Consider the following 144,179-nt stretch of genomic DNA (forward strand, 5'->3'; position numbering starts at 1 on the left):
CTCAATTTGCTGAAGCAGGGATTGCAAAATCATCTTTTATCACTTGGCCACTAGTTACAAATTCAGCTTTTTCTCCATGGTTACCCTCTGACATCTAACTTGGCCATCTGGAACAAATTCAGAAGGAAAGAAGAGAGGATGAGARGGAAAAAAAATTACATAAAAGGAAAAAAATTATAATTGCTTATAATGCAAGACACCATTGCTTCTACTGAGTGTAATATGCACTTAACAGGAATGGAGGAGAGGAAGCACAGCTGCCTCTTGTGCTCTTATCAGCTCATATGGTTGCTTCCAATTCCAGTGACTAAYAGTACAATAATTTATAACACTTTTTCCCCCACTCAAATAACCAATAGTGTTAATTTATAGCACTCACAGAACACACAGCATCAGCTTTCATAAATATCTCAGATAAGGAGATGTTTTTGCCACTAAAATTTATATGAGAGACTGAGACATCATCAAACTGAGGTGAATTATAGTGTGGTTACCCTGTGTTTGTCTATCGGGAGAGAAAAATAACAATCATCCAGAAGGCAATTCACATCTTCGGCGTGTTAATGCCCTTTGGAGGTGGACCTTTATCTCTGCTGACCAAAGCAACCCTCCAGGACAAAAAGCTGGGCACCCTACATAGGAGAGGCAACTAAAATGGGATGGAACTGCATTAAATCTCTGAGAAGTACCAGAATAATAGCAGAGCTGAAAAAGAGTATAAATTTCACTAATCCCAGTCCACAGCCCACTTAGTTTTGCAGTCTGCATGCATGTAACAAAGACTTGTTCTGTATAATGCCTGCGCCTATAGCCCTTTTGTGGGCAAAGTACTTCACTGTTTCTCACAGCAGAAACACTGTGTGGCTGGAAAAAGCTCACTGCCATAAAAGCAGCAACATCTTTAAATCAAAGCTTTGTGGTGAAAGTTGGCACAGTGTAGATAGTAATTTTCTGGCACTAGTTTGTTYAACTCTTAGAAACCTAAAATTGTGCTTTCCACAGTCTGTAAATGTAACCTAAAATTTGCACTGCTCCCATTCAATTAACTGTAAAAACTGAGAGGTAGTTGAACAAAACTTGGAGTGAAGGATGTGACCTTTTAGCCATGTATTTATTTGAGAATACTTATTAGMAACTGAAAGGACAAAAATCTTATAATACCAATTTACCCATTGCAAGTAAAAGAGAAACAAAATTTCCAATATATGTTGGATTTGTTGCTGTAAGATGTAAGAAGCCTGAAACCACATTTGAGGTTTTTGAACACAAACAGTTATGATCCTAAATTTAAATTTTGCTAGCTAAAAAGAAGTTGCCAGCTTAAAAGAGAATTAAGGCAGAATTAGGACATGAATGGGAGCTAGCTTTGTTTGGTCCTTTATGAACTTTGCTTTAAAAATTCCTGCTGAGTTGYTTTTAGTCTCCTTCCTTTCAACAGACCAGCCACAAAGTCAGCATTACCACTACAAAATCCAGCATTTCATAGATCACATCTGTCAGATTCTTCTAAATGGCCCAGAAGTTATCCACATGGGACCAGACTAACACATTTTAATTCTTGACATTGATGTGCTTAATAAAACATGTCCTGGAAGGCATTTTTTAGTATAAAATGAATGAAGCAAAAAGTTATTCCATGACAGAATCAGCATGTCTTTATAAACTGGCTACAAGGTGGGACAAGTCACAATGGCATTAACAGCAACCCACAGGTTTCATTTGATTAAAGGATTATTAACAACCCCTCTCCCTCTGAGATGCAAAATGGGATGAGGGTAGTACAAAACCCAATATTCACATATCTCTGACTGCCTAGACACAGCTAGATGTGCAAGGAGGATGACAGGGTTAGTCTAGATGCACATGTGTAGCCAGGCACCCAGATGTGGAGGTTCCTGCCATCTCTGTGTGAATCACAAGCAGGGCTCCAAAACTGGAATCTGCTCTCCATCACAGAGKAGCATGGATTTAATTAGTTCTTTCCACCACTGTGAAAGACATGAATGAATTACAGTAACATTTTTGCYATTAACTATTCTGTTGATGAATCCAAAATGTATGCAATTACAGATCTAAATATAGGCMCATACAGTTAACAGAAATCAAGCTAAGTAACGCAGGAAGGGAGGAAGTGAGAGCAGATATCTAAACCCACACAAAAACCTGACTTCACTTCTTCTGTATGGTAGTACTATTTTACTTGGAAGCAAAGCTTTCCTCAAGAAGTTCCATAATATTTCTATTAATAGTTCTATTCAGAAATATTCTAGTTTGTGTAAGTAAAAATTAAGCAAAAATAATTAATTTTCTTTTCAAATTTGTTCATCTCATTCCATTTCTAAATAGCACTGTCCAACAAATAATTTTTTAACTACAGTCAGATAGATGTCTGACTTATTTGATTTAAAACTTAAAGTGTACTTCAAAATTAAAGACAAGCAAAAGAAAAAAAAAAAAATTGTTTAATTGTGCAGCAATAGTATACCAATCCATGCAATGTCTCACCCAATACCTAAATGGAGCATGACCAACACCACAGGATACTCCATACTCCCTTTCCAGCCTCGCTTTTTGCTGAGACTGCCAGCAAGCATGTCAACTCTGGGAACACTCCTGCCAATGTAGAGCCTTACTTCCCTCCATACTGAAGTGAGAAAAACAAAATCTTTCCACTCTAGCACATCAGGCAAGGGCAATCAGGTACTGACACATTATCAGGATCAGAAGCAAGCCTTTTTTTCCCACATCCATAAGAAATTAAAGCTTCTCGTAAGTTATATGATTTTTATTATTAAGCAAACTATTTTTTTCCTAACCACAAAGGCCTGGACTTTTAAAAGCAAGATGGCAGGCATCACACCAAGCAGCAAGGTAAAGTGTAAATTAGGTGCAAAGCTATGTGAAATTTGAAGACTGGTACTCTATGTGTGATCTCTTTCAAAAGCAAATTCCCAAAATTCTTCCATTGKTCTTTAGAAAGACCCAGAACTGGCCAGTGTCAAAGAAAGCAGTKCTTGGTAATAATTTCCAGTGATAAATATCACTATGTTTTAAAGCTTGTTTTCACAGGTTTCTGTGTCTTGGTACTGATTTTAGGAGAATATATTAATCAAATACAAAACAGCAATGCAGAAAGAAGTACTGACACGGACAGGGATAATCCTGTCCTCAATGCTGATATTGAAATACATACTTCTGCCCAGCTGACAAGAGAGTATCCCACTGAGATTTCTACAGATGCCCTGGAGCGGAAGGACAGTAGATATGAACTCCCAAATACACAAGATCAGAAAGGGAAAATAAGTCATTATCAGAAACATTTCATCAGTTAGACACAAACTGCTGTCAAAATCACAGAGGAAATAAATGGGGGGAAAAAAAACAAAAAAAACCCAAAAAACAACAGAAAAATCTCCTCAATCTCCCTAACATTCATAGGAGTAACAGGGATTACTTGAAAAAATAGCAGATCTTTTTAAAAACGGTAGCATGGTTCGAGTTGCCAGCATGCTTTCAATTATGTTTAGAAASTTAGTCTGTTGCATGAACTAGACAAATTAAGTCGTTCAAAATTAAAGTGAAGTTGCTGATTTGCCAGCATTTTTAATCCTGCAATTTACAAACTTAAATACATTCTTAACCATACCCTTTTAATAAGCAAATATACTCACACTGGCAACTTTCAATACACTGACTGATGTGATGGTTTAAAGTATTTCAAGGAGGATATTTGGGTCTCTTGACTTTATATTTTAGCATTGCCAAAACACACATCCTCATAACACCAAATAAGAAAGTCAAGCTTTGGTGTACACTAAGACTGACCAAAAGTGCCTAAAAACAAACAGGAAATACACAGATTTTAAAGGCCAGAAGGGACTGCTACGATTGCCAATCTCACTTCTGCACAAAGGAGCCTGTAAGATTTCACCCCAAAAATCCGGCAGCAAGTATTCAGAAACTGAATAACAGCTGAACATCTGGCACAGAAACATCCTTGGTGTAAATCACCTAAATCACGAYTAATACTTAATTTATGAAAAGTCTCAGTTTTCCCTCTGCAAAAGGCAGGATACACAGATCTCCCAAGTACATCAGAGTGATACTTTCACAGCACAACAGGATGAATTATTAAGAATGGAACTCCTCCATACATGTTTCCACYTTTACTACACATAATGGTAAGTGATTCCATGAATGACAGCTCCATTCATTGAAATATTTCAGGTTTGAAATTTCATTTCTACATTGTCATGCTTWAAAATACAATCACAAAATCCCATTTATTGTTTTTTTCATGAAAATAATTCTAGCAATCTGTGTGGTTTATCATTATTTGCATAGTAGATACTAACTCAAAACTAATTAAGAATTATTCCTACAAGGAAGAAAATCCAAAGCCACGTTGATTACATTTTCCTTTCTGTTTGTAATATTCACTTTTTGCCCCTTTCTCCACATTTTCTATCATCAGATCCAGGGATATATCAGATCCAGGGACATCTGGATAGATGAGCTGGATCCACAAAGGTTCACATGACCCTCATTCTATTAGCATATTCAGAAACCTTAAATCAGCGTTCAATTTGCAAGAAACTAGAAATAACCTCAGGTCTACGAGTGCTCTCAGAGTAAGAATTTGCCTTCATATACTTCCCAGTTGTTGTCTGAACACTGAAAGCCACATTTTCCAAAGCTGCTTTTATTCTTGCAAACACAAACTTGAGGTGAGAAGAGGCCAAACGTAAAGCTGTTTGTCTGTTCTTAAATGCTGCTGTACTACAGCCATAAAGACAGTAGTTTTATTTGTACTAAAACATGGAAATCCAAGGTAATTAAAATCACATTTAAAAAAAAAAMCACATTAAAAACACATTCTAAACATAGCTCTATGTCATAACTTGTATTTAAAATTATTCTTGAAACTTTGTGTTTATTTATGCTGCTACTGATAGCTGATGTTTATCCGCCAAACATATCACGAATAGATAAGATTAAACTATGGTTTTAAAATTTATTAGAAAAAATTCATTTGTAAGAGAGCTTCTCACAAAATTAAGCATCAAGCTTTTCTCTTGGTGTCTGTTCAAAATCTCGGATGGCTGATCTTTATAAAAACACTATTTGAGGCCAAATTTGACATAGATCTTAAAACACAGCATAAAATTACTTTTAAAAATTATTATTGTAAGTGCACAGATTTTTCTCCCATTTTAAGTGCAAAAAAAAAAAACTATTTCCATTCCCCATTAAAGCATTTTTAATTTGAAATTGTTAAGTACTAAAAATCAACAATCTTAACACAATGAAGATGCAATATGAGATATGAAGCTTCATAGCCCACCTTTCTTCTTGACTGGCATTCTTCTTCCTACTTCTGAATCTGGTTGCAAGCACTTATTTACAGGTACTAACGAAGTACTACTGGAACACTCTGCAAGGTCAGGAACTGACTATCTATTGTAGAACACTTTTATAGTTCAGTTAGGAAATGCAGCTTCAATCTTCCTTTCTATGAATTCTTGCTGTTCCCTTGGATTGGACTTCCGACACTTTCCACAAATAAAAAAAAAAAAAAAAGGGGGAGGAAAAAGAAGCTTTTTGATTCTTTTTTAGAGATGTTTTTAATTTCTTTAAAATATATTTGACTCTATAAAAATACAAGAGCAAACGTTCCTTGGCAATATAAAATCTTATTATAACTCCTCTTCTGGCAGCAAAGTTTGAAAATTAAAAGATTTTATGTAATACAATTAAGGCACAGTCCATCTCTAGGCAGATGTCTCAATACTCCACCTGTACATGCTCAAAAACATATTATTTGCAGGACAAAAACGCCCAAGTAATCCAAATAAGGAGGAAGACAAAAACAWTCCAAAGTGCCTCTTTAAGTTCTTTCACTTCTTGAATTAATTTTGCTAGCTATATATTAGGTGACTACACAGCAGACTGAAAAGATCCCTTTTTCCTCACCAGACAAGAGCCTTCAAATATCACCCTCTTACCCAACAGAAGTCACTGGGCAGACACTTTCATTTTTATTATCTGCAAGCCACCCAGCCTTACGGTCTTTAATGTCCCTCTGATCCTCCCATGTATTAAAAGAGAGGATTGAAAACGAGGAAAGCAATCCCTTGACCTGGAATTATTAAAGTGACAGTGCTGCTCACTGGGCACTTGGGCAAAGCAGATTGCTTTATACTGGAGTCATTTACTTCATGCCATTCCTTCCCTTGCACAGCAGCAGCCACCTCGTGAAAGAGGAATAAGGAGAATTAGGAGAAGAGCTTCACAAAAGGTTCATTTTCAGAGATAATGAAGTGTTAATGAAATAAAAAGCAAGCCATGAGATCAGTCCGGAGTTTCCCACTCAGAAGCGCAGCTGGTTGGCTTCAATATCAGCCTCTCTCTCTCTCTCCCTTTTTCTGGAAAAAACAAAAAGAGAAACAGAAACGGGATAGATTTTCCTCATCTACCTCGTTAAGGAAAAGTCTGAGAAAGGCGGACAAGCTCCGAACGCTTCCCTTCCCCGCGTGAACGAGGAGCTGCGATGCCCATGACAGAGCTTTGCTGTGCATGTCTTCCCYGGGAGATGGGAGCTGTGTTTGTGAGGAGGGCGGCTCTGCTTTGCTCTCTAATGTTCACAGTCGGAATCTGTTCGTCCCCGCATCCCTCGGGCCGAGATTCAGGGGCTGTCCCCCCTCATSCCCTCCCCACTCCACCCTCCCCGTTCCCTCGAACCCGAAGGGATGTGCCTGATGCTTTCTGAGGCGAAACAAGGCACTGAGGGCTGGCTGGGACGGTGGCGGACTGGGATGGGGTGCAGGTGAACCAGCAGAGCCAGGCTGGTTTTGAGGRAGAGGACAATTCCCCCCAGGGTTGCTAAGGGACAGGCGAGAGGCAGGAGCTGAGGGGATGAGGGAGGGGTTGGAGGTGGGGCGAAGCGACACGCAGCCGGGACGAGGGGCGCACGAAGGGGGCGGGACGGGGGGAGCACAAAGGAGCCGGTGGCGAGGGAAGGGGACAGCGGGCGGGAGGGCAGCGGGCGGAGCGGGGGCTGAGGGGGCGGGGAAGGGGCGCGGGCTGAGGGGAAGGGGTCAGCGGGTTACCCCGAGGACTGGGCCTCCCCGCACCGAAGGGGGAGTCCCCGCGTCCCGGCCGCCGGTGCAGAGTCCGCGCTCAGCCCCGCCGCCATCGAGGAGCTGCCGCCGCCATCCGCCGCCCCGGCAACCAGCGCCGGGCCCCGCCCGCCGGCCCGCGGCCAATCGGCGGCCGCCATGCTGGGCCCGCGGCCAACGGCCCAATCAGRGACGGCCTCTGAAGGCCCTGGGTCATGTGAGGGAGCAAGATGGCGGCGCCCACGGGAGGGCGTGAAGTGGGAGGAGCCATGTTGCAGGCGGCGGGAGCGGCTCGGTGAGGCCGCGGGGCCGCGTCCGCCCGTACGGCTCAAGGTCGGAGCCTGRGCCCGGCGGGGAGGCCGGGAGGGGTAGCGTCGTGCGGGGACAGCGACTGATAGCGGCGGGAACTGAAGTTCGGGATTGAGCCACAATTTGCTGGCGTGAGGGTTCTGACCTGAGCCGGGCCCGGGGCTCCCTCTGCCTCCAGCGGTGCGCAGGGCTCGGGGACGAACTTGTACAAGGTGTGTGCAAGGGTCAGGGAGAGGGGACGCTTACAGCTCCGTGACCCTCTGTCTGTGGGATTCCAAAGTACATGTTGGGGACCCCCCTAGGCGGCCTGAAGCGATCCCGGTGAGATCCTGCCCCTTGTTCTGCTTTCTCCGCTCCTGCATCCTGCCAAGMCCGAAACGAAGGAGGCACGGTCCCGTGGGTAGGGCTTAGGACTCAGCCTTCACATTGTAAAACAACTTAAGGTAAGTATGATTGGCAAAATAAGTCTGCGAGAATTTCCTCTGCAGTAGAACATGTAGGGAAAAAAAACATGAGTCACTAAACTCCAGGTGTAATCAAGGGCTATTGTAGAGGATTGACCTCAGCCGGCTGCCAGGTGATACGCTTACCAACTTTCTACCCCCCCCAGAACATGTCAGGGAGAAAGTATGAATAAAATTGGGATTGTGATAAGGACAGGGAGATCAAAACTACCATTACAGTCAAAACATAGTCAATGTTGAGGGAATTTAATATATTGTCAATCAAAACAGAGTAGAATAATTAGAAATAAAGACAAATCCTTAAAACACCTTCTCTCCACCCCTCCCTTCACTCCTGTTTGTCCTCCTCTGTCTTAGCAGTGCAAGAAGACAAGGGAAGGGGGGCTGTAGTCAGTTCCTCACRTGTTGTCTCTACCACTCCTTCCTCCTTACAGTCTTTCCCTTCACCACTGTGTCGTCCCTACCATTACAGACAGCTCTCCACAAACTTTTCTGACAGAACTTCCCACAGGCTGCAGTTCTCTGTGAACTTCTCCTGTGTGGGTCCCTTCCACAGGGGTCAGTCCATCAATAGCAATGCTCCAGTGTGAGTCCCCCATGTGGCCACAGGTCCTGCCAGGAACCCACTCCAGCATGGGCTACTCTTTCCATGTGGCCCCAGGTCCTGCCAGGAGCCTTCTCCAAGGGGCCTCTCACTCGGTCACAGCCTCCTCAGGCATCCCCCTGCTCCTGCATGGGATCTTCCTGGAGCTGCAGGCGGATCTCTGCTCCCCATGGACCTCCATGTGTTGCAGGGTACAGCTGCCTCACCAKGGGCTGCACCAGGGGCTGCACCAGGGGAATCTCAGCTCCAGCACCTGGAGCAGCTCCTGCCCCTGCTGCAATGACCTTAGTGTCTGCAGAGCTGTTCCTCTCACTTGTTCTCACTCCTCTTTTCCAGCTGCTGTTAAGAAACAGTTTTTACCTTTTCTTTCTTTTACCTTTTCTATGTTATCCCACACACAGAACCACTGTAGTGATTTGGCTTAGACTTGATCAGCAGCAGGTCTGTCTTGGAGCCAGCTGGTACAGACTCTGTTGGACATGGCAGAACTTCCTGGCTCCTCAGAAGACAYCCCTTCACTCCCTCTTCTACCCAAACCTTGCCACACAAACCTCACACAACTGTATTCTTTCTAATTTATGTCTACAAGGTATAAAATTATTTGGTTGGGATTTTTTTTTCTAAAGTTCTATTTGATAGTTAAATCAATTTAAACCTAGAGTATTGCCATGCAAAATAGGAAATACGTGTGTGATACATAGTAGTAAAGAGTCCATTGATTCATACTGGGGTTATGTAACTTTGGTTACCTTTGTTTATTTTTTCCTTATGATCCTAGACTTMAAGATGTCAGGAAGAGAGTTTCTTGAACCAGATTCTCCACAGCAAAGACTAATTTTGGAAAGACTTAAGCGAATGGAAATCATACAAAAGATGTTCAATGAGCTTCCTAAAGCAGATCAGTAAGTGCTGGTAAAAGAAATGAAGATAAGTGCATCAAACATTTCAAGTCTTGGAGCTTTTCTTTTTCCTTACTCTTGTATTTCAAATTTTCCTTGCAGTTACAGAATTGCTTAATTGTGAAGATGCTTCTTGTTGTCCAGAAYAGAAAACCTGTTTTATGTTTTTTTTAATATGGTTATTTCAGTGTTGGCTGTGGTCCTGCTCAGCTGGTTTCTGGCATGTGCTCCCCAGTGTTTAGGGTTCTGAGATGGCTGATCAGCCCTGACTGGCTCTGAGCATTCACACAGTCCTGTGCTAGAGCTAATAAATTTTCTAGGAAACTGAAATATGATTCTGCTGGAGTCAGCTTGTGTCCAGCAGGGCTGGCCTGGGGCCAGAATTGAGTGAGCATCAACCTGCTGGTTTCTGCATTTCATTCTGCACAGCTCGCTGTTCCAGGAAGGCGAGACTGAGGTATCCAGGTGGTGGTGGAGGAGTCAGCTGGAGTCCTGCAGGCTCACCAGCAGGGTTCTGTGCAGCACAAAGCAAGCTAAATGCCTTCTGGGCCTCACAAATGACCTTTTTAGTTTGTGATACTGCATATCACTGCAAAACCTTGCTGGACCTGAGCTGGTTCTGTTAGGAGCCATTTGCATGTGTGTATTAGCTTGCATAAATTTTGTAGAAATCAGAGTAATCAGAACCTTATTTTATTTATATTTTTTTAATAGGACTAAATTGGTGGCTAAACAAACTGGTAGTAAGACAGGGCCTCCCCACACAGGTGAGAAAGAAAAGGCTTCAGTTCTGTATAGGATCTGCCACCCTSACATTCATCTTCCAACACTCCTCCTTCCTGAGGAGAGCGGGGGAGGCAGATACCTTAGTGGTGATGTGGTAATGTCTGGATCGAAACTCTGGACATAGAGACTGCTGGGCCTTGGAAAGAAGTAGTTGCCAGTCCCTGGCAGGACTTACAGTATATGCAGGGGGGAGCTCACTAATGCCTGGAAAGGAAGAGCRAGCATGCTGCAGTCAAACTGAGAGAGTTCTGTTTGCCCAAACACTTGTTTTTAATACTAGGGAGCTCAAATAAACAAAAAACCTCAAACCACAACCCTTCCATCCTCCTTTTCTTTCCTTTTGTGCAGTGTAGCAGTTGTGTACTTCACCAAGTAGATTCTGCTGGTCCTGGGTACRTTCATTTGCTCTGGTTTGGATACTTTAATATGCTGCTAAAATTTTAATCTTGGTCCTCTATATTTATGAATGTACTTGCCTGCATTTCACTGCCTGTGATTGTAATGGTATTTTTCTCTTCAAAACAAATAGCTGGTGTCCTTGATGTCCAACATTTTTTGTGTTTTAGGTTTTGCAAGATAAGCAAGTACATCTCCGAAGTCCATGTTTTTTTTCAGTGCTTTATATTACTTGAAACATTAAAATGTAGAAGAATTATAAGTAGATTGACTTGACTTTTTAAAATTATGTATTTTATTGTAACATTAATTTATTTTCAGAAAACATTATCCTTAGAAACATGCTGATTAGGAGAGCTTTAATGGCRTTTCCATTAACTGTAATAACTGGGAAAAAATTGTAGTCAAGACTTTTCAACCTATCACTTCACTCTTGAAGTGTGTGTAAACTCATGCATGTAACAAAGGATGCTGCACTGGTTGCTTTTGGAAGTAGTTACTCTCCATTTTGCACCGGTGAGAGATTTGGATGTTTTACCCCTTGTTGCAGGATTTTAAGAAGAGAATTGCAGTGTTGAATAAACTAAACTTTTTTACATTCTCAGTTGCTGAAATGACTTTCATTCTTTCACAGGAACCTTTGTAATCATGGAAAATACTTCCTAGCAGCAAATTCAAGTTTATGTGGCTTAGCAGCAAATAATTTCTTCAGGAGCATCCTACATGTCAGAAAGGCTGCCTTGGTGTCTGCTATGCCAATGGCTGTGATTCCATTTATTTCAACAACAGCGGTTTATGAAGTTTTTGTGCGTGACCCTTTATTTTCAGGTAAAAACCTCTTTATTCCCTTTTTTTTTTTTTTAAGGGCTTTGCTTTCTCTACACAGTGTAACATTAGACGAGCTTTTCCTCCCTGCTGAACAGTGCTCTTGAGCTGTTGTGGTCTTAAAAAAMCCCAGTTTGTAAAGCAGAGTTTGAAAAACAATGCATTGAAGAGCAGTGAGGAGATACATATGTTTGTATATATTTCCAAAAAACTTTCTGTTACACATTACTTACTTTTAGCTTTTTTCATTCAAAGTCATGTAAAAGTGACTGCAACAAAGCAGTTCAGTTTCCTCCCATCTACAGAATTTCATGTGAAGGTGAGCTTTAGAATGATAAAGTCTTCATGTGTTGGAATGGGAGTGATCTTTTTAGTTTGGTTTGTTGTGGATTGGTTTTTTTTTTGTTTGTTTAAAGGAAGAGTCCTACTTTCATAATTTTTTGTATATCTGTACAGCTTGGCCGTGTCTGTCAAGAGCTTGTTTTCAGGTTCTTGCAGGCAGCTTATAAATTGATGTGGTAGAGCACATGTGGATATTGGCAGTGAAATATTGTTTCCCATGCAGGTCAGCTGAACTGTGAGGTCTGTGCTGTGGTCAGAGGAGGATTAGTAGGTGCTGTTGTGGGTGGTCTCTATCCCATTTTCCTGGCTATCCCCTTGAACGCAAGCCTTGCAGCCAGGTATGTCTTACAAACCTGCAATGATTTAAATGTATTTATGGGTTAAATCTTCAGCTCTTAAGGTAAATTCTGCGGGTATTTAGTCTGTGCACGCTTGTCTTCTTGTAGGCATGTAGTACGTGGAACGAGATTTACATTAAGGTCATCTAATTACAAAGTGAAGTGTGTAAGAGTTACACCAAAGTGAAATAAGATCTGCAAAGTAATCCACTGGGAAGCCCTGGTGTTTTTCAGGAAGTCACCCAGGATGTGCCAGTGTGTGTGCAGTAGTGGCTGCCATCCAACYGAGCACCAAAGGTGGCTGGACACCCAAGAGACCTCACTGACCCTGGGCAGTGCCTGGCTGCCGAAGTTCCTGGCAGGTTCAGAGCAGTTCAGAGCACAGCAAGGGCAGGGCAAGGCTTGGTGAGACCTAGGATGTGGTCAGGGTGTTTTCAAGCTTTTATCCAGAGCTCAGTACYGCCAGGTGAATTTAACTTAAGAGAAGGAGGAGACAATTACTACCTACATAAATATTTATATTGAAACTTGACACTTGCATGGGAAAAAAATAAGTTTCTACCACTGTTTTTCTTCAGGTATATGTCATCTCCCTTGCCAGGGAAAGAAAATCTATTACGTTACTGGCTCACAACTGCTCAGCCTGTCTTTAGAAAGATGTCTCTGGGTATACTGGTACAGGCTCTGACTGGATTATATCTTGCCACTAAACAGCACGGAATATATGTCAAAATGCTTCTGCAGATGAACACCAGCAGGGATCCTGAAGAGCTACCTGAATGAAGAAAAGCAGCTTTTCAATTGCCTTGGATAAGTAATCACAATAAACAAGGAAAAGAAGTGTTGCTTGCTGTCTCTTTTTAATAGAAAAAARGAAAAGCTAAGACTCTGCGCTGGTATTTTTTAAGTTTTGAACTTAAATGCAAGTTAAGCTTTTCATTAAACCCAGTTAAGTGTTTATACTTGAATAACAGATTCGTGTGTTTCTTTGGAAATGGGGGGGCAAAAAAGCATTTGTAGTGCCTACATAGATTTAAAAAAAAAAAAAGGAAAAAAAAAAAGGGAAGATCAAGGCAAGGTTTTTCTAGAGATTGCACAAAATCTGAGTATTTTTCTCTCTTCTCCATTCTACTAGCACTAACCTGTCACAACATTACCCCTATTGGAAGGTCACACCGTACACTGTAGCGAACAGAACACAGAACAATCAGAAGTGTTAGTCGTGTTTGGCTTCCCAAAATATAAAAAAAACAGGCTTTGTCCTTGTTGATGAACACACTAATAGCAAGCATGTATTTTACGTGTTCAGCACTGTCCTGTCATGTCAAAAGTCAGAACATTCCTGAGACTAGAAAGGTGGTGTGTTTATGAACAAGGTATAACTTTTCAGTTACACCCTCTGTACTTTTTCTTAAACTATTGAGGGGAAAAAATGTTCTCAGAAGTTAATGAATAAAGTCTGAAATTGTTTCAGAATTCCACAGGACAGCAAGACGCTATCCCATTTCTAGCATTTGTGTGGAGGAGTGCCTGCACAGGAATCTAGAAATGCTCCTTCTGTTCTCAATTTCATACACGGGGTATGACCTTCCTCCTACAACCCCCAAGGAGTCACAGGAGGAACTTTTACCAGTCCTTGGCCTCTGACAACTGTAATAAACTCCCCACAGAGTGAGAGCAGGTTCTAGTTGGATCCTTTCTTCCACCACTGTAGTAGAAACAAGCCAGACACAGGCTATGTATCCCAGAGAAAGGACTTCAGGCTATTCCAAGTCTGAACTACTGCCAAAAGAATGCCAAGACTAGCTAGAGGTAAGAGCCAACAGAAGTACTATAAAAGCACCGCTTTTATCTTACAAATGTACCATTTTATATGCTGTCTCAACATTACAATCTATTCTACTGCTCCAGCAAATGATACCCTCATTCTCCTGGTATATRCACGAGCCCTGCTCTTGGCATCCTCCTGCTAATGAGCACAGGCAGAATTATTTCTCCACATCTGCATATCCCACTTAAASTGGGTGGAAAACTGTAAAATCAGCAGCCTTTAATGTGCAGTTTTTGCACAGGGTGTTCTTTAAACCAAGTCCATGTGAACAGCTCCCATACCTAACATATCCTTCAGACATTTTACAGTGTAACTAATAGTAAATATAGCCTTATAACCAGAAAATTGCTATTACAGCAGAAAACCTCCTTAACGCTAGAAAACATAAGGTTTTAAAAATCAGGAAATGTACAAAAGGTCTTTCTGTTTCACCAAAAATCCCAGTGTTTCACAGGGAAAATTGACTGCAGTTTTGACAAATGGCATGAGAAATCTGATTATCTGGAAGTACCAAGAGGTGCCATGTGTTGGACATGGTTCCCTGCATCTCCTTTCATACCATCTCTCCAGGCAGCTACAGATCACAGAAGCGCCAATCTTTTTTTTCCTCCCAGATGCTGCAAAGCTCTTCAGAGGAAAGAGAAGTTAATTGAGAATGCTACTAAGAGTCACAGCACCAGAATCAAACTCCAAAAGACTAAAGGAGAACTGAGCACGAAATTGTTTCTTACTTAAATGCTAAATAGTCTTCAACTGACTCAGGTGGGAAAACCAGATGGTAAATACATAGCTATGTAGCTGAACACTGGCAGCCCTTGGTTCTGTGGTATGTACAATTTACCACATATTTCAGTGCTGAACAAGGTATTTCTTACAACTAGAGGCCAAAAAGATAGAACATGCCAGTATGCTTTTACATTTTTATGAGGTATTTTTTGTGAAATGCTCCTTTTTATCAAGCTGCAGACYACTTTCACTAGAATCTCCCACTAGAAAGCCAGTGCACTATTTTAAACTGTCCTCTACAAATAAAGCATTTAAGATGAATAGAAATCTAAATGTACAGTGCATGGCTCACTCTTGAGCACTAAAAATGTTCCATCCTTTCAGGACTGTCAAACCTTGGTTTTAACACTCACTGTGCTGTTTAGTGTGGAAATAGCAATTTGATCAGAAATTGTGATTCAACAGCATATAATCAACTACTCATGAAACTTCAGATCCTAAAAATAGAACAGAAAGGAGGAAGATGCCAACAGACCACATGTATTGGGTCAATGTTGTGCCAATCCTGTATTCCTATATTCTGTCAGCTTGTATGGCCAAAAGGTGTCTGTGCCTTTAAATCTGACCCAGAAGAAGGGGCAGGGGCAGCACGGGCAGTTTAAAAGCTGGGGCTGCCACACAGCCCTGGGTTTTTTGGACCTCAGCATCGGAGCTGCGGGAGTCTTTGCTCACGGCTGCAGGGGAGTTACGTTGTTGCCGTTTAGCTAGCTCGGGTTTGTTAGCTTGGGCAAACAGCTCTCCTTGGAYTGCTACTCTTTTCTCCGAGCCRTGTGATTTTTTTTTCTTCTGGAGCAATTCGGTGGCCRGCGGGGACAAGCTGCACCACTATATCTCATCCYAGACTCCGGAAGAAGCCAAGCTGGCAACAGAAAGCACACCAAGCTCTCTGTTTCATCCATAGTGAGGACTATCCAGGTTTTGCCACTGTTGCCCAAGCCCCATGTGGACTTTTTCTTTTGTTTCTTTTTTCCCCAGGGACAGGGGCCACCATCTTTCTCYGCACCACTGGCTGAGCGGCTGTGGGGGAGAGGGCAGCGAGCATTCCTGAACTTTTAAATATCTAACAGTTACTTTTTTCTGTGTCCTGTGAGCACCGTGTTTTGTTAATAAACTACTTTTTTTTTTCCTCTTCACTTTTGCCCAAACATCTATTTCATATTGGTGGGAAAAAAATAGCAAATTTTTCACTTCAGAGGAAACATTTACTCTGTAACATTTTTCTCTGCAAACATTGTCTCAAACCAGGACACCACAGAAGGGTTCATGTAAGTATTTTATGCCTCCATRGTATATTGATCAAACATAACTATATTAATGAAGAATTAAGAACAACTATGAAATATAAGAAGTGCTGATTCTCAGAAGTATAGCTCTATCTGCAGTTCAAGGAATAACACCTTCCTGTTGTCCTCACCACAAAATTACCTTTAAGACAGATAAGCAAGAATTACTCCTTTATACCCTGATCCATTTTATCTTGTTTTGAAGTTGATGACCCACAGAGATAGCAGCAACATTTTCCCCAGTTTTCCCATTTTGTTTTAATGAACCAAGACATTAAAGAGAAGATGAAAAAACATTTGAACCCATAAACTGAAAGATCAACAAGTCTGATTTTATTATGATATTGTATTCTTATCTGAATGGCACATAATTACAAAGAAACATTTACAATATATTTTCAAGTATTAAGTTATGTCATTTCAAGGCTTTCACTTCAAAAAGCTACATTAATAATACACCATACAAATAGTACAGTCAGTTAGAGTTTCAAATAACTTCCTCTCCTCTATTTGGTTTAAATATGATTCAGTAGGCACTAGAAATGCCTGCAGCCACTGACTTTCTTGGGACTTGACCTTGTTCTTGTACCACAATACATGATTTTGCATGTCAGAAAATCAGCTGCTCTTAGACACAGCTCACAGGTCGTGTCATGACAGAGCATTGTGCAGGTTCACAGCAGAGGCCAGAACTATCCCTGACCCAGCCATTCAGCAGTGATGCGACAAGAAAGAATGCATATTTAAATTAACTTAAAAAACACTCCTACACTGAAGTAACCTTAAAAATGCCACTGGAACATCCCATACTTGCTACATTAGTGTTTCTCTTTTTCTGAMGCATGTTAAACTGCAAAATAAAGCACGTTCATGAAGTCTGAGCTAGGCAGGTTGAGATTARGTTGAATCTAAATTATTTCCATTTTGCATATCAATCAGTGCAGGTCCTGGTGGTTAACTGACTCCTGTGCACTGGTAAAACCCATCAGTTACAGCAGTTACCCAAGTTAAGACTGAAACTTTGAATAGCCCTGTTGATGCCACCRCAGAGTTGTAAGGTCAAACATATCCCACTAAGTCTCTTTTGTGCTGGCAATATCCCCTGAACAGATGGAATTCTGCATACAGTGGAGTAAAACCTGTTTAACAGAATATTGCCTTTTTAAAAGAATCATCTTGGATGACAGTAAATAATCCCAGCATTCAACTGTTTTTTTAATACCAAAGACAGCAAAAGCCCTGTTACCTCTTTATTCTCATTTCTTATACTACCTTTTAAAATAAAGCAGGAAATGTGGCCAGCAGCTGGTCCCGTCTCTTCTGCCCCAACACAGCTGAATCCACTTTAGCATAAAGAAAAACAAGGATGCTAAATACACATATACTTTATCACACAGTGATGTTTCACAAAGAAAAATCAAACTCCTTTTATACTGATGAACACATGACAGGGTCTAGCACCACTAGAACAAATTACTGGGAAAAAATGCTTTCACCTACTTAGCCTTAAACACAAAATTTAAGGCTTTAAGAAACAAGACTTCAGAAACACTAAATAGCATCTTTTTTTAAAAGAAGTTAATAAATTAAACTGTTTTAGAAATGTATTCTTTGTGAAACCTCACTTTACATATTATCATTTTCACAATCCTTCTTCCCCCAACTGACATACATTTAAACAACCTAAACATTATAATACAACTGAAAAAAGAACCCCCTCATCTTTTGTGATAGGGAGGAACACTGACTAGTACAAGAAAACACACACTATTTGTTTGTCAAACTATTTTTCCTATCTCAGGAGAAATTACGGAGCATTTTTCAAATCATTAGCCTCAAGACATGTATTTGCTCATCTCCAAACTGTGCTTAATTATATCAGGTTACAGATTTCTGGATACTGTAAGAGGCTAAATTAAAAACTCTACAGTAAAATTAAGCACACTTATACATGCAATATTTTTAAAATTTAAAGCTACTCTGAGGTAACAGGAATTTCAGTGTGCATAGGCACAAAGAGATTTACTTATGGGAAGGTAAAGTAACAAGTTACTTCGATGCACTGATTCATCAAACCTMATTCTCATTACAGGTGCATGCAAAAGAGTGATTCCTCTCTGTGAGGATTCCACTGTACAGATTTAACCAGTGCTCAGGTTCTGTTTCATCAAGTAAAACTCTGCATCATGAGTAAGAGCAAGCTAGAGAAGGGCTTTTAAAAGGTACCGTTTATCCCTAACACTAGACAACATTTTAAATCAACAGGGCACAGATTCCTTTTTTTTTTCATTAAAAAAGAAATTTACTTAAACTTTTGGGACAGTCACCTGTATAAAACGCTATAAATATYACATCCCCCTTATTAGCATATTTTCTTTTTCAATTCATCACATACTTTGCTTAATAGGAAATTTCTATTTCAAATGGCATGAGCATTTTTTTAAAATTCAAAACGTAGCTACTGTGTAGCCAACATGTTTCAAAACGTAAAGAGGAAAACTGCTAATGAGAATGATGTGAGGATAACCTTTACTATTAGTTGTCATCCAGAACTAGAAACATTTTGGCAGAGTAGGCCAAGGACCAGAGAAATAATTTTCTGAACCAGTCATTACAAGAGACTGGGATAAGCAAAGCAAGCTGTCTGATACCACATTATGGGAATATATTGATCCTTACCAGGTTGCGAGGTGGAAAACGACTGTTCTTTAACCCCTACACAACGGAGCCTGGCAGGGCAAGCACCTAAAAGAGAAACTGTCAGAGAGGTTTTAATAGTAATGTATAACTGAGATGCAGTACAATTTTATATGCATGCTTTCTTTTGCCGATCATTACTATTTTCTTAAGTCTGTCCAGTGACGATGTCATAATGGAGTTTTTGTTYGGTTTTCTAAGCAAGCATTTTCGGCTCCTCAGGATAAGCAGGCTAGACATTATCTGACTCAAGACCGGGTAGTCAGCATTATCTTTACTGCGAAGTGGAGCCGAGCACACCTTCATGCATCAGGTCGGCATGATCTTTTCACCCAAGTGCTGCGAACGGGCTCTGGCGGCACCTCCGCGTGTGCACCACGCGCGTGTCAGTCTGCACGACCACTGTCGCACTGCTGCGCACAGCTCTGCGCGACTCCCATCGCCAAACAGGCTCACACCACTACCGTCCACACGCCAGATTTACAGGACCTTGACCCAAGGCCACCGTCTGGCTCCCAACGTGCCGTTCCACTGAATTTTTTTGTTACCCTGGCCACTTAAATAAGCGCCAGGTCCCCCTCCTTTGCATCTCCCCCAATACCACCCCATCACCACTGTATGGATTCTTTTCCTCCGCACCATCGCCTGCTTCCTCCGCCGCGACGCGAGGCCCTTAGGGGTGAGAACCCCACGAGTACTTGCAGCAGGTACTTGACCCTACATTTTGAAGGAGGCCGCTGCCCGCCGAGCACAGATGGAGCAGAACTCCACCGACACCTGATCCCGGTCCACGTGCAAGCAGATCCCGCCGGGGGCCGCCCACTCCTCCTCCGTCTCAGTCACCGCCGCCGCCGCCTCCTCCAGGCCGCGGGGCCGGGAGCTGGGCAGGGCGTAGTCGTGGTCGCTGCTCTCGCCGGCGGGCTGGAGGTGCTGCTGCTGGCGGCGGGGGTTGCCCGTGTCCCTGAAGAGGCTGGTGCTGAGCTGCAGCCCGCCGGCGCGGGTCCCGGCCAGGCGGCTCAGGAGCTGCCCCAGCGCGCTCTGGTTCGCCAGCACAGCCCGCAGGTAGCTGCTCTCCCGCTCCAGCTCTCGCAGGCGGCGACTCAGGCCGCGGTTGCGGTCCCGCAGCTGCCGGTTCTCGGCAGCCAGGCCCTGCAGGCGGCTCTCCAGCCCCAGCACGTACTGCTTCTTCTTCAGCCGGTTCAACCGCGCCGCCGCCGCAGCTTTCAGCCGGCTCCCGGCYCCGCCGCTCCTCCGCCCGGGCGCCGCCGGCCGCGGGCCTTGGCCCGGCGCGGGCAGCGGCTCCGGGTCCCCACAGAAGCAGCCGCTCAGCTCCGCGTCCARGTCCCAGTCCGGCCGGGCCGCCTCCAGCAGATCTCCCAGCTCCAGCCCCGGGAACCAGTCCTCTTGCTCCCACACCTCCAGCGGGCCGCCGGGCGCCTCGGCCTCCTTGTCCTGCCGCCGCGGCTCCGAGAAACCCGGGGGCTCCCGCCGCGGCGGCGGCTGCGRCTTGGGCCGCGCGGGGCCCGGGTCCCCTTCCCCGCCGCCATCCCGCCCTCGCGGGGCCTGTCCCGCTCCGGCCAGCGGCCAGACGGCGCCCGAGGGGCTGGTCCCGCCGGCCGAGGCCGCCAGCAGCTGCGTGAGGCTGTGGCGCATGGCGGGAGCGGCGGCAGAAGGGAGCGGGCGGCGCGAGGCTGCGGCCCGGCGCTCGCGCCGCGGGGGCTGTCGGGAAGCGGGGGGCGGAGCGGGGGGGAGCGCCTTGCGCGTGCCCGCGCGGGATGGCGGCGTCTGGGAATGTGTGGGGAGAGGGGGGAGCCACTACAAAATGTGGATTGTGTAAACATTTTCTTAAGAGACGGGTCTTTTTGACGTTTGGTCTTCGTATTTTCAAGTTTAATCCTCGGAAACAGAGCGGCCAAGAAACTCCAAGGGATTTCCAGGTGTTAGAAAGACAAATTTAATGTCAGTAAAATGTTTCATGTTTCAACGTGTTTGAATGACCTYAGACGCAGGGGGAGGTTAACAAAGCTTGGGAAGGAGGATGTACCGCTGATAGTGGGCACAAAGAATGCAGAATTTACGGGCCACGAGGACATCTGGCAGAACTCCCAAGATAAGGAAGAAATTAATAAACCCAGCTCAGCAACTGTAATTAAATCAGCTCCAATCGGGTAAAACATAATTCCAGCAGGGGGAGATCCCAGCCACCGACTCAGGGACAATCGACCAAAAAAACACAGAAAGAATGAGCATGCAGATTAATTAGCATGAGAGGCAAGTGAGTAATTAACTGATAGATTGCTAATAAATAGGAGAACWAGGTAACTTACAGTTTGTAACACAATTCTCTTGTTTGCTAAAACTTACAAATAGTAAAAAGTTTTGATAGTTGGTATGTTTGATTTGTGCAATACCAAGGAGCATCCAGGCTTGTGCAACTCTGAAATAAATAATCAGTGTCTTTCTCACATATGTAATAATTGGCYTGTTGCACACCASGTAACAAATCCGATTTTTGTGGACAGCAGGGTGGCAGGTGTGGGAGGAGATATGTGTGGTCAGGGTGATRGCAGGGTGTAGGAAATGCGGGTGTACAAGGAGGGGTGAGATGGGGGGTGAAGGAGACAATGGGGGAAGTGACAGGGTATGGGTGTGTGAGGGACTCGGGGTGAGGGTCTCACACACAGACTTTGCAAAGGGGTGGGAAGGGGAATGTCCCTGAGGATGCAGAATTTGGGGTTTTCCCCACCAGACCCATGGCTGAGGCTGGGCTGGAAGCCTGTGGGGCTGTTCTGTCACGGCAAGGGAGCATCCTCTGCCCGGATTTAGAGTATTTAGGCACCTGGTTTCAGGGTTTCTGGCAATGACCAGAGGGACCCAGGTATTCCTCATTGCCTAAGGACTAATTCAAGCAGAGCAGTCTGCTCTATTCCTTCCTCAGACCAAGGGCAWAGTGTGTAGCATGGGTCAGTCGGCATTTACACTGTACATGCCAGCRCTGAGATTAACTAAATGTGCATGTGGGGTGCGCCCCTTGGAGCAGGGAAATATGGTTAAAAAGTAGGAGGATGTGGTCCATGAAACATGTTTGGAATGACACTTGTAGGAGCCAGGATCAGAAGAAATGCTGTGGTTCATTACGCAGCAGGTAGCAGGTACGTCTCACCTGGCTTTTCCTAGATTCAAGGACAGTCCAGGGAAGTTCAGAAGACAGGGCTGCTGGCAGGTTTTGCTCATGTAGAGTCAGAATCACAGAATCAAAGAATGGTTTGGGTTGAAAGGGACCCTAAAAATCACCTAGTTCCAACCCTCCTGCCCTGGGCAGGTAAAACTTTCACYAGRCCAGTTTGCTSAGACTCATCCAACCTCACCTTGAACACTTCCAGGGTTGGGGGACATCCACAGCTCCTCTGGGAAACCTGTGCCAGAKCCAGAAACTACATCTGGTTATGCCAGACCTTGAGATGAACTGGTCACTGGCCTCCAGACCTGCTGCTTCTGGTCATGTCTGTAAATGAGCCCATTAGATACCAGGTTTGATACTGTGCTATGGCTCGTAGATACTCAGGACCAAGGGATACTCAAACCATTATCTAAATCCTTGAGTTATCMCAGGCCAGGTGGGGAATGCTATTAGGCCCATCATGGTTGTTTTTTTGTTGGAGACTTAGAGAGCAGAAGCTGAAACTCAGCAGCAAAAAGCTTCCATCTTGACTCAGAGGCAGCTAAGAGAGAGTGGGAGGTCTCTGTATCCCACAGTGAAAGATTTCTCTTTTTGTGAAAAACTGACAGACATGCACAAAATGGAATAGTGTCACTAATATTTCTCTACAGAAAACAAAACAGAAAAAAAAAACCAAAAAAAACAAAAAAAAAAATCTAGTGCAACATCTAGAACATCATCCTGGTCCAAAGATTATTGAAAACACCCAAAAGACTGGGCCATTTGTTCTGAGCTGAATGGGGATATACATAATGCTATGGCATTAAATAAGGTTTAGCCAACTGCAGAAAAACCTGTAACACTACTAGAAAACTCTAAACAGTAATTTGCTTAAGCATCAGTTTTTGTATGATACTATTGGATTACCTGTTAAGTTCCTGAATTTTAACAGTTTTGGCAAAGACCTTGCAAGGTAGGATTTCTTTCTTGAAGCCTCAGAGCCTCTTACATGCCCAGCCTCTATTAAATTTCAAAGAAGAAAAAAAATACAGAAGGCTAAGGGTTAAAGCTTTTGCACATCTTGWAAAATAAAGTGCTTTTAACAGTAAAAAACTGAAAACCTATGATTCAGCAAAGGTTAGGACCAAATAAATCAAATTCATGTTTTATGTTTTCCACCCTAATCATTCACGTCACAGGTTTGATTGGTTCAATGATCCGTGTTCAGATTTAAGAGTGTAGTGATTTACTTTCGTAAAATGACGTGATGACAAAAAGGCTACAGAACTGCCCTTGGTTTAAGCTGGCAGGATGGTATAAGGAAACCAGAGGATGGTCCCATGGAAAGGAACAAAATATGTTACCATAGAGGCACCTTTTGAGAGGAGAACAGAGAAGAAACTGCAGTTAGGCAACAGAGTCTGAAATTCAGAGCTCTCTCTTCAGTCAGCAAATCCATACTGTGCTTCCTGTAAGCATTGAACCGGAGCAAAAGCTCATTGCATGCCAGCTTGCTRTGCTCTAGCTGTCCTTGGAGCTCTTGAACCTTCAGATCTTTGTCTACTGGTGCTGCCTCTTTCTTGAGGCACCTTCCTGCTCTCTGCATGGCTTCTTCCAGAGTCTCCAGCTTCTCCTCCAGCTGCTGAATCTCCTGTTCCTTATCTTGCAGAGCCTTGCCCTCTCCATGACCGGGTTCAGTAGTTACTCTTTCTCTTCATGTGCCCTCTCCAGCTTGGCCTGCAGCTCACTGCCCTGAGCCCTCTGCTGACTTTCTGCCTGCTCTGCCCTTGCAGCAGTTTGTTGGTGGTTCTTCTGCAGGAATTGCAGCTGCTTCTTCAGTGAATCCATAGGTTTGCTGTCTCTGAGCCTCCAGCAGCTTCTCTTGCTCCTGGGATCGTTGTCTCTCATAAGCATATTTCTTATGCAAGGGGTGTAACTGCTGCGAGAGCTTCCTGGCCTGGGCAGTCAGCTGGAGCATTTCAGCTTCCTTCTCCCTCACAGCTTGGCTGAAGAGTGCTTCCTCTCCTGCCACAGGCGCTTGTTCTCCTCCCACAGCAGTATGGGCTGTTTCCTGTGTTCATTTTTGAACTGGATCATTTTTTCATGATTATTGGCCAGATCTATGAAGCGCCCTTACAAATACTGAATCTGCAGGCTTTGGGTTTTAATTTGCACAGCATCCTCTACTCTCAGTTTCTCCAGCTCCATGTTGAGCTGCTCCAGGCCCCTCCAGTGTTTGTGTGCATTGTCCACTCTCTTCTTGAGCATAGAGGTAAATTGATGCTGCTGTTCAAGGTGTGAAAGCAGCAGTGCCTCCTCACTGCTCTGCTTAGGGCTTTCACAGAGTTCCTCCAGTCCTCTTGTCACATCTTCTATGTCTTTTCCTGTCTCTGGATCACCTGTGGAGCTGGCTATCACTGCTGCTCTCTCCTGAGCCATGGAACCCTGTCTCAAGACAAAATTTTATAGTGGCTGCTTCTGTTAGTGGCACTCAGCATGATTAAATGCTGCCCAGTGGTTGTGTGGCCAACACTGCTGCCATAAGATGGTGGCCTTTCTCTGGAACTCCAGAGAAACTGATGTGAGGGAGCAGGACCTCCCAAAACCAATGTCAGCCAGCAACCACACAGGCCTGCTGCCCTCCCCCTCCTCTAGCTCAGAGTCAGGCAGGCTGACACTCAAGGATGYAGGACTCCATGAGCAAAGGCAAAGAATGTGGGCTTAGTATTTATGCAAGCCTATTCATTTGCTGATGACTAGCTTTGCTGATTATTCCTTCTCGAGGCACTGCTGTTGTAGCTACAAGAACTATTATATTTAGGTAAAAAGCTTGTAAGTGATAAAGCTGTAAGTGATTCCTTACACAATCCTTTTCCTCAGCCTTTATTTTCTCCTACAACTCTGTATTGTAACTGCAAATAAAACATGGAGGGTTACGTCAAACTTCTAATTGATTTACAAGGTTTCTACGATAGTGCATTGCTTGTTAAAAATAACTGAATAGCCTTATCCTGTGCTTAGAGCTATGAATCAAATAGAAGATGTGTACAATGTTTATAATTAGTGAATACTCTATGATACAAAGTATCTGAGACTGGAGAGTTTGTAATCTGAGTTTTCGCACAAACCTGCTGGATAATTTTAGGCATTTTAAAATTTTAAAAATTTTAAAAATCTGGATCTTCATGTAAAAATAAGGAAAATATTTATGTTACATATGCACCAAAATGATTATTGGTGCTGAATCACACAGCATGGTATCCCGACATTAGAAAAATTAGCCTGCAACTCATCTACAAGTTTTTCATTGGGATGCAGACCTGAAACAGCATATGAAACAGCATGCTAATAATCAGGTTTTGTGAGCTCCTGGGCTTTGACCAGAAGTTAAGGTAGGACGTGAGAAAGACAAAAAATACTGTACAGCAGAAATGAATTCACACCTGTGAAGCCCACAGAGTTTCAAAGCTGTGTGGTAGTGACTGTCAATACAGACACCAGCTCTGCCTCCGYTCTCCTGCACTCTCCCACTGCTGTTGTTACCTTGGATCCTTTGCAAGTAATGGAGGAGAGGGAGAAGGACTGAAAGGTTTAGGCCATCCAGTGGAAATACAATGAAGAGGAGGGTTTAGGTAGAGAAAACTTTTCTCACCAGGTATTTTCTTTCTCCTATCAGTTTGTTGTCTCTCCTATTGTGAGGTTCTGTTTCCATGGAGGTAAGATGCTGAATCCAGTCACTCCTCAGAGCTCATGACCTCATCCAGGCAGGTTGGAGCCAGGCCAGGCCCACCAGGGTGGCTGAAAGAACTGGCACTGTTTCTTAGTAAACAAACATTGTTGACGCTCTCAAAAGCACCCAGACTTGGAAAAGGAAAGAGAATTTCCACAAGCTTGAAGAACTCCTCGCTCTCAGCTTACACCCTGCACACGCCAGGAGAGATCAGAATAACAGGCTCTGGCCTCAGAACACACTGAAGAGCTATGGAAAGTAAAGAAAGACAGACCTTGCCCTGAACAATTTGCAACTTTATTCAGCAGCTAATAAAAATCTGGTAGACAGGATAGGGAAGGGAAAAATAAATACAACTGGAAGGAAAAAATCAGTGCAGGTTTTGCTGAATCCTCTAGAAAAGGATACAAACAAGAGAGGGAGAGCACAGTAAGCATTTCAAAATTGGTTGAAATCAAAGCAATGGGAGTTGCTGCACCAACTTAAGCTTGCAGCTGTACTTGCAAAGATGGGAGGTTTCTGAACACAGAGCATGGAAGGAGAGCTGGGACTTTGATGCCTGGTTTATAGCAAATGAAAACAATGTAGTTTAGAAGATATACACACATGTATATATGCATATACACATATGTACTAAAAAAAAAAAAATTATGGGCTAATTATAGGATGAACTTGTAACATGAAGAAGAGAGGAAGGAACTGTTGTGTTCCTCCAGACAAGAAYGAATCTACACAAATATATTCTAGGAGTGTGGCTGTTTTAATTCTTAATTTCAGTTCATCTTTACGACAAAGCATARCTATTAATTTATCAAACTGCCCTTTAATGAGTAGCTAATTATGCATCTTAAAAATTTTGGTTATGGGTGACTAAAGGCTTTGAATTGAGACAAATTAATAACTTTCTTGAAACTTTTTGTCTTAATAAACTTTCCAACTCACATTTCTCTATTAGTATATTATCATACTACTGAAGTTAGGAATACTATACACTATGAAAAAAAAAGGTAATACAAATGACGGAGGAACTTTTGTACTTAAGGGACAGTTTTTGTTACTTGGCTCAGTCTCTTAGTTAACCTAGATGGGTACATAGTAATTCTCTGTCATTATTTCATCAAACTAGTTCATTACAAGTGCAATGTGCATAAAAATCTTGCATTCATGTTCACRTAGCTTTTCAAAATTTGAGGTTTGATCTATTAGTGTAGTGGTATGCAGAGTCTTTTGAGATACAAAAAAATTCAGTGTTAGTCTCTAGGACGGTTGAAAGAATGGCAAGACAACAGAATGTCTTCTATTTGTTCAAAAGACAAGGAGATTGTCACAAACCAAATATTTTATTTTGATAGCAGTGAAGTTTAAGTATTGAAATGTTGTAGAGTATAGAACACAGGAGATTACATGATGCTTGTCTGAAAATCTGGAGTTTTAAGACCTCATCCCTACAGCTGAACCCAAAGCTGTTTTGTCTTAGCAATAKATTTGAGCTTCACAGGAAATGCAACTGCAACAAAAAGCTTACTCCTGTGAAACTGGAGGTCACCTATGTTTTCAGGTGGAAAACTAATTAAAATAAGCAGTGAATACAAATACATTAGGTGCCTCTTCTTTTTCAGAATCACAATTGTCTCAGGAGTCGCTCTTCAAGAATGTAGAATCAAAGTAGCTGYTGTACCATTTTGGTAAAAACACATTGTTCTGAAGTGCCATGTGCACAGGTTCCCTCGTCAAAAAGTGTTTTGCACATGTCTGGCAAAGTGGAAGCTGTAGCAGTTACCAGTCTCAAAACAAACTCCTAAAGCAGTAAGATAGCAAAGGCAACTGCTTTTGACAYTTGTAAACTCCACAGAGTGCCTGGTTGATAACAAAGAAAGTGTGTTCCCTGGCAAGTTGAAAAGCATCTTACCTTTTTTTTTTCATTCATACTATATAATAAATACCAAGTAGCATTTAAATGTCTATGATTAAATCAAGCAATTGAGTTRGAGCTGTGAAGAGCTCCCTTCTCCCCTCTACTTGCATTTATTTTCAGAAATATTTTCTGTCTGCATTTTGTTACATGGCATGCTGAAGGGCTAACATAAACCACCGGCATTTGATAAACACAGAATTCCTATTCAGTTTTAATAGGATTATTTTATTTAAAAAAAAAACAAATAAAATGAATATATGTTGTATTTTATATATTTATCYACTAGTAACATGCATTCCTACACGTTGCAAACCTCAGTCTTATTTCCTATGCCTGAAAACCAAGCCAAGCCCACCACAGCCCCACCAGCCTCCTAACGGTGGCACTGAAGCACAGGTAGGTCACTTCTTGCAAAAGAACAAGCTAATGGTTACAGGTACGAACAAGTGCACTTAGGAGAATAAATACTCAAGGTACTTGTCATCAYTAAAATTGGCACATTTAGATCCTTTCGAGTAGCACTGGAATAAAAAAAAAGTTTCACCTTTACATCTTCAGCATTTCAGACTAAGTATTGTGTGCWARCAAGATGATTAACACATATATAAAKCAAACTTTTTATAACCCTGATTTTTACAGTACATTGGAACTAAATCCTCTGCACCTTGTAGAATAGGACACTGACAGTACCACTTCATGTCATGCTTCTTTCATGAGGGAAGTAACTTTCCTGTCCTAGAAATGTACAATTAGAAGTAGAGGAACTTTCAAACAGCTAAACTGTTCATGCCCATATTCCATGCTGGTGAGATCTAACATGGCTTAACGAGGATACAAACACATAGTAATGACCTTTAACATTAATGTTGCTGTCTTATCAGTAAGACTTCATGAACAGTCCTAGCAATGTACAGAAACAGTTGACTTGCTCATATATTTCTGCTGGTTATTTAGATCATATAAGGGATCAGCAATGCTTCAGGTAGACAACACAGTCATCCAGGTACCACGGCTACCTCTAAAACCGAGTTCTGTAAACACCTTGTTTCTTGAAGTTGTTTTCAATTAATAAGAAATTTAGAAATCCCTTAAATTTACATAATGATCTGCAAGCAGTTGTTTAATTTGAAATACAAAGTGACATTTGACAGCACAGAACAGGAACAGTAACATTGCAAAAGCTGTCAAAAAGCTACTATGTTTCTCTTCCCAGTTTCACCTCCACGCTTCCAATTTCATTCCCAAGGTTTCTTTTTGACACTAACAATTAAAAAGGCACCTTATTTTGTCAATTTTGCAACCATAAGCATCCTGAGAGGTAGTGTATCTTCTATCCAGGTGTTTGGAGAGTTCATCATCTTCTCCCAAAGGGCAGTTTCATCTGGAGTGGAATCCATCCAATCTACTGTAGTTCCATAGCTTTTGCCTATAAAAATGTAATTTTAAGAGAATAATTACTTAATATGCAGCAGAATTAAGTGTGAGCAATCAAATTTGCCTGCTCTAAAATGGTTACACCTCCTCAGGTAGCTGACTTAGTACTTTGGAGATCCAGTTCTACATCTTTCCTCTTGAACAATTCTGTCAAATACAAKTAACAACACTTCCACACAAATTTCATCATCTTTGTCCAGATTTTTTCCTTTTTATCCTTGGCCTTTTTATCACAATCCCAAGAAAAATATGTCAATTGCCAATACATCTGAGAAGGTTTAACAACATAACAGGATAATGGTTTTGTACCTTGCAACAACCTTGGGTACTCTGAAATTCAAAATGAGATTTACCGTTCTAATTTGCAATTTAGGTTATTCTGGTGAACCATTCAAGAGGTTAATTTGTGAAACAYGATTTTTGCATTGTCTTTCTTGAGAGGACACCAAACACATCCTCCCCTCAGGTCAGTGCGCAGAATGAAAGGGACAAATAGAAGAATTGTATGCTTTTCCTGTTATTATTTCTGCACATTTTTATGGCCTTTATGAAAAAAAAAACTTGTTTGTATTGATAATTTTTCTAATTCAATATCTTCAAATCTTATCCTGCCTTCCTGATCTATCTTTTTATTTTCACCCTACGTTATCTTTACACTGCTTTTTTACATGAGTAAGTTTGTAAGACATTATCAGATTTTAGGTGAAGGAATAGGATATTCTTGTGCTTGAAACACTGTACAGGTACAATGTATGGCCAGACAAAGGTTTTTATCTAATATTTCTCTTTGTCAGTCATCCTGACCCTCCCAGCACTACTATTATTAACACTTCAGGATCTGTTCTGGATAATAGGTACATTATTGAGTGAAACTCTTCAGCAGACCAAAATGAAAGACTGGAAGAGAAGAAATGGAAAAGGGCGGAGGGGGGGAAGAAAACACTGTTTTGTAAATTAAGTATTGATGTGGTAATTTTCCAGTACCTGTTCCAAGGCCTATCCGGAGGCCTCCCAGAAAGTGGTTTGCTAGTTTGTTGTGATCCCAGACTGTGAGTTCTATGCAGGCTTCTCTTAAGTCTTCTGGTCTAAAGCCATCATAGACCATGGTGTGGTTGAATACYGGGTTTGTAGTTTTTGCAACCGTCCTTGTTTTCTGGCGACTTTTTCTGCTGGTATCTGGAAGGATGGTACTTCAGAGAGAGAATAAACACTGTCAGTTTGTAGTTGCATAGCACAGCCTGCATTAAACATACTGAAAAGGAAAAAGCTGCTGATTAACACTGTGCTTTGCATGTTAAAATATGACTGAAGATAAGGTGCTTTACAGAGATGGAGTAAAGGTTGATATTCTCAGTCCCTTACAGGAAATACTGGCAGCAGGTATCCACCCTTGGGCTTCAGAGGATGGAAGGGTAAGTCAGGTGGGGAAGAAGCACAAGTGAGTTTATTTGCTGTGTTATCACTGATGACACTGAAATATTTTGCCAGAGATTTCCCCAACCATCTTGTTATTCTTGTCTCTTCACATTTTTAGTCTGTATTTGGGAAGGAAGAGGAAAGAAATACAACCCTGTTTCCCACTTCTGCCTCCTCCCAAAATTTGCTAGCCTAAACCATGTTGTTTCACAAACATGCATTACTTAAATGCGAATAAAAGCCAGAACTGTTTGACTAGTCCTTCCAAAAAGCGACTGAGAGACAAAACCAAAGCGTAGTGATGACACAGGAAGCTCTTCCAATACAGTAAGTTTTACTTGGGGGTACATACTTAGCATCTGGGAGTTGTAAACCCTGCAGGACAATTTGTACTACAATAAAGGAGAATCAGAAAGTAATTCAGTGTTTCCTCAATATGAATGTTGAATAAAAAGATACAATTAGAAAGCACAATGGTAGCATTATTAGGCCATCATGTTTGATAACTTCAAATTCTTACAATTCTTACCACTTAATAAAAGAGTTGAGTCTGTTGCCTCTCAGAAGAGGGAGGTTATGGCATTCCTTCACCCAGATGTGGACTTCACCAGTAGATAGAGTCTTCTTTCCTGTAAAAATAAAACAAAATATCTGCTTAAGCAAATGCCTTTCAAAGGTGTTTTCCCTGATGGAGCAATTCTTGCCTGTTTGTAGAGGTGATATTCAGTCTAGACTTGTTATCTCACATTTTAATTCAACATTGCTTTCTGTACTCTGGAAGCTGAAATCTTCATCCCATCAAAGTACTGCGAGATCACATCATGTCTGCATTCCTACACTGACTTTTCTTCTGTTACAATAAGCAAACACATGCTACTAGTCTTCTCTTTCCAAGACTCCTAGATAAACAGATCAGTTTGTCATCAGCCTATGTGATGCTAGCATTTATTGTTGCTTGTACTTTCAAATAAGCTTCTTTATGCTCTTAATATATTTGATTCTTATTGATTAAACACCTGACCTGGCTTCACTCTCAGATTGGTCCATTATCTGTTGCCAGACAAGATTAAACCAAAATGATCAGACTGCTATAAATTTCTACATTCTAAATACTTGCTGCTAGTTCCTACAGCTAATATTGCTTGAAATTCAGTGTGTTGTCAGTGCTTATTTAGCACACCACAGCACCTGCCTGGTGATTTTAATCTCTAAAATTATTGAGAAAACAGAATTTTGTTACACATATAGATTGCATTGCAAATCTTAGATTATGACAATGAGGTCATAAATTAAAATGACAAWTTTTTTTGTCATTAAAAATGACAAAATATCTCAAAATGGTTTTTGACATTCTTAGCTGTATTCACAACCAAGGTGACTTTATCCTCTAGGAAGAAAATAAAAAATCTACTTTTATGTTAAAAAAAGCTGTCTGAAGTAAATGACAAACATTAAATAAGGGKTTTTTTCAAAGTTAAAAAAAAAACCAAAAACMCCWAAACCCCAAAGACTTGACGAACCCAAGAAAAGCAGTAATGCTTACCTCCGATGGGATGTGGAACATACTGGAGGGCTAGTTTCATYTGCCCTTTGTTTTCTAGATTTAGAGTTATTTTTGAAGTCTGAAATGATAAAAAAATTAAACCAGGTATCTGATATACAGTGGTGTTGCACTTGCTCCATATTCTCAGAAGGTTTACTCCATATTTGGTTAACAAGTGCCTTCAGATTTCTGTTGCAGCTATATGACATAAYGAGAAATACTTTGAAATTCCCACTCCTTATACTGTGAGGAAGTTTTTCCGATTRCAATAGCTAGCTAGACAAAAACACATCTCAGAACTGTATTTTCCATTTACCAGTGTATAAGTCTTCATGATTATAACCAGCACAAAACCCACAGAATACACAAGACCAATCCCAAATAATGATTTGTTTTTGTACTTACATAGCAGAAAAGGCAAAACAGGCAACCTACCCTTGGCTTGAGAGGAAACCAGTTGATCTGCTTGTTGGATGGATCATTCCAATCCCAAGTTCCGAAATCCAACTCCACTTCACCAAGGAAGCTATTCCTCCCAAAGGTATCATTGTGCCAGACAGAGATATTGAGGCTTTGATTCTTTAGGAGATCCTTCTCAATTTTATACTGCAGGGAAGAATTACAAAGAAAAAAGAATTAAAAGAAGCTGATTTTTACCAATGCTGTGTCTGGAGGTGATAAGGTTAGAAAAAAATATTTGGGCTTATACATCCATAACTGCCCACTTCTGCATTTCAGAAAGCGAACAAACAAACCACAATAAACCCCTAATGTTTACTTTTACTTTTACATAGATGATGTCTAYCATCTTAAGCTCATACATGGCTTGTGTTTACAAAAGTATAAAAGGAGTTATGCTATCAGTGGAAGGATACAGCCAGCTCTGCAGAGCAATCCTAATGTCTCTTTTGAGTCCAATCTAGACCTGCCCCTCAAAGTTGAAGTTCCTMACACATCACACATACAGCACACTGTATCCAGTAATAGTTTTATAAATACCCGTAGTATTTCATTATAGACTGGATTAAAGGTTTTCTTTTTGACAGAGGTCTTTCGTTTGCCCAGTCTGTATTTCTCTGGAAGCAGRTAGGTCTTTACATACCTAAAATTTAGACAGGGTTGTTAGAAGAGTTTAAAAATACACAAAAACCAAAAAAGCGCAGACCCTCCCCAACTTCATCTTCCAAAACACACAAGCATTTGCTTACAAAGTAAAAGAAATGCACCTAAGTAKATATTATGTTAATCAGCTTGTATATTTAAGAAATAGAACAGGCAGTAGTGATGTATAACATAATCACTTTCTTATAATATCCTTCTCCAGGGGAAWATCTGTTGAAATGTCTTCTCAGCACATAAAAATAGAGAATATATAACTGTACCTGCCCCAAATACCATATTTATAGGTGCTAATCCTACTGAAAACATATCAAAGCAAGATTTGCCATCWGAAAAGTAGCATTTTAGGAGAGAATTTAATAATCTCAAAGGTTTGAATTTCGTGTGTTAATATATATACACCTATTTATAATGGCAATTCTATATTCAATTAGAGTTAAAAAGCACATTGTAGCCTYTTCATCTGGTTATTGGGTGGTTTACTCTACTAAGCTGGAGAGACTGGAAAACTCCAGCAGTTTTCATTTCCACATTAAAAGAAAAACTTCCATTAGAAAACAAATGCATTCTTTGTACTTACGGATCTGAACGGTGTCGCTTAACATCTGCTACTGCCAGGTCTTTACACTGACAAATAAAGATGTGGAGCTCGTTCAGCTGTTCTACATAATCAATGGCAAACTGAATGTTCCCCTTCACATCAACATTGCCAAAGTCTGCACTATAGATGCTCATTAGACTGCYGCTCACCTGCGTCATACCAGAGGAGAAATATTTTCTAGACATTGCATTTCACCAGATATTTCAAGATTAGCATCAAAGTCGAGCTCAGGATTCAAACAGTAAAGAAATCATCTGTGTCTCTTTACATGTAATAATAAAATGCAATGGAGACTATTACAGAAGCTTCTCAGCAAGTAGATTAATGAAAGAAAGATATTTGGAAATCAAAGGTGTTAGGCCAAGTTTCTCATAAAAAAAACTGAATGGGTTTACTGCATTGAGATAGAAGAAATTAAATTATAGGATGCTTTCAATCTGGAGATTGCCTCTGATCAGATCCTTGAAATATTACTTCTAAATCTCCTCAGCTGACCTTTCTTGCAGAAAGCCTAAGAGTTTAGGACACCAGACCTTCTTAAAATACCAACAAAAAGATTAGTAGACAAAGTCTATATGGCTGAATTATACCTACATATAGCTAAATATATAACTAAATAAAACAAATTAAAATTAAATACTATAGAAAAAGATGTGTGTATATATATTTTTTCTACCTCCACATCCTTCCCCAAAATTCTGCTTTTCCTCACTCAAAGTCCACATAAACCAGTGGTTTTTGGTTAGTTATTTGACAGATTACACACCTGAAATACCAATAATATCTCCTGCTTTCACTTATCTCTCTCCCCTTTCTAARAGCTTGTTCTTTATAAATTGTTCCTCATTTTCAGCTAAAAATGTAAGTTCTTAGGGTAAAACCCATCTCTTTGTTCAGAGCCCTGAATAAGTTCCAATATATTACTAGAAAAAAAATTAAAATCTATTTAATTTTAATTTATTTGCTTCAGGCAATTCCATGCAAGGAATCATTATGTTCATATAACAGAGATGGAAAGAAGGAGACAGAGATGGCAAGGGAATAAAAATAAGATGAATGAGAAGAGAGCCAAAACAATATTGGAGAAATTAGCAAAAGCAAAGTGCCATTAAAATAATGCTTTGGTTTACATACAGAGGATAAGGAGGCCATGCCAGAAGAGCTGCTAAGATTGGTTAGAGAGCTGGGACTCTTCTTGATTCTGCCAAAGGAATAACTGCATTCTGATGCTGTATCTGTCTCTCTGTCATCACTCTACAAAAACATCACAGAGAGAAAGTCTGTGTACATTCTTTATAGTCACAAGGAACATTAAAAAAATCAAAACCAAACAAACAGAATTTTAATGCAGATTGAGACTCAGTGGAAGCTTGAATTTAAATTCCCTTGTAGTGCAATATGAATAATATTTCCTGAATTAGGTCACACATTTAAAGTTARAAGGGAATTTTTCTGATGAACAGCCTACACTGATAATTTTTTTTAAGTGGCAATGCAACTAGTTTCAGGGGTTTGTTTGCTTGTCTGTTTTAAATCTCAAAAAGCAGTGAAAAAGTACAAAGCTAAGTTTATTGGGACAATTAAAYGCAACTTCTCTGCATCACTATTTTATGCACAAATTGATAATGCTCAGTTCTTTTACCATTCCTTTCTGTTTTAKAGTAAATGCTATCAGTTCTGTGCCTCTGTCTTGAGGGCAGCTGCCTGGAAAATAAACATTCACACTGGATACAGAAAAGTTTTTTGCAAAGTCTTTCTTGCAAGAAGGCAAGCAGGGTTTTGCTTTTCCATGAGGGAATTGCAGCTTTTGTCTCCTTGTTCATTATCAGGTTATGTACTCATAATCCCATTCTATGTCAATGTTATCTCTGTGCTGAAGAATTGATTCCCTTCCCTCATGTGCCTTCGTATGCAAGTTTTCATGGACAACTTCATCTCCCTGTTGTATTCTAGCCAGAAACAATTTGCAAGGTCTCCCCGCTCCTCAAACAGTTTGGAACTGATGTCACAGATCTTCTAATAACAGATACAAAATTAATAAACTATGATTTCTGAACACATTGGAAAAMTAGTTATTTATATAAATAAACTTTTATCACATAAAGATGTTTTGAAATGGCTTATAAAATCWGGTTATATTTATATTGTTAAGCAAAAGTAGATGAGGATTGTTACTCAGTTCAAAGATCAATAAGGACTGACTAACGTCCAGCCTAGCTAGAACAAGGCTCCTTGAGAGAAAATTGCTTTGGAGAGTGYTATTTGTGACTGCACAAAATGAATCCAGGGAGTGAAGTAACAGTTAAGCAGTGTGGAAAATCACTCCACTTATAGGAACTCATTGAAAGWCAGAAAAATCCTAAATCCTCCCATAGGTGAAGGATATATAGTGATTAGAAAAGGAAGAATGGCTTTAAAGTAACTGATAATGGGTTTAGATAAGATATTAGGAAGAAATTCTTTACTGTGAAGGTGGTGTGGTACTGACACATAGAAGTTATGGCTGTCCCATTCCTGAAAGTGTTCCAAGTCAGGTTAGATGGGGCCAYGAGCAACCTGGTCTGGTGGAAGGTCTCCCTGTCTATGGCAGGGAGAGTTTAACTAGATGGTCTTTAAGGTGCCTTACAAACCAAACCCTTCTGTGATAGAGAATCACAGCTTCTGTCATAGACAGACAGTTCAAATTGCTTATCACTTTCAAACTTCAATGTCATTTTAGGAGATCTGAATATGGCTTCAAAGCTTCTTCCAAAGTTCACACCATGATGATGATAATAACAATAATCAGGCATGGCATGCTGTTGGAAATTCTGAAATTTTACTTGCACAGAGTGAATGGTCAGGTGCCTAAAACTATAGTTTTTCAGAGATGGAGCTTACCTCTTCCTGTAGGAATGATGGTACTGACTTGCTCAGTCCTTTGAGTTTTTCAGGGTTGGAAAAAAGTTTCTCAGGCTGTGAAGGCACTGTGGAAACTGAAAAGCAGTAGTTCAGAAGGTTTCCAAAACATGTTTGTACATCAGAACAGTGAGATTCCRTAACAGGACATGGTTAGAAACAAACCACTTGGGATGGAAAAACAAGAACAAAACAAACAAAAAAACCCCAAACAAACAAAATAAAACAAATCCACTTGGAATGAAATACATGCACATGCACAACTAACTTGGAAGCAAGGGGTTTCATTAGGAAGGATAATCTACTTTAGCATTTTCTGTAACAGCAACCAACAAACTTTGACAGGACCAGAAATGTTGCCTGACATGATATGCAAGCCCCGGTGTTAGAAGCAAATTCTGATCAAAAGTGATGATGAAAACATTGCAGATTACCTTCTAGATAATTAGCCTTCTTCCTAGGCTAAGCACACTTMTACACTAATCATATCATCACTGACATTAGGTTCATCATAAGRTTCTCTAATAAGAAATTAGCATACAAGCCAAATTCTGTTCTTTATTTGTTCAGTCTATTTAACTGCAATAGGCAAATTTGTACAAATCAAGCAAATTCTAGACCTGATCAAGAAAGTTTCAAGTATTCCTACTTAATGATAAGATGCATATCTTATTAATAATGCAATTTTTTGCACTGTCTGTTCCATACTTCCACTGAATTCACTTCTGTGCTCTTTCACTATGCAAAACTTAATTGCATAAGCTAAGCTTGCAAAAATCCAGTTTGCAGTAAGCTCATGATCCTCAGAATTTTCCATGCTCTAGTCCCACTTATATTTAATAATACACAAACATTAACTCAATACACATTGTGGGATGCACCAATATCATGTGACAGAAAATTATTTGGCAACAAACAGCCAGGTACATGGGCACATATTTATTGCATAAAATGAAACACTGCACACAATCAGATTGTTTGCAAGGTGAGTGAACTTTTGCAAAGCTTTTGCTGTCAAAAATCCACTAGTGCTCAACATATCAGTTATTGGCAGTATGCAATTAGATGAAATTTCCCCACTGAGCGAGTATATAGTCCACATGTGCAACTTGTTAGCTGTTAAATGAAAAAGTATTTTTAATGTATTAGTTTAGATATCAGAGGAAGTATCTCCAGTACATTCCTATTTTCTCTATTGACAAAATAGGAGTGTACAASCTAAGTAAATCAGTCTTTTCACTGTTAAAAAAGAACAGCCTTTTCAAGAAAATTTGCCTTATTCACCCTGTACAGCTATCAGTTTGTGTGTCATTTTTTTTCATAACTTCAGTCTTAATAAATTTAACTAAAAATCCCCCTACTCTTTTCAGGTTAGTCTCTACACAATCACACTGAATGCCAAACAAGTTTTCAGTAGGGGTCTCCATCTGAAAGTGGAGGGCAGGACGGTGCTTAAGACTTGTTATTTTAATSGATGTTCTATGTATCCTAACATGCTGATTATCCTATTGATACAGGCATGCAAAATGCTTTAAAATGAATCTAAATCATGAAATAAAAAACACAACCGTACACAACTGCTCTTTTAAAACTGTAGTTGTCCAATGTAAGTAAACTGTGTGTTATATTCTACCATATTCAATGTTATTTGATGGTTTTCAATTCTGTTCATTTTGACATGTTCTTGGAGCAGGATTGCTTTTTATTTTTCCTWGATTTGGAATTTCTAAAGGTTTATAGAAAAATGTAACAGTAAGGCATCTGTAATGCATTAAGGGACTGATGATAGGAGTAGCTGATCTAGAAGTTCATCTATTGCTTAGAATAATGTTACTGTATAGGACTAATGAAGGGATCTTAAGAGAGGTTCCTTTTCAATTGAGGAATTCTGAATGGTATTTTGCACTTGCAAAAGTCATCCTGCATCTTAAAGTGCAACAGATCAACAGATAATATATTTACTTAGGCCAATTTCTTTCAAATGAGCTTGTGTTCAAAGCTCATTATGATTTCAGAAATTCACAGGCTTAATGATTGAAGGCCAAAAGAATACAATGCTAAGTGGCACAGTTTCTACAGATATAGGACGACACAAATAGTTTCATTAAGACACCACAACAAAATTCTACAAAAGCTTTCCAGCCATGCTGAGGTTAAACAAACCTAAAAGCACAATATAATTCTTGATTTAAAAAAAAAAAATCACTTGCATACAAAAGTCATTGAAAGAGCAACAAACTTCCATGCAGACACAAAAGATATTTACCATCTTCAGCACTAAGAACTAATTCTTCCTTTGATTTATTTACTTTTTCTTTATCTGTACAGGAAAAAGTAAGAGTTAGAAACTTTGTCATTCAGTGTAAAATGGATGGCAGTGGTAATCACAGAATTAAGAGTAATGAGGAACAAAACCACAAATAAACCAGCAGAGCCATAGGAATTGTTAAATTCAGGAGATGTTTTAACTTCACACTGTCTCAAAGCCTACATCCAAGCAGGGGTCTCACGGTGACACAGTTTCTATCATTGTTTTGTTGCAACAATGTTAGTGCACACCTAAAACCTAGAAACTGGTTAGAAGCAGGCAGTAGCACAAGTAGTGTTAGAGGAACARCTTGCCAACAACAGCCACTATATTTCAGAATCTACAGCTCCATGCTTTAGTTTACCAAATTAAGTTCAGTTTGTGTCTTCCCCAGACATGAGATAAGCATGAAAACACTCAGGGGCAGGGTTAAGGAAGACAGGAATTATAATTAAGAAAAAAAAAAAAAAAAGAAAAAGGAGAAATCCAAGGAGGCTACTGAGGGAAGCTGGGAATTAATTTTAAGTGTAGTATTATCTCACTGTATTTTCTTAAAGTGAGTTTGATATATTTACTGCTAGAATACACAGGTGAACTATTACTAAAGTGAGTTTTTCATGCTTTTACTCTCTGTCAATTCAACCCAAGCCAGCAGCCAAGAGGCAATGACAGTAGTTGGTCACTACTGTTTTGGATAATTGCCAATACAAAACTTAGCCAGGAAACAGTTAAACACTGATCAACACAGCGCATTTTCTGAAGATGTCTATTCACAAACCAGCCTTGCTTCAAAACTAACACCRAGAACTGAAAATTAAACTGTGTGAGGAAAAGAATCTGATTCCAAAGTAAAACTTCCRTACAGCTTATTGAGAAACAAAGACRAAGCCATGACTTGGCAGAGCTGTATGRAAGACTAGTATGAACACATTTAAGCCAAACTGGGGGTCATGGGAGACACACACAAGCTTTGTGCTCACTTGAGGTGGCTGATGGAATGTCCTCTAGACTTTTGGAAGGCTTTTTCCTATCTGCACTCCTTTTCAAAGCCATCAAAACAGGGTTTAATTCTTCTTCAGAACCTGTTACGAGACAAAACACATGAACACTGCACACACAGACAGGCCATTTTAAGCAAGTCAGTGAAGCACCAACAACAGGTTTCTCATGAGTACCTATTTTGATTATTAGCAAAGACAGGGAACATTCAATGAAAACACAAGATAAATCCAGAATAAAATAAACATCCAATTTTAAGTGTCCATTTGCTCTCTCTAAACACCCTCAGTCATCAGCAGAGACAGACAAGTTGCTTGATTTGCCCTGTGTAGGTATAGATGTGTTTTTGCTCACTAATAACAGGATTTGAGGCAATTATTGCACTTAAGTGGTTAAGACTAATATAGGRTAAATTCAGACTGTAGCCATTTTGTAACCATCTTTTCATGAACCAGCACAAAGGAAAATTTTAGTTTTTTCCCTTTGTGCAAATTTGTCTGTAATATTCTTTCCATAGTGAAAGTAATTTTGTTTCAATGCTTGAGTAAAAAAAAAAAAAAAAAAAAAACAACGAAACCAAACCAACAAAAAAAACAAACAAAAAACCAAACACCACCACCCTCAAAAAACAAATGAACACCCCCAAAACCACCCACCAAACAAAAATAACCCGAAAAACAAAAAAATAAAATGAGCTTTAGATGTATTTGGAGCTCTGAAGTTATGCAATTGTCTCCAAAAGYAGAATCAAGACAGACCTAGCTCCTTCAGAAATATTTAAGACTTTCTTTCCTCCCTATCCCGCTTTCCTTCTCCTCCACCAACCATTTTCCAGTGCAACAGGAAGCAATGCTAACTGAAATAGCACAGAGTATTGTTATTATCCTTATATCCAGACATTCCACTGATAAGCATTTATCTTTGTRGAGTAGCCAGTCAAAATAAGAATGAACTCAGTCAGTCACTGATCTTTTTTTCCCTCTTTTAATCCAGTATATTTGAAAGGATTAGTAGATKGAGTGTTACAAATTTATTAATTTGCAGGTAATGTCACATGGGATAAGAAAAGGGTAAATCATAAAGACTGAACTGATTCATCCTGATAAACTATCCTTACCAAAAGCTTACCCAAATGTAGCATGTCTGTTAACACTTTCCAATCAAAAAACTTAATTAGTTGGTCCCACCCCTTCCAAGCAAATGCCCAAATCATTCAATTAAGAAAGAAACCCACAGACTTCCTATTAACATATATCAAGCTGGATACAAAAAAAAAAAAAAAAATTGTAGCCATGTTTAACAACTCAGCACTGTGAATTTTAGAAATCAGATAGCTCACGAGTTGAACTTCTATTTCCAGAGTGGGAATCAGAGTTTTCATCTGAAAACTTGGATCCCAAATTTAAGTTGTCATCTTCCTCTTCATTGTGATCCTCATGCTGAGACATTAGRCAGAACTGAGCTTCTTCTGACTGTGGGGAGTTTCTCTCATCTTTAAGTACTATGCTTGTTCTTCTGAAATTCAATGGTGCTTGAAATTCTGAATTCTGTTCAGGTGCCTCCAAGAATGTGCTTTCATTCCTCCCTTTTTTATTTATCTCAAGCGGTTTGATTGCAACCATATTGGTCTTGCCTTCCAAGATAGGAAGATCAACTGGAACCATGTTTCTCTCTCCTGTGTTGTTAATAGCTCCATCTCTTTTAAAACCAGAAGCTTCAATTTCACTTACTGCAAGATCATTAATGGAGGCTTTGATATTTTGTTCAGGAGCTCCCCCAGCGAGAGCTATCTTCATTTGTGTATCAAAGCTACTTAGAGCATGATACGGCTGTGACCTTGTCATGACTAGAGTCTCTTTTTCTGAGGGAAATCTATGATCCCCAAACTTTTCTTGCTTATATAAATCTTTGGACACTGAAGATGAAGCTGCAGATGCTTCTTGAACTTTTTCTAAAGAGCAACTGAACTCACCAAATTTTGTGATATTTGAAACAGAAGGGTTTTTTATTGTTTCATTTATTTCTTGAGGATGATCTCTGTCTYGTTGATGTGAAACATATATACTTAGACTACTCTGTATTTTATTGTGCATTTTCTTATCCATACTTTCCAGCACAGAGGCTGGTGTTCCAGAGACCTCTTCTGGTAGATTCTGAAAATTAGCGTCAGACCCTCTATATTCAGTGTTGGACAGCATAGATCTTGCTGTGACCTCCTCAATTCCCTGCAGCAGCTCTCCATCATGTTCATAGGCTATGCCTTCASCTTCCACCTCAGCAGTCCCCTGTATTGTGCTGTCAGCACATTTGGGTTTAGGAGGGGATATTTCAGAGGCCTCCTTCAGCAGGTTCTCTAAAGCAGAATTCAAGCCACTGGCCTTGGATGGAGCAACAGACCTTTCTATGTTCTCACTGATTTCCTGAGTTACCTCTCCATCATGCTGATAGGTCGGGCTTTCAGCTTTTGCCTCCAGAGTTCTCTGTACCATGCTGTCAGCACGTTTGGGTTTAGGAGGTGATGTTTCAGAGGCCTCATTCAGCAGCTTCTCTGAAGCAGAACTCAAGCCACTGGCCTTGGATGGGGCAACAGACCTTTCTATGRTCTCTCTGATTTCCTGTGATACTTCTTCACCATGCTTGTAAGTCATGCCTTTAGCTTCCACCTCAGCAGTCTTCTGAGAGATGCTGTCAGCACGTTTGGGTTTAGGAGGCGGTGTTTCAGAGGCCTCCTTCAGGAGCCTCTCTAAAGCAGAACTCAAGCCATTGACCCTGGATKGGGCAAYAGACCTTTCTATGGTCTCACTGACTTCTTGCGGCATCTCTCCACCACGTTCATACACTGTCCTTTTAACCTGTGCCTCAGCAGTCCCACATTCTGTGCCACCAGTACCTTTAGGTACGGGAAGGGGTGTTTCAGAGGCTTCCTTCAGCAGCCTCTCTAGAGCAGAACTCAAGCCATTGACCTTGGATGGGGCAACAGACCTTTCTATGATCTCATGGACCTCTTCAGGCTGACCAGCAGCTTSTTGGCATGCTGATTCTACACTGCAGTTAGTTTGTGATGTATTATTTGTATCATCATATGGTTTCATTCCCACCCTKCTATATTCAAAAGGCTGAGATACAAAAGTTTCTCTAAGAAGGTTCTGCAAGCCAGCTAGAGGCCTCTCAGAGCCCTCCAGATTATCATCCCTGTCTGCTGCCTGATATTGTAGATACAAAGGTTCAAATTCCCTAAATAGTTTTCTGAGGTTTTGTTTTTTCTCATGCTTATCTGCTGATGACACATTCACTTGTCCTGTACTTTTGCCTATTTCTTCTCCTTGATCAACAGGAGAAATACCCTGACTGTCTTCCCCTGCTCTTGCAAAGACCTTGCACTGATTTGAGGGAAAARGTGTCCCTTTTAAAATGTTTTCTTTTAGGTTTAAACTACATGACACCTCAGAGGCTTCCTTTTCTAATTTCTTTAGACATGGTTCAAATACATCAAGCTCACCTTTAGGCAGAACAACTTTATCCGCAGTCTCTGCAACTTCCTCTTTATCCAAAGGAGTAGTCTTGTTCTCCCCTTTTTCTTTATGTAAACATATTTTATCACCTACTATTGATTCCTTTAAAGCATCTTTATCACCAGGTGACTGGAGCTGCAAGGATACATGATGATCTTTCGTTGAAACAATACTTTTTTCTGTACATTTTCTWACATCTTGCTCTGGAAGACCTATCTTTCCCTGGGACTTTGAGATAATTGGTTGTCTGTCCAGCTGGAGAGAGTCTGTATTTTTTGTGTGTGTCACATCTTTTAGGGTAGGAGATTCTAGAGACTTTGTGCATACTGCAGAATCCAGTTTCTGTGTTTTTTCTCTCTCAGATGTCTGGGTTTGTTGTTGTTGTTTGCTCACATTATCTCTGCCTTTTTTATCTTCTTTTGATTTTCTTTCATAGKTTATTGATCTAGTGTTATTCAGCAAAGAATCATCTTCCCTGTCATTGCTACTCTGGAATTTTGCTCCAGTATCCCAGAATTTTCTCAAACTCTGGAACTGTGAAGGATCTGAAATTTGATTCTTGGACTTTTCATTCATTTTTTCTTTTAAAGACAAAACCTGGAAGTTGGGCTTCAGTTGGGAACAAGCAATGACTTTTCCTTTAAGAGTTTCTTTCTCATCTTTGTCTTTGCCTTTTGAAGAAGCTGATGTGACATCAGCTCTGGGATGCAAGTTGCTGGCTTTTGGGACTTCTGTACATTCACGAATTTCATCAGATGGAAATGTTCCTTCTGGCTTTCCAACTGCATGGCCTGGTCCAAACTCAAAAGAGTGGTGATTTTTGTTTCTTGAAGTCTGACTTGMACAACTTAGTTCAGGACTTCTTAAYGTACTCTTGCTCTGATCACACARTGCCTTGGGTAGACATACTGCAGATYGTTTTATTTTGTCACTTTCTCCAAGACCTGTCAATGCACGGCCTCCTGATGCATCAGCATTGGTACTAACTTCTTTCTCTCCATGACTGGGGATAGCTTTATCCCTTTCCCAGAATGCTCTGATCTCCCTTATCCTTCTTTTTTCTTGTATTGCCTTCTCTGATTCCCATTTCTGAGCTGGTAGCTTGTGCTCTTGATGTTCCAAGAGATTTGATATTTTATTTTGTTGTTTGATTTCTCGACCATGTTCTTTTTCTTCAACTCTTGTACAATCAAATTCAGTCAGTAATTTATCATTTTGCTTCTCATTTTCTTCACCTGCTTTAGGCTTCCTCTCCTTTAACAGCTGTGTGTTTTTTGAAGTAAATGATGCAGATGAAATATTGTTCCGTTGTTTAGTCTTTCCAAACAGTAATTCTTCTGTATATTCTGTTTTTCCCTGCATGCCTGGCCCACTGTGTTCTGTAGGAAGAACTGCTGGTCTGGTTGACAGGTCCACGTCCTYTCTGGGCTCCCTGCCTTGGGATCTCATTGACACAAGTTCCCCATCTTCAGTACTAGGACTTCTTTTAAACCAGTCTAAAACTTTTGATACAGATTCATCGTCCACTTTCATGAGTTCATCAGCATGTTTGCCAGGCTTGAAAGTGGTTTTAGCATCTCTCTCCTCAATAAGACCAGGCTTACCTTGTTGAAGACTTGTAGAATTGGTATTGGACACCTCAGATGCTTCTGGATTAGCATAAAGATGTCCATCTACAATATAAATAAACTTATCAGAGTTATGAATCAGACACATGACTAAAAATACTTGGTCTATCTAGAAAATTCTCAGAACTTTTTTCAACTCTTAGTGGGGAAAAGAGTTCTCTGTCCTTATGTTTTTGGAAAGAGCCATACCATGTGCAACAGAGTGAAGAATATTCCTGCTCTGAGACATCCTACTGGAATCATTGCTTTTGAGGGTCCAATCCAACAAGATGAGTTGGATTTTTAAAGGAAATGCCCACATTGAAGGAGGCTGGGCATGACAACACATTCAGAGGATGACAATCCAGCATATTTGGTTTTAGTCCCAAAGCAAATCCCTAAGTCACAACTGAATGACTCCCAAGGACAACTGACAGCACTACACTAAAATATCACCCACAAAAGAGGTGCCTATACASGCTTTGACAAGATTACCAATAAAAGATCATAAAAGTATTTTTTTTAAATGGTGATTTAATACTGCAGTATGTAGCACATTACTACTATTTCTGCTTCTTAGTTGGTAATTGCTAGATACAAGTTATCAGCATTAAGAAATACGTGCTATATCCTATTTCATTCCATTCTGCTATCCTATTAGTCTCTTAATTTACTCACCAGTAAAATTTTTGTGTGGCTTTGATTCATGGCTCAAGATCTGGTTGGATTTATTTTCCCATGTCTCATCAACACTCTGTTCGTTATTGCTATTTGACAGACTATTGATGGAGGTCTTCTGTGGAGTWTCAGGTTTCTTGGGAGTTCCAGGTTTCTTGGGAGTAACCATTTTTGTCTGGAAGATTTCACTAACTGGGAAGACTGATCTGTTAGTGTCACAAGTGCTGGATGTAGATGTGTCTTCTTGTAAGCCATCTATTGTTTTCATTTGTAAAGCTGATGAATATGTTTCCAAAGGCTTTGCAGCAGAAATTTGCTTATCCCCAAGTGAATCTGATTGAACAGCATGATTTCCACTCTTTTTTTGGTGAGGTTTTAACAAATCATTCTCTGCWCTTTCTTTACCAGGGTGTAGCTGTGGGCTTTGCAGAGGTTTTCCTTCACCTGGGCTAGATGAGAACCTCACTTGTTTTAGTTTTTCCAGTGAATTTTGCATGGAGTCTTCTGCTTCTGCCGTAATAGAGCTCTTCTCACCTTCTCYTTCAAAAATAGTTGCAGTAGAAAGTCCATTCTTTTTCTGAACATCTAACATCTGATTGACACGAACTTCTGAGTCAGTGGAACTTGAGCTTGAGCTGCGCTTCAGAATGCCCCTGGGTGGAGTACCAATGCCATTAATCCTCTCAGTCTCCTTGGTTGGTTGAGGAACAAAGTCCTCTTTGTGTGACCCAGAATCTGCTGCTTTGGGAATTAATTTTCTCGCTTTTGGGACAGGACGCTTGATTACTTCATTCTGAGATTCATCAGTAAGTTTTGCAGAAGGCTTCTTAGATTTCTCTGTTTCATCATTTTGTAAGTTTGATTTAGTTGGGCTCTCTTCTGACAGTGACAAAATTTCTGTAAGACATAGAAGAGCTTATGAGTTTACATGGCATTTGCCAGTATAAACAGAAAGATATGACAGTGCAGATCTAGAATGCAGTGATTATACTAGTTTATCAAAAACAACTGCAGAGAAAACATAGCCAGAAATTTTACACAGGTGTTGAAATTTTTAGCAAATTAAAAGCATGGAGTTATATCTAATTTTAGAAACATTAACTATTTTATGATACTGAAGATAGAGGTCACACCGAATTTTTTATCAGCATTAATCCTCCAAGGGGCTAAGTTTGCAGGGAAGGGCAGCTTTTGAATACATATACACCTCTTCAGGATCAGAACATAAACAGCAACCTGCAAAAAGGGAAAYTGGCTATTTCCACAGTCTATGGAACAAGGCAAATGCAGAAATAATCTCCTGGCAGGGAGATGAAGGGGAATTTATTCCTACTATGCAAACCTTTCTTTTTCATATTAGCATGCTTCACAGCAGAGACAGGAGAGTTATATCCACACATGACTCTAAATTACAACTTCAAATGCCTGTATTGTGACATATCATCACTCATCARCTTCCTTGCAGAGAATATTGCTGGAAAGGGAGGATAACAAACAGGACTAAGAAAACAAAGGAGAAAAATACACACCAAAGAGCTAGGCTGCTTCTGTCAAGCTAATTAGCAGCAATGATTAGAAGGTCACAAAAACAGCTATGCCAAATTCAAGGAAATTTCACTGTCCTCTTATCAGCAATTCAGGACAAACAGCCCTCTCAGATGGAGTGTTTAGTATTGACTAGAACTGTGAGTAAAAGAAAGGATACAAAATCCATTTACTTATGTCTACACCCATTTCCTGAGGATATTCACATGGTTCAGGTAAGGTTTGAARTAACTATTAGGAGTTGTGAACTAGTTTAAGACAAAAAGGGTTTTAATCTCTTTCAGAAAAAGCAATGAAAGTAAAAATAATTTACATTCCTGTAAATCTACAGGAAATTCACAGTCAATTGYTAAATAAGTACATTTACCCTTCTTTGATAGCTGAGGTACAATGGCCAGTCTGTTTTCTGATTCCCCACTGTTCCAGTCATCACCTGATGCCATGGAATTAAATGGATTTCTCCTTTGCTAAAAAAAAAAAAAAAAAAAAANNNNAAAAAACCCCACCACATTACTGTTGCAGTCATTTTCTAACATCAGTATAGACTTCTGATTGTGTAGTGATTTCCTCAATAACCTATCAGCAGAGTCTGAAAACATACCTCTTAAACTGGATACATGACAAAAAACCTAAACAATATGAACCAGGAAACTATCAGAAGCGCCAACAATAGCCTCATCTTGTTCTTTTGAAGTCACCAACAAGAGAGATAAGCCACCACTTAAAGACACTTGAAAATCCCAAGCTGTTGCAAGTTAAATAATTTTATCTCTAATTCTRTGATACTAGAACACAGCTGGCCAATCCCTTTCAGTAGCTGAACAGATTGGAAATAATGACAAGAAAAAACAGCCACCAGTTATAGGTGTAGCTGTACTATAGCTGCTGAACCTTTAGTGGTTTCCATTTCCCTCCAAAACAAACAAACAAAAAAAAATACCCCTTTTTTTACAAATTATTATCTTTCTCCTCTTTCTCCTTATTTTTACCACTGAAGCAAATAACTTCCACCATATTTAATATCAGTCATACCTTTATGGTTGCCTTCATAGGTCTTTCCCCTGGTTTGTCTAACACAGAGGTTACTTCTTTAGAACTGTGAAGGAAAATTGTGTAACAACTTCAGCAATCAGGAAATTACTTTGAGCATTTTTGAAAAAGCAAAACAAACATTCATCTATACATACTCAAACATAACCTCTTGGCATCTGATTTTTTCTATTTAGCCTGTTCTCATCAGATACAGAACAAAAGGATCTCATTCCCATAGCAAAGGGGATATTCTTGCTGCTTTGCTTCCTTGTAAAATTATTTACTTGTTAAAGAATTCAACACAATTGTTACTTGGCATGATAAAAACTGTAAATTTTATACATTCTAGATGTTTGAGCAAGCTTTATAAAAATAGATATAAATATAAATTTTACATTTACTATAAATACAGTATATATAGCTACTCTCCAAACAATAYCAGAGTTGCCATCTCCATCCTTATCCTACATTTGTACTTCTAGGAATGAAATCAAAGTGGAGGAAAGTGTCAAAATCTGATTAAAAATAAAATTTTGCTAAGTGTCACARTCAGAAAAAAGAGGAACCCCATCACCACCGTAGCAAAGATGTGACTTCACAGATGACAAYAGATCCCCTCAGAGGTACAGTTGATAAAATATTTTTTCAACTGAGATTTATARAATTTGTGGTTTGATAGCATAAATGAAATAATTATTACCTGGAATACTAAATATAACCAGATACAGAGAAATTGAAACAGCAGGAAGAGACAGCTCCTATATTATCTCATTAAATATTGCATCTATTGCAGAATGATTAAAGGTTTTTTCCCAATCGGATTTTTTATAATTTGAGTTTACCTAAAAAATATTTGGCTTTTGAAGACAGAATTTAGACATGTATTTCAATATGGGCTTCACATAACAACCATATTTGGTATCCTAATTTTATATAGAAAACACTCCCACTAATCAGCATACATGCTTATGATTTTGGGGTGGGCACAACAGCACGAGGCAGAAAAAAATTATATTCTCCAGATAGGAAATAGATCTCAGGCTGGGAAAGAAAGCAACTCCTATGGTTTTTCCAACATAGATACACAAAGAGATCCCCAAACTGAATATTTCTTTGTTCAGTGATGTTTGTTGCATGTGGAAAGATTTTAAAGTGGTAAGTAGAAGAGCCATGAGATATCTCAGGATAAGAAACAGCATCCAGCTCCATTAAGTTTCAGATTCGCCTCCTTGCATTGACAAAGATCTCTCCAGTCTGGTAATTGGTAGCAGTCTACTCTCCTGAGGGGAGAATAACTTTCCCATTCTTCTCTAGGGTGCAGTACAGTTAACTTCAAAGTTTAGAGGAAATAAAAAAAAATTAAAAGTCTGGCAGTCACCCTTGAAAGGCTATTTGCCTCTGGATTGCTAAGTCCATCTGAGAACTGACATCACTTRCATTATTCAAAAGGAAAACATCATTATGGAGAAGATAAAATGACCATAATTAGCAGTGTGAACAAAGCCAGCAAAAAAATACTAGTCACAATCTGAACTATAAACTTCTATACCTCTTCCTTGCTCTATTGATTTAACACTGTCTTTAAGACATATACCACCATGCATAGCGATAGAGGTCAGGTATGAGCTGATCTTGTAACAGAATCTATCACAGGGGTGAAAAATAAACTGTTCTTACATTTTTGTAAGACAATAACTGTGGCAGCTCTTATAAGCACACACCAGATTACTAACAGATAACTATTGTTCTTTCTATTCTTTGCTGATCCCAAATAAGAAAAGAAATTCTAATTCTCAAAGAGCTAAATGTTGTAACTTCCAGTTCTTATCAAAAATACCCTTCCACATTTTTTTCTACATGATTTTTAACATTAGATCAAATACATTCTTTAAGTGTGAAAATACACATACATACAAAATACTACAGAAATTGAGGTTTGTTTTCCTGCTTTTATAAAGCACTTATGTTTTTGAGAGCACCTATGTGTTCCTGTACTTTGTGTCTTGTCTGCATCATCTACTACTGAACAGGAAAATCATGATTTTTATTTTTAAAGCCTAGATGATGGATACTTCAAGCACCCTTCATTCATTTTAAGCAAGGGAAATACCATTATGCTCCCTGGGCTGCAAGAAACTGGTAAGACATTCTTCAACATAGTTTTTACAGGTGGAGAAGTAACTTTGTGTGTGTTCAGTAAAGCATAGTCTTCCAATCTTTAATGCAATGCTCCTTTGGATTTACCATAGAAGAATTAAAGATCATTAACTTGGCATTACATACTGAAAGCTCTGCTCTAAATAAAACAAAGCAGAGGAAAAACAGCAGCTAGGATCCTATAACTAAGTTTTACAACAAAGGTTCTGAACATTAGCTTACCCACAACCCACACAGGTAGGWAAATTGAAGAAACAATTCTCAGATATGCTGCATTCACAAGGCTACTCTAAGCATGCATGAGGTCAAACTGATAGATTAAAAAAAGATTTTAAAAATTCAAAAGATTTTAAAAATTTCAACTCAGCAAAATGAAGAAAGAACCACAATGAAGGCCCAAACCCGTACAGACTGAATCAACAAGGCAAAGGCAGGAGCAAAACTAGAGAAAAGGGTTATAGATGTGCAGGCATTGTCAATACATGGATTTTAAAAATCAACACATCTGTGCAAGTTTCCACCTTGCTGAACTCCAGGACCCACACTTGCCACCTGCTCAATGTTGTTAAAGAATACCTTCTAGATTAAGGAAGAAAATCTTAATTTCAAAGATAACCCCCCCCATTTTTTGAGATTCAGCATAGAGACAGATGGCATCACTAGACAGAGGTGATATTGACAGTGTGAGTCACCTTTGGAAACTCATTCTGTTCAAGGTTACACCTCCAAAGACACTTCCCACACGTGGCCTGTAAAAGCTCTGGTATGCAAGAAAATTATCACAATGATATAACACTCAAGAAAGAAATAATTCATAGCTTCATTATAGAATTTAGATATTTGGGGTGTGGTGATAAAGGTCACTACGCTAATTTTAAGAATATTTTTGCTCCACCTAATATAGCAGCGCCATGATTCAACAGCAGCTGGCCTCAGGGTTGGATTTTATTCCTAGCAGTTTAAAAACAGATCTACCAGAATTTAACTTTTGTTAGACTCAGTAAGAATTGTTTTGCTTTAAGAACAGGTGCCAGAATAGAAGTACTCTGAATAATTTGTTATCACATAAYTTCTGGCCCCAATCCTCATGAGAGCAGCTGCGTAGTTTATCCAAAGCTTGCAAGTCAGGGCTGCCCTGAGGCACATTCTTAGAGAAAGAAGGGGAAGCAGAAAAAGAATAACAAAACCAAATCATAAACCCCTTGACTCCCACAAACTTATTCTTAAAGCATCACTTCAAAATGCTTTAAAACTCCTAGTGCTTGAACCACAGATAGCATYTGTACACTGTAAATTGTGAACTGACTTTATGCAATCCCAAATGCCAGAATGAAAATCTGTTTCCTCCTCTTAGTTCTGACTGTGTTGAGACTATAGCATTGTAAGAGGAAGAGCCCACTGATTCCTTGTGGCTCCACTATCTTAACAGCAAATTAAGTGTTTGTAGACTTTCCCTTCCTACCCCAGCTGCTGGAGTTACTGCTTTCTCACCGTTGTGTTTCTTTCTGCTATTACAGACAGGCCCACAGTTATGCCACACCAGTCTCTTTCAAATTCCAGTACCAAGAGAACAGAAAGGAAGAGTAATTATCAAGCTATGGCTGCAAGCTGAAATAAGTCACCAAATCACTTCAAGCTGAAGACTACTACCAATTTGGTCTTACTGAAAAAAATTGTCTACATATTCATATTCTTGCTGTGTTCTGTATGTTCAAAAAGGCTGCCCTGGCAGACTGTGAAATCTATTATACCTTATAAATCACACACTGTTCACGAGAGTTGTAATGACAAAAACAGCATTATAAGGCTGTGCATCTTTAAATGTATTCTCTTATTTTCCTGATGTACAAGATGACATGCAAAATATTCTAAGAGATATATTGAACAGCAGCATATCTTGTACTGTTCTTTAAGAAATATCTTCATAACAATTCCATGAAAGTAAAAGCCACCTGCAAAAAACCTACATTTAGTAACAACTTGCTCTGTCAGCACATCAGTAAACTTGGGCTGGAGGGAAAACAGAGCTCTGCCTTGTGATAATCAGTCTTGACCATCTCTTTTGTACAACTTCATTTTTGGGGAGTCTATAAGACCACAGTTTATTTTACCTTTTTCAGCACAATTTCAGATATGGTCAAAACAAATTCCTCTGAGTTCACTGATAGTGATAAAATATAAGAAAGACCAGTAATACAAGCCAGAGTTGTTAAGACTCACACCAACCTTTGCTGCCATTCTCTGTGACTGTGCATGCCCAGTTTGCAGRCCACGAAAGTGAAAGGTTCAATTACTATTAGGAATAAATGCATAGGAGGAGACAAGCCTTACTGCAAAGAAAAAACAGATGAAGTACTGAAAAGAATTCAGAAGACAGACAAGAAAGTGAAAGGTTACAGAGCTGATCAATGGCACAATCATAAGTAAAACAGTCACCCTAAGAAGTAACTCTGGTTCTTATCTCACTCTGTTCACTACAAGCACAAACAATGGCTATCTGGGTTACACCCTGGTTCTTGTTTCCTCAATCCTGTTGAGGAATCTGGCCACTTATAGATATTTCACTTTCACCTGCTCTGACTCCAGCTTGCTCACCACTTTCCTTCTCAAATGTAGGCTTTTTGAAAGTTTTTAACACAGCCAATGAATTACATGTAGGTATTTTAAAGAGAATACATGTCTGTCTCAGAAATCAACTCAGGCAATTTCAAAGCAAAATCAAATTGTTTGAGACATTTACAGATTTGAGATAAAGTGATTTAAAACAAAATCCTTTGTGGTTCAGAAATCATTYATCATCCAGCCCTCCTGACAACTATAGTAATTCAGGCTTATCCAAGTTTACTGTCTGATCTTATTCTGAAAGGAAGCTTCTCCACACCAGAAAGACATTTACTTTTCATGGTAGAATCTGATTAATTTTCTGCAGGTATATAAAGATTCTAGTTCTTTCCACCTGAAATATGTTCAGTCTCCTTAAAAAGTCTCAGAAGGCTTAAACTACATTCYCAATAATCTGGAAAATCCTTAACAGCAATTTCTTAGTCTCCAATTCTTCATGTGATRKGAAGTGTTCAAAACACAYGTGAATGTGGCACTTGGGGGTATGGTTTACTGGTGGCCTTGGCAGTGCTGGGTTAATGGTTGGATTTGATGATYTTACAGGCTTTTTCCAGCCTCAGTAATCTGTGATCCAAGCTTAAAATTCAGGCCATATCAACAGTATGGTCTCATTTACTAACTGAATGAAACGATGCAGAGGTTATCATCCCCTCAGTACTGACTGCAGAGTATTTATCATGGCCAGACAGTCTAATTAGAAAATCCAGGTCTCACTTCAAGGAACCAAAATAAATTGTGACATGAGAACATGTGTGGGAGCATTCTATACTTGATTGTCATTTTTTTCTGAGAAAGGCAATCAGAAGATTGTTAATTGTTCTGCATTCAAATACAGAACAATGCATGACTGTCTGCCTTTCAGATGCACAGGTTTCTTGGACAATTCTGAGGGAACATCTGGTGACCTTTGAAATAAGAGATAAGTATGATATTTTGGGTGCAACTTACAGATCAAAAGTTTCACTAGTCCATAKATATACATTCTAAGAGTGATTACACAGACAGCTTACCTTGAACTAGTTTTCAGTTGTTGTTGTTGTTCTTGATGTTCCACAATACTATGTAGATCTGGTGGCACAATGACTTCTTTATTAACATTGTTCACCCAGCTGATCTTKGCTTTGCTAGTTTTGTTCTGAGCCACTTCAGCTAAAGAAGGAAACAAGAATACTGTTGTTTCCCATATGTCCATACACGATTTCTTAGGAAGTACAAGTATTTGCATTTAGTCTTACAGCTGTTTCTGAAGTCCACTATACTTGAGTTGTTTTCAGAAGCACATCTGGTGTCTTCTGAAGGATACCTTTTTAATGCTACTAAAAATGTCAAATATTGTTCTGAATACTTCATTGTACTACTCCAGATACATCTGGTTTACACCTTAAAATGACCCTAAATTAGGTGTTTTCTACAAGAACCCTGGTAAAAACTGATCCTGTAGTGCTTGCTGTAAAACAAATATTGAAAGTTCGCTCTCAGTGTCCTGAGGAAGCAAAAACAGTTAAACTATAGGAAACTGAAAATACATTGAAATTGAGTTAGTCCAATCAATTACTCCCTTCCTAAGCAGTAAACTGGAAGATGGTAATACTTAAGCAAGTGGTTAATCCTTCATGGACAGAAATACCACAAGAAGTTAAAAAGGTAAGTATAAAAAATCCAAACAAAAAAAAGCCCCACCTCATTCAGCAAATCCAAATGTATTTGCATTTCTTTTTAGGGTGGGACAAAATACTATTCTGATAACACCTTTCAGAGCAAAAACATTACATTATTTCCTCTACTCTTTTTACATTTGAGCAACAGTTTAAAAGTGAAGAATTTCTTAGTGTGCAAAAATAAGGATGATTTTTATTTGCACTTTTGCTATCTATAACTGTGAGCAAAAATATCTTGCCATCTCCGGAGTCAYTGAAACCAAGCAATTGCACACAGTTCCAATATGTCCCTTTGTAATCTCAAATAATAAGATTAGGATTAACTAACCTTCCTTTAAGGTAATATGGCTTTTAAGCGTTAAGCTATGAGTACTATGAAATTTAGCTAGAATTTTACAGCTGATTTTCATAATCTTCAAGCTCAAAATCAGCCGAAATTACAAACACACCACACTAACCAACTATGCCTTCTTCTGCATTCTGTTGTTTCAAGCCTTTTCTTGTTAATTTGACTCAAAATGGTAACCTCAAACTGACTAAACTGACATTATTCAAACCCATTTCTCTGACAGAAATTGAGAAGGTGCTATGTTACGGGGTTAGAGAGAAGAGAACAAGGCTAACTTGTAGTTACAAAACCTATATAAAGCAGCAAACTGTAGTCCAGCCACAGTATGGAGAGAAGTACCTTAGTTGCTTCACTAGCATGTGGCAAAATCCCTTGACAGAAYTTAAAAAACTAAATAGTACAAACAGCAGTACAATCTGATAAGAATAATGTAAGTCTTGCCCTTCTAAATCAAAAGGACTTAGTCAAACTAGAGGAGGTTAAGAGGGGATTGTAGGTCAGTTTTGCTAAGAAAAAAATCATTTTCTGTACCAAGTGACAAAATAGACCAGGATACTTAAGATTTAAAAGTCATTTGCTGAGAAACTTATAATGGAGGGTCTAAAAAATCCTGGATATTATATATTTTTGTGAATACAGATTGACCACTCACTCCCTCTTCCAGGGACAGTTAATGGTGACCAGGGCACCCACCATGACATGGGGATGCTGGGTGCATTTAAAAGTCATGTGGACACAGGGTGCCAGTTACAGCAGCCAGAGGTTTCAGCACATGCATTTCAGTTAGTTATAACCACCATCTCTAGCTTGTAATGCCTGCCATTARGCCTCAAAGGTCTTGAACCAAGTACCCGAAATCTGAGGAAATTGCTCTTTAACATGAATTTCCAAATCTTGGATTCTTTCTATGTTCTTAAATAACTCTCTCAGAAATGGAAACAAGGAGTCCAGGAGTGCCGAAAGCTTTTAATCCTACACATAAACACAAGCCAGTCCCTTCTGTTAACCTTCGCCTCTCTCTCATATACAGCATTGGAGGAGAGGAAAGCTTACACTGTAAATTACATAAGAAGTCTCTTTTTTGCAGCTCTTTCCACTTGTAGAGACACCAATATTCTTGTATTTCACAGACAGCATTATCTGAGGTTAGCAAAGGAAGAGGCAGCCTTTCTAAAATAAAGCACAAAGCAAATGCTTACCAATCGTGGCAGGCCTCCTGCGCATGGAAGCTCTGATAATATCTGCTCCATGGATCTTATCTCTGTGCCTCTTCGACTTGGCCTCATAAAACCACTGCCCACTCATATTCTTTAGCTGAACATCATCTTTGATTTTTTCTGGTAARTGCCTGAGGAAGAGAAAAATGAATAAATGTGATATAAGCATATTTCATGTACTTACTCATGTAAACAAAAAAAAAGTCAGATGTTTTTGGTTGCTTGTTTTTTGTTTTGTTTGTTTTTTGGGGTTTTGAAACACTGACTCGACATGCTATTTCTATCTTCTGATGGAAACTCTCCTTATTTAATTATAAAGAATGACAATGAGCTGGAAAGGGAAGACCTTCAGCCTTGTTACTTCAACCTATGCTCTTAAGGGTAATTCTGTAAAAAMCCCCAAACTTTGCTATGATAAACATTCAAGCAGAAACAGCACTGGAGAAGTCTCCAGTAACTGCAGATCTTGATTTCCTGCTTTCAAAGACATATTTTCCAAGATTAAAATTGAGGTAAGCTAGTAGAACAGCATTAAAAGTCTCTACTACTACAAAATCAGGAGCATGGCTATTTTGGGGCTCAGAAGATGCCTTTTCATGGTTTTCTTATGGCACTGCTTTTACACACATACTCCAAATGTGCAGTGGAAGCATGGTGCCATTTTTTCCATAARTTACACAAAAATCCTTACATGAATATAATGACTTACAAAGAAAGACATCATCACATGGAAGAAACCACAAAATAAACTTGTGTCATTTATTTTATTAATGTACATATATCCATCATGTAAACTGCAGCCATTTTAAATACTGGGAGAAAAATTTTTAATAAATTGATTTTAGGCTTCAGTGTTTCCCTGCTTTTATGAAGCATGCTTTAACAGAATAAGTTGTTGCTGTGGGCAATTTGAGAGGATGTTTTCTTTCTTTGTTAGGYATGTAACACATTAGGAATATGCCTCTACATGGCCTGGAGACTAACCTGCAGATCAGGGAAGTTAYCACACAGATTTAGAGAGTACTTAAACAAAACAAAGTCAGGTCATGCTTCATCTTCTTTTCCATTTATGTCCTTTCCTTCAGTGAAATAAGCTAACGACAGAGCTCTAGGGAGAAATCAAACCACATCCATTCACTGAGACTTGAAGGCTAAGCATAGCCCAYGTTGCCATGGAATGGTGCTGTTTTTCACAGGCCTGATGGACAATTATGAATGGGTTGGGAGGGACCTTTAAAGATCATCTAGCCCAACCCCAAGGAGGTTCACAATCCTTTGACATTTCTCATGAGCATGGGGACAGAACTTCTGGTGCAATCAAATATCTCTGATGCCAGCCCTTTTATTATAGATTGCAGATTTGACTGTCAAGTACAGACAATAATTCACAGCAGAGAAAGGACACTGAGCTAGTCCCACTCACAGTAAGACAGACCATTCTCATCTGTCAATCAACTTCTCCTCTATCTTTGTATGGCCAGATATGAAAAGCCTTATTTGAATGCATCAGATATATTAGAATTTAAATATTTAAAACTTCATTTTGAAAGTACTGTCAAAAATCAGTCCCTTCTAGGTGTGCCTCAAATATACTGCATACAGTTTAGGCTGCCAGATGTTGAGGTTACCATTGACATTTTTAATGCCAAGATTCAACAGTCCATAGCATTACTGGGCTATTGAATTTTTTTCCCTTCCTCTGTGCTTTTTTTTAAGGGCCAGAATAGGCACTTCTCGTAAGCAGGAGTTCTAAGCTGAAGCAGGAACACAGTRGTAGCTTTCATTTGTTCTCCAGCAAATATATTACTCAGTTTATAAATGCAGTCAGCAGGAAGAGTGGAAATGTAGAACACGCAAATTTTTTACACAGGTGACTGCTTCTCCCTTTCACCTTCTTTCACACGTGTTATTTGTCTTCTCACAAGTGATGCCCCTSAGGGCTAGGGACCGGCTTTTCAGCTATTTGTACAGCCTGCAGGGCAGCAGAGCTCTGACCCTAGCAATTGCTCCGGGGCAGTATGATGACATATGACAAGGGTTCTCTAGTGGGAGGGTACTGAGTCACAGGACAAGTGTTCAATGCCCTCACCCTGTTTGACTCAATCCTTTCGCCCCAGACACTGCTCACCCCTCTCCCCTTTGTATTCAGCCACTGAAACTGGGGTGTGGTCAGAAACCTTTACAAGTCAGCTCAGAGCCGAGGAAGCTCAGTGGGGCTGTGGAAAGGGAACAAGATCACGGCCCCTCAGCTGCTGCAGCCTGGTTACCTGACTGCAGAACGCTCAGAGCTGCAGCCTGTGAGCAACCAGACAGAGAAAGAAGCATGGATTTGGCAGAGTTGTCGACTCTTTAAATGTCACCCATGACCAACAGAGGTCTCATTTTGTCTGGAARTGAGCGTTAAACACCTTGCTCCCACCTCTGCTGCCTATGAATGTGAACCCTAACTCCATCACTTCAATGGGCCTTTTAGACTTTGGGAGATAATTATGCTTGCTAACAAAGGTATAAATGTGCTTTCAATTCACACAGCCCTTCCTTTACAAATCACCTGTCTGGCTGATAGGGTTGGTACGGTAAGAACTGACAGGTGCTCATATCAGCTGACTTRCAACATACTTATGCCTTCTCATCTTGGAGTAAGCTTGGCTTACCTTTTCAAGAGAGGTGTTTGATCTCCCAGTCCSAATTTTTTTAGGAACTAAGAGCAACTTAAGTATTAAAGCTATTCCCAGGCTTTCCCAAGCCACAAACAAACATATTTCCCTTATCAGAAAGACAATTCTAGGTCTTGACAGCAAAAAAAAAAAAAAAAAAAAAAAAAAAAAAAAAAAAAAAAAAAAAAAAAAAAAAAAAAAAAAACCAAAAAAACAAAAAAAAACCAAAAAACAAACAAAAAAACACTCTTAAGCCTCCTGTCTCACTAATATATCATAGACTTGTAACTCCAACAGCTGTTTTTGCAACAAATGGGAATTTTTACAATATTACTTGACTTCTCAAGGTTTGATAGGAGGAGGCCTTAGCAGTAATATTTAACTGCTTAAACTTTGTGGGCCTGTTTCACCACTAAGAATTAGATTTAGATGGCRGTTTACCTTGAAAGGAACAGTGGAGAATCAGACTGCAGCCATGGTTTTTCACAGCTACATCTGTCTCCCAGCATACCACAACAGGACTAGAAGCCAGCAGCTGATTCTATGCCAGCTCCCCAGTTAACAGAGAGGCTGACCAAGCTGTCATTAAATTTTTCTCCTGGTGATCAAAGAACTAGTATGCATCTAGATTAAGATTCAGACTGCAGGCTCAGTTGCCAAGTTTGCAACTAGGAGAAAATGCAGCAAGAGCTTTATGTATGATAYAAGTATGTATTCTGGGGTCCCTCAGCGCTCTATTAAAATGCCAGTAAGCCTATGCTGCAGTTTTTCAAGGGGAAACAGCCTAAAGTTATAAAGAAGCTAGTGCCCATTTCACCTATAGGAASATTAAATTCAAGAAAGTAAGGGTATATAGTTAAAAGGAGTTTTAAAAGAGGATTTTGGACTGAATAAGACCAAATTCCCATTATTTAACATGATGTTTCCATATGCCAAGGTGAAACATGTTTTACAATAAGGTRGAAAATTTGTCATCTCCCCTAGAGCAGTAAGTACATGCAGATTGCAGTGACCAGGAATAYAAAGCAACTGTCCACTACTCTGCAGGCAAACAGAAAATCTATGCATAGATCAATTGTTTTTTTCCTCTTCATCTCTGGAACATCTGATACTGAGCCAAATCATATGGTATCACTGTAAGGCAGAAAATATGCTTTGATATGATCAGTCTCTGTCAACCTTCTTATCACCATATTCMGAATTATTTACCTTATGCTTTGTAGGCTACTATAATAGGTCACTGCACATTAGAGCAAAGAGGTAACAACTCATCTCCATTTTTGAAACAAGAGTATCTTTCAATACATACCTGTATCTAAAAATGGTTTCAGCTACCTCCTCAGTGTCTCAATTCCCTCCGCTGCACCTGACTTATTCATAGTCTGCATTACAAGTCACCACAGAATTTGCAAGACATGATGACTGCCTTATTTAATTGCCTTATACCCCAATCGACAGCTCAAGCTGAGCTTTCCAGACAGGAGAATCTGTGTGGTGYCAGCACATTCGGGGACTCCTCGTGATGAATGAAGGAGAATTTAGATCAAGGTCTGTGTTTATCTCAAAGACACACTCATTATGGTCTCACACACCCTATTCCAAACATATGGAAAAAGCATCGAAGTGTCCAACAGCAAAATAAAGGCTTTAAGAATCCTGACACCACTATACCTTATCTACAAATCCTCCATTCTGCAAATGAATACCAAGTAAGTGGAGAAGTTGAGAGAGAATTTTGATGAATTAATGTCAATTCTATTTTCTGCAAGCATAGCAACAAATCCCAAACCAACAAAAAGAAAAAGGATTTAGATTCTGAGTCACTATTTGAACATAGACAAGACAAATTTTTAGTAGTATCACTCATACAAGAACAGGAGTAAAATTTTATTAGACCAGGCAGTACAAGAGCCAGTCTTGTTGATTAGGTTATTTTTCCTTCTTTAAGAATGCAAAACAACTACAAAAAGTTTAYTAGACAAAGCAGTAATTGTTTAAACATTTCACCTTGTTTGAGCATGCCTCTTTATTCCAAAAATATCTACATAAGGTATAAGAAAAAAATCTGTTCTGACATTTGTTAGAGAACTACAGCCAAAGTATTTGTAGWGGGAGGTCCCAAATTGCAAGTAACCTACCTTTTGAATGGTAGCTGCACAGCACTTTACAAAAAACTGAAAACCAAAAAACCCCATCAGTTAGTATTYAATTGGTTTAAACAATAGTGCAATATAATTTCAGATTGTTTGAGGGCTACACTAGAAAGAACAAAGCAGACCAGTGGGGTTAGGCAACCTTTCCCCATCCTTGTCATCACAATTCTTCATAAGCAATATCTCTAATTCTTGCCTTTGAGGTTTCTTTAAACAGCAAGGTCTCCTGATAGTTAGAAATAGCTGGAYTTGTGAGAAAGGCAGCCTAATTCTGTTTGGAGTAATGCAGTTCTTCCATTTTATGTTTATTCAGAAGTCTGTTATGTTAAGTCTGCTAACAATATCCTGATGAATAAATATCAGCTATGACCATGCTTTTTGGGTTCTTGGAGAACTGASCAGGCTGTAGTCAGCACAAGTCTTGATAACTAACAAGAAAAAGTGACATTCACTCTCAAGTCAGGGGGAAGACAGAGACATCCAGGCCTGGAGTGACAAAATGAATGAATAAGTTAATCATAAGTTATATGATCTCATAGGTATGAGAAGTCAATTGATTTTGAAAAGAAAGAAGAGAAAACATTAAGCTCTGTAGCCCATTGAAATATGGTCCTCATCAGACTCTGGAACCAAAACTATGATCCCAACTTCTGGGCTGAACAAGTGGCTGTGAATCATGCTGACCACATTAACCCCACTGTACCACAGCTCTCTCCTAGCAGATAGCCACATATGTGGCATCAGACTGGCATGTTGACCCCCGTTTCATTTAAACAATATGTCTATTCTGCACTAAGAACAGAGTCCTTCATGTCTATATGCCTTTCTACTGTGTCGCCTGTATACAGCACTCAGACTTACTCTCTTGTTAGTAGTTTGCACTATCAAGTTTGAAAGAAGCTTCATTTTACAAGCAATTAATTATATATTTCATGTATTTAGATACTCCATAGGCAGACACAAAGAATATGTGAATTTGTTGAAGCATTTCTTAGTATGTGGAAGCTTAACTTTATTCCACTGAGGAAATCCATATCAAGACTCTTGAGTCTTGCTACAGGAGGCAGGAGTTTTCAAGGTCTGCCAGTATTGGCAGTTTCTATTAGCTTCAATTTATTTCATTTCCAGAACAGCTTGTCTGCTTATTTTAAAGGATTTGCATAGGGGTTCCCCAGTGGCCTCCCCTCCCTCTTCATATCCAGCCCAAGTAAACCTGCCAGGGGAAAACAAAACCAGACCAACAAACTAAACCCTCACAGTGAAGGAGCAGCTGTCCTGTGACAATACACCTTTGGTATTAGAACCTGCCTGGACAGTAGCACAGGACAATCTGAACAAGGGGTGAACAAGGGGAGAGGCTGTTAGAAAGTATGTAACCAGCAGGTTCTGCTCGCACAGCGTCCCCAGCTCTTTACAGCCTTTAAAAGTAGGCATATGAAGCATAAAAGCAGCCCCACCAAATGACACATACAAGCAAATATACGTGAGCAGAAAGGCCTGTATCATAGCTTCCTCCATATTACCAGCAATGGCATCTTTCCTGCTGTGCTAAAGAAGAGGTTGCATTTAGGATTTCAAGTGAACCACAAATCAAGACTAATCTAACCTGAAGACAAAGGCTTCAGTTTGGCACTTAATAATACAACACGATGCCATGTACAAACATGTGATAGGTCTTATCAAAACCAAGAAAGTTTTGTACTGCAGGAAAATATGCTTATAGAGGGAGTATTCMATATAAAGGTTAAAAATCATTATTAATATCCTTTTTTCCCCCTTCAATACATTCTTCTATCATACAGAATAAGCCCCATCTGCCCTGCTTCACTAGCAGTCCCAAACAATAATCRTCCAGTCAAACAATTATTTGCTACTAGCAGAAAAATTAGCAACCAATACTGTGAAGAAAAGATATCAGCTCATTTCTGAGTGYAGTACAATGCCATACCTTTTACCAAGACCAGTAAGTAAGGTCTCTTCTTTCACCCCAGTTATCTCATCAGATCAGGATGAAAACAGTCCTGCTTTTCTTACTGGCCATTTACAAGGTGGGCTGAGACCATCCTCCCAGTCTTYGTTCTAATGTCAGTTGGCTTTGTCAAAAAAGGATAAATAATGACAAGTACATTCTGCTAGACAATAAAATTGCTCTACTCCCGGGACAGTCACTGTATTTGGAAAATCACATGTAGTGCTAAGCATTGTGCCTAAGGGGGATTTCAGCCAGAAGACATGARATTATCCTTTTCTGCTGCAACAGGTGCACCAAGAACCTCCTTGCCACTGTTAAGCACACACTCAAAACTGTTTCATCTAAAAAAAACTATTTTATGAYGATTTGAATGTATTCTGGTGTCAATTATTTTCACATTACAGTGGTAAGTCTGTTTTCCCCAATGCCAATGTGAAGCTCACCCCAATACCTTAAACATAGCCCATATCACAAAAGAGCCTTCCTTCTGACAGTCGACGATACAAAGAAAACTGCCTTGAAARGTAACTAGAGAGGATGTTAAAAACAGCCAGAGCCATAATAACATTTACAATGGGGTTTCAACAGCCACACAGACCTTGCAGAATCAGACCCCTGAAGCTTTCTCTCTTTTCGCGATGCCACACCAATGAATGTATCAAAGGGGTTTGGCACACAGCAATCCCCACCCACCATACAAACAACTCCACATCAGAATTTCCCCTATCATTAACCTTCTTCAGTTTGCACAAGGAGCAAACAATCCSAAGCAAAGCCCACAAGAGTGGTGCCAGGAGGTTCTGCTGGGAAAGGCTGATAGACACAAAAGGGGACCCTGTCACAAGGGTGACCACAACAGCTTTCTGCCTTAGACACGCTGGTGCCAGGGCTCAGCTACTCAAACCACTGAACAGTCACCCAACCACACTCCACAACTTCTCAGATTTATTTCTGCTCACCAGAAAGGGCYAAAGTTAATTCTGAACTATGAATCTGTAAAAAGAGGTAGGGGTAAAGCTGAAGTTACTTCCAGGAAATTCAGTTATGTACTTAGCCCACTCATTTGTTCAATGCTGGAGCAGGGCATATCAGAGATTCCTGGACGGAATGATGACAACAAAACCAAAATAAGTCCATAATATGCTGAAAAATAACTTTTAATCTTCACAAGCTGTCACTTGACTCGTTTTATGCCTTTGCCACACTCCCCAGCAACAATGCCATTCACTGAACCTGTTGCAGCTCCTAGGGTAAGGAAGCAAAGGGAGGCATCTTCTTGCACTAGGAATATAAAAGCATGCAATATCTTTTGCTTTCCTTGCRTCACAAGGAAAAGCAAAAGACCATCTTGTCATCTGAGATTTTTTCRTCACCCTTTCGCCAATTTGCCAATTTTGCCATCAATATCGTCTTTCCTTTGAGACAAACTTCAGCAGAGGTGAAAGAGGATGCAGGCATGCTGTACCTATAACTAATCATGCTGAYCCAGACCAACACAAAAGGAGCCATAAGATGGGAAAATGCCTATTACAGCTCTCAACAAACCAAGAATTAAAGCAGTCTGCCTTAAGAAGGCTGCATGGGCCAGCCTAATCAGTGCAGTTTTATTAGATTAGCAATACTAGGAACTGTTAGCAGGGAAGGGACTCTGTAAGRTGATTTGTAAAATTCCACTAGGAAGTTGCTCAAAGAGGATTTTGTCATGTTACCAATTTGTCCACGCTCCAAGAACACGGCACAGCTTATTACAACACCCTTCAAACCTCAGAGTATCTTCTGGAGAGGCAAAAAAATCACATTAAAAGACTTCCATTATATACACATACAAATAACGCTTTATCAGGATCTGATGTTTCCTGACAGTTGATCCCAGCTCTTGGAATCTTCCAGTTGYACAAGGCTACAGAATTCAAACTAAAATACTGCATCTCCTTGGCTGGAGATAAAATTCAAGTAATGTTTTMATATATAAGCTATAAAAAGCAAGCTCCATGTGCCATAATCAAGCCAAAAAATCCATTTCATATGTAAGCTTCCAGATTCTCAGAAGTTATAATATTTAGAAACCAGAAGAGACATTTTATTGTAACAGCAAACGTGCTGATTACAGGCTGTTACAACCTGCAGTCTCTTGCATTTTCCACCATGCCCTCTTAAACTAGAATTATAAATGGCAAAAGTAAGGATACACAGACAAAAATACTTRCTGTCTGTCCTCTCAGACCACTACTGAAAGCTTTTTTTTTTTTAATTTCTGTTCCAAGAAGGGTTCCTTTCCCCAGATGCTGTTTTCAAACTTACAACTACAATTATGTACCCTGAACACTTTCAGACCTGGCACTGATGTAACATTCCAAGACTAAAACCAGCATTTCTCTACCTAGAGTAAACAAAATGCCTATTCTGTTACAGAAAAGTCACTTTACTGCTTTTTGAAGCAGAAATTGTGTGGTGAAAATATTTACTCAGGCTGCATTAAGACGGGCGGTAATTTGGAACACTGCCTGTAATGATTTTACCTCCGGYAAAGCAAATGCCTTGAGAGGAAAAGTCTTTTAAACAAGAAGAAGCTACTGGTCTACAGTTCATTGCTCTTAAAAGAAGCAAGAGGAATAACTCAGCAAAATGCTGACCACATGCTGTTAGAACAACCTCAAGGCTGCAAAAGCATACTCAGCAAAAGGAATGATGCTTTTAGGGCAAGTGGCCGGCTGCCTTTTCCTTTGCAGGATACAGGGTAAGCCTACACAGAGGACATTCATAAAAAATCTTTCACAATAGAAAAGATGCATCAGAGATGCATCATGGTTGGAACAATTGCAAAACATATAAATTGGAAATACATTACTTCATGACGAACGTCACAATTAGAAGGAATCTTAGAGAAGATTGCAAAATCAGTGTGAGAAAATCCTGCCTGCACTGAGGCCTGTAAAAATTGGTTTCTGTTATAGCACTTGGAATTTTCAGCACCTCAGGCTCCATTTTTCTTATTTGTCCACATGTTATTTTGTGTACATTGTAATGGATAAGTTCCTTCACACCGAAAAGAAAAAAAATAGAACTACCAWATCCTCACTCTTGAGCAGGTCCTCTCTATATCAGCTGAAGCAACTATTTGACTGCTATTTATACCTGTGTAGATAGATGCTTTCTCAGAGCCATCTGGAAAACATTGCTTTCCATGCATACATTTCTAGTCATTGTAGTTACCCTCATAGTAGCTCCAGTAAAAACTCCCAGCCCATAAAACACTCTAGGATAACAACAATTGCTTCAGCTGTGACACCACCAAGAAATCAAGGAGTGTTTTTTTGCTTTATGCCCAGAATTGCAAGAACACCTCTTGGCAGTGGGGCACAGTGTTGGTACTTCTGGACTGCAGCTACTATATATTGCAGCTCCCCAYATTTTAGGTATAACTTCAGCATTCAGACATACTGCTGACTGCAACTATACTTTTGGTTTGTTGAGGGTGCTCATATTCCTTTTGAACCAAATCCCCCACTTAYGCATTAGTCCAGTCTAATTAGTCTGCAGTCTGCATTAGTCTGCAGTGGTTTTGACACTTGCAAACTGAATCCTCTTCTGAGGAAACGAAGGCAGATGTGTATCCAGGCAGATATGAACAGGGGGCTCTTGGACCCTTAGGGAATTGCAACAGTCCAAAACAATTTTGGCCAGAAATGAACCATTTGTGTGGTAGAGGCATTTCATCCAGAGACTATGRTAAATCCAGTCCAGAGCAAAAGATCTCCAAACCACATATACTGAGACATATGGGGCCCTCAGCAACAGCTGTTTTAATCTACTCCTGAGTAACTCAGTACAGGAACTGTGTAAGTGTTCCCACGAAAAGCAGGGTGCTAGATCCCTTACCTGACTCTCTCTTCTTCAGCTCTTTTAAGCTCTGCATCCCGTTGCAGCACCTTCATTATTGCCTCCTGCTCCTCCTCTGTTAGGAAGCTTAGGTCAATCATCTTGTTCTGTCTGTAGGGCTGGTGAAGTGTCTGGGAAGATCTTAGATCCTGCTGAACAAAGTCTTGTAGCCTGCTTTAAAGTTACAGAAGTCTTTTACAGCAGGCACTGAGAAAGCTGGTTACAGTCAGTGGTTTAAAGAGTCCCATTCACAAAATGTTGCTTTCTTGCAGTACAGTATATGCATGTTTCCCTAAATGAGAGACTTCTGGGAAAGTGTTGCATTCCTACTTGCCATCACAATAATGTCTTCTCAGTTTGTCCTCTCAGCTCTGCTTCCCGGAGTAACAGTACACTGAGCCAGGATATCCAGTGTTTGAGAGCAAACAGAACATTCCCTGGAAAAGAGACAAGGAAGAACAAGTTGCAGGATAAGGGAAATAGATTATGTATGYATTTTTAATTAAAAGAAACAAGTTTTCCAGTGTGATTAAATAACTTTATGAAGYTCAAATGGTCACTTCAAGTCAAACTTGTTTTACAGGCCTCTAAAACAAGGTGGCCATGAAAATATATTCCTCCCCAATATGACAACTCACACCCTGAAACACAGAATTGAGTGTCATACARTTGGTACACTTTTATTATATAAGTGTATTTTAAATTGTCCTTAAAGTTAGCAGAACAATTTGGAGGAAAKAGGAGTTAAGTGCTCTTATTTTTGGTGGGTTTTATCACAATGATTTAAAATAAAAGGAAGAAAAAGAAAGGCCAAATCATTATGCTATAGACCATATGGGATAAATGTGAAACAATTTATACATAATCATATTGAGACGTGGAATTACAAGTCATGTGGTAACATGAACCTCATTGCTTTATACAAGCCAAACTGCACTTACAAGTAGTAATTTGAAATACTGTTTTGTTTGTTTTATAGGCCATGGTTTCAGAAGACTATTCACTTACAAGGCAATTCCAACTGTCAAAGACAAAAATCTCWTCTTCAAAAAAACCCACAAAGAAATAGAGGACGTGGCATGGTGGAGGGAGTCAGTTATGTCTGCAGTAGAGTATCTTAGTGCTTCAGGATTACAGAGATTTGTATGTCAAAGCTTGAGAAAAAAGAAATAAATAGCTTGAATTTAATGCTCAGAAGCATGCCTAGTGCCAAACCTGATGACAGACAGAAGAGAAGCAGATGTTTTCACTGGCCATGTTTGTGTACTAGGCAGCTCCATCACAACCCTTCAGAGTTATGGGTGTCTTCCTTTGGCCCTTGCAGACTGACACTGCAATCTGGCTGATGGGATGCTAACCTCATATTGATTCAATGAGCACTAAGGCTGTGTAATGAGTCATTGTGTTTGCTCCCCTGGCCACAAGTTCAACCAGGCCGTTAAAACAAGATATTGACATTGGCAGTGCTCAAAGGCAAACTTTGTTCTGAAAATAACAGCATTTCTTACAGATTTGGAAGGCATCTGCAGCTGCATTTAATTATCCCCATAACTCCAATGCCCAAACACCTTCTTCATGTTTTTGTTTGGCTGCCATATTTTTCTCCATTATTATCATAATGTTTTTGTTCCATGAGGTTGATACAACAGTATCTCAAACAGCCTGCCATCTGTAACTTCATTTGCAYTTAGAAAATTATAGTTGTATAATCAGGCAAAAGTGTAAATGCTTACTATAGGGCTGCCAACAAATGTACCAATCGTAAATTTGTTGAGTATCCAAAATAGTTCTCCTTCAGCTTAGGAACAGGTTTCTAACTATTGTGTGGAAATAATATTGGTTTCTAACTATTGTGTGGAAAGTTTCCACACCAGCTGACACAACAAGCAGCATCCACACCTCTAATACAAAGCCCTGGATGTTGGTTGAATGGTAACTGCACAGCCAACAAGCATAGAAGCTCAAATTGCAACTACAAACCCTGGACTGCTGTGAATTGGAATGATCAAAGATTTTGCTTGTAAATTGAGCAAGTTTCTTGCCCAAGATCAGTCAAGTCTGCAAGAAAGCTATTGCATGGAATAATACCTTACCATGTCTTTGGTCTTTATTTTTAAAGAAGACGGAGGAAAGATGTTCTACATTGTCTTCTCATATTAATTAAAAAATCTAAAAGAAATAGTTGGACAGCATTTACAAGATGGAAACTTCACTRACGTCTCTCAGTACTCAAATCAATTAAATTAGTGGAAACAGAACTTCAGTCCTCCCCATCTGAAAAACATGTTTGCAAGGGCTCATTCAAACAGGCTGTGAGAGCTCACAGCAAGCAGCACTGTTACTACCATCATTCTGTAGAACAGTATCTTCAGCTAGGGTAGCCCCACCACTTCGATTTTAATTAGAGGCAAGATACCAAGATACCACTCATCCTGGCAGGCCCCTTCACCCATGATTCCACAGTTCTTCATAACAAGAAAACCTCTTTCTGTGTACGTGTGTGTGGTGCATGGCCAATCTCATGAGATTGGCTGATACAAGTTACTGCAAGGCTGCCTTTCTGCAGAAGATTATCAGCACTGATTCCAGATGATAAAGACTGCTGCCTTAGAGTATAGCATCTGCTACAAAACATAAAGTTAATATAAAAATATTTTTTTAAAAATAAGAAGTTTTCCTCCTCTACAAGTCATACACTACCACTACCCCAACCTCACTTATTTTGATTTTTTTTCTCCTGAAAAGCCTTGCCAGGAAGAGCCGAGAGGTTTCAACCATTTGCTTGGTGTCACTGCAAATTCAGTGGCAAATTTTTCTTTGTCAGAATGTTTTCAGACCTAAGTTTCAAATAAGACTGATACCACATTGACTGACTTCTGAAGAAGGGTTCTCATGTGCTGCAGACTAACATTTGTGAGTCAGCATATTTGGCACAACWTTTTTTCTGAAACCTTAAATTCAGGTAAAAACCACACAAAAAAATCTTCCCTTTCATAAAAGACTCCCTGTAATAAACAGGATCTGAAATTATGTTTTATGTAATTCAGGCATGAAAGCTTCTATGTTTTGGCAATAAAAGAAACAGAAAGACAACTCAAAATATAGTTTTCCCTACACATGCACTTAAGCTRCTCATGGTTGCTCAGTGGTTTAGGCCAGGCACTCATCCAAAAATTTTATCTTGTAAAATTTCTCAGAACCTCTCAGGCAGCTGTACACCTCAATTGCTTTAAGAGAGGTTTTATACTTTTCTAAAACAGGAACCATGAAAGAAAGACAACTTTGTCTACAAACACGTTTACCCAATAGAGAGCTCTGTTGACTCCTGCACACTGCTTTCTCCCAAATACAAAAGGGGAATATTAATTTGAATACTTTATTCCAARCACTGTGGCATATTACATTGAGAGCTACTACAATATTAGTTTAGGTTTCAAAGTTTTTACTCAGTGTATACYTATGGCATGCAATGAAGGAGGCAAGCAAAAGGTTGGAGTACTTCACCATGGCTGACACTGAATTTACTTAAAGCATCAGAAAACAAACAGCAAAACTCCAGAGTCAGCTGTTCCATTCAAACCAACAAGATTTCCTTTTGTATGCACAAACCTCATAATGTTCCAAATTTACATTGCAAAACTACTTTTCAAGGGCTCCTTGTACAGTAGACCTAAGCTGCTAAAGCTTTGATCCTSAGAATCTGTCTTGCAGCCAATGCCTTCTAACAAGAGGAAGAAGGTGACAGCCAATCCTACACTTCTGGCTGCTTCCCACACCTTCTTTGTGCCAACTCCTTCAGCTGAACAACTACCCTGCAGGCCTGGCTGCTCAGCAGCTGCTATCTCTATACACCTTCATCCCAGAAAGCATTCACTTACAAGTAACCTACCGGCTCTTAAAAAAAAAAGAAGGTTCAGGTGTTTGAAAGCTACACAGTTTTCTAACTATTTCTCCACTGCTACAACACATCAGCACTAGCAACTAGGATGAGTTGGAAGTCTACAYATAAGGCAACAGGAAGCTGAGGAGGACAGATAAATGCAATACAATTTACATCTGCAGAGGAACTCATTCTCAGAAGTAACTAAGCTTGGTTGACACCCATGCTCAGGAAATAATAAACATTTATTTTGAAGCAGGGAAGCCAAGAAGAATACTAAGAGCAATAAAAGCCTTGGAGAACTGGCCCTAGGCCCTGGGAAGTCACATTAGGCAGTAACGGTACCTCTGACTATGAGCCCCACAAGCTACAGCTTTGCAACAACAAACAAATCAGCCTCCTGAATACATTTCATYCTCCAGTGATATTTCAGCAGTACAGTCACAGGTAACTCAGCACCAGCCTAGGCTTGGAAAATATAATTTTTCTGTAAATGCACRAGGCAAATCCCATGAAGGCAGAATAGCTAATTAGGCTAAACGTCAGTGTTAGCACAAGCACAAAGGGTCATGAACATATTTGCTCAGAAGATCAGAGGATTATGGATTTCAGTTTGAGYAATGCAGAAAGAAAAGCTATTAACTTTGAAAGAGACTTAAGTCACCATTCACAGGAATTTTAAAAGCAATTGCCTGCAATAATCMGGACAAGAACTTAAAACAAGCACAGGAAGGCCTGTTGTTGTTTTCACTCTTGAAGGGGCAGAAAGGAAAAGATCACCCAGTAAGATATGCATATCTGTAGCCAATCCAGCTACTCTTGTAAGAGGTGTTATCAGAATATTTTCACAATTATAAWAGCAGAGTATACACAGCATACCATATTTGCAGCAGTCCCAGAGTTTAATTTAGCAAACAGTGTTTGCTTACATGTATGTTTAGCCAGTGGGAGGTAGGGAAGTTCTTATCTAGTTGTAAAGTGAAGAGTGTTGGTAGAACAAGGACCTTTGCAGAAGTGGGGGATATCTTTTTTTAAGATTGTTGCCTTGTTAATACAGCAATGTTCCATTTTATTGCAATAAGACTATTTTTTCTCCTGTACAGTATTCTTTCCAACATGGTTAAGGGAAAGAATCTGYTTATCTTCAATTATAGGTCCAAATAACTGCTCCAAACAGTCACAACAGGGAAAAAAATTAAAAATTACACAGAAGCTTTTCTCATACCTTACTCTTGCTCAACAGCCTCAAAACGGTCCTGGTTTTTAAACAACTGCAAAATAGTTGCAGTCTCAAGATACTTTCACTGACAGCCTTATATAATGATGTTCAACCAGCTGAAAGAGGAAGAAGTTCAACTGGAGTAACACAAGTACTAGAGAAAAATTCTCACTTTCTCCAGGAACACCTGGTTTGCTGGTCCACATGACTCTGCCTGCGATTTAATTTTATTCTTATTTGGTAAGACATTAAGACCTTCATCACTTTAAGGACTATGAAGGCAATTTACTCTGAAGAAGAGTTAATAACAGAAAGAGGATAAAAGTTAACAACTTAATATTGGAACAAAAAAGAATAATTTGCTTTGGTTGTGGCCTAATCCCTCTAATCACATATGGCAGCTTGCCATTTCTYTCACAGGGCTTGGATATTGGCAGCAGTGCCTAAGAATGTCAGTCTCTATACCTGTTATAGCATACAACCACTAGGCCAGAGGCATTAAGAGCGTGTGGTCTCTGGAGAAAGAGACTCATAAATTAAAGAGAAGCCTCAGAAAAACACACCTAAACATTCCTTTTCGCCATGACCTCTGTCAGACTAACTGTAGATGTCATGTCATTTATTTCACATTGCAGTAAGTACTAATCAACTAAAAATACATAATTTGAAGAATCTTCAAAATTACAGAAATTCCACCAAGTTGTTGATACTAACATCAGCATATTTTCATATCTAATTATATTTCCTTGCACAYTGTACCATTAGTACTTGGCTGCGATTTAATCCCAGTAGGCACATTGCTTGAATTAGTAAATTTGAAAGAACTTCATTCTTCTAGCTAATTCTTTTCATCAAGAATTACAAAACAAAGAATATTTTCTCGGCAAAATGGACTTGAACTATAATAATGAAGGTGACTCAGTACTCTAGATCTCTGAAGGCAGAGCACTGTCAGTTGCATAACAATTATTCTCATCTCCCTTTAGAGAGCAGAAGTGTGAGGCTCACAGGACTCAAGCTTCCATTGCCACTTTCACATTCYTCATCTCAACATTGGCATTAAACTCCGAGTCCAGTTTAAGGGACTGTTTTTATATCTTTTTGAAAATAGATTTAAGCAGAACACCAAAACCTTCAGAGAGACCAGAAGCAAACTAATTACCAGGCGGAAAGTATCTCCTAATCCTACATACAACTATCTGATACATTTCTGCATTTAATGTCTAGCTATTTCTGAATGTTTTCCCAAAATATTTACAAGACAGATTCACATTCTGGCAAGCAACTTGCACTAGAAACAGCCAAAACATTGCCCCACCTCCCTCTTCCAAAAAAAAAGAAAATCCCAGCAACAAGCAACCCTGAAATTCATAGTGTGAGTAACCGATTAATTTCTTAAGAAAGTTTCGGTAAGAAGCGAAGTCCTTCCTTTCATTTTACTGGAAAGAAGAGCTCACCCCTCTTCTCCTGGAGACTTGCCATGTTAAACATACAGATTCAGCATGGAAGATAACAATGAGAATGGGCTAACAGAACCTCCGTCCCCTTCTCACAAACTTCTATTGCAGAATGGAGAATGCCCCTTTTATTCCTCTCATCTGCAGTGTTCCATAGTGACACTCTCATACAACAGGAGATGCCAAATCRCTTTCTTTTTCTTCCATTGCCCCGTTCTTCAAAAAAAATTATGTATTCTAGTTTGGGATTTGGCATTCCTTGCATTAGGCTAATGAGCACTGCACTGATTTAAGTCAAATAAAAACATCTGTTACGTACTAGGAATTCCTTAAAAAAAGAAAAATAAAAAAGGCTGAAGTAGGAGCCTTAACAAGTTAAGATAATATTGGAGATTTCAGGGGAAGTATCCTACCTTTACCCTCCTTCCTTGCTTTTCTGCAAGGATTGCCTACATTTTAGCTAGGATTCTGTTCCAGAAACTGTACTGTTGGAGAATGGAAACGTGCAAAATAATGTGACTAACTAACAAGTATTTCCCATCGATGGCTACTGGGAAGTGACACACTTCCTGCACTTTGTTAAGATATTCTTTGCTATGTGAAACGGAAGAACTGAGCTGCAGTTTACAGTCACTGGGTAGTTATGACTCTTTGCTAGTGCAGACAATCCAACAAGAGGGCTTATTAAGRGGTTAGCAGCACTGATGAGAAGAAATCCATGTTACAAATGGCAGACAAGGATTTGCATTCAAATACTCAGAGTAATGCTAAATTGAGCTGACAATAGGAAAGTTAATAGAGCCGTTTCAGTCTTAAAAGCAGCTGGAAGACTGGAGCACACAGTGTCTGATGAAACCTTTTCAAAGTTTAATTTCCAAGTCCATGCCCATGACTTCTCAGATGATTTTTACCTGATTATGGAAATCCATTAGTCAGTGTTTGTTGCATCCCTGTGACTGTAAGAGCTCCACTCTTACYTCTCCTTTGAGTCAAGGTGATGAGCTAGTTGAACAAGGACAGCCACTGTCACTGACAGACTGATTTTCCTTCACTGTTTTTGTAAAACTGGGAACCTGTGGCTTAACAGGTTGCCCCTTTCATGTACCTCTTAGATCTGCTCTAAAACACTGTCATGGCCAGCTGCTCAGGTCACTGRTGGTAGCACATTGCCTCTGCAGGAGGGTGCACAATACAGCTTTGTGGTCCATGTTAAGCATAAAATTGCCTAATCAAGACAGCAACATTTTACACCATCTTTGCCTTCCCTGTCAGAGGCCACAATCTCAGCTTCCCCAGAGCACCTTTGCCTGCAGTCCAACACAAATTTGGGATCACACAGAATATTGCAAAAGGCATTCCATYGTTCTCAGACAATTAACTGCAAAAAATACCTGTGGGAATCAAAAGAACACATAACTCACCTGAATCATTTTGATTTGTTTCTGCAACCYCCCTACTTTCCAGCTACCAGCCTTGTTTTCTAACTACAGCTCTATTTAATTGATTTCTACTGTGCACAAAGAGYCAGCAAACAGAACAAGCCCTTTGGCTGTCCTATCTGACAGGATGACTGACTAACCACTCACCTCAGACACTCACTCATGCAAGTTTTGAAAGTTAAAATTACCTACCTAATAAATTATGTAATCTGAAGGCTACTAAGAAAGTTTACGTCAATTAATTGGGTCCTTGTTACCGTAACTAAAGCACACACCTACCTGAAAACAGGGCCTCACACATTTATCAGCACTAATCAGGTGCTAGAAGAAAGAAAACATGCTTTAGGAGTCCCTCAGTCACAGAAACAATAAGTAAGCCAAAGAGAAAGTTGGGAAAAAAAGCACTGTGGCAAACTTTCTAGGTAAGTTAAAAACCAATGTGGTTAAAAAAATTATCATTCAAAATGCTTTAAAAAGGTAGCATGCAGTCTGCACATAGACCAGTCAGAATTAGGTCTCTCCTCCGTCACCAAAATTAACTTAAACTTTGCAATGAAGTTTTTATTTCAAGATTATTGGGGTTTTGCTTATTTATATAGTTGTAGGATTTTTTTTTTTAAATGAATACATTAAGAAAAGCTAATATAGCTCCCTATTGGGAGGAAAATAACTCATCTTCCCAAGCATAATGTTTTAACATATAGCCTCATAACATGAAATTTCTGTCTGCTATTGGGATCATTCTGGCTAAGCTGAAAACAGCCAGCAGCAGTGTTAGTTTTCCCAATACTGATATTAACCTGCAAGAATAACAGGAAGTTTATCAGCCATGAGAACTTCACTCATGAGATTGTTTGCACTGCTGGGCTGGGCTGTATAGTGCAAAACTCTCTTTTCCTTAAGCATTACCAATTTCCCYGAATACTAATGGTCAGATGCAAGCAGAGATTCTGACACTGAAAAGTGAGGTRTGCTGCGGTGGAAGAAGCATAAAAGGCCATGACAAGAGTATAACCAAACTGTGACTCTTGAGAAGCATGAAGCAGGGAACAGTTTCTGGAGCAGCCTTCAGTTGCACTGGATGAGGTGTGGTGTCAAATCGCACTGCATGAAAAGGATATTGCTTGAAAAACGCTGCTGAATAGCACAAGAATAGGAAAGAGGGAGCAAAGGATTGTAACAGAAATTGTTTCTCATATACAGGTAGCTAAATCAGGAGTTCAGAGCTTGTGAGGCTGGGTTTCGGAGTATCAGGCCTGTCCCTGAACAGGTATTTAGTCTTGCAGGAGTGGCTCATTCTTTAACAGCATAGCTATGCAAGGTGTTAGCTCACTTGCCCAATAGCTACAGCTACATACCCAGGAAGCAGCCAAATCCAGAGCCACCATGACCACTTAACCRAAGAAGATTCAAGTGTACATCCCCTTGTTCACCAAAATACATGATGGTCTCTGAAGGGTTTGCTTGGTTCTCTCTTGACCCTTCCTAGGGCTGAACTACCAAGGATTAAACCTCAAGGAATGACTGTTAAAATGATGTCACAACTTTGCAGGGAGAAACAGGAAGCCAGGTACACTTTCTCTCGGCCAAGGCACTATTAAAAAAAAAACAAAACATCAAGGTCTCTCCTAACCTCTCCCCTCATCCAGACAGACCTGCACTCCTGGCTATAGAGCAGTCCAGTTCTAGAAGAGGACAGGGAACAGGATAGTAACCTGAGGGTATTAATTTTTAATCCAGATCTCTTGACTTCCAGACAAGTAACATCATCATTATGAAGCAAGGTAAAATTAATGACACTTACACAACAAAGTTATCACAGGATTAAAAAACAAGCTACCTGGGCAGGATGAGAACAGAAGGTTAAGGGCTCACTACTTCTGCTTGTTTGACAGATTTCTGCCTAGGACTTGGGTACATATCTTTTGCTTATGGTGCTTCAAGTTCAATTACAGAGGGTTTTTTGACCTCATCCTTAATTTTTCATAACAGAAGTTCTATTTTAATGCCATTTTAAAATCACATTAGCCATTTAAATTCATTAGAGGAGAAAAACATGGTGGTAGACTTTAACATCTACAAGCTAATGGTGTAGAAAGCATTTCTAACCCAGGAGTTCTTAAACTCCTGGAGCTCCAGCAGACAGCTGAGATCACATAGTCTAACCACTGTCCGCCAGCCAGTACAGAACTAAGTCTCTGCCACTTTATCAGTCAGTCAGAATCACACATGGGCAGGCAATTTCATATAGAATTTACCAACATGGTTTAACGCTTTTGTAGAACAAAACCATTTTGCAATGAATCTAGGATACTGTTCTGCTAATTATTCCACAGATAAGCATCCCCTGTCTTCTTACTTTTTATTTATACTCAGACACAGAGAGAGATGAAAGGCAAAATTTCCTTGACTTGGACAGAGAAATAAAAAAAAATACTTTTACAAGATTTATAATACAGAGAAGAAGGAACATACCAAGATGTAATGGAAAAAAATGTGATCATAGAACCATTGCATGGTCTGGGTTGGAAATGACCATCTGGTTCCAGCCCTCCTGCARTGGGCAGGGACACCTTCCACTAGTCCAGGTTACTCAAAGCCACATGAGTCTGGCCTAGCATACCTTCAGGGATGGGGAGTCCCCAGCCTCTCTGGGCAACAAATTGTCAAGTTGTTCATTATTTTGGTGTATAGGCACAGGATATTGAGTGGGTTTCAAGTCAAAAATAGTCTGTCATTATCACCCAGGAAAAAAAACAAAGATGGGGGAGAAGCATTCTTTTCCTCCTCCTCRTGTATACATTATGTCTCTTACCTTTGCCCCTCTTGATGAAATAAACAGAGTCAAATTACATATAGCAAGGAAACCTTATAACATGAAGAATCTAGCATAGCCAGTTGTTGTACCCAGATGASTCCCTACCACAAGAATGAAGCATGAATAAGTCTGCTGAAATCAGCTGTCAATCACATTATGCCCAAATAAGTTAAAAAACCTGGAGACTGCTAATACAGCAAATGCAACATCACTGGTCTGACATACACATTTTGGCATTGGAAAACTCAACTAAGGAGCCTCCTTAAATTGACTACTGATCAACCTAAATAAGCTACCTTCAAATGCAGCAAGTRATGGACTTCAAGCAGGAGAAGGGTAGCTACTGCTTTTAGCAGTCATCATTTAGCCATCCCAGATGAAAAGCACTTTCTGTGCAGAGAAAAAAGATCTTTACTGTGGTTCAAAACGAGTCACTCTTTATTCAAGAGTGACTTCCATAGGAGAGAAGCATCACTTTTAATTAAAGAAAAAGAAAATTAAACAATTTTTTCCTACTGAGAGACTACAAATTACTTTCATATTTCCTTGCAAATAATGTTTTCTTATTAGATTTTTGTGTGGAGTCTGTTTCATCCCTTTCTGTTATGAGGACAGGAAATAATACAGGGTAGAAAAGAAGTAATTTCTTWAACTTCATCCTACAGCTTTCCTGGTCTCCAGTTTTCCAGATGCAACTGGATGCAAGCATCAAAAGTTTTTTCCATGTACTAAATTGCAGCAGTATTTCCACCTGGGAATTKGGCAAGTATCTCCTGCAGAATAACAGGAGTTTACTCCAGAGAATACCTGCACATGATCTCTCTCCAGGAGCACTCCTGGAGTACTGTCCAGTGTTCCAAAGCACTGGCTCTTCAAAGAAATGATAAATTCACTTTACTGTCATCCATTTTTGAGGTAAAGGAGTGTTGTGCACTCTGGCCTTTGTCAGAATGGGAAAACAAGAACATGAAGACCTATTTCACTGAATTTTAAAAGTCTGACAGTGAAATTGATAATACATTATTTTAGGATGCGAGAAATGCTGGAAGGAAATTTTTTTTTTACAAGAGACAAGTCCAATGACAGCTTCAGGGAATTTAAGAAGATGACTTACAGACAAGGCAGAGAATGGCTGCACAGATAAGGTAGAAGCAGACTAAGATGCTTATTATTTCCTTGCCTTAAACCTAGACATAAATACTCTAAGGTATGGTAATTGGTAGCAGTGTATAAGCATTTTGTAACACTGAACAGTATTAGTAATATTTTCTATAAATATGTAAGTAACACACAACTGCAAACAGAGACTTGCAGTATACTTGCCCACATAGTGCACAAGAAAGCATATGCAAATAGTAAAATCTATAAGATAAGAACAAAGAATGTAGAGTGGACAGGAAAGATGTCAGATGAAAGCAAAATAAGACTGCAGAACRAAGAGAAGATATGTCTGATGGAAATAGAATAAASATGCAAAACAAATAAGAAAGATGYTTAACAACATTACAGTMAGCTCAGCAGTAATATGAAGCTCCCTCAAATAATATGAACTATGTCATCTGAGATCACCCCCTTTTCTTCCAGGGAGGCATCAAGGTGCACAACATATAAACAATTAAAAAAAGAAGGATGATATTTTATGAAAAATACAAAATACTCACTTCGATTCCAGCTTCTTTTGCAAAGGAGYTCTCAAGCTCTCTACTTGTGAGAGTCTCACTCTCTAATGTGACTCCTGCAAGTTAAACAAACCGTCAAGAAGTGTATCATCAGTGCTAAATATAGGGCATCAGCTCCAGGGTATTGTATACTCCCGGTTTACTACCACTTACATATGAGATTGTTAAGAACTGTTTGGGAAAGAGATGATAATGACTAATSGTAATTAAGAACTAATGACTGGTAAGGTGCATTGTTGCTGTATACAAGTTTAATAAAACACTTTGATTCGTTAGTCTTTTAAACACTCCATCACAGAGAGCTTCAATCTGTGTGTAAACACACAAATGTTTTGGTGCAACATTTTGATCACTTCTTTTAGCAAATAAATCAAGTTTCTTCTCACAGCATCCTGTCAAGCATRTGTTGTGAATGAGTGTGGGGGGATGCACCACCAACACATGTTCTAAGTCCCCTCCCCTTACACTTCTTAAGGAAGCTCTAAAATACTTGACACTTCACAATCTGCCCCCAGATTTAAGTAATCTTCACCCTGGCAATCATCTAAGCAGAGTCTTCTGTTCACACAGGAAAGACACAACTGGGTGCATTAGACTTTAGGGCCCGGTCCAATCCTGCAAGTTATTCCAGAGACAGAGTAGATGATGCAAGTAAATTTCAGTGTTTTGAGATTAAATRTGTTTACTATTTACACAAAGGTCATTAACATCTCTCAGCTGAGATCTAAGCAGTTTATTTAAATAAAGAGAGTCCTCCCATGCCAGCWGACTGCAGGAGCTCGGTGCAGGGAAGTTCTGACAGTTACCCAGCTCTCAYCCCGGACAGACGCTCCCCTCCGCAGCAGCAGCAGAGGGTGTCCGGGCTCAGCCCGTCCTTGGCACGGGGRAGAAGCAGTTCTGAAGAAAGGCGCTGATAAACGCCGACACCCAGGCCCGGGCTGGCGAGACACCTGTGAGCGCTGCCCCGTCCTCAGGTGAAAGTCCTGCAATCCGACCGCGGCCAAACACTGCGGGGCAGCCCGGCTGGCGAAGGCTGGGAGCCAGGACTCCCCAGCGGCCAGCCAGCTCTCACACTATCCCAGCAATGCGGGCACGGGCGGCTTCTTTGACCCCGAATCACTCCATTAACAACACCCTTTTTGACCCCGAATCACTCCATTAACAACACCCCCTCGCCCACCCCAGAGCCCTTTCTAGGTCAACCTCACCTCTCCTGCCGCCCCCTCCGCAGCTCCCCCTTCCTTCCCTGCGGCCAGAGACAGAGACAGCGCCGGCTCCCCGGTCCCGGCGGGCAGGCGCTGCCCCGCGCCTCCGCCCCGCTTGTCTGAGGGCAGGGAGGCGGCGGCGCTGGCAGAAACCAAGCCCGTCCCGCCGCCCCGGGCCAATGCCGGCGCCCGTCCCTCCGAGCGGGGCGGCTCCCCACGGCCCGGCCCACCCTCGCACTCGTGTCACCTGTGGCACCCCCCGAATGCGCGCCGCGGGGCCGGGCGGGGCGGTGACAGTGCCCGCGGGCTGCGGGAGCCTTGGGGGTGGTTTTCAGAGGTGGTTTTCAGGGTGCTGCTCCGAGGCAGCAGCTCCACAGAAGCCAGTGACTGCTTCACACGAAATCCACGCAAGGAGTGCCGGCTTGACTTGACGAGGTGCCGTGAGGGACAATGGTCAGTATTTCACTTTACCTGGTGATAGGCAACCCAAGAAGTGTGAATATACACACCTGTTTGAGTAAAGATACGGGCAGSGATAACAGAGGTTTCAGTCATCTGTTTGTTCAGGAAGCCGCTGTAAGTGCTTTTTTGTTTAACTAGTGGCACAAAATACACATGCCGCTATTTCCTGGGCAGCCAGGCACCACGGGAGTTCTGAGGCTAGAGTGACTCTGCGAGCAGAGCGACAGCTCCGACCCCGGCATATGGAGAGCTGCCGKGCTGTTATTTTCCCCTTACGCACGTTCTTATCACAGTGCTTGATCTAATTGATTTAATTCTAGTTTGGGACAGCGGGAGGAATTCAGCGTCTGGCGTGCCCGGGAGGGGAGCCGCTGTGCCCTGAGGGCAGCCCGTGTGTCACCTGCCCCCCTCCGCCGGCCGGAGCGCTGGCTCGGCTCTCGCTCGCAGCAGCTCTGCTTTGAATTACATCCCCACCGTGTTCCCAGCCTGAGCCCATTCAGCCACCAAATCCTACACCATCAGCCCTGGCTTCATGCTAACAACAAATTTTTATGTTTCACTTCCTTCTCGAAATTAGATATGGTGAAACAACTTCTAGAGAAAATTTAATGTTCATAGCATTGGTGTAAAGTTTTGGTCAATGATATGTCTTTTAAATTTCAAGCATTTTACACGCAACTTCTCCTTTTTGATGACAAAATAAGGGATTAGAGCATGCTTTTCATGCACTGTGCAACGAAATTCTGGCTTAATAAGCCTTTAATAAGGCTTACATTCAGCTCACAAGGATCAGAGTGAATTGGAGAACTTGTGAAAGCTTAAAAGTTGCTTGCTCCCCTTAATAATTTTCATTCAAACACCTCTCATCTACATACCCTGTTTATTCATCYCAATGTAGCATACTAAGCTGTATTTATTCAAACACATACTAAAGTCCTGTTCAGTGCAGATCAAGAAACATCACTTMATTAGAAGTGATAAAAAGCCCTTTAGACACTCTTTGCAGATGGAATGTACTTTTCTCTTGTGTAAAATACATTTYTCCCCTCTCACAGCCGTCCCAAAGAATAAGGAAGGCAGGGGTAAAACAGCGTTTCAGGACCGGACACGCTGTATCAGCTGGCAGCTGTGGCTATGCTTGACCCCTGCTGGATGGAGATGAAACTGGTAAATCTGGTGTACCCATTGCCCAAAATAATTCCCCATTTAATCAAGGAGTTTGGACCCAAGCTTAGAAAAAGGCAGCTTCTTGCGGCTGGGTGGAAGAGGTCTCCAGAACAGTGACAAGTGACTACTGAGACACTGAATATGGAGTGTGTCCTCTGTTAAAATATATAGGTGAACTCTACTGCTCACAATTTATTTTGATAGGTGTTCTTGCAATGGATTCTGATKAAATCTGTGAGATTATGTGTTTAAGGACTGTCCCAGCTCAGACCGATTGCCGGTTGGTATCCTCAGTGTTCGCAATAGAGAAGAAACCGAAAATGTCTGAACAATTCTCAGAACACAGAATACCTGAAGGACTTTCAGACTCATTCCTCAGTAACTTGGAAAGAGATGGAAAGAGACTGCACCCATTATCCAGCTACTCTGCGCTGATACAGTAGATTTGAAGAATCTGTGCATTTCACCTAAGCGTAGAACGGCTGTTTTTCAAGTGAATTGAGCCTGAACACTCTCAAGGTGGCAGCAGAGAACAAAAATTAGTGATAAAACGATGTACTCTACCCAGCCGCCTCTTCATCTTCCCCATGCACGGTCACAGAGTTGTTAACTTCTCAGCACAATCAAAAGATACAAGATGATTTTGATTACAATGCAACACAGAATGTTATGACATCTTCAGGGAATAAAAGAAAACGAAATGAAAATAACCTGCAGTTGTCTTTGTGTAGTAATATTGCTATCAAAGTCAGAAAATGGATCACCTTTCTTCCTTCACCCCCTTATTCAGCATGTCTGTCTCTCCAGCCATTATCCAAAGCAAAAAGGAAGTCATCCCACTTCTTCCTATAATGAATAAATTAATGAGTGCTTTGATGCCCTTACAAAATGACAGGTACTAGTTGAAGAGACTGTAACTTCCAGTGAAGCAAATCAAGCTGATAATGCTTTCTTTCCTCCTRTATCCTCCTGTCACTCAACCTCTTTTGACACTCAGCTGCTCTCTGAAGAACTAACATAAAGCACAGCTAACTCTGATGTTGTTCATTTAATGGCTTCTTTAAAAATAAAGACCAAAGACATAGTAAGATATTATTCCCTGCAACAACTTTCTTGCATTAAATGGCTGTGGTGATATTTTCCAGGCTGGTGACTTCGACCAYGTCATCCCTTGCTTTTCATCCTTCAACTGGTTCCTGGGGCCCAAGATAACATTTTTTTTCCTTTTAAAWTCTTCTATACTGTTAGGTTATGCCATAAAAAGATCTCCACATGCCCGAAGGAAGGCAGTAAGGAGAGTAAGCATAGGAAAACAGAAGCACAAGGGGATAAAAAGGGTCAATCACATGTAAAGGGGTCTGTTTGGTGTCCTTATCTGCCCATGTCCTGCACCTGCTGAGTGTTGTTATTCCTGACTTCTACTAAACTCCATTTCTACTTTCTTTTTTTATTTTTATTTTTTTATTTTTTTTCCTTTGAGGAGAGATGGGAATGGCTCTCTATTCTGCATGTGTGTGTGTGTATATGAGTGTACAACTTCTGACCTCCCTACCTAGCTTATGGCACACTGGAGAAACACATTCTCTGACACCTTRCCAACAGAAGGCATTTCTTTATGTCTTCTATTACTTACTTCTAAAAAGTAAGCCTTCAAAAACATTTTAGAATTTTTAGAATTTATTTTAAAACATTACAAGAGAATGTACACCAAAAGWGCAAACTGTAAAAGGAAACAATGTGGGTAATTTATATTACTTGGTAGGGTGCTCTCTTGGTAAGAAAATTATTSGCTTGAGAATAATGAGCATGAGAGAAATGGCTTCAAAGATCAAATGTGCATGACTAGGGCCTGATAATTTTCCTTCTGTTTTGCTCCCAAATAAAAAAAAAAAAAAATTAAATTCTGCTGCCACTGAGCGAGGCACCTTTAAATTTACTCTTGTGAGGTATTGCTAGAGATCTCTGCCTGTCGCATTTTGTCCTTACTTTAATGAATATGCCCTAATTTTGGAGACTGCTGTATTATGTCAAACAGGACTTCTCAAAGGACAAAAATAAATTCCCACAGGGTTGGCCAAACATTTTGAACAAAGTAAGTAAATGTGAATGTTCAGCATGGAGGAAAGGCGGTTATGGGGAAACATCGCAGCCTTCCAGTTCTTAAAGGGGGCTTATGAAAACAGAAGGAGAGAAAGTTTTTTTTTTTTTTTACATAGGCATATAGTTATGGGACAAGGGTGAATGGTTTTAAACCAAAAGAGGAGAGCCCAGAGAAGCTGTGGATGCTGCATTCCTAAAAGTGTCCAAGGCCAGGATGGATGGGGCCATGAGCAAACAGAACTAGTGGGTGWCATCCCTGCCAATGGCAGGGAGATTGAACTAGATGATCTTCAAGGTCCCTTCCAACACAAGCCCTTCTTTGATTCTGTGTTGCCCAAGAAGGTGGACAACTGCACTTTTGTGGTTTCTGTGGCTGGGTATGGCTCCCAGGATTGCATGGCTCAGCCTCTGATACCCGATTAAGGAGGGAAACATACAGAGCCTATCCAAAATCTATTGCAGTCCACCGGCCAGGAAGAGAGAAGTAGTTCAGTATCAGACTCCAGCCCTCCTTTCCATCTTCTTGAGCCACTGGGTACTGGTGTGGAGCAAAAGGATCACAGACCGCAGAGTACAGCTATTGTTACCGCAGCACAGAAGTCACCCAAGGCTCCATCACTGCCTTGGATGGCTCAGGGAGCTGTAAAGAGGAGCTCCTGAGAAAGCAGCCCTGCGGCCATGGGTGGGCCAGCTCACATTCGGTGTGGGCCTGTCCCAGTACGGGGCTGGGACATGCGCTCTTTCTTGAAGAGAGCTGCCATTTCCCATCAGGATTGCAGCCTGGCACGGCGTTTGAGCGAAACCCAGGCCGTCCCACACGCTTTTTTCCCTCGTACTTCTCGTTTGCCGGGCCAGAGGGCGCCGGTGGCCGCCGTGGCTCCCGGCCCCGTCGCGATGGCGACCGGCGGGCGCGGCGCGCGGCAGGGCCGGGCCGAGGCGCGGGGCAGTGAAGAGGGGACGGGCTGGGGGTGGCGGCAGGGCGGGGGGAGGCTCCTCAGGGAATTCTTCGGCCGTGGCGGGGAGCTCGGGCACAGGGTGACAGCGYCAGGGGGATTTGGTGCCTGCTGAGCTCGGTGAGGGGTGGCCCAGCTTTGTCTGAGGTCCTGATGGTTAAAGGGGGTTGTGGGGAATACGCGCAAGGGACGTGCGGGAAGGGTTAGCCAGGGATGGATTGAGGGCAGAGGGAATTGTTAGCCTGTTTTGGAGATTGGGAGGGGCTTACAGTGTTATTGTACCGAGTTGCAGCGTGACTGAGATAATGGATTTGCCATACTCTGCAATTCTGTGCACCACAAAAGGGACATTAAGCTGTTGGAGTGTCCAAAAGAGGGACATGAGAATGGTGAAGGGTCTAGAGGGGAAGATGTATGAGGAGCAGCTGAGGTCACTTGGTTGGTTTAGCCTGGAGAAGAAGATACTGGGGGAAAACCTCTTCGCAGTTCTCTTCTTTGTGAGAGTAAGAGGGCCTGGTACCAATCTTCTCTCTGGTAACCAGTGACAGAACAGGAGGGGATAGCCTGAAGCTGTGTCAGGGGAGATTTATATTGAATATTAAGAAAAGGTTGTTCACCCAGAGGGTGGGTGAGCATTTGAACAGGCTGCCCAGGGAAATGGTCACAGCACCAGCCTGGCAGAGTTTATGACATGTTTGGACAGTTCTTTCAGGCACATGGTGTGATATTCTCAGAGTGTCCTGCATAGGGCCAGGAGTTGGACTTGATGATTCTTGCAGATCCCTTCCAAGTCTGCTTATTCTGTGAGTCTATAATTGATGGGGATGTGGAGGCTACTGGTAGCTGCTCGATATATGGAGGTAATTATGTGAGTGCAGGTGCAGGTTTGGATGGCATTAATGATTATGATTGAGCTCATGAGAGTGGTGAGCTGCTGTACAGGTGGTCTCTGTAAAGAGCTTCTGGAAAGTCACAGTAGTTGGGTTGCAGGCTGGCTGCTCGTTCTAAGGATGCTATGGCAGTGTAGTTATTGCTTGAGACAGTGCTGGTAGTGATAATGGGGGTCAGTCAAGAGTTTTACAATTTTATTTGTTTGGAAGAAGAAACAGATCTTTCCTTCTGCAAATATTTTCCTGTGGGTTTAAAATGTGCAGTCCATTCTCAGTCCCCTCAAATATGTTCCCCTCTCTCTCGTGTGTGTGTATTTTCTATGGTTTGAAAAATCCAGCAAATCCTTTATTGTAGTATGTGGGTTTTTTACCTTGTACAGCTTGGAGGGTTTCTTGTTCCTCCTCTCTGATTGGGAAGAATTTCATAAATATGTCACTGGAGCTCATCTGGGTCTGGAATTTAAAAAAAAAAAAAGGCCCTAAGCTTTTTAAAAATACTCCTGCTCAAAATTTTCAGTTTATATCCTGTTTTAAGCAGGGAATTTGATTATCCATTTAGTGAAAGGGACAGAAATAATTTAAAGAAAACCTTAGGGATTGCTCTATTGATCTTCCATTTCTGAGGAAAATCAGTAAAATAAATGCTCAAGTGGAAAAGGAATCAATACCAGTCCAGTTAATTCTGCACAGAAGAAGTATGATGGATTCTTTTTTACACTTAACAAGTGTATCCTGCACTTACGCATTTGGGTTGGAAATTTCAAAGGGGTCTAGGAGGAGCAAAGTACTTCCTGCCTCAGTGAGCTTATTTCCTTATTCCCCTTGCTTGTTTGCTTTTTTAAAAAATCTCAGTCTTAAAATAGCTTTAGAATTTTTGAAAGTTTCATAAAAAAATATTGTATTGAATTGGAAACTGCCAAAGTTATGTGTGAAATAGGATAGAATGTTGTTTTGTATACAGAAAGCTGGCATTGCCTTGCTTCGTGGTATGGTGAGTGTGGTGAAAAGGCATAGGACAGTGTATGGATGACAGTGCATCTGTCAGTAGTTGGTTTAACTTCATTCCCTTGATTTATAGGCTTGCTTACATGGCTTTTTACCGAATTTTTTTTCCTGTTTACTTGTGTTCCTTTTAATAGGAAAAAGTATCTAGCCTGCTGTGTTTAGTCACAGAACAAGCTTTTGTCAATTTCAGCTACTATTGTAAAATTCAGAACTTAAATTCTGAGAAGCAGTTTAATATGCAAACACCTGAAAACAGGTTATGTATGATGTTTCTACTCATAGAAGTTTCTACTCATTACTACTCAGTAATAAAACATCCTATATTATATAAACTATTCTGGTTTGGGCATTTGATTAAATGACTGGTAAAAGTGAGGAATCTTTATAAGTTCCCTTTCTTGTGACTTTTCATTTTGTGTAATGTATGCTACCARTTCCATTACAGAACTAGAATTCATTGCCAGTTGAATTCTGAGGTTGGTAGTTGTGACAGCATGCCCAGGGCATACTGCTGACATGCATACCCCTTCAGAAAGTGGTTTTGTTCCAGCTCTGACAATGAAAATGGTATCAGGGTTGCTGTGAAAGGGAAATATTCATAGTGCTATGGTGCATAGTGAAAGGGAAATATTCATAGTGCACTTGATAAGTAACAAGTCTGATAAAAAAACAAAAGGACTAGAAAAGGAAAAACCACAGGTTTGATTTGCAAGAATGTAAAAGGCCACAGCAAGGGATGCAGTAAGAAACTGGTGCTAGAGACCACTCTATCTGCTCAGATATACACAATATATATAAAAACATATATATTTCAGGTTGCCCCAAAAACATGGGCTGAGTGCTTTCCTGGGCAGGACTATTGCTGTCAAAAACCCAACTTGTTTTGTTTATTCAGAACAATTACAAGTTTGTCACAAGGGAAAAAGGCCTGTGATCATACAATGTTTTGTAAATCATTCATCTATATATTTTTTTCTTCCTTTCTAGCACAAATAAAAAAAATGGAAGAAAATAAGAAAAAGAAGAAACCACCAGAACAGCAAGATTTACCAGAAGCCTTACTAGAATATCAGTATGTTTAAGATATTTTAACTTTATACTCATGTAGAATATGTGAATGAAAGAAGCAGATGACAAAAACAACTTACCTAACTTAGAGCCTGAGCTGATACTTTTGGGGTTTTGAGGCTATTTCAGAAAGATTCACTTTTTAGACTGCAGCTGTAAGAAAGCATTTAAATGGGTTAGAAAATTTATGCCTTTAGGCTATAAGTTGGGAAAAATATTACTTTAACCAAAAAACCCTGATGCTTTTTCTGTTAGTAGCAAGGTTTTGATCATCRCACTGAAGTTGCAAGATCACATTTGACTGTATTTTTTAGGATTCCTTGGTGTTCGTGGAGGTTTCTTGTCACTAGCCAGAACCTCAAGACCTACAGTTTGCTGTCTTCCTTGGTGCAACTGAGAGCAGAGCACAAAGTGTTTTATTTTGAAAGTAAGAGATGGATAAATTAAAGGTCTCTTAAAATCAAGAAGGGAAAAATAAGAGCTAAGGGAGAATTATGTGAAGCAGTTACAAAACAGTCCAATTTATTTTATCTCCAGTGTCTTGAGTAGGTGATTAAAAGGAGTACTATGCCCCACAACTTTTATCAAAAAGAAATTAAAATGGAAAAACCTCAGGAACACCCAGTATCCAACAACTATTAGCATTTAAGGAGCAAGGAGTAGTGTCTTGGTGTGGAAATAAAAAGTGGAGTAAGCAAACTGAAAAGTTTGTATGGTATAGCCATGTATAGCTGTAGTGATATCTATAAGAGTTCACAGGGTTTRTGTGGGATTTTCTGTTTCATTTACAGAAAACAGGGTACATTTTCCATAGTGAAATAGCCCAGATTTAGCTGAATCATATCACAAACAAACACCATCTGGAAAGTCAATCGTCTAGCTCATCTATTTTGTGATGGATTGTGGACACTATTATTGGGCAGAGAAAAAAAAAAAAAAAAAACCAGTACCACTTTCTGATAAAATTATTGCTATGCATATTCAAATATACAAACAAATGACTCATTTGTCTGAGAGTCTTCCACTGAATAAGTGATGTACTGACATGGAATATATAGTTTCTACAGMAACAGTAGGGGGAAAAGTGAAGAAAAGTATCCTTCTTTCTGTTTGTATATTTTTCCCTCTCTCATCTCTTTCCCTCCTGTTCTTCCTTTCCTTCTGTTCACCTCTGTAATCTGTAACTTCTCTGTACCACTTGACTGAGCAAAGGAGGATAATCATACAAGTGAATATCTGTTACATTCCACTTCAAGATTTATCAAGTGTGTAGTATTTATTTGACATCCATTCCTGTTTTTTATTTCCATACACTGCAGAATGGTCACTGTTCCTAGGGAATTTGTTATTTTGCATTTTCATTAAAGTTCTCTGTTTCAGCATTTGTGAGCAACAACAATCTTATGAGTTACTTTTGCTGTGGCCATGACCACATACCCCCATATCTCTGCTCCAATCTCTAACCAATATCATTGTACTTAATAGAAAACCTGAAGAATACCTTGGAGCACACCAGAGGATGCAAATTTAGTAACCTGCAATTTGCATGATTCAGTGATTCAAACTTAGCAAATTAGCCAGGGGAAAAAATATCTTCTTTTAAAATAGCTTAATACAATAGGGAAGGGGGAAAAAAACGAAAACAACAACAAAAAAAAAAGCATCCAAAACCCCGAAACTAAAAACTGAAGGAACAAGAACTGTTAAAAGAATAAAAGACATTGTGATAATGTAATACTTTCCTCTATTGTGCCATATGATGAATGAATTCTGGGGAAAATCTCTGTACAGATGACAGGGAGTTTTGCAGATAGATGCCATTTGCAACCTTGCATTTCTCATTCTAGAAGAAAGAACACCAGAAAGAAATGTTTATTTTACAGCTGTGGCAAAGAGATTGATAAGTAGTCTATGAAAATGTGAAATCAGTGAGCTAGTTCTTTCACAAAAATATACAAACAGAACATACCRATTAGGCTGGAGTCCCTGTTCTCTTACTGCTTCTTAAAGGCTAACAAGCTCTTGGTGTACAAATGTAGTTTATGAAGCTTGACAAACCATTGTCAGAAGAATTGAATCCCATTTAATTCTCCAGTTTGGGATTCATCTGACCTATGTCTGAGTGAGTTGCTTAGGCTTTCTTTACAGCTTGTGATGAGTAATATTTTCTGTAGCACAAATAATGTTGTCCAGAACATGTCCTGTGTAACAGGTTAGCTAAACCACATGCAGAGAAAACAAACCAGCTCCAGCCTCTAAAGAGGCTACACAGGAACAGTACAACCAGGGAATCTGTTGCTATGTAGGAATATGAAATCTAAACTAACATGCCAGCCCAGATATATATGGGAAGAAATTTCTTTATGTGTAGTAAGTAGACAGTGGTATCTACCCAGATGAGTCAAGCAATATGATATGAAAATAAACATTAAAAATAAAATTAAAAATTGAAAATAAACTTAGTATTTACATCTAATCTATCTTAAATAGTATTCCTTTTTCTGATGTTTTCATTAGAATGCCTCTTTCTTTACTCTCTCTTAATAGTATTGCGGCAAAAGAAGTGGCAATTGTGCGGGTTTTGGTTCATCTGGAAGAATTGGAAGTGAAGGTCAAAGAAAATATTAAAAGAGTAAGTGACTATGCATCCTTCTCCCAACAAATTTTATTTGTGGTGTTCTTACTCACAGATTCAATTTTATTCTTTTCATTCTAATACTACATACATTAAAACTAGTTATTGCAGTGAATTTGTTACAGTCAATGAGACAAGACTTTTTGAGTCACTTTATGTGCTGAAAGTTAAAGTGTTATCTGAATTAAATGTGACATATAGCATAAATGTCCTAAATATAACATGCTAAAAAGAAGCTGCAGGAGTAGAACATTGCAGAATAGGACACAGCAATAAGGTAGAGTGCAGTGAAAGTGCTTTTCGTTGCACAAGAGATCCTCATAACCACCTGTGTATTTCATGGAATCACMGAATCATTAGGGATGAAAAAGACATCTAAGTTTGTCGAGTCCARCTGTTTAACCCAGCACCCCAATGTTTATCACTAAACCAGGTCCACAAGTGCCACATCCACATGTCTTTTGAATGCTTCCAGGTGTAGTGATTCCAGCACTTTCCTGAGCARCTTCTYTCAATGCCTGACCACCCTTTCAGTGAAGACTTTTTCCCTAATATCCAACATATAGTGGATATTATATTGTGCCTCCCCTGGCACAATTTGAGGCTACTTCCTCTTGTCCTGTCACTTGTTACCTGGGAGAAGAGACCGACCTCCACCTTGCTATGGCCTCCTTTCAGGCAGTTGTAGAGAGAGTGAGGATGCCACCTGGCCTCCTTTTCCCCAGACTAAACATTTCCAGCTCCCTCAGCTGCTCCATAGCAGACTTGTGCTCTAGTCCTTTTACCAACTTTATTGCCCTTCTTTGGCATCTTCCTCTGCAACAAATTCAGGACAGCAAGCCCCCTTTCAGTAGGTACATTTCCTGCAGTACATTCAGACATGCCTGTTAGCCAGTCCTGCAAATATTCTTCAGTAGTTCAATGCATGAAGAATAAAAGGTATAAACTTAATTTGGTCAGTAGTATTAGCAGATCTAACCAAGTAGTGAGATTTGCTGACCTTCTTTGAATGACTTCTGAAATAATGGAATTGCACAGGTTTCTGTGAGAATCTAATTACTGCTGCAAACTTAGTTACAATAAAAACTGAATAAAGAAGAAAGACCATCACGCTATTTACTAGCTGCAATTTTTAGCTCTGCTTGATGAAGACTCACTTTCTGRTGGATTAAGAATTGTTTTGGGTAATTTTTGGAGCAAGGTTGAGTAACTACTGATCGCCCCTGAGTGACACTTTAAAGAACCTGTAAAAGAGCTGTAGATAAACAGATAACTGTGAGCAGTGAACTTTGAAAGTATATAATCGAGAGTCACCTATTGAAATTAATTGAAATTGATAAAAAATCCTCGTTGTGGATCATGTTGCAGCTTGCACTTCACAGCAGTGAAACATTGAAAAAAAATGTCTCTCTGTCCCTGCTATGCTGATGCCTGTCCTGCTTTTGTAAGAATCTATCTGTTCAGCTTTCTGTGGTACTTCTTTCAGTCTTGAAGCCTGGATGGTGTTTCATTTGTGGCTTAACTGTCAGTGGATGTGGCATTTGCTCTTCTGCAGACMTCTGAAGGCTTTTATGATTATTGTTGGATCTTATGTCTCTTGTGGTTATATTGCTGGATCAGAAGGCAGTTCAACTGACTTGTTCAGGGACACAGAGCAATAACATAAGGGAGACCCCTGAGTGGGTCTCCCCACTTTATGACCCCTCAGTGGGTCTCCCCATTTTATTTGAGCATGTTACTGATGGCCAACACCCCTGAAGGACTCAACACTGACAGTTTATGGAATAACGCCTCTTTACTAACATAAAGTTGTGACAGGTTAAGGTTTGAGGATTGTCAATGACAGTATCCCACTGCAAAAGCATATTCAAAGCAACAGACAGACAAGCTGTAATCCCCAATGAAAGTATTCAGTGYCCACAGAGCATGGTTCTTTTCCAACAGGTGTCCATTCTGAGGACAAGACAGGTTCAGCCTGATCCCAGCAGTTACAAYGGAGTCTTTCCAAACTTATTCCCATTCTAGCTTACTTTTATACTATTCCTTTATGTTTAAGTGGAACTTGAGTGACTCTAGTCACCCAACTTCTCCTCTCTCCCCTGGTTGAGAGGCACTATGCAGTTTATCAGCTACCATTGAGCTCCCCACCCAGCAAGAATTTCTACACAGCCCATCTACAGCATCACCAGTCTGCGCCACCCTCTGTTCCATCCCCCTTAGCAAGGGTGATGGTTGCAGATTGTAGGGAATCATCATGGAAGAGATTTTGAGCATGCCAACTGCTTTCCATTCMGAGATAGCAGCTGCATTTTGCCCTGTAATTTCCATACTACTTTAACTTGTGTTGTGGTGTGAGTATAACTTCCCAGTTTCCTCTAATTTTACCTCCAGCGATCTTTCTACAGTTCTTTCCTCAATTCGCTATTAGTTCATGGTCTCTTAAGAACTCCTTCATATTTTAGATTGAGCAGRGTACGTTAAAGCATGGGTGAAGTGCTATTTGTTTAATTTAATCATGTTTTGACAGTGCTTTGAGCCCCATTCTTTATTTCTTGCTTAATGTTTCTGAATGGTTTAGAGTTAATCCTTGAAGTGAGGAATGCTTGAGATTCTCTGTACTGCCTAGTAACTGTTAGTTTGCTCCTGTATGGTCTCCTTTGGGAGCAAACATACACAATCAATAATTTTAAATAATCTGAGTGTCACTAGAGAGGGTCATGGCCAAGGGTTATGACCACAGTTGTGGAATCAGGAGGTATAACTGATTTTGACTCTGACAAGACTCTTTGCTGTGGCTATATGCAAGCAACCTGATGGTTTCAGGATATTTCTATATGAAGATAGTATATTCTCACGAAGAATGTTGACATGAAGCAAATAACTCCCTGTGCTGGTTTTGCTTGGCCTGATTTTTTTTTTGGGGGGGGGGRGGGGTGGAACTTCTGGAAGCCTCCACTGTGTCCAGCAGAGCCAATATCTGATGGCTCTGAAGAAACTTCTGGAAGCCTCCACTGTGTCCAGCAGAGCCAATATCTGATGGCTCTGAAGATGATGGACATGCCGCTGATCACTGATCAAGGCGGGGCCAATTGGAGAGGTTGGTTACACCTCTGTGATGACATATTTAAGAAGAAATCAAAACAAAGGGTGCACACAGTTGTTCCTACACAGAGAAGGAGGAGGAGGTGAGGACATGTGAGGGAACAACATGGAGACATCAAGGTCAATGGAGAAGGAGAGGGAGGAGTTGCTCCAGGCACTGGAGCCRGGATTCCTTCGCAAGCTGTGGTGAAGACCATGGTGGAGCAGCTGTGCCCCTGCAGCTCATGGGGTCCGTGGGGAATGCAGAGATCCACCTGCAGCCTGTGGAGGAGGTACCCCACACCCGAGTGGGTGGATGCCTGGAGGAGGCTGTGTTCCAGCGGGAGACCCATGGAGAGAGAGGCCTTGCTCCCAAGAKGGAGTAGCCTGGCCTTGGAGGACTGTACCCTGCGGATSAGTGACCCACGCCACAGCAGTTTTGGGATGACTGCCTGCCTGTGCAGGGACTCACATTGCAGCAGGTGCGTGTGGACTGCTGCTCATGAGATTGGACTACACCGGAGAGGTTCACAGAGAACTGTCTCCCGTGGGAGGGACCCCACAGCACAGCAGGGGAAGGACTCCTCTCCCTGAACAGCAGAAGAAGATCCTGGTGATGAACTGAGCAACCCCTGATGCCCTGTCATCCAGCGCTGGGAAGGAGGGAGGGGATGGGAGGAAGAATGGTATCTTTAAAGGTTTATTTTACTTCTCATTATCCTCCTCTGACTTTGTTAGTAATAAATTCACAGTGTAACTTAAGTTGAATATGTTTTGTTCTTGGAGCATTTTCTCCCAGTCCTTCACTCATGAACCCTTGTGTTATTTTTTTTTTCCTCTCCTCTGCCCAGCTGTGGTAGGGGAGAGCAAATGAGCAGATGTCATGGGTGCCTGGCATTTGGCCAGTGTCCAAACCACTGTTGACACTCCCACATTTAAATATTACTAMATTATTCCCAAGCAGCTTTCTTTCAAGGCAATGGACAGCTGTCATTTGTCTCTCATTTCCTTCCAGTGGTCTTAAAGTTACTGAGGAAACATCTGAACCTTGCAAACTCTCCATTCTGCTCTGTCCTTTCAGATTATAAAAAATAAGTGTTTAGCTGGGTGTTCTTGCCTTTCATCTGGCACTAGGCCAGATTTTACTTTAGTTACTTTTGTCACTTTGAAAACATTAATATGAGCTGTGTCTTCTGTTGTTCTTAGAATGTGGTTCTGAAGGAAGAACAGAAAGCACTTATCAGGCGCTTAGTAAGACAGCTAGATGAAAAGGAGGAAAAGCGAGATGAGAAGAAGGTTGTAACTAGGGATGATGTGGAAGAGTTACTGAAAGAGGTTTTTCAGTTTGTGAAGGACAAAGAACAAGTTCTTCAAGGTATGTTGTAAGTTGTAGAAGTGTGATTTGTAATTTACACACTTGGGATTGAATACTTGTTGTTGTTATTGTTTTGCAATTTAAGTAGATATTCAACTTATATGTTGTATAAAAAGCAAAAAACTTTTCCACCCCMAAAATTGGGCACTCTCAATTTAGTATGAGATTGTGGACGGCTTGTAAATCAATCTGTCCCTTCCAAATKATGTATAGTATTGCGCAAGGACAAAGGCTTCCTCTTTTTTGAAACTCATGAAAGCCCTAAGCACTGGCTCCACTGCAGATTAAAAGTAAAATTATTGATGACAGGAAAAAGGAGCAGTTTTGACTGTTGAAAATTCTGGCTGCCATCCCTGCACTTCTCTGTGGGAGATGTGTATCCTTAGTACAACATTTTGGTGACAACTATTGTCTCTCCTTGGAACAACAAGATCAAGCAGTTTTCAGCAATGAAACATAGACGCTTGACACTACGGGAGGCCATCAGGTATTGCAATGTATTGTAGTGTGGAAGAATCCCCTTCCCTTCTCCATTCCATGTGAAAGTGCCTTTCTTAGAGAATTTGATGTTGTAAGAATTACCAGTTCAAGAACTCAGTAATGGACTTGTCTTTTGACATTCTTATTTTAATAGATGTGCGCTCCCAAATTGAAGCAACTAAGCAAACAATTTTAGAAAAGGAGCGTGAGAGAGATTATTGGTTGGAGTACAAAAATGTTGGAAGTAAAATAAATGATGAGAAGATCAGCAGTCTGGAAAAAGACATCGAAGAAGTCAAATCTGAACTTGAAAAAACTGAAGGTCAGTTTACAGCTAGTGTAATGCAAGTCTGACAGGGTCTTCCATATTATTTGCAGGAATTAAACGATAAAATTAATTTTGGGTCAAGATCTAGTAACTTGTATCAACTTTTCTAGCAATTTGCATTAACTTTTCCGAGTGCACCTAAGATGGGCTGCAAAATCCTGAAAAATATAAGGACTCCCTTTCTTTCTTTCTCTCTCTCTCGCTCTCTCTTTCTCTCTCTCTCTCTCTAAAGTTCCTTTATTAAAGAAAATGATAAAGTTTACAGAAATTATAGACACTTAAAGAAACAAATAAATTTGTCCTTTGATGGTTTTCTTGTGAAAYACAGGCAACCCATTTTCAAAAAACGTTACTGTGAAGGACAGCAGYTTTTTGTAAAAATAAGTCCACATATATTTAGGTCACCTACACAGAGGACTCCCTTAGCAGTGATACTTGAAAATGTTGACTCTGCTGCTGTTATTTCTCATCATCTGCAAGCACTTCACATATTGCAAGCTCCTTTGACAGGAGAGTAGCATGAGCTCATTCTTGGAACAGTCTTTTCTGTGGAGAACACTGGTTTACATGCAGGACTAGAGGGAGCCCTTTAGCCAGAGGTCTGGACCTTTCCTCCTAGATACACAGTGTGAGGCTCTGCAAAATTGCCAGTACAGACAGACACATACTGGGAACTGTTTCAGTACTGTCAACAGTGGAATTCATTTGAGAGCTTATATATTGTGATGCTGAGTGCTTTACAAAGATTTCTTTATTACCGCATTATTTTAAAATCATTAACATATTTTGCTGTTACATAACCCATGCTTCCAACGGGAGAAGGATGTCCTGGTTTTCTTTCTTTATGTCCCTCTCAGTATGCATGACCACAGCCAAGCAGCTGGTAGTAACAGGCAGTGACACTGCTCTAAGGGTCTCTGTATATTCTGTGCYAGCCAATACCAGGCATCAACTACTGTGGATAAGAGCCAGCCAGCTATATTTTTGTCTCTCAAAACATATTTTACCATGATTAAGATCTGCCTTGTGATTTCTACATTTCCAGATAGCTTGACAGATACCTGTCTCTGTATTCAGGAGAAGTTTGTTTTTTTCATTATGCATTTTCTGTGTTTTAAATTGATTTAAAACTTTGCTATATAGCTGCTGAAATATGAAATGTAAAAGAGAATGGGCTGTTATRTAGAATGCCAATAAGAACATGCAGTCTGGCCTCCTGCATGTCACAGGGTACAGAGTCAAAAATTCGTGGTCCAACAGAAGTGTATTGAAAGACATGTTACATTGGTACATATTTAAGTGGCCTATGTAGCATACTGCAAAAAGATGCTGCCATTATTGGATGTTTAGCATACTATTTTGCTTAGCTCCCTAAAACTGAACCTAGAAAGTGTCTGGAGAGTGCAGCCTTCCATCAGAAATCTAACAAGCTTTCAGAGCAAGGCAGCAACAAATTGGGCTTGTTACACCTTGAATGTGTAACAGGCTTAGAGAATAAGCATAGGTGAACATGTTTCTGTCTCTGTGTGTATCACTGAAGATCTTGACACTGGCACAGTTCGTGTTGTCTGGCAGTGACATTTAAACAAAACAGCTGGACATGAGAGGAAGCAAAAGAGAGCCACACGTTTAGGTGAGGTGTGGGGAAAACTGTTGCAGTGAGAGGATTAGGGAAAATAGCCTCTTTAGGAACTGTTCAGACATGCAATTTCTCCTTTTCTTTCATTCTCCCAGTACAACTCAGGTTATTTAGCTGTCTGAAATAATGAAACAGAATTAATTATAGTATAGAAGTATTTCCATTTCATTCTACCATGTCTATATGGTGGAGTTTAGCTTCCACAGTGTTAAATTAAGAACTAATGCAAAACTAATGTACRTTTCGTATTTGACTGCCTTTGACTCCATCCACTGTGCACCCATGAGCAGATATTTATTTAAAACCAGATCAGAAACAGGCTGTTTGCAGCACAAGTGCAGAGGAAGACTGTATTTCAAGCCTTTGGAACAAGTATGCAGTGCCGTCCTTCAAAGAAAATTACTACAATCTCATTCATTTCTTCAAAAGGAGGAAATGTCAAGCAGAAGTGGACTATTTAGAAGAACAAAAAAAGAACTAATGGAAATAATTAAATAGCAAGTGACTAGAACATGAAGCCAAACATTCAGTTCAATGTAAGACACGCTTTCTAAATAATGACCACAAATAATGAGAGAAGCAGATCGTTGTGGCTATTGCCACATTCTCCATTTTGTCCTGTTGTTAAATTAAAATCTTAGAGCCTTAGATAAGTCAGAAAATTTCTTAGGCTCTTTATAATAACTATCTGAAAAAATGTCACATGGATAGGGTGAYCCAATATGCCTCTATATCTAAAAAATAACTTTTCTAAGCAAATCTCTCACATGGCTCCAGGATCTCTGCTATTGATAGAGACCAAATTTAATGTTAAGATGCCAATATTTTAGTWGTGAATAGCTCAGCTCTTGTAGTTGTCAACAGAAATGTATGAGCCACTTCCAATTTCAAGTTTTGTAGTTAACAATTGCATTCTTTGGGTTTAGGAGGACAGTTTCTGTGAAGAAGGATATTTGAATCCTTTTCTGTGGAGCATGTATGCAGGCGACACTGCTGATAAATTCCAGTTTAGTAACAATATGCCAGTTATCTATCTGTTATTGGGGAAAATTGATGTCAAATAATGATTCCTCATTCCCATGTTTCTTTGTTTTGAAGAATATTATAGAGAAGCTATGAAGCTGGTGAGAGAAGAAAATGCGAGAATGTTTGACMGGCACATGAAGTTACTCAGTGAGGAGGCCCTTAAGGTATTCTTTCTGCTTTTTTAAAAACTGCTAACTGCATTATAGTTGGGATACATGTACTCTGCCTTATTAATTATTCTAACTCACATTAAGACTTTGAACTTCTCTAATAAATTGAGAGTAAAATAAGCTGTGAGGCTTGGTACACATGGARTTGGTTATTGCTATACATTCATGTACCGTTTTTTCTTTCCATCAGCATAAGAATGGGTAGATGTGAGGTCATTTTACAAATGAGACATAGGAAACTGGGGCACCATGCACTGACAAGACTTGTTTGAGAACATGTTGCTTTTGTCATTGCCTTGATTTTGACATTTGTGCCAACTTCAAAAAACAGTAACATATAAAGAGATTGCATAAAATTATACTGATATCAATTCAAAAAATGAAGTTTCACTGTACTTGTAAAGTACAAAATTTTTAAATTGGCATGATAGTGCAGTCTCAGAAAAACTTAGGTTTATTGATACWTTTTTTTTGTCATCTCTACCAGCTCTGAATTGAAAATATGATTTACAAATAACTCTAGTGACAACTTCTTACTTTTACAAAATGCAGTATTTCAGTACAAATCACTAAGCTTTTTAGGTGTTTAGATTCCCTAAATTCAGTGCTGGAACTTCCAGTCATGTGAGAACATAATCCAAAGGACTGTGTTTATGGTGATCTACAGGGGTATCTTCCCTCCCATTTCCTTTCCACTTTACTGACATTAATAATTAAATTTTGGCCTTGGCTCATTAGCACAGACCTCTACGTGCTTAGGTCACTTGTAGATCAGTAATGCCTCATTTGGGGTTTTACTTGGGGTTCTTAATAGCTGAAGGTTTGATTTTCTGAAAGCTGTAAGATTTGAACAGTACTGGGAACACAGAATAATTTGTTAGGCAAAAAAGAGAAATGTCCTATTTTAMTATGGGAAATCAAAAAGTATTGGTAAATTGCTTGACATATAATCTGCTCTAGGCAGGATGATGGAGGAGAAACATCTGGCCTTGTGAACTAAATCCCCTTGTAATCCCTCAGGGGATGCTACAGTCTGTTGTGTGGATGTTTCTTAATTATTTCCTGCTAAAGATCAGAAGATTCTTCTTTATAGCATGTAGGACTGTCAAAGYTCTTCTCTCACATGAGACGGTCCTAAATTGTGTTTTCTCAGAATGCTGTGGGRTACTTAGACAAACACTGTCGCAGAGAGATTGAAGAGAATGTGTGGCTAAAAGAAGAGGTAAGAGAACCACTCACCTCCAGTTTATCACGGGAGTTCATGTTTGAAATACTGTGGCCTRTGGTCAGAGCTGTTTCTAGTCATGGGCCTCAGGAGACTTCTGTTGGCAGAGGAGAGCAATTTTCCAGTAATTAATCTGTAATCCTGAGCAGCAAACAGTGCAATGTGGTGAATAAAGAGGTGGACATCTGCTTTCACAAATGGAGGACCCCGTTTCCTGCCCAAGGAGTTACATGAAGGACTACMATGTTCCATACAATTAAGTATTTATATCTGTGGAGACTGGGATACTATACAGTATAAAAGATCAACCAGGTAAGTAGCTGAAGAAAGGTGGTTTGAATTGCATTAAAGTTCCAGTGCTGCTGTATTGAAAGAAAATGGATAAGGATGWTGGAAACATGTTCTGAGAAATGGTTTGAGAAAGTAAATGGAAGGTAATAAAGAAACAGTGGGGACTATACGCTGAAGAGAGGATAATCAAAATCATATATARTTATAATTAATTGCTTGATAGCTTTTATACTTTCTTTAATGGCAATTTAGAGCTATGTATCAGGTACCTGTAAGTTTCATGTCAAGTAAAACTTCTGTGAGCCAGATTTAGGAAACTAATTTTTTCCATGGTGAAAGTTTGATTTTATTTATTCCAGTTAATATAGGTTCTTTGTTTCGATCAAATCTAAGCATGAGATATTGGTGGGTGAATGCCCTTCTATTTTTTTACAGCCTCACAGTTGAGAATTGAGCAAAACTTTATGGGAAATTAATAAATGCACTTCTTACTTTTCCATGCCACATCAACAACCTGGTAGAGGTTTCTCCATTTTACTTACTAGTTTAAGATATTTGCCAGTATGCAGGGACACAGCTTTCCTTCTTCCCCTTAATGAGCTCTGAGCATGCATCTTTAACTTTCCAGGGCGGGTGTCCAAACCACAGCTTCTGAAGCAATAAGGGTAGGGAAAAGAAATGTGAAAGAATTAATGTTTCATTCTGTATAAACAAGCAGGAGCTCAAATCTATACATCCTGTCACTGAATGAGTATGAATTCACTTTCCACCTCTTGTCTCACTGAACACTTAAAATTTTACACACATTAGCAGTGCCAACAAGAGAGCACTTTGGAGTACTCTTATGCCCTGACAGGCCTTCACCTCAGAGCTGAGGGATTTGGATTTCTTTCCTCTCAACTAGAAGTTTCCTATGTTATGAATTACTTTCCTGTGTTGCTACTTTCCTATGTTATGAATTAGTGCTTTGAATTTTGGGGGAAAACAAAACTATTATCACTAACTTCTCCAGTCCTCTGAATTCATCCATTCATTTTCTCTGCTTTTCTTACATGGATGAAATATTTTCTCTCAGACTAATGTTTATATGTAGCTGACAGACTCTTTCAGTATTTCCTTTGGGGGAGATAAACCAAAAATTTTAGTTTTGTCTCAGTTCAAAAAWTTTTTTTGAGGGTTTTTTTCAGTTTGGCCACTGAACTGAAAAATGACTTACCAAAATAGCCTTAGATTAGTTACTTCCAAATTTAAACAGACTTGGAGACTTCAGCCACATTTTTCCATGGTTACTGTGTCACACCAAGATGGTGCAAAGCTGCATCACCTCACGGTGCCAAGCCACATCTTGTAACTGGTTCAGGTCCAGTCATTTTCACCTTTTTAATCCCTGAGAAAAGTTGGAACTAGTTTTAATTGCAAATTTGGATTATTATAGCTRGGTTAATTTTGCTTTGATGAGAATGGACCCTTTCAGATCACTCGGTACTGCTCTTAAACACATGCATATGGCTGAGTTTTCTGGGAAGGTATCTTTCCCATAGTACATTTCAATCCTCTGCAAGTGGGTAAGAACTTGCTTGTACTTCAGCAAAAGTGGGAGAAATTGTGGGCACTGAATAAACGGTATCCTTTGGTCAGCATCACTCCATGGAGACATGGGGCAATTTCCAGTCTGAAAGCAAGTAGTGCCTGGGCTTAGCCAATGTCATAGAATCACAGAACATCCTGACTGGAAGGGACCCACAAGGATCCTAGAATCCAGCTCRTGGCCTTGCAAAGCCCCAACAATCCCACCATGTGCCCTGAGGGTGTTGTCCAAATGCTCCTTATCAGCCTTGGGACTGTGACCATTTCCCTGGGGAGCCTGTTCCAGTGCCCAACAACCCCCTGGGGGAAGAGATGTCGTGGTAACTTGGACTGAAAACTTCACCAATTCTGGGTAAGAAGGTTTTGTGTATTAGAAGGAATTAAAAAATCAACACTTGCTGAGCAAGACCTTGAATTTTATGGGTCAAAGAACCTTTTTTCTCCCTCAAAATTCTGATGTGAAAGTGAAAAAGAAAAATCCAGAGCTCCTGTCTAGCAGACCTGTTTGACTACATGAGAAGGTTTTGCTGTCAGGTTTTGCATAGCCCAAATGTGTGGCTGTGATTGACACACATGGACTGTGACAATAAAAGGACTCTAATAAAGGTGTGAAAGAATCAGAGACCTTCCCCTTCGTCTGAAAATGTGTCACTGTGTTTCCCCACCGAGCATGCAATCTTGCTGATACAGCTGCATTCTTTCTAGGTATGTACTGGTAAAGCAGTTGCTATGAAAGCTTTCCAAAAATTCTAAGACTTTATTCCTTTTTTAAAATTGTCAAAAGGTTGAGATCTACCGAAAGGAAGAGAGTGATTTGAAAGCTTGTGTCCAGCTTCTGGAAGAAGAAAACACCAATTTAGTGGCAAAASTGACTGATATCAAACTTCAGCAGCTGAAAGTACAGGGGTAAAATAATGCTTTTATGGACTCAAAAGTGATTTTTTTTTTTTTAAAGATAATACTCTTGTCTGCCTCTGGAGCTATTTGGGCTTTYCCACATCAAAGCCAAGGTAGTTTCCCAGTTGACGGAAGGCAGGATTTGACTGAGTAGTAGTATGTCTGAAGGATGACAGTAACATTGTGACTTCCCAAATACAAAATTTGAGGGAAGGAACTGCGTTCTTAATTACTCTATCAAGACTTAGTGCCACTCACTTTATATCAATGGGGCTGGGTAATATTTTCTTTGTSTTGCAATTAGATGGTCTCAGCCCCAGCTTTTCAGATTAAGTGCTGAATAATAGGTTTTTCCGTTACTGTTGGCAAAATGTCTTTGGATGTGAAGATTAATATGCATATACAGGAGCCTTTGCAATCTTGAGCGAAACAAATGACCTGGCACTGAGTAAGGAAGAGACCTTAGGAAATGTCTGTCTGTAGGGGTGTCTGAGGTATGAGCTTCTTTTGTATTGAAATGATGCTTTTCCCTAGAGAAAGATTAACTACAAAAGTCAACACTAATGGTATCAAAAGGACAATGCATCAATACGAAAGATCCATCTTCATTTTCCAGTCCCAGCGTAATGATTTTAGCCATATTGCATAAAAAGTTCCAAGTCTTCAGAAGTGGCCAGTATTCTCTACTTTCTAAACTTTGGATTTCTTCTGAGTGAGAGCTGCCAGCTGTGGTCTGAATCTTGGACTGACTGGAGACTATAACATTTGTTTTCTTTTAGTCTCATGTACATAGTTGAACTTAGGCACTAAAACTAAAAAGAGCAGCTTATTAGCCACTAAGCTACCTGGCTGCCTCCATTGCATTTTTAAACCATTGCGCTATTCTGCCTTTGTGGTTAAGCAGCAATGGCTTTCAGAAAGGATGGCCTCCCCCTCACCCCAAAACATTGCACMGGACAGTTTAGAGAGAAAATTCAGATCCCTAATAGGGGTTTCATTTTATCTTTTTTACTTAGGCATTTGTTTCTTAGAAAGGAAGCCGGATTGCAAGAACTTCCTAAGGATAAAATGAAAACAAGAAAATACRCAGGTAATACACATTCCAGCAGCTTTTAAGAACTGATAAGTTACTGAACATTTACAAACTTTTTAGTTCTGAAGTTTTTAATCAAAAGACCTGTTTGACATGGTGAACACCTTATTTCCCAATTGATGGCAGCCACAACAGTGATAGATTGTAATTTGCATGAGGACACAAAATCACCACCTACATGTAATACAGTTTTAAAATTGAAATTGGAGTTAGACTGTGGAATATAATTACTTATCTACAGCTAGCCAGAAATGCAGTCTACAGGACTGGCCTTCTTTTATGAAGGTATGATTCATATCCTAATCAGTTCTTTACTGATCCATATCATAACTTCATTGTATCTTGCCCCTGAGAGGACAGTCTTAAACTTGTGTTGGCTTTCACTTTTAAGTGTACATGCACTTTGCAGTCATTCAGCTGATACACCAGAGTTAAATTATAAATAAATCCCCAGCAAGAGCAGATGAAGTTACATGGAGCTCAGACTGAACTGAAAATCTTGGTAAGCAGTACTGAATTTTGAGCTGAATCTCCATCTATTCTGGTAGGTGTGCCCAGGAAAAGGATATACTGTTAGGCTAGAAGGAACATGTGAGTGTGCTTATCTGCTTAGGACAGTCTTTTTGGATTCCTTAGTATCACAAGTTTTATTTTACATCTTTGTGTRAGTAGAAGAGAGAGGATGAAAAAAAGTACAAAATCAAAGAGATACGTTAGAGTAATGGAAGTCATACAGTTAGGAACACATGAAGAAGTTGAAGTTCTGATCAGTCCCAGCCATAGGTGGGTCTTTTGAAACAATCAGGCACCAGCAAACATGCTGACTAAGACTTCTGTGTTAAGTATACGTTTACTTTGAAAACCTTTGCTAGAATTTTGCAAGTTACCTGGAGGACAAGGCTTTGTTCCAATAAGCTGGGTCACTACCCCAGGCAAACCTGTAACTTGGCAGTCCATGTCCAGAATCCTCTGTCATCCTGAGAATTAGTCAGCTGCAGACATGATCTCTTTAGGGGAGTTATAAGTAGACTAAACTATATTTCAGAAACTTGTATTTATGTACCTATAGATACACATACATGGATATAGAAAAAGTTTATACTTGTTTTTGCTGCCTTTCTTACTTTTTTAACTATTCAGGTCTCTACAGCATTTAAATTGAACTGATACTTAAAACCAAAACTGATACTGAAAAAAAGCTCTTTTTTTTCTCTGTCACCTCCCACAGACCCATTAGTTCTAACTTCCAGTCAGTTTCAGTCCCTGGGTCTTGACCAGAAATTGTGAACAAAAAACACAAAAAATTGTGAATTAAAAAAACCCCAAGGAAAATGAACATTGGGCTTGGATTGCCAGTTAAAAATCCTACCAAGCTGTTCTTTGCATTGCATGGGCTAAGTCACAATAAGATTGCAGGTAATGCTCATACCAGGTACTGATGCTGACTTCCATAAGGCTGAACAATTACATACACATCATTTTTCTTCCCTTTAAAAAGCAAAGACAGCTGGAAAGAGCCTCAGAAGTACCTTTCCAAAGATTCAATCTAAAAGAGATAAYGAGAAGCGTCGAGACAGTGATGAAGAGCTATGGGAAAAATTCTTCTCTCCTGCCCTGGACAGCTTGTTGGATGAAGATGGAGAAGATTTGCAGGTATGAGTCAAAGTTATCAGGTCTTTCMCTGACACAAACATATTTCAATGAGGAGCATGAGCTACTGTTGGGACCATTCTATTTTGTGGTGTTATGGCATCCAATGTCCTTTACTTAGTGTGCAGTTCAGATGCTTGATCATAGTCCTCTCGTGCTGTTTGGGATAGTTAGGTCACTCCATGTCAATCAGGTGCTGGACCAAAACAGCACAGGTTCTGTGTCCTACAGGCCAGCCTCATGGGGAAGTTTCAGATGCCTGCAGGCATCTCTGATAACATGAGATACGTTTTGGCAATTGAATGGTGTCCTAGGAATCATCCCATGGAATGTCAGGATGAAATTCCCCCTAGAAAGAATTTTGAATGTCGTCTAATGAGAGATTTGTTTGCTTGGATAACTGGTCCTTTAGAATTTGTGTTGCACGGTAGCATTAAAGGATCAACATTCCTTCAACAGAAAGCCAGGATGAAGGTGTTCCTGGGTGCAGACTGCAGAGTCTGAGAGAACAGTGCACACTGGCGTTTCCTGTAGCTGATTGACTCTAACCCAGCAGAAAAGCTTCCTTTCTTTCTCCTCCTGATTTAGTGTTCTGTTGGGTTAGTCAACTGAGTTGGCTTAGAGGTTTGGAGAAGATCAGAGCCAGTGCAGATGTGGAAGAAGCAYATGGCTGGGCTTGGACCTCTCTCCTTTTGGCCGGAGAGAGGTATTGGATTAGTTTAATTCTTCTTGAATTTGAGATTCGAATTTGGTTTACAGAGAAGGTTATATTGGTGAAAAGACACAGGAGAAGGCAGCAGGGCTGTAGCCTCCTGTAATGAGCTGGCTCGCAGAAGAAGCCCATTATTACTGACATTATCAAACACAACCCCAGGGCAGCATTTCTACAGTTGCTTTAAAAAGAAAAGTTGTTGGTCTGTTTGTTGGTTGTGTTGTTTTTTGTTGTTGTTTTTGGGTTGTTTTTTTTTAAAGAATGGTTGCTTTCCAGTGAAATTGCAAAGGCATAATATTCTTTCTTCTTAAGGCATACTCAAAACTGGGACCTCTGAAGAGAAAGCTGTATGTGGTTGGAAAAGCTGTGCCTATTTATAAGGAACCAGAAGAAATGCCAAGCACAAGCGACAGAGAAGATGACACTGTTGGTAAACCAGATGGGCATATCACAGCTAGGATGATCAAGGCCTTATTTAAGGAAAATATTGATGAAAACTAGACAAGCTGTCCTGTTGACACAGAAATGCAACATTCTCAATTCATTAAATATTTGCTCTCTTCTGCGCGGCATGGGGCTTTGAGGAAACTATTTTAGAGTGCCTGAATCATGACTATAAGTTTCATGAGAGGTATATCTGTGTGCAGAGGCTAATTGAAAGGTTCCTTTCCTTACGCTGAGAGAGGTCTTGTGCACTCTTTGGGGTCCATGTAGCAGCACATATATCTACTGAAAGAGCCAATCTAATATTTAGATTGTGTGGTCTCCACTTGCAGACTGTCAGATGTGGAATTCCCTCTTGATCAGACACTGAATGGATACGTGAAGGCTGCCATAAAACAGAACTGTTACAAAATACTTAATATTCTGGTAAAGCAGAATTAACTTCCGTAAACATAATTCAACTATTGCTACAAATTGTGTGTTTGAATGCATTTTATCTGTCTCCATAAGACCCCTACTTAAATGCATTGAAATAGACATAAATTAATTAGAAAAATGAAAGCAAGCATAAAAATCTCTAAGGTCTTAAATATTTTGTTTGCTTAGATTGGCCAAATGTATTGTGTAAACTCATATCTTTGGTTTGCGGCTGATCTCTATGAACATGCATCTTAGCACATTGAGGCAGTGGGGGGGGGGAATTTCCCTCTGGACACCCTCTCAGCAGCACACAACAGTTCCTTCCCACATGTAGGCTCTGGCCCATGCATTTCCTCATTAGAAACTTGTGAAAACATTGAATTATCTGATTTAAACCCTTGACAGGTTAATCAGTTGTTTGGAATAAAGCTTTTTAAAAAACTTGCATTTTAAACAACCTGTATCTCCGTGTAGTATCTCAGAGTATCTGTACTTCAGTGCACTTTTGGTTTTCCAAGCATGCTCAGCTGTTCCTGCCCAGCATGTGTCTCTGTGGGCTGCAGGTGAGTTCCACCGTTCTCTGGGCTTCACTGACCAAGCTCCTCCAAAGCCGGGATCACAAGAAGAAGGTGAAGGTGTTAGACTCCACCCCAGACTGCCTCTCACTTGCTTTGCCATGTGGTGAACAGTAAAGTGAGTTTAGACGTGCTTCTRTTGTAAGCCAGTGGTTACTGCGAAGGCTGAGGTGACTCCTATCCCTCGAGTGTCCAGGGAATGGGATCAGTAGCTGGGCAACTCCTGYTGTGTCTGCAGCTCAACAGAAGCCTCCCCTCGGCTCCCCTGCCTTGCTTTGAGTGCAGTGCAAGCCCCGTGAAATGACTGACTTGAAAGAGAGATTAGTTCTGCTCAGTGATCAGTTTAGCTTCTTCTTTAGATGCAGAATTAGAATGTGGCTTATGCTGAATGGCTTTTCTGTTAAAGAAAGACCTCTCCTTCTTCCCACCACTYCTCAAGGGGATTTACATTTTCTAGTGGTGTAAATGTAGGGCCCATCTCTACGTTTCTCTTGGCTTATGCCCRTAATGCATAACACCGCGTGCAGGATATATGGCAGGACATCATCAACCTGCACCTTTGAAAAAAGAACCCTTGCCTCCTCCAGTCAGTTTAGCCTTTTCCCATAACTGCCTGTGTGGATGAGAGGGAGTTAAACAGAAATCCCAAACATGCTAATTAGGGTACAAGCCACAGGCAGCCCGCACAAGCCAGAAGCAACAGCCTGCAGCAAAACATATTTAGTGAAGTGTCCCAAATCCCCTTGATTTCTATAGGATTAGCATTAAGGCCACTGCAAGGCTTTCATACGGAGAAACCGAGGTCTTCAGCCCAAGGCATCTGGATTTGAWAAATTTTGATTGGCAAGATCTCTCAGAAATGAGCAGCATGTTGTAAAACAGGGGGCTGATCAGTCCACTTTTTGGCAGCACAGCCAGTGCTTCCAAGCCCCACTTGCAGTTCACTACTCCAGTTAGGAGCAAATTTACARCAGTCACCCTTGCATTCCCAGCATTATGAAATACCTTAACTATGTTTTTGTTGCATGASAACTCTAGGACACAACACAGAGACCAGTTGTCTCCACAACTATAATCCAAGCTAAGTTTCAGCTGCAGTTATGTATTTTACTAGAACATCGCTCCAAGAAACTTGCAGTTTCAACAGGAAGAAAAAACCCAACAAGCATTCCTTGAAATTCAAAGTTAAAGAAATAGAAGCATCACTCAAATCACATGGAAATAATTTTTATTTTAATAGAACTGAGGTCCATGAGCTAGAAGTGAGAAACATCAATCCATGGAATGTCTAAAAAGCACAATGGGGAGGGGTGTGCTAAGAGCCTGTATACACTCCAGTGATGGAAGGAGCTGCTTACCTCAGCACACTGCTGGCTCGAACCCTCTCTGAGCAACTGGATTGTGTTCCTTTATAGTCTGGCTGTGCTGGTATGATCACCCCCAGCCTGAGCTGCAGGGAATGTGGGTGACTTCACTTTTGGTCTGCTTTTTGTGAGGTTTGCAGCCTCCACTGCAGCGAGATTATATAACAAAGCAATCTTTCTACAGGTTCAGACCTGCACGTTTTGGGAAATGAGGGTAAGAGACTTGCTCTGCAGCATTCGTTCTCATTTGGCTGGTTTCTGAGAGAGAAGTTATTAAACACTCAGCTTCTGTGGGCTAAAAGGAGCTTGCCAGAATAAGGTCAAGACAGAAGCTAATGGACTGAAAGGTAACAGTATGGTGACAATCACAGAACAGAGAATCTAATGGTGTTAGCATCTTTAGCCACTGATGTTTTGCAGCTAGCTATTCCTCTGTAAAAAAGGCTTTTCTCTGGATTTTGAGTGAACTGTGAAAGTAAGGATGTTTTTCGCAATATTACACTTCAGAACTCATGTTCTGCAGTCTCCCACAAAGACCATATTGTTTTAGGGCATGACATGGTAACATGATGACAACAACTGTTCCTATAAGTGGACAACTGAACACTGAGCCATGCTGAAAACAGTGATYTAACATGGTGCTGGATCTTTCCTCACTTTTAGTGATTAAAGTGATGCAAGAAGCTAAAAGTGTATCAAATACTGCTTTTCTAAAAAAAAACTCAGTACTTGGCAAATGGCTGTAGCTGGCACAGGGAAGTTCAGCAGTTACCACCACGAACAAAGCAGAGATACATGCTATGAAAAGAAATCCAAGACCCCCAGTGCTCCTTGTGTACTGCAGCTGCCGGATATCCAAAGCATTGTGCTTGTATCCAACATATTCTCTGTACCATTATCGCCCCACATAACAGAAATTTAAGGAAGTTGTCGCTTTATTCCATGGTTTTTTGATCTTTGCTTCAGGAAATTTCATCATCAAAGAAGCAAGAGAAGATTTAAATGTGTTTTACTCACTCCTAGTCTTATGTGTTATCTCAGGGAGGCATCTCCCATAGTATTACTCAACCTTCAGGTACAAAAAGGTACTGAGTGGGTGGCAGCAATGTTACACCTTCAGGGAACCTGCCCAGGAGTTCTCTTCTTCTCACTCGTTCTCCTGATCCAGCCAGAATGCAGCTGAAAAATCAGCTAAGTCCCTCTGCTCTCCAGTTTGAACTTGGAAGACAGCAGAAGCTCACAGATTTTTCTTGTTGGGAAAATGCAGTGGAAGATGTCAAGCCTGTTTCTGCTCCCTCCACTGCAGTGTGAGAGCTCCAAAGGTCAAGTCAAAAGATTGACAACAGGCCAAGGAGAAAGCTCTTCTTCAGTTTACATATGCTCCCATTAGCACTGCTCTTTTGCCTCTATTCAGCACATATTTTCACTACCCCTCACATTATCTTGTCAATCTTCTGCTCCTGTCAGCATTTACTATAATTCCCAGTGTTTTTAGAACTTAATTCTCATTTCTCAGCCACAATCTTTATCTCAATTATGTCATGGCCTTTAAAGCTGCAATTTATTTATGTTGCTACAAAATTTGCGTCAGGCTTTGGAAATGGGCACTTTTTGTCTAATGAAAGATGCGGGGTTTCACCCTGTCCCTTTTTCTTGCTGAAGGGCTGTTTGGCAGCTGGGAATGTCTGTGACTTATCCATCAGTTGGCTGAATGGACCCTCTGATGTCACAAAGTCACGCAAAGACWTCTTTTAAACATGTCCTGAGGTACAGCTCAATTTAGTTTTGTGACTTTGAAACTAAGAAGCAGCAAAGGAATTTATATACGTCTTCAGATGAAGACTCTACATTTGGGCTTCTAGAAAACTCAGGAGCTGTTCAAGTTCTTGCTCTGGCAAGAGTAATTGTCTCAAGAGGTAAACCCATTTCTTCTCATTATATAATTCCCCAATTAAAAAAATGTTGTGGTATTCTGACACACCAGTTCCCTACACAAAGCTCAGACAGGAACCGCATCTCTAACAAAGCACTRCATCCTCCCCTGCTTGCTAAGGGGCAGGCAGCTTTCCTAGACAGTTTACTCCTAAAGATTAAACAGCCTTTCAACTCAGTTCTGAAGAGAACCAGGTTTTCACAACCCCCTATTACTGAAAAGTGCCAGTAATTAAAAAACAAAATGTGTCTCTGTGTTGTGCTTTTTAAATTAAGCTAAACTGAATGTTATTTTAGTGATGCTGAAAGCAAACATACTTACTGTGAGCAAAGCAAATGAGAAAACACTGCTCAGGAAAATTCTCAAGCCAGTTTGTCTCTGAAGAGTAAAACAAAAAGCAAGGGTTTCCAGCAAGGCCTTCAACAAGAAAGCCTGATCTGCACAGCAGCTGTTTCAAGGAGCACAGAGCAACAGTGAGTGAGAAGCAAAGGGTAACAGGAATTCATCATCCCTGCAGAAGACATGGGTTTGGGTATTTGCAATATTTTGGCACTTCTGTGATTTGTAACCTCAAGTCCACAACTGCACAAAGGGGGTCCAAGGGATCAAAGTCATCTAGGAACACAGATCTATTCTCAGGCAAAAGCCTCAAATMAGACTGAAAACACTCTGCAGAGAGCACCACAGACATAAGAAGAAGGTTGGCACCTGTTTTTATAACTCAGCACACCAAGCCTTCTTCCTTCACATAAACTCTGGACTGTTTCAGAATAATCTGTACCCTGGTAGTTACGGATGTGGCTAACAGGTCACAGATGTGCACYGTTTTTCCAGCTTGCAGCCCCCAACTCAGACAATTCACCCTGACACAAGCAAAGCTGAGTTGCTGTCTGAAGGCACAGTCCCACACTGAAAGCCTCAGTGGTAGGAAGGCAAAGATTTCAGTAACCTGTGTTTGAAACTCCCTGGATCTGGGTATGTGCATTATATCCTCTGTAACACATTCCGGGTTTCTTTATTCATGCTTTTAGAAAGAAATTTTAAATCTACTGACCTGTACTGCAATGTTTATGATAGCCTGACTTCAGGACATGCCTCAGGTTGTTGTGAGGAGGAAAGTTCCACTTCTATCAACTCTCCCTGTGTCTAATTACAGAAGATGGTCTCAGCAAACTGTTCATAACTTTTCCAGTATGACCTTCTGCTGGAAGATTAGGGAAGATAATAATTTTTGGGGACATATTTATCCTTCTTGCTCAGTTATAAACAGTACACATTTATTGCCATGAATATTTTGAAAAACTAGAAGATGGTTAAAGATCAGGTTAGGTCAGGAAGAATGAGACACCTTATTATTGGAACACTGAGGCTGTCTGTGACGACAGTTCGGGGAAGGTGCTGCATGGATCACATCAGCCACAGGTTAAGTGCTGCACTTCCTGCAATACAATATGCACATATGAAATACATTTGGTATTTTATTAAGTAAACAAAGCAATTATCAGTGCACATTTTAAGCAGCAAAAAGAAAAAAAAGCACCTCAGACTTTCATACCGTAACAAAAGTTCTGTGGAAGCTGCATTTTATTTGAAAATCCACCCATTTTTGCTAACATACWTTTTAATATTTTAAACAAAAATAGAATCTGCAGAGACAATGCAGCAAGTATGCTTAATTMATGTACAGAATTGCTTTCAGATCATTGACTATCCTTCTGAAGGCCCCACTCCACCCAGAAGTTATGATGTATTTACACAAAGCACCGATCAACAGCGCTACTTGAATTCCTCGTGAACTAAATACCCACTAGACATATGTAAGGAAGCTACTTCCCCTTTTTTACTTTTAAAAGGTACATGATCATAAACATGGCACGAGCCAAATGAAAAGGCTTTCCCCCCCCAAACACACAACACGTTGATTTTGGTTTTTTACAGAAAAGAAGGAAAGTCGTAAAGTGAAAGCAATTCCTCACATTCATCTTGGAAAGGCCTTATAATGCCAAATGTAAAAATAATGACATGCCAAGCACAAAGCAATAAAGTTCCTTCCCAATGCACTAATGCTGAATTAAAAATGTAGTGCTTCTTCTAGTCAGTTAACTGTTCCCTTGCAAAATCCTAGGCACAGAATTGACTATAAGGATTAATGCGTTTTACAGCTCTTCCCTAATTCCCATATATACTGAGAATTCATTAGATTCAGACCTTTCAAATATTTAGTGCTCTGTATGTCAGCTGAAAAGCATTCTGAATCAGATTCATTCTTTGTGGATAAAAATCAGACATACTGTATACATCCATACTCATTTTCATAAGGAGGATTTTTTGATACAATATTAATGTTAAATTGATAATCATAAATAAATACAAACAATAATACATAAGGAATGTCTACTGCAAACTGAATATATAATTTTTAAAAAAAGTTAATTTCCATTACTGCTGTGCCTACATTTGTGAGGACTGAAGAAAAGGTAACTGCAGAATTAAGAGTTAGGAATTGACCCTCCCCTGCCCAGAGTCTTGTTTTSAGTTATGGTAAAGGAGACATCTCCAATCCAGACAGCATTTCCAAACACMAATATCAATTTCCAGAATAAAGGCTTCTCTTCATACGTTACCAATTAAGGATATTATTAGAAGCTGAAATGTTGACATGTTAGTCACCAGGACAAAAATAGGTCTTGGTCTTAATTCACGGCAATTCTTGGCTTTGTGTTGTGTACTGATGTCTTCTTATGGAGGTGTCCCAGCTTCCTTCATTGGTCTTCATCATATCACTGCATCACTTAATGGAAGAGGAGATTTGAGAGACTGAAGTTCATTTTTTTCCTGAAAGTAGGGGTTTACTGCTGAGCACATCATTTTGGAAACGTTCCTTTCTCTTCCATCTAACACAGTTACATAAACTGAATCTGGAAAGATGAAAAACCCTTGGGTTAACATCCAACAGAAATAGGACTTCAATATAAACCTGTTTTCTTAAAAAAAAAATCCATTCTTCTGATGCCCAAGCTCCCCCACGATCTGAAGTTTTGAACAGAAATAAATTATTTTACAAAATCAGGGCCAGGAAACAACCAAGTCATCAGGATGTTTTTCCAACAACACCAGCCTTTGGAATATCTCTGCATTAACAATTAAACCCACCTAGTTATGCATGCAATAATGCCATCAGCAGCCTCATAATAGAGCAACACCAATATGACGAGAACTCAGAGTTATTTTTCATGTTGAACTAGAGGAAATGGACAAAGAAAAGCAGCTGCTCTGTGCAATAAGCCTACTCACTCTTTATACTATGAATTCTTGACTTTCTTTTTCATGTTTTCACTCATTTTATTATTTAATTCCCACCTGCCCAACTGGTAAAAAACAACACAACTCCTCCAAGTGCACCTCTGTACCAAAATGGATCCCTCGCACATGTGAAATGAGMACCTCCCTCTGCATGAAGGGAACTCTCTGGTGAAGTCATGGGGAAGTGCACGAGCACTCTGCCAGCAGCATTCAGGTCTCTGATGATAACGGGGAACTCTGAGCATTTTCCTGATGAGACGCTAAATACCAGGKAGCACCAGTTCCTTCTCCCTAACTGCAGCAAGTGCCACATGAGCTGGCTCCATTTCCAATGGACTGAAGCAAAAAACAATCAGCCTTTAAACTGCTGAAGTTAAATACACAGTATCCAAGTCACTTCCACAGTGCTTCCAACTCAACAAGATTTGGTTTTATTTCGTTCAGAAACAGTTCTAGCCATGTTAATACAACTTGAATTAGAACTTTATTTTTGTTTCATATCACAAACACCAGCATCTCCCCAGAATAACAGACAATACCTAAGTTGTTCTATAAGAAATCCTGGAGAGAGAGCTCTGCAAAGGGATCCTTTCCTGACGCTCTGTGAGGACTCTGACTGGAAGGGCTGGATGCTGCAGACAGCTAGTAGGAAAGACGACAGAGAAAGGGAAAGAAAAAGAAAACAAGGTCTCAGAATGACAGAATATGAAAGCTGAACATGTAATGAAAGGACAAGGGGAGGTTAAGAGGCAAACTTGGCAGAAATCAACTATTAAAACAAGGTGTTTGGTCATATGGAAAACAAAGCCTCTTCAATGGCTGGTGCAATGCAGAAACAAGCTGAGCATGACCTTCCAGAAAGGAAATGCCAGTGGCATTTGCCAAACAAGCTGATAACCTCACAMTTTCACAGCAGCTTTCTTCAAGATACAAAACATTCAGCCTGACTCCTGTGAAACAGGTTAGTCCTCTCCCTGCCTTACTGGGAAAACTACAGCCTGGCAGGGAGAGATGATGCTGGGGTCTGGCCACGGAAGGAAGCTTTCTAGTTGGTTTCTCCAGAAGGAATAGCTCTTAGCATCTTTTCTTTTCAAAACAGGATACCTTTAAAAAGAAACTGGATAGCAGGGACTAGATAATTCTCAATTTGGAGAAGGAGATTCTCTCTCTAGAAGGAGAGCACTGGATATATTCTGTGAGTAGGAAAAAAAAAAGGAAAAAAGATGAGAGTTCCACTTGCTGCCACTTTAGGTGARAACTGAAGACTATGACTGATAGTCTGTACAATCATAAAAATTGCATCCCACAGCCACATAYCTAAAGCACCACGAACTCAGTCATATAAAGCACATAACTTAGAGGTGGGTAACCTCTAAATTGGCATTCCAGCTGTTGCTGCTAGGGGGAACCAAACAAGGCTGTACTTGCAGGAGTACCTGCTCTTTGTTGATTTCTTTTTCCTTCTGTTAGTACTTTTCCTATTATAAATGGTGGTTTATTAAATTCTATTTGCCCTCCCCCTGGGTAGAACATGCATGTTTTTGCAGTTACAGATCACAATCAGCATCCCCCAATTCAGGTTCCRACACTGGAACAGTTTGTTCAGAACTGAGTCACTTGCACTCTGTGCCCAAGGCAAAAAAAAAAATTGCATGAAGACCTTTTCCTTTGGAAATGCCAGGCACCTGCCAACCTGAACATGACAGGGAATATGCTTATGGGAATTGTTTGCAGAAGTGCTCAGAGTATAAATATTGCCATTACACATTTAAATTTTTCACATAAATGTCTATCTCAAAAACCACATGAGCAGGATTTCCTTCAGAATCAGTACATGCTTGATCAGTGTTGGAATCTCCATCTCCTCCTAAAACCCTACTCCCAATGAGGCACTCAGATACAGCCACCATAAATAGATTATGGAAAAGTCATGACACAGAATGGGAAATGCTTGAGAAGCAGTTTCAGGATGTCAGAATTTCCCCTCTTAAACTCTGTTCTTTCCTTTGGAAAGCMATAGCCCAGCACCCCCCATCACTCTCCAGGATTGAAGGCAGACTAGTGATATGGTCCAACAAAGTCCTAACTTCAGCAAGGCAYGCCTGCTGCCACTTGATTTCAGGAGACATTATTCCTCTTCATGATCAAATGCCATGAAGTCACACATTAAAAGTCCTATCAAACTGAGCTGGCAAATCTCCAACTCATATCAAGTCCAAAGTAATGTCCCAGTTTGAAAGCAGTGTGGAAGACTGGTAGTTTAGAGTCATTTGTGCAAAGTCAGCATGTAATCAGACACAGGGGAAATTTCAGGAAGCCTGTTCAGTTAAAATCTGGGAAAAAAGCCTGATAATGCTATTACCTAGATGCCACACTTAAATTCAGACAAGACACAGCATCCTGCAGTAAATACACATTTTAACAAGATTCCACTAATTATTTTAAAAAAGGTCTAAAAAAAATAAGTGGAAAGTATAGTTAGACAGTTTACTACACTGCACGTCTCCAGATTACTGTTTATAAATAGATCTGAAAATCAGGACCGACCTCAGCAGTTCCTAAAGAGAAGCACTAAAGCGACAGTGCAGGCCATTGGTGTCTCTAGTGCTCATCTAACTGGAGCTGTGGATTCAGTGCCCCTACTGCCCAGAGCTTGTGTGATGCRAAATGCTGCGGTGCTCAGACAGCTTAGTCTCACCTCCAACATCWGCTGTCACTTCTCACTGCCTCCAACAAAGACAAAGCTCCCTGGAGTCACAGTAAAACCTAAGAACTCATCCATAAGTGAGCACTGGGCTGATTCCCATCATTAGCTACATTCTGGTTTCCCATGAAACAAGTCTGTCAAGCTGTTGTAGAATATATTTTAGGGCTAATGTGCCAAAGCAAGCATCTGTAAGGTCTACTTTCTGGCATAAGTCTGTCCTGAACTTCATACCCTATTCTTACAGTTCCAAAAAAACCCCTACACCCAGCAAAAAAACAGCCACAAAACACACCCACGCACAAAATCAGCTTACTCATTTGCACATTTACCTATTCTTCATTACCCAGGTGATCACTCCTGCTTCGTGCCCCATGCAATTAGCTGTGTTAACAACTGCAGTGTTACAATTTACACAGACATTGGCAGTAGGCTGATTCTTTATTCTACTTTAAATCTTAAATTTTTCGCTACTCATCTGCTTCCCCCTCCTAAGGCTAAGTCCTTCTGGGGACAATCACAAGAGAACATGTGAAGGCATAYAGATTTGTCAAGATTGTACCATTTTATATTGGCCAACACAACACCACTATTGCTTTAACAGTCAAGCCCTGCTGCTGCACATTGCAAGCCTTGTGATGGGCAGCTACATTCCAGTCCCTGTACATCAGTCAGATCTGGCTTGTCTGAAACATCCTGCATTTGCTGTAGTGTATCACATCTGCCATCCTTCTGCTTGAACCACTGATTCAGCCTGCCCCCTCCTCAGACACACAACACACACACACACACACACACACACACACACACTTCCCTCTCACCAGCTAAAATGTAATCAAACAACTCCAACCATTCTCACTGTTCTGGGTAGCACAATATAGTAAGTTTGCAGTGAGTAATGCCCACTATTTTATCATGATGAAAACTTTTTTTCTTTCTCAGGTGGGAAATGCTAACTCTAATGCAAGACATATATTTTCAAAGAAATTACTGTTCTAGTTTCATTCTCAATTACTTAAAATTATTTTGCCCTTACAAACCAAACTTGCTTTTGACCATGACAGTTAGGAAAGAAGCTGTAAAGAGAACACTTGGAAGAAAAGCAAAATAGGTATGTCTAGAGATAGAAAAAAACATATTTATTAAGACAAATCCTTAAGAGTATCAAGTTAGGAACAACAGTTTAATTTATACAKAAATTGGACAACATTAAGATGCCTATTTTTCCAGTCTGTTCTCAACTCACTACAACTTGGCAGTAAATTTTTTGGCAACAACTTCATATCTGTCATCATGCTTTTAAGTACCTTCAGCTTTCTTTACTGCAGACAACACCCAAYATCTATCAGGAGACTGGAGGTAGTTGAAAAGGTGTAATCATAATCTGGTGTTTTAAAAGTAAATATGAAAAACAATTTAATCTTTAGCAATGATGATGACAAAATCAGTATTAGAATAATGGTGTTCACAGTAATCTGTGTGGGCAGTTTGAGCCTTTTAGATAACCATTGTTCATTCTTTAAGATTTGTTTAGTTATGCCAAGAACACACGTTTCTATTTCTTTTACTTTCCTTTTTCTATTTCTGGCACAAAAAGGGCATTAACTAAACTTAAACTAACAAATACACTCCCAGAAGAGCCTCAAGACTCRGCACAGAGTAAATTCAGGGTGATAAAAGTGTAATTCCCCTCTGCGTCTATACATTAATAAACTCTGCTGTGTACGGAGCAGCTCTCACGTGCAGCCCTTGTTACATTTCAGTTGCTTTATCGATGTTAGGCTTCTGAAAACTCAACACYTTCCAGCAACACAGACTGTGTGTCTCAGGGAAAACCCTTCTCAGTCACACAGGAAATGGTGACCTAAAGGGCATGTTTTCTATGAAATTAATTCTCACAGGAGCCAAACATTGTCAGATAAGAGAATAAATGTAGCTCCATACACCTCACTTGTGATTAATTCCTCTTTCTCCTGTTCTGACAGCCAGCTGGGATCCAACCTATGCCACACCCTGCAATGCCAAATGAAGCAGAAGGCTCATTGAGCTATTCAGACCCATCTACTTCTTCATAACTGAATCAGGCAGTAGGCAGGCTTTTTTTTTTTAAGGATCATTTCAATTTTTTTTTAATGTAGAAAAAACTCCTATCCTTGAGGATACTTTTACTTGGTCAATATTTAAAAACTCTCATAAATGCTATTTTTTATTCTTGAAATGGTRTAAAACCCAAGTGAAAAATACCAAATCACTTCAGTGAATGTGCAAAACAGTTGAAAACTGCATTTCTAGCTAAAGAAATCAAACAGCACCCCTTTCAGATAAAGCATTTTTAAAGAGGTATTTTAAAAAACAAAAATCAATCCACAAGGCTGTATTTTAAGAAAGACAGTAGACACACTGCCCACTGGCAGCACACAGCAGGATCAGACTGAGGCACTGGAAAATGCTTGAGGCTTACTGCTGAATTCTGTTCCCTCCACACACTAGTCCCAAACACTGTACTTACACCAACCCATACCTAGGTGAAATTACACATAAATGCTTTTACACAGTCACCTATAGAGAGACAGAGCTTCTTATAGTAAGATCAAAACACAGGCATAACATATTTCATTTTTGTTATATAAGTATGATGTACAGGGTGAAAAAGAAACATCTGTTGGGTAAGTAAAACCATGCTGYTAGTCATGGAGCTTCAGTCTGCCAGCTAAACTTGGCTTTGCCTCTAACTGCAGCTCACAGACACAAAGTCTTAATGATCTCAGAATTTTTGAAAATGCTATGAAGGTATTCAAGGTTATTCAGCCCCTCTCCCTCATATTTTTTTAAAATGTTTTTCCTACTGTAAAAAAAAGCCCCTCTCTTCAGATGCTTATTGGGTTATAAATGTGAGTTTAGACAGAAATTTCCCAATGWCAGACACTGGTAAAACACACAGTAAAAAAACCATTAAAAGGTAATTATCAGCAGTATTGATGAAGTGAATTCACAGTGGCCCTTCAGCACACTCATTTCAGTAGGTTAGGTTATGAATCTGGACACAACACAACAGAAGCAGGTAACCAAGGCATTTAAAGAACACTCCATTTAAGAAAACATTTMACAGGAAAAGGCCAGGTAGACTGGTATTGCTGTTGCACATCTTCACTGCACTGCAGATGCAGTCTCCTGCAAAACCATGGAGGAACAGAGAAACCACTGGAGATTACCATCGTTAAAACTAGATGGATGTGCCATGTGCTGCCCACTGATGTGGTCAGGACCAAGAGCTAGGTGTTGGATTGAGGTTTCACCAAGTTTGATTCCACAATCTTTTCAAACCCAGTCACAGACATAAAAAGCTACAACACCCTGTTKGTCCCCTGCAAAATGCTGTAATACAAGCACACACCTTGCATCTTGGTTACTTAATAATCTAATACTCTTAAGTGTAACAGGGGAAAGAACAGTGACCCATATACTTAGGAAAAAGCTATGATTGGTAATCTCACAAAGCCACACTCTGAGGGTAAAGCAGCATGGAACATAACTTTGGGGAAAAAGTCCATCTTCAGCAAAGAGCACAGACATCAGCTTTYCTTATCCTTTGTCGTCATCACATTCCCACAAAAAAAATACCTGAAAAAGCCCACCCTCTTTGCCTTGGTAACGTAAACTTGCTGCTGCCAACATGGACACAGGCAGCTAGGAAGCAAGCCTCCCATAAACCACTGGGTTTGTGCATTAATATGTCCAACACAAATAATATCTATGTATAAAATAAAATAAAAATAAAATAAAAATAAAATAAAAATAAATTAACATATGAAGTGTACTTCTAAAGAATCTGCCTCACAAGCAATTCATTCCCAGCACCAATAATTTGAACATACACACCTGTGCTCCCGGTACAGGGCCAAAGGGGTTTGGTGGTCTCATGACTGGCTGACTGTATATCAAAGTTGGCTGTGTCATTACTGGTATGCCTCCCATCTGTGATGGCTGAAAAAACCCASACAGCATCAAATCACACACAGCATTAATACATTGCAAGTATGTAAGGAGATAAAGGAAAATGGCAAATGGGTGAAAAGTCTTGGTCATATTTGAGATATGCAATCATGTGAGATTCTTCTACAATATTCTCCAAAAAAAAGGTTACCAGAAAGGAAACATTAGAGCCTTTCCAAGGAATTCTCTTAACCAACTGAGCCCATTCAATCTCTTGCTGCAAAGATCTGAAGCACTAAAACACTTGTTAGACAAGCATTTGTGCTGGTCCTTCTGCTCCCAAGCCTGAGGTCTGACAGCCTCTGAAAGCACAAGCACAGTTTTACAGATAGTGCAGTGCTGACAGAGTTCRGTACAAAATGAAAACTGAGAGCAGTACATGCAATTAATGTTAAGTCATGTAATCAAAGTCCAAGTGTTATCAACACTCCAGCTGAGCCAAGTTACAAGTTAACGTATATTCATGGTCTTACAAGTCAGGTTATATTTAACATAGATGCCCATCTCTGGCACAGCTTTTGGCATTTCCCTCAGGCTTAGRTTGACAGCCAACAGCAGTCCTACTGAAGCAATCCCAAGCAGCTTTTCCCTGACTAATCCTGGTGGTGGTGGTACTCCTCCTATCATGCCAACCCAGCTGTTTGGACAACCATAGGGTGAAACCCATTTAAGAAACTGACCCTGATGAAAACTCTATAAACATATAACTGAACAACTTATGGCCCAATGATAAGAGGAAGCAGCAGCCAGGGAATGTCCAGGCTCAGTGCTATGGCACTAGGCAAGATGCCTGTCCCAGCACGCTCACAGCAAGGGGAAAAGCCTGCACTTAAGAGAGAGCCTTTCTCGGAACTATGGTCCCCACTACTGCTTTTAGGAAAAACTAAAAGTTTTTATTACAGCAAGGGTTGTAGACTGTGTCCTCATTTCAGGGATTCCTCATGGTAAATGTCCTGAGTAAAGCTTGAATGAGCCCGGGCAGATTTCAGTATGTGCTATAGAGCCCACTGGTCATTCTGTAATGGCCCATCTCACCCGCCTGCTTGGATAYTGCATGTGTTTGAAAAAGTGGCAGCAACTGAGGGTTACAGAGCTACAGCTCCTTAACTCCAGTTTCCATTTCACATTGACATTTAAACCCTACAATGAAAACTGCTTGACACAACATGCAAGATTATTTCCTATACACTACATATACTAGCTTCCCCAGCTGCTCAATCAAAATAACYACAGAAATGCTGCTGATACCATAAATGCAAAGTTGCACAGACCAAGTTTGAATCCACACTAATGTTACAGTAGTTTAACCGTAATGGCTTTGATCAAAAATATGGGAGTTCATGGATGGGTAATGGGGAATGATATATGATACTCTCCCAACAAGCCCTCAAGAATACAGTTGGCCACTTCTGCAGTTTACTTACTGAGCATATAGAAGTTATATATCATTAAACTTATCTGCTTACATGATTCAACACTTTTTTCCCTTTAATCTGCAAGGCATTTAATAGAATGACTTGTTGAAGGAAGTTTTCTTGTCTTTTATTCACCCAGGAAAGCTGTGCTACATCAAAATCATACTAAAAAGAAGAGCTAAGGCATGTAATTTCAGAAATATTTTAAAATTTAAGGTAAGAACAAAAATTTTCAGAGCAAAAAAGAAGCTCAGGTTTATAWCAAAAGCTTCGGGTACTGATGTGTCACTAAGATCCAATTCTCAGCCAGCAGCACATCATAGTGTAGTGTCACAAACCTGCACCTTCATAGCATTAATCATCACAGATACTTGCTCCTAATCTCAGCAGAAGGTATTTAAGAAGGGTTTCACTTCACCAAGAAAACACTGCTGTTCTGAAAGCAGCTATTTATACTGACATGATAAACTTACTTCTATGATACATTTGYTTCTATAAAGACCACTAAGAACAGACACTGTTAATTTTCATAGAATCACAGAATGGCTTGGGTTGGAAGGGATCTTAAAGATCATCTAGTTCCATTTTAAGAAGTTCATGAAAAAAATCAAGTGAAATAAAGAAGGACAGACCTAAYTTCATCAAACACTGTGCAAGTGGTTCAGAAAACTGAAAGTTAATAATTTGGTGAAGAATAAATGAATGGGAGCTGAAATTCTGTTTTCAATAGAATACTTCAGGAAAACAAAAGCTACCAACTACAAACAATGTACAGCACTGAGTAAGAGTTGTAGGAATTCCACTCACCATCACGTAGCCCATCATTCCTGTTGGCGTTGTGGCAGGATAGGCCATTACAGGGGGTGCCTGGTGTGAGAAACAGKGGTGAACTAAGAGGAGAAGAGATCAGCTGCATACTCTAATACATTGATTTCTAAGGATCAACTGCAGCACTCAGCTKATTATGAACATAGCAAAGAATAAATAGGATTTGCAGTCTGGTGTTAAGAGTGCWTTCTAATTATTTCAGCTAGAACACAATAAGCTACAGTTTCTGGGCCACCTTGGCAAACCTCTAATTATGTATTTACTTTTATCGTGTTAGGATTCTGGCTGTCTAAACTAAACTGAAAGAACTGTTCTCCACCATCCTGTTTAGAGRACACAGTACAAGACTCAGAAGTTTGAGAGAAAATATGAAGCAGAAGCACTTTTTTAACCACATGAAGTATATACGTATCTTTCAGTATCAAAAATAATGGTACACAAGGAGTCTTAAGACAGAATTTGAAAGACTGAAAGACCAAATGACCATTGCTTCTGCTGACATTTACAGGAATTCTCTTTAGYCAGGATGTACACACTATGGGGATTCTTCTAGCAGGCTTTGAGATAAATGAGRCTTTCACAGGAATAGTCAGGTTGCTTTCCCTCTCCCTCACTCTTTTCATACACTGAATTTGAACATGCTCTAAGTCCTCTCAGTACTTGGGCATATATATTTATATTACCCTGACTGTACTATACCTTTATGAAAGTACAGTACAATTGCCGTTAACAGACAAAACCTGGAGCAAACTTATGTTTTCTAAACAGCTTGGCAATATATATGTAGAAAAACAGCTGATATCTCTTAGAAAGATAAAGAAATAAATTCTGCATCTCTTARCCATATTCTTTATTCTCCAATTTATTATCCACTTTCTAAATTCGTATTAAACKTTACAAGGACCAAAGAGCTGGATTTTTTTTCCCCAGACTAAACTGGTGCTTATAGATACTCAGATAGCTTGCTGTCTATCCACTTCACTTCCTGTTAGTCTCCCCTTTTAGAAAGAAAACAGTTTCATGCTCTTGCTGTGGGGGTTTCTATTCAAGACAAACACCATAAGCATTYCTTGTTCACAGACACTACTGTTACAGAAAAGAGGCAAATGAAAAACTATTAACCATGCTGGACTAATTAAAACAGATMAATTGTTTCATCAAGAATAGGGCATCAGGAAAGCTGCTTCTGAATTCAGTTCTAAGGTATCAGCTGCTTTTTCTTGTATAGTAGAGCCAGTGCAACTAGCCATGAGAACAGACAGAGAAGCAYCTGGACAGTGTATTCACCATGTATTTCAAACAGTGGGCAAAGCTATCCTGAAAATTTCACTTTTCTTGGTTTTGCTTGTGTATACACACCTACACAAACATACTGAATAAACTTATTTTTGAGTACTTAAWTATGGACCTACCACCCTTTAGTCATAGAGTTACCCTGGAATAAAAACAGAACATAGGGAAAGACCAATATTACTGCTGACATAAAGAAAAAAAAAGTCTTTGAAATTAAGGACTGCATTCCTCAGAGAGCAAGCACAGATTATTTCTTGCCCTCTGTAAACTATCTGCATTAACTTTCCTTTTTCATGTGAGCATTCATGACATTGGTCTCTCCCTACTTAAAAAATAAATTTAAAAAAAAAATCAAGATCTACCATAAATGTGGATCAAGTGCCACATGTAACAGAAGCCTGTGAGGTTTCATGCAGTTATTCAAACACAATCTTTTTATCTTCATTCAGAATTCATCAAATGCATTAAAGGCAGCACAGACACACACCCCAGCTCTCTGGCAGCAGATGGTACAGTTTAAAGCAAGGAAAAATAATCTGGGTATTTCCCATGCCATCATTCGAGTCAAGAGACTGCACACCACCTATGAAGTTCGTGTATGCTAAGAAAAGCTCAATTTTTGGCACACCAAAGATTTTCAAATGAGAAATGTGTAAATAGCGAGGAAGTTATGAGATTCTGCAACAGCAGTGGTTAATATCAGCATGCCAGTCGATTGCAAAAAGGCTGTGGGTTGTTTCACTTACGTATTGTGGAAAATGCATGCCATTCTGTATTTCCCAGGGAGAACAATTACATAATGCAATAACACTGGATTAGAAGCAAATACTTACACAACAGAATATACACAGATAGCATTTTAGTTCACAAATACATTAAATGTTTACTCCAACACATTCTTGTAATTTAAGTCATTCACTGAGACAACACACCTGTGATACTATCATCGTTACTAGGATTGACATTGGTTTGCATAGTCCATTTATTTGATATATGCTTTTTTGCCAAAGATTTTCAAAAGCATATTTATTTAGCAAGCAGCAGCGCCTCCACAATAAATGGACCAGCAGAAGAAAACAAAGCTTTGTTTTTCCCCCCTTACACTATTTCAAGTCTTTTTTTGAGTTAATAGAACAGTTTCACAGGAAATGTCTCAACAGTATCTCTCAATAATAAAAGCTGTTAAATGTAATGACTTATCACAAGACGTAGATATAAGACATGAGTTATTAAACAGATTCAAGCACACAGGTAAACTCAAACCATCACTCATTAAAGCAGGTAAGTAGTTACAATTTCTTCAGATTCTACACACCCTCCAGTAAGATCYACAAACATTTTTCCCTATATAAATGTGGTGAGTTGATAGGGGACACCTKGTAGGAAGAGGTGGCAGATCCAGGGAGACATGTTTTGTCCTTGCAAATCCACAATGTTATCTTACTTCACTGTGGATTCAACTTTCCCCACTCAGAGTGGATGCAATAAATCCTTGGGGGCTGTTTGTTACCTATTCTGTCTATGTACAGCTCCCCAGGTCATTGGTGAAAGAGTGAGTAGGATTCACATGCAAAAATGTTCGGTGAATATTGAGAAAACTACTTCTGTAAAGTCTTAACATGTATTTAAAAGCCCTTCCCCTACACTGCTTCCCCAAAATCCTTTCCAATAATACCTGTTAAAAAAGAYGTGAACTTGCTCATCAAAACTGACATGGATTAAAAACATTGCACACACTGGGGCAGGAAAGCAGTAGTTAAGTACATTAGGAAAGCTGTAGCCACAGACATCTCTGCAAGTATCAGCGCGGCCAGTTCCTACCACCAGAGCAGGCYGAGTTACAAGGTAATGATGTGTGACCTACCAGAGCATCTGACACTTTCACCTTGCACTTTTCTAGACTGCAAAGTTCCTCCTCACTCCTAGGAATTCAGTTTTATGTCATAAACTCATAGAATGGTTTGGGTTGGAAAGTCCTTTAATGATCATCTAGTTTCAAACCCCATGCCATGGGCAGGGTCACCTTCCACGAGATCAGGTTGCTCAAAGCTCCATCCAGGCTGGYCTTGAACACCTCCAGGGATAGGGCACCCACAGCTTCTCTGGGCAACCTGTGCCAGTGCCTCACCACCCTCACAGTAAAGAATTTCTTCCTACTATCTAATCTAAATCTGATCTCTGTCAATTYAAAGCCATTGCCCCTTGTCCTGTCTCTACATACACTTGAAAAGTCCCTTGAGTGAAACTCAGAGACCCYGACCTCATCATGAGGGAGGCTGCTCAAACACTACTGAAGTTTCTGCTAAACCTGCACGTCACATCACAAACTATTTACTAGAATCACACAGCCAAGAAAAACAAATCCCAGCAATACAGACATCCAATTGACCATTTCTTCAATTTTCTATTATCCTTTTAGTGCAACTATAGACCATTTCCAAATTTATCCATTATACATCACCCTGCACATCTAAATTGCAGGGAACACACTATTTTAAAATGAACATTTGCTTACCAACGTCGGAGCATTCCACGCAGTTGTAGGTGCAATCTTGGGTTGCCAGTTGGAACCACCTGTTAGTTTCTTTTCACCTGGCTGAGTCCAGTTTACATCACTTCAAATAAATTTTTTAAGTTTTGTTAGAAAACATTGGACTTTCTTATAAAACTTCCTCAGGCAAACAGCAATTCCACTTGGGAATAAGGCTTCTTTTATTAATGAAGCCCATTTCATAAAGGAGCTGATAGAAAGTTTCATGACAACATGTTTTGGCTYGGAAAAGTAAGAGAAGATGTTCAGCATGTGCCCCCTCAGCATCTCAGTCACATTCCCCAGAACAGGTTAGTATCTGACTTCCCTCAAGTCAAGACAGTTCAATTAGATTTCAAGACAGCATATTAGATTTGTAAATGATTTCAGAGTTAGCACAGATGGTCCTAATAAGCTTGGAATTTGCCAATCCCATTTCTCAATTTTGCTCCTAGAACAGATACTCACTACGGTTGAATACACACACCCTGCTTCAAAATTCACTTGCCTAATGGYCAGCCTCAAGACCGAGGCTGCAGTTTCACAATCTTTAATACTGCTCTGCTTACACTCAGATCATACCAAGTATTTAAGGTGCACTATGACTACCTACAACAACTACAAAAACATTTTGATGAACTAATTTTTCTAATATACCCAAAGTCTGAAAGAAATCAGAGACAGGACACCTTGCCTGCTGCTACCACTGTCACTACCACGACCACTGTCACTCAGTCTACAGTCACCTTCCAATAGCCCTCAACAATTCATTATACCTTGTACAAGAAGTACACTCCCACACATGCTCTGAAGGTTAACATTATGTTGTTGAAACCTGTGCATAACACGTACATTCATGAAAATTTACTACCATGAAAATCCAAATGCTCAACTTCTGATGAAGCATACTCACTTTTTAGTAGTTCCATTTCCAATGCCCAAATCTGTCATAAGGGAGAAAAAGAGACTACTGAAGTTCTGTTTGTTTAAAAGAAATCAGTATTTACATGTTAGTGGTTCCATACTTACTGCCTACAAGATTGGCTAAAGATGAATCCAGATCATCTGACACTAATTTATTAGGCGGTACTTTGGCAACTGGAAGACTCTGGTTTTGAGAGGCCACTGTTGGTTTTAGGAGACCACCTAATTCATCAAAGCCTTGGAATAAGAAACATAAATGATTTGAATTATAGGTCTTGTACAAATGTCATGACATTCAATTAAAAAGACAGCAAGGTCAACACAATGACTAAAATACAAAATTTAAACTGATGATGCTGCTCTATACAAGGATACAACTTATTATGTCTCTTGATTAAGGAGACATTTCTTATGGAAATAAGATTTCACTTCAGTGGTTTAACCTAGGTGACAATTTTACATGGAATAGATTCATAGTGACCGTAAAGCAATCAAAATGTAAAACAAAATGAAGAAAAAAATATATAAAGTGTTTCAGTCTTTAAAAACAGGTTTTTTTGCTTTGAGCAACTTACTTACAAAAAAATTTCGAGAGTCTAATGGCAAAAGATCAGGGAATATTTACTTTCCAGATGCTCAAAAGTACAGAAGCACTATGACTGCAATCCAAATTAACTGTGTATTAACTGATTATTTTCCGAAGCAATCTTAATGCCAAAAGAGGAGGCAGAGCGGTGCCAAAAACGATGCTGCCGATACATRAAATGAAGATGCAGTTTTACCTCTTCCAACAACACTTTACAAATACAGACTTAATTTCAGCTGACAGAATATAAAAATGAAGGCTGTTCAGTGTGTGAAGTTTTAGTGCACAAAATATTTAAGTGAGGAAAATCAGTGTAAGCATTTCAGCAGAGTGTAGAAATAGTCAGTAAGAAAAAGTTATTTGATTAATGCTGTTAATGACCTTTTAAAAACAGCTTTCTTTTATTCAGTTAAAACTCTGTCCCAGTAGTGTAAGTAAATACAGATTAAGAGATTTATACCTCAAAAATAAAATAAATTAAAGGAAAGGACTCAAGTAATTTATTTTAGCAAGTGTCTTACCACCAGAATCTGGGACAACATTAGAAGATTTGTTTCCAAACACAGACTCAAAGTCAACATTAAGGCCAGCTGATGGCTGTGGTTGAGCAACAGGAGATGGAGTGAACCCTGTAGGGAAAAAAAAGAAAGAAATTGAACGTTTTTATAYAGCATTTCCCACAAATCCACCTTTATGCAAGACAAGCCAAATAAATATTTCAGCACTGCAGAAAGACTAGGAATACCTYAAATTCTGTATTACATCCTGACACTGAGCAGTTTATTTGGTCTTTAGCTGAAGTTACTCCTCCAAAGATTTTGTCTCAGAAACTGCACAGACGGCCATAGAAGACACTCCCCTGCAACTGCTACATCTCTGTAATAATTATTAGCAGCCTCCTTACTCTTTTACCATATGCGTAAAAAAAATTACAAAGGAAAAAGTCACCATGCTTCTCCAGGAAAAGAAGATGGTTAGTGCAGAATCTGTTTCAAGAYTACCTGACTCAAGATTATTTCCTGTATGTTTTATATTAGTCCATCAATTCTCTTTGATAGAACTAGTGTAAGATCCATACCATCCCAAGGTGCCTGAACTAGTAACACCTTTGATTAGAGACTCTTAATTCTAATCATTTTCATAGCTCTGCTATGAAATTTTGCAGTTGACCATGTTTCACAATCAAATTTCTAGAAATTATGGCAAGCTATAGGGAGGTACAGCCACGTTTTAAGTCCTAGTGTTGTCTAAACTTACTATATTTGTCTCCCATGTATCTGTAGTGCTCTACAAATACACAATTATTTTTCAACACTGAAAATCTATTGCAGTAAAGCAATGTATATGAYGTTGAGTAGCATTAATTTAATAGTTTAAAAACACAGAAGGTAATAGCCATTCATTTATAGTATTTTTTTAATGTTATATATGATCAGACACAAACATGTGCATGTGTATCACGTTGGTGTTCAGGCAACTAGTTATAGAACTAATTAGTGCATTATATGAAAAGCACAAAAAAATGCAATGCCATCTTGAAAATTAGTTCTTCTGGTTTCTAACAAAAAAACATGATGACATGGAGAAATGAAAGGATCACGACTACTTCAGCAGTAAAACACTGCAGTGGGTAGAAATAACTAACAAAGAACACTTCTTGGATTTCATTTCCCTTGCTGGGACAGCACCTTGGTTCAATCTTACTGTTTTTCTGAAATAAGTCACATTTTGCCAAAAAAAAATAAGAAACTATTGGATGTTATTCTTGAACATAAACTTCACAGAAAAGAGCCAAATTTGGAATACCTGTTCCATTTTGTCTTAAAGGAACATAAGACTCCTAACTCCATCACTAAAATTTAGACAATGTCGCTTTCGTTAAGAACAAATCTAAATAAACAGCATAGAGCAAAACATGGAAGTAGTAGTGTGGGAAAAGAGAGAGTAAATAATCAACAAACCAAAATGAGTATCTTTATGACATGTATACCATCAAGTTGTAACAAGCCATTTCAGAGACTCTGAACTGCAGGTGGGAATTCCTTTGATGGGATGTCCTGCAACTCTTAAAACCGTGCCTGTACCAATAGAAAACTTGACTTACAATAGCTCATATTTTGCTTTAGCAAACAGCCTCAACTGAAACAAGCTGAGTTTCCTGCTCTCACATTTTAGAAGTTTCACATTTTATGAAATTAAGAAGATGAGACCATCTCCAAGACAAAGCAATACACAGGACTYGTTTTAATCAGCCTCTGAGAAAGATCAACTACTCTTGATATCAACCCAAGGCATTTTGTTCAACAGGGATATTTTGAAAGGTGCAAAGGTCAKTATTTTTAATGGAGCTTCTTCAGTGTCAAGACTTGACAAAAGCTAATAATCCTGCTTTTTGAAAACGGAACAAAAGGAAAAGAGTCATTTGTAGTACTTAACCTTTTGTTAAATGACTCTTACTAAATTTTATGCAAAGACCCTAGATCAAAATGTGACTTTATGGGGCTTTTAAGAACTAAGCCTTCCATAAACCATTTACTGAAGATATTCTTGAGTCTTGCATTGCAGCAATGCTAACACACCCCATCCAACCAGTTTTGGACAGCCCACAGTCTCTCTAGCAACKATCAGGAGAGTGCTCCAGAATCAGTACCAGTAGGGGGTTACTACAGAGATGTGACATAGCTGCACGAACGATTAGGCAGTATTGTAACGCAGCAAAGATGTCTTTCTCCTGTTGTGTTGTAAAGCTTAACACTGGTTTAGTGCACTGTTTAAGAGTAATATAGCAACAAAATTGCCCTAAACAGCATGRACATCCCAATCCCTTTATCTTAAAAAAATGATGTAAAGCAAGATGAGAAGATACTTAAAAACATGCATGTATTCTGTGTGGTATAGCAACAAGTAAACTACAAGAGATCCTGAAATGGGGAGATACTCATTTCATGTTTAGGCTAAATAAACCTTAGTTTGGCACAAACTAAGAAAAATATACATAATTCGTGACAACACACTCGGCACAAGCACATGAATAATAGGTGGAGCCACTACCACAAGGCACTTCTGTAGTTGTAACAYGGCTCTTGGTTCTAGGCACACAACACATTCCAATTCCTGTGTGTGTGGTCAGGCTGCATCCCATTACCTACCTCCAAATAGACCAGCTACAGAAGAAGGCTCATTGCGGAAATGAGAAGCGTTAGGGTAAGCTTGAGGACCACAAAAAGAATCTGATAAGGAGTATCACACAAGAGAGAAAGCCAGGAAAGGAGAAGAGGAGAGTTACAGAAAGAGAACCAAGATACATGCTTTATCTGCTATTCAAAACTTTAATTTCACATCAGTCTATACATAGTCTAGTAACATAGAACCAATGGAATGAAATCAATACACATCAGACAGACAGTAAGAAACACATTTACACAATCTCTAACACAAAAGGGGAAAGCACGGTTTCCAAGGAACAGCTAAGTTAGGATGAAAACTTTTTTTTTTCCCAATCAAATGCCATGTTTTACACAGTTTGAAGAAATGAGTGTAAAAGCTTCAAGGCATTTTTCTTATACCTGAAGTATATTCATATTTGGTTGCCACAAAGGGATTTAGTTGAGTAAATGGATTGTAATGATCTAAAGAACCAGAAAGAGTTATTTTAAATCCACATTCACATTATAGTAGTGCCTTGATTGTGCAACAACTAAAACTACATCTACATTTCCCATATCAATTAGTCAGGAGGCCACCCTTTGGTTTTAGATATGTCCTTAGAGCATGAGACACTGGAAGGGAATGCAATGTAGCAATGCCATCCATTTCCAGTGATTTCAGAGCTACCATGTGATAAATACTACAAAGACTTCCAAGCACCACAAAAACCCACCAGGGTCCTTGTTCACAGTCCTSAACTGCTGCAACTTTTTGTGTGACTGCAGAACAAGTTATACAGAYGAGGCTAATCTGATTAAATAGCCAACATACCAAAAAAAAAACAGCTGTATTTCAAATAATCATTCTACATTTATATGAACTATACACATTTCATTGGAAACATGGAAAAGACAGATTATCACACAGCAGTACTAATTTAAAGTGTTTTTTAATATATTTAAAGATAAATACAGCTTGCTTGATTTGTCTTTACATAAAGACAGACAAGCTAGGAAACTAAGTAACTAAGGTGACAAAGTACAGGTAGTATGGATATCTTTAAAGAGATCATCCCTTTGTTCTACTTTTGTTAACAAGTATCAGAGGTATAAAAAAACCCCTCTTTGTTGTAAGAGTGTTTTTCTTTGACCAATTCTAGCGGTGTTCAACCAGCCTAAATACAGCCTGTGGTATACAATTGTCTTTAAAAACTTAGCTTTGTTCATCAGAACTGACATGTAATTATTTTTTTTGGGTTTTTTTTTGTTTTGTTTTTGTTTTGGTTTTTTTTGTCTATGAAAAGAAACTCAATCTTTATATTGAAAAGTAATCAAATTACTATAGAACTGCACCAATATAAATACRGGAAGGATTTCTAGCTAGACAGCCATGCTGGACCATCTCCAAAGTAAGATATGAACAGTTTTTAACAGGTGAGTTATTAGTTTATTGCCCCACAGGTAAACAGTCTTGAGTAGATTATGCATCAATACGTGCATGGCTTTATCAKCTTTGTTTATGACAGCATGACTGGGGCAAAAACATCCACAATCAGATTAAGATCCTTTGTTTAAGAACATTTCAACCTGGGAAGAAAGTAGACAGCATTTTCTTTTTCTTCTCAGACATATGCAGTATTCTACCTTAAAATTCCCAAGTACAAGAGACTTCGTCAAACTGCACTTAAGCAACTGCTCTAACTGTAACCAAGTTTCTTTACATCGGGTTCCAATCCCATCTAGGCAGCCAAGCAAGGATTTTAACACCATTTCATGGTACACCAACTAAATTAAATTCTAACACAGAAAAAAAACAGCCCCAAATGACTTGTAAGTTTCTGAAAGGCCCCAAGAAAAAAATTTAGAAACTAAAATAATGTTAAAATTTTTAGGAAATAGGAAATTAGTTTAAAACAGTACTTTACCAACAAACATTTCATGTGTGGGTGTCCTACTGGTGAAAGTAGATACATCAGAAGACACAGACAGATGAGCAGCATCGTTAGTTTTTGTAAGGAAAGGATTTAGGTTTGGAATGGCATCATCAACACTATCAACAGTAGCAGAAAAAGGATCTGTTCAATTCCAGAGAGCAAGAGAAAGAAGAAAAGGGAAACAGATTTAGTTTTCTCCTGACACCTCTAAGCTTGGGATGACCTAGCTAATTATTTCATTTTTATTCAAGTTGTCCAGAATTACCTGTTCTCCACTCAAGAAAAACACTGCAGACACTAGCTACTAATATACTTTTTTTTTCTTAATTTAATTAGTAACATCATCTTATATACTGTGCTTCTTCCTGAGTGTGCATTATATGAAAGTAACTATGTTATTCCTCTTTAAACACAATCACTTTTTGTTTCTCACAGTCATGTCTTGGCATTTGCAACAAAGTCTCTGGAGCACAGGTTGCCTTTCAGCTCTACAGAACCTCAGATGCCAAGAGAAGATTCAAAACAATTCCTCAGGAGAGTTTTAAAAACCTGACCAAGTCAACTGAGCTGAACTTCACTTTCTAAACTTTTGCTGTTACTGAGCATCATGAAGTTTTCAAGACCTATGATTATACCAAGGTAGCATACAGGACATAAGCACTTTCCTTGCTACCTGGGTCATCAGGAACAACAAACTTCATGTGGAAATGCTGCTGCCTGCAAGCAAGAAAAGACTGCTCTGCTTTTACAGACAACAGGCGGTAAGCCATGATGAGGAAAATGTTCCTTACTGAAAAGCTGTCAGACTTTATTGGAAGGAAGGAAACATGGATCTATACAAGTGACTTCCGAAGGCATATAGGAGCTTCAAGGTTTCGTGAGGATGGATGCAATTGCCAAGCTAATGTACTCCTGYAATTCAGAATCTAACAGATAAACTGGATAGAAAAGGCAGCTACAATACTTGTTGACTAAAGGAGCTGTGGTTTAGCTGTCAGGTTTCAGAGCCCATGAACCTTTGGAAAAWTCAAGAACTCACTAGGTGAGATCAGCAAGGGCTGCATCTTCTATTTATCATGGTGCTCAGAACTGCAACTTAATCTTCTAGACAAAGCCACTACAGAAAAAAATCTGAATAATCATTATAGGAAAGATGTCTTAAATACTCAGTTCCTGGCTTTTTTTTTTTTTTTAATAAACCTGGCTTGATTATGCATTTATCCACAACTCTCGTAAATACTATTGTGAGGTGTACAGCAGCTTAAATGAAATTATTTTCTCTCCTTGAATCTGACTGCCTGATTTGTAGCTATAAGACCTACACTTCATAATGTGCTCCATTGTACATCCTAAAGGAAAAAAATTTCAAAACTATAACTGCATTATTCTTTGCAGGCTCAATGCATGCTTTGATTTGCTGCAAACCCAAGATATGTTATTGGGTAAGACTGACTTTTCTCCCAAATTGCTTGGCTATTTTGCAAGAATGAGTGAAGTGCCTTAGAAGATCCTTTCCTAAATCTTTCAGTCAGCAAAATGACAGTGTCCAGAACTGAATAAAAGATAAGCAGAATAAGCTGATACAATATTGGCAAAACATAACATGAATATAAAATTATGTACTGTCATATGTATGTTTTATATAGTGGATATGCCAAYCAGCCTGTTGCCTGAAACTGAGTCCTTGCTTTCAGCTACTCCTTAAAACTGCTTGCTGCTTTGAATGTCATTTTCAAAGATGTACAACACAGATCTGACAATAAAAATGGGGTAGATCATCTTTTCATCAGTTCTTCCTTGTTCTTTCTGCTGCTGCTTCACCTTCAGCTGATTTTATTYGTTCTCTTTATATATATTATAGAAGTGAAAAAAAATTCAAACAGATGGGTTAAAATGTTCATTTCCACACSGATACATTTATTTTGCTTCTGAAGTTTAGCTACAAATTGATAGCTAGCAAATATACCAGACACAGCTGGAATGGTCTCCAAAGAACCCCAATAAATAGTGCAGATTAAACAACACTGAAGAAGCTAAAAAGTGAAAGTTTTAACCATATTTGTCTGAATCCACTGTCAACTAAAATTATTTTACACATTCACTCAACTACAAAATTACTACAAACTACTTTCTGTTCCCAATTTTCAAGGTTGTATATAGAACTTCCTGTGTTTTGATTTGTAAAGCAATATAATGCAACTTTAGATTATCAAGATTTGCTCAGAAATGCAATCCGTTCTCAGATTCTTTGCTTGTTTTCCTGATTCTAATTCTAGCCAGCATGCCACTATTGTCCAAGTCTCAGAACCTGCCAATGTTAATAACCAAAAACTAATTTGGTTAATTTAATTAAACAAAAGTAACCGAAAAATAATTTGGTTCGGGTAAATTCTATCCTTACATGTAAGTTTTAAAAATTGCTGTCAATACTGACAGMAAAACCTCAGAGTTTCTAAAGCCCAATTTCATCCTTGAATACACAAGGCATCTGTCTGTGTCAATGGAATCACTCTGCACCTGCATGCTATCATTAGGCATTAAAGATTCAGGTGCATTTAAAAAAGTAGTTTGAATTCTGCACATTTCTAACTTGAAGTTATCCAACTAAAAGTATTTTGCCCAAAAAACAGTGACAAAGGTTTTGCAGTGTCATTGTTTACAGTTTGAAATAGGTAAACTGAAAATACACAATCACAGAACCCATTTCCCAGGAACTTAACCTTGTTAGCTTTAACATTTTTGGAAGCACAAGGCTAAAGGCAGCAACCCAAATATAATGCTTTTGTAAAAATTTACAGGTTTATTACACACCTAAGAGCTTCTGCATAAAATTTTTAACAGTAACTAATTTTAGCTGATTTGATACTCTTCTCAAAGCCACCATATACACCAAATACAAACATCATCATGTCAGAAAATTACCTAAGGGAGGGATGCTGTGCAGTGGTTAGAGCACAGGACTGGAAATAGTTCAGGTTCCATTCTTGGCTCTGCCACTGACTTGCCGTATGACTTCAGACAAGTCAGTTAATTGCTCAGATTTCCCCATCTGTAAAATGTGGAAAGCACTTCTTATCTACCTCACCTGTGTGAAGTGAGTGTTCATGTCTGTAAAGCTGAAGAGCTGTGGTTTTTTTTTATGAAAGGTAACACAAAAAATAGTGATCCCAGAATTTGAGCCTAAAATTTTARCAGACAATCCAAAATCTTCACAGTTAATTAAGTCTTACAAGTATTCAGAAATGTGCCAATAGTAGGCAGATATGTCAATGACTATTACTGAAGACTCATAGCACAAGCAACACAACATTGAACAAACACAGACTTTCAGGCTCAACTTTCAGGTTAATGAAGAAATGCTAAATTGTGATGTGACCTTTGAGAAGAAGTTAAGTTTCCCCTTTTATCTCTCACCCATGAAACAAATAGGACAACTGAAACAGAAGGTATTCTGCAGAAAGCAATCAAGATGAGCCAAACCATTTTTCTCCGTTTCTAAACTCTACTGTGTTCAGTGCTATTACAGCACTGAAATTTGTATGCCTACCTCCATACACTTCTCACATCTTTCTCCAAAGAYGCTTTGCTCAGCAAAACTAAAGAACAAATAAACTATTCTTATTTATTTTAGAATCTGCCACATATATTAGTWGTGCCTTTGTCACTCAGAACTTTGTTAATTCCCTACAAACATATGTGAGAAGGTAAACAAAACAAAGCACACAGTGAAAAGTAAATAGGAAAGTGGAATACATACACAGCTTATTAGGAAGATACATTAGATAGCTGGAAAGATGTTAAGAAGAGCTATGGCTCATAAAAAATAATAGGGCAGTAAAAATTTAGAATAGTGTTGTTCTGATGCCTACAAAACTTCCTGAAGCAGCGATTCCTGGGKTTTTTGCATTATAAAAGAATGTATTTTGCAAACATTTAATTTAGAAAAAAAAAAAAGAATCTGGAAATAGCCACATAATTTAGGAGCTTACTATTTTATTAAGGGTCATTTTTGTAGAAAAGTAAAATAAAAACAACAAAAAAAGCCCACCCCCCCATTATAAAGCTTTTTAATCCTCCTGATAACCAACAGTGTAAGCAGGCAATATGTCACTTTATTTGAATTATTCTGGAACACTGCAAAGGAGACAAGAACTTCATAAAAACATCAAAATGCTCTAGCACTCAAACCAATCTTGAAGGAAAATCCACTACTTTCTAGAACTCTCTTGCCTGATYCCTTGGCTTGAGGACTTGACTGTACCAATAAGATCATCTCACAACTCATTCAGTCCATCCTAGAAACTGGGCAGAATGAAAATTTGGGTGTTCTGGAGTAATTTCAGAGGGAAGGAAATAAATATGTCCCTTCACTTAAGAGGTCCAATCACAGTTTTCCATTMATTTGATGTTGTAGTTAAATGAAATATAGCAGAGAATTTGTAAAGAGAAGCCTTATGTTTCAATATTTCAATAACTAACGGGCTTTTCTTTCTATTCATAGTTGTCACAAATGCCTAGTCTCAGGCCTCAGCCAATTTCTGCTGAAATGTCATCAACATTAGATGACATTTAGAATATGTATTAAAAAAATCTGCATTCAAGTTCCCATGTTTGCAGCACAGTCTACCTCATAGACATCTTCACTGAGTTGACTTCTAAACAGCTGAGTTTMTGCAAATGGCTATAGGACTCTTGAAGACAGCAGTTATGAGGCTGACAGAGCTGGTCAACAAGTAAAGTAACTTTGCTAATAAGAAATTGTATCAAAATTATTTAGGATCACCACAGACTGCTATATTATTTTAATCTATACACAGATCTTACTTTTTCTGATCCCTTTATCCCCTTGTAATGTCTTAAAAAGATCTCTCTCTAAGGAAGAAACAGCACCCAGACTAGGGGAAACATTTACAAGAACATGACCATAGCAATTAGAACCTTAATCCAACTCAGAATTCTTACCTCCCCAGGTACTTCCTACTTGTGGAGCAGCAGATATAGGATGTACAGACGGATGAAAAGTTGGCTGCAAATCAAGCAGATCATTTGGCAGCTTTGAAGTGCTACAAAGARATTAATACAACTGTTTGAACTGCATCACAGTTTTCAATATGGGCAAATGCTAGTGAGTGTCCACAGTAATGAAAGCTTTGTTACAAAATGGATAGAACTAAGCCAAAATCAGAAGGGCTGGTGAACTCCGTACTTTCGGTTCTGTAAAAAAGCTTTAATTTCGCGAGGTAAGTTGTATGCCATGCCAAGGGACTTTTGTGAAAGCTGTCCAAGACAGAAAGACAGGCAYGCTCCCAGTCCAACACCAGGGCTAGAACATGTTACGTTCAGAAATCTTCAGCAGCTTTTGAAGTCACCTCACAAAAACTCTACAGCATGACAAAAACAGACTGACAAAATGGGTTGCAGCATCAAAATGTTACATCTAAATTCCATAATTCACATCTTTCCACAATAATCATTGCTGAGAAACTGACTCACAACTATAAGCTATTAAAGAACTTTGGGGAAAGCAAAATATAAGAATCCTTGAAACACYTGATCACACATCAGGCATGATATTTAAATGCATATTTTAGACCATTCAAAACCAAATTGAGACCTTACAAATCACAYGAAAATTAAGAGTGAAAGCTTATATACAACTGCTGCATTAATTTAAGGAGTCAAACAAGAACAGTATAATTCATTCTCTTGCAGAGACTTCATTTAACGCTTCAAATAAGTCTTGGGCAAAAAACATGAGTACTGGTGCTCTCCCAGAACCTTTTAGGACATGAAATGAACCAAAATTTGCACATATGGCTACTACYATGAACAGAAGCTGAGTCACTGTGACACTCAAACAGCTCTCAAATTGAGACCAGCACAAGAGGCTAATGGCTAGTAGTGATATTCTCGATCTCTGTGTAATTTCTTGCTCACCCAATTGCTTGTATAATTCACAGTTTTCAGTATTGCTTGAGTCATTTCAGCAGTGATAGCAATCACATTTTGCCACTAYTGCTCTTATTAAAAAGCAGCATGGTCTGGSACTGCCCTGTAATGTGAGCAGCTGAACAAAGATAATTTTCAAGGTAAAGCTTGTGCAAGATAATGGCAGGGATTAACCAGACACGTTGCAACTAACAGCAAGCTATTGAACTTCTGACCCAGCATATCCCCTTCATGACAGTTCCTGCTGTAAAACCTGYTTTTTGCTCATAGCAGTCATACTGGCAGAAAGTGAATTTAAACATGCAGAAAAAACAGCGTTTGGGGTTTTTTTTGCAAGAAAACACTCATGTTCTCACTATGCAGCATTTCTGTTTGAAGAAGCTTTATCAGATGTTTCAATGTTTCAGACCTCTTAAGAAGCAAGATCAGATATTCAAGTTCAAAGCATACACCCATTTCAAGTTTTCCGGCCTCTAAAAATAATTTTAAAGAAAATATTTTTACAWGGAAGTCTTTCAGTTACTAACACTGACAGATTCTCTAGTTTCTTATATGTGACTCAGCTATTTACCACATATTTGGTGTCAAGTAATTTCCTACAATGGCTTTCTAATGGACGAAGAAATCTGTCAAAAGAGCAATGATTCTTATGTGAGCTCTAACAGAACAGAGCTCTAACAATCCTTTAGGTTTAGGATCACGTTCAAAGCAAAAATATTACTTCAGAGAGCTAGTTCCTTCTATATTGATAAAAGCACTGTACTTTTTGCTGCTGCTTCATTTGACAGATATTTTACAGAATGAAGATCACACACTTGCTCATACCAACAGCTCCTGTTAGTCAAAGATCAGGATTAGCATGCAGTGAGTACTCTTGCACTTCCTTTACAGTCCTTGCAGAGATGTTCCAGATACAACACAATACTGCAAAACCTGCCTTTCATTTCAAACTCTGTTTCAGGCTTTTCTTTTTCTGAAAAATCTACCAAGAATATTTACCACTCTACTTTTAAATAACTAGAAATGCATTTTCTTTATGACCTCGCAAACAGAATTTTTATTTGACTTTTCTCAAATTTATTTGTAATGTTCCTTGGGGACAAAGCATGCGTGTTTTACAGTTCCAACTGTCTGGCTTACCGACTAAGAACAGCTRCTAAGGGCTGTCAGTAGTCAGTTCATATCAGAAACTTCTGCAAACAAATGATGAGAACACAGCTTTATGCTGTTTATTGCAATAGGCTATTTTCCTATCAGCTTTACCCAAAGTTTCTTATCACATCACTAATGTACTCTATACCCAGCCAATCTTGTGCAACATACATTCTGTGGCAGAARTTTAGAGGAAACCTTTGCTGCAGCACATCTCCCAGCGGAGCGTTAAGCATACCTGTTAGAGGAGCTAGGGGTAGAAAAAATATCAATGGCTGGTGTAGTCATTATGCTTCCTGCTGCAGTTGACACAGGAGAAGCTGCCGTGGTTAAAGAGGTATGAGGTTTCTTTGCAAGTTCTTTTAGACGTTGCTCCTGTTGGGAAAGTGATTTGGCATAAGAAATCTAAACATTTATGTGTATGACATCAGAGATAAATAAAGCAGAACTAAAGAATTATTTATTCCACAAGCTAGGGTTAGCCACTTACAATTACAAGTCAGTGGTGCAAAAAATGCTTCAGAAMCTATTTTAACAAACCTTCCACAAGCTATCATCTAAATACACAAAATTTTATTTCCAGCACTTTGCCAACAGTACTTGTTCAGTATTATTAACTCTGTTTTTCCCTTTGCTCCTTTAAGAATCCTAATAAGCTATCAACAAGAACCTAGGAAAAGCATTTGCAATTAAAAATTCTCTATGCCTACCTTTAAAGCTTTTAAGCGAGCCTGTTCTTCCTCTAACGCAGCTTGTTTTTCCCTTTCATCCACTTTTGTGAGGGACAGGCCAGTGCTTGCAAGGGTAGAGACTGCATTGGAAAGGGTGGTAGCCCTAAAGTAATTGGACAGGAGARAAACTGGCTGTTAACAGACAACACGTGATAGGAGCTTCTAAAGAACACTTTGCTTGTATCCACCCAGTCTCCCTCTGAGCTCTCTGTAACATTGGCTATATCTTACACTGCAACAGGCAAAGAGAAAAGTTTAAATAAGACACACCATATAAAATAAAAAATGAAAAATGCCCAGAAATCAGGCTATCTACTCTATTGGCTTTTGGATTTTTCACCTTATAAATTCCTCTCCAAACTGCATATCAAAATTCATATTTGAAGCCTTTGCTCTTTTCCTGTTTGCCTAGAATGGCATTATTTGTAAGCACAAGGCAATCTCCAATCATCTGGACTCCATTTCAAATCGTTGTTAATTTAACAGGTTTAGCTAATAAACTATCAATATTGCTAATATATCCTGAAGGAAATTTGTAATTTATCATCATGTTTAAGACTATGCAAAGAGATTTAAAACAAAAACTTTTAAAAGAACAATCTTACAAAAGAAAGCAAATATTCTAAAAAGTAAGTAACAAAATACTGCCCTAATATTCAGTACCATAAAGAACTTATAAATATTATTGCCTTATTTCTTGAACTTGCAATAAAGAAATGCTATTTAATTTTGCAAGTCTTACGCTCAATATTACACTTTGTTAAATTTAAACAATGAAATTTGTCATGTAGAGGACTTCTCTAGATTGCCTGTTGTGTTTTAGAAAACATTCACAATCATTTAATGCCTTTTACCATATGCTTAATCGCTTTAACTCCCAATTACTTTAAAAATCCATTCTTAATGTAAGGACTTCTGGAAGCATTTCCTTGCTTTTGACATAGAAGGGGTTAAAGCCAAGTCTAAGGAGATGTATTTAATCATGTTGCATACCTTATAGAAGTCTAATTATTAAAATAAAATGAACATTTGCATGCAGTACATGAAAGAAACTTAGTTTCTCTTCAGAAGTTCAGGATCAAATGCTAAAAGCATAAGTAGGGATGCCAGAGGAAGCCCTTAGATTCTAGTTCTGTTGACATGGAAGAAGCTGTTTCAAGTACTCAGCAAAAGACATGACAACTTGCTATTCCATCATTGCTCATAGAAAGCCTCCTTGAATCTTAATTTAAAATGAAATTGAAAAAGAACAGATTTAACACTTGTTTTAACAATTGCCCAAAAGGGCAAGGATATAAGCACCTGCTTGCAGCTGTGGAATCTTTGATTTTCTTCCCCTCTAGAGAAGCTAAATGTTGTTCCAAAGCATCAAGAAGGCTACTTGGTGCCTGCAAAGAGAGACATTGGGGAATACATTTGAAGAAACCAACAGTTAAAATACTTTCAGAGAATGCAACTGTAGGGCAACAGGTAAAACAGCTCAGAATACTTCTACTCCCTCTTAATATTCTGTACATATTTAATAACTTGAAGTATGAGGTGATGTATCCTCCTCACTACATTATTCAATCGCAATGATTCATCAGCAAGAACTGAAATATGTCAAGAAATTTTAAAATTAACAGCTAGGAAACAGCAAGAAGACAATTGGAAGCAGTCAGTATTTCAAGAGACACTAAAAAGGAAATTGTACCTAAAGTCATTTCTCTGTGCATGCTCTGCAAGCCTTCACAATAACTTCCAYAGGCATACAGCCAAAAGCAAGTCTGCTAAAAACCCCAGCTTCAAAATATCGCATAAGAGTTTCACAATGCAAACTCACAGACAGAAACATTGTCTTCGAGCATGATGGAAATAAGGCTATCTTAAAATTTAATTAGAGAAGGAYAGAAATGATATATAATATTTTACAACAGGATTACTGAATATAAAAGCCAGGCTCTGACAGAAYTTGGATTTAGTCACAAATTTGGAGATAACTTGGTGACAACATATAAAACAATACATAAGTGAATACGATAATGGCAGGTTTTTCTGATTATGCAACCCCAAAAACAGACAGACATGCACTGACAAATGCATAATAGGATTATCTACCTGTGAGAGATCTGGTATGTCTCCTCTGTCAATTCCAACTTGCTGTAATAAAAGAAATGAGCTTTAGAAACTGTTTGCTTTTGTCGAAGGCAGAGATGCTCAGAAGTAAACATTAAGATGAAGTAATGCAAAAAGTACAAACGCGTTCAATACATATTTTAAACCTCCAGAGTCTGCACTCTGTAATGGTTGGTTGTAATAAATTCTTATTAAATATATATACATTGAAGTAGGCGCTTTACACAGATATTTTAACAGATACTCTCTTATTTTGAAAGTTCTAAGAACCCAGTGGCTCTGAACCTTAAGGCTGGAGAAGTTTAACTATCTCATAATTTATGTGGCAAAGTCTCAGATTACTGATGCAGAGGATATATTTGGTGAAACAAAGAAACACTGAAGTTTTGTAAAGAAACTTCTCTAAAATGCAGATGAAACTTAAGATGTTTCGAAGAAGGACATATACTGTTACAATAGAAAGATCAATA

At 39.5% G+C, this 144,179-nt stretch overlaps 6 protein-coding genes across 15 annotated transcripts in view; 2 read left to right on the forward strand and 4 right to left on the reverse strand.

The window, feature by feature from the left end:
* The first annotated feature begins 7,377 nt into the window (after positions 1–7,377).
* On the forward strand, positions 7,378–13,051 carry TMEM126A (transmembrane protein 126A). Of its 2 annotated transcripts, none has more exons than XM_057364049.1 (5): positions 7,378–7,639; positions 9,274–9,397; positions 11,211–11,404; positions 11,967–12,081; positions 12,660–13,051. In XM_057364049.1, exons 2-5 carry the CDS (start codon positions 9,282–9,284, stop codon positions 12,862–12,864), a joined length of 630 nt encoding a protein of 209 aa, XP_057220032.1. In that variant the 5' UTR covers positions 7,378–7,639; positions 9,274–9,281; the 3' UTR covers positions 12,865–13,051. The 2 variants fall into 2 exon arrangements, with proteins under 2 accessions (XP_057220032.1, XP_057220031.1); XM_057364048.1 differs by having other exon boundaries at positions 7,379–7,870.
* A 3,026-nt stretch (positions 13,052–16,077) lies between these two features.
* CREBZF (CREB/ATF bZIP transcription factor) lies at positions 16,078–20,382 on the reverse strand. Of its 3 annotated transcripts, XM_057364051.1 has the most exons (3): positions 19,400–20,382; positions 18,661–18,738; positions 16,268–17,324 (listed from the first exon to the last, which is right to left on the reverse strand). In XM_057364051.1, the coding sequence occupies exons 1-2, from the start codon at positions 20,329–20,331 to the stop codon at positions 18,690–18,692; spliced, it is 981 nt and encodes a 326-aa protein (XP_057220034.1). In that variant the 5' UTR covers positions 20,332–20,382; the 3' UTR covers positions 16,268–17,324; positions 18,661–18,689. The 3 variants fall into 3 exon arrangements, with proteins under 3 accessions (XP_057220035.1, XP_057220036.1, XP_057220034.1); XM_057364052.1 differs by having other exon boundaries at positions 16,078–18,738; XM_057364053.1 differs by having other exon boundaries at positions 16,078–18,738; positions 19,318–20,382.
* Positions 20,383–23,198: 2,816 nt separating this feature from the next.
* Positions 23,199–24,277, reverse strand: CCDC89 (coiled-coil domain containing 89). The gene is given in 4 exon segments (XM_057364031.1): positions 23,199–23,518; positions 23,521–23,687; positions 23,689–23,860; positions 23,863–24,277. Coding segments are annotated over 4 exon segments (1,074 nt in total).
* A 3,441-nt stretch (positions 24,278–27,718) lies between these two features.
* SYTL2 (synaptotagmin like 2) lies at positions 27,719–80,666 on the reverse strand. 5 transcript variants are annotated; one of them, XM_057364058.1, is made up of 20 exons: positions 80,540–80,666; positions 79,314–79,387; positions 66,840–67,276; positions 56,161–56,309; positions 53,965–54,103; positions 48,176–48,239; positions 47,511–47,610; positions 45,599–46,495; positions 44,918–44,986; positions 39,783–39,884; positions 38,761–38,814; positions 36,477–36,571; positions 34,731–34,850; positions 33,576–33,745; positions 32,876–32,978; positions 32,312–32,482; positions 31,877–31,955; positions 30,863–30,962; positions 29,902–30,107; positions 27,719–28,909 (listed from the first exon to the last, which is right to left on the reverse strand). In XM_057364058.1, exons 3-20 carry the CDS (start codon positions 66,938–66,940, stop codon positions 28,764–28,766), a joined length of 2,865 nt encoding a protein of 954 aa, XP_057220041.1. In that variant the 5' UTR covers positions 66,941–67,276; positions 79,314–79,387; positions 80,540–80,666; the 3' UTR covers positions 27,719–28,763. The 5 variants fall into 5 exon arrangements, with proteins under 5 accessions (XP_057220041.1, XP_057220037.1, XP_057220038.1 ...); XM_057364054.1 differs by having other exon boundaries at positions 43,301–44,986; XM_057364055.1 differs by lacking the exon at positions 38,761–38,814 and having other exon boundaries at positions 43,301–44,986.
* Positions 80,667–87,007: 6,341 nt separating this feature from the next.
* CCDC83 (coiled-coil domain containing 83) lies at positions 87,008–107,673 on the forward strand. The gene is made up of 10 exons (XM_057364060.1): positions 87,008–88,185; positions 90,729–90,813; positions 95,104–95,272; positions 95,907–96,074; positions 98,818–98,909; positions 100,069–100,137; positions 102,803–102,924; positions 103,932–104,005; positions 105,507–105,661; positions 106,683–107,673. The coding sequence occupies exons 1-10, from the start codon at positions 88,055–88,057 to the stop codon at positions 106,869–106,871; spliced, it is 1,254 nt and encodes a 417-aa protein (XP_057220043.1). The 5' UTR covers positions 87,008–88,054; the 3' UTR covers positions 106,872–107,673.
* A 4,703-nt stretch (positions 107,674–112,376) lies between these two features.
* PICALM (phosphatidylinositol binding clathrin assembly protein) overlaps positions 112,377–144,179 on the reverse strand; it is a 65,212-nt gene continuing 33,409 nt past the window's right edge. The window contains exons 8-21 of one of the 3 annotated variants that reach the window (XM_057364061.1): positions 143,692–143,733; positions 142,897–142,982; positions 141,574–141,697; positions 141,102–141,238; positions 138,725–138,825; positions 129,204–129,311; positions 128,202–128,333; positions 128,086–128,116; positions 127,158–127,257; positions 125,389–125,412; positions 123,329–123,388; positions 120,993–121,097; positions 114,949–115,051; positions 112,377–114,024 (exon numbers count right to left, since the gene is read on the reverse strand). In XM_057364061.1, the coding sequence (XP_057220044.1) occupies positions 114,959–115,051; positions 120,993–121,097; positions 123,329–123,388; positions 125,389–125,412; positions 127,158–127,257; positions 128,086–128,116; positions 128,202–128,333; positions 129,204–129,311; positions 138,725–138,825; positions 141,102–141,238; positions 141,574–141,697; positions 142,897–142,982; positions 143,692–143,733 (1,143 nt within the window). In that variant the 3' untranslated portion in view covers positions 112,377–114,024; positions 114,949–114,958. The remainder of the gene's footprint in view (positions 114,025–114,948; positions 115,052–120,992; positions 121,098–123,328; positions 123,389–125,388; positions 125,413–127,157; positions 127,258–128,085; positions 128,117–128,201; positions 128,334–129,203; positions 129,312–138,724; positions 138,826–141,101; positions 141,239–141,573; positions 141,698–142,896; positions 142,983–143,691; positions 143,734–144,179) is intronic. The other 2 variants (XM_057364062.1, XM_057364063.1) reach the window with 2 other exon arrangements.

This window comes from Malurus melanocephalus, unplaced genomic scaffold (assembly GCF_030028575.1).
Source record: "Malurus melanocephalus ecotype Western Australia unplaced genomic scaffold, MMel_1.1 scaffold_34, whole genome shotgun sequence".
Taxonomy (NCBI): domain Eukaryota; kingdom Metazoa; phylum Chordata; class Aves; order Passeriformes; family Maluridae; genus Malurus; species Malurus melanocephalus.

Coding starts and splice junctions, on each gene's coding strand:
- TMEM126A (XM_057364049.1), top strand. CDS start 9,282: ATGTCAGGAAGAGAGTTTCTTGAACCAGATTCTCCACAGCAAAGACTA. Junction 9,398..11,210: donor GAGCTTCCTAAAGCAGATCA/GTAAGTGCTGGT, acceptor ATTCTTTCACAG/GAACCTTTGTAATCATGGAA. Junction 12,082..12,659: donor AACGCAAGCCTTGCAGCCAG/GTATGTCTTACA, acceptor GTTTTTCTTCAG/GTATATGTCATCTCCCTTGC.